Here is a 135,569-nt window from a genome sequence, read left to right on the forward strand (position 1 = left end):
TGAGATGCGGATTCAATGAAGGAAATGTTAGAGTACCTTAATTCGAGATTTCTCGTCCTTTATAAAACTTGTCTCTACTTATATGCTGAAGAGATTCAGTGTCAACGAGGTTGAATTGCGTTCGGCTTTCAGCGAAGACGAGCCCGGCCGTGGATCTCTCCTAACCCCGAGAAGCAACGGGCCTCATCGAAACCCAAATCTGCCGACACCCAATCAAATCAGATGAAATCCGAGCCGCTTCATCCCGGGTATGGCCCCACATCGTGATCCACCCGGCCGGAAGACACGGAGGGTGAACCCGGAGGTGGAAAACGGGTCTAGAACTCCGTGCAAGGAAACCTTGTGTCTGCATACACATTCACCAACATATCTGCAACTTTGAGGACCGATTTCGATCAAATTTGGTATCTGTTGATTGATGGTATAATGCTCGCTACATAATCGTCCATAACATGAGAAATATCTAGTAGGTATCATTCTTGATCGTGAAATCAATCCCATGCGACCAGCGCATTGGCGACGAGGTTTATGTGTCCCCTCTATTCTTCACCTCTTGATGGGTGGCGCCCATGCCACCAGTCTTACCACGCAGCCGCGGTAGCAGTCAGCATGGCGACCCAGAGCAACAGTCCGGTAGGAGTCAAAGAACTGGCGAAGCTGCCCTCGCCCTTCTGACCTTCCTCGAAGCCTCGCTCATCACCACCCAAGTAAAGGGCACCGAGTTCCGTCAGGCCTCCGTCGCCGTCAAACAGAGAGACGCTCTTGCCTGTCCAGCCATTCGCCTCGTCCTTGCGGAAAGCGCCGAACCACGCATAGCCTTCGACATAGTCGGCATCATCAAGGAACGTGAGACTCTGATTCATCATGGCCAGAGTGGCGTCCGAATCCTGCTGCGGCAACGCCATCTCAGTGACCCAGAACTTGAGATCCGACGAGGTCTCGTTGTAAAAGTCCCGCAGAGACCCGAGCCAGTTCTGAAGGCCGACGGCGTCGCCGTACCAGTGCACGGCGACGAAGTCGGCGGGGCATCCGTTGTCGTCGATGTCGTAGCACGACTCGTTGAACTTGCGCAGCCACTCGAGACCCTGCGGCGAGCCGGTGACGACAGGGTGGCTGATCTCCCACTTGCGGGAGTCCGAGTCCCTGAGCGGGACGATGTGCTCGATGTAGGCCTTCGCGGCGTCCTCCGGGTCAATGCTGCTGCCGCCAGACCCCGTGTCGCCGTCTGGCTCGTTGAAGGCCAAGAGGCGGGTGGATGACTCGGGAAGGTTGTTGAGACGTGACTTGAGAGTAGAATCTTCCGCCTCGTCAACGCCGTGAATGAGCGGGACGAATGCGATGGAGTTGTTTAATTTTTGAGCCGGCCATGTCGACCAGGTGTAGTACCAGCTGATCAATGACTTCTCCGAGGTAAGGATTTGCGCGTCGGCCTCATGGTCGTCACCTTGGTAGGCGAGACCGCGTTTTGAGCTGAGATCGGACTGTGCAATAGCCGACGTAGCCGCTAATGAAGATAGAAGTATGCGACTTATTTGTCCCATTGTGATGCAGGAACCCGTCTACGTGTGGGTGAAATAAGGTACTGGTCGTGGGGATGATCCTTGTGTGAATCGTGATCGGTGTAGTTGCAGAGAAGTGATCGGATGGAACCGGCAAAACTTCAGCGTACTTCTCGCAGAGACATATCTGATCTTTATCAGAAGTCTCTTGGAGATCCAAGTAATCTTCCAGCGCGAAATTCCAAGCTTACAGCTCCAACAGCATCTCAGTCATTGACCTCATTCGAGGCCATCATCATCTTGGCGGGGGCAAAAGGAAAAATGACGTCATGTTCACTTGGCTGGCCGTGGCCCTGGTTGGCGATGATGACCTGGCCAAGTCAATACCCATGTAAGCCACACCGCAACACGTTAACGCCGACAGGGGATGGAATGGGCAGGGATTCAAACCAGAATTGTTTGGCTCTCGTTGACGGCAAGCAACAGGGCTGGCAGACTGGGCCAGTCGAGGTCATGTCTCTCGAGTCGTGCCACTTTGCGCAATAGGCGGAACAATAATGGTGGGTGGCTGCATTATATTGCGCAGAGCATTGCATTTGTTGTTGTTGACCCTTTGCAGGCGCCAAAATTGCATCGGGTCATGAGGGCCTCGTACCTAGGTAAATGGAGTGAAATCACAAGCTGGCCAACAAAGTTTGGTTCAAGACAGAATGAGGTGGATGCCTGGCTCTATTTCAGTTGCGTCGCAGGAGTTCAGCAGTTGACTTTCGGCGCTCTGTTGCGAAACAGACGTGCCCGAAATTAAGATCAATTTTGTGATAATATTGCGGTTCTGACTCCCACTTGATGCTGCGTTTTTCTGCTTCTCCTGGGAAACACCGCTTCCTGGGTTGAACCGGCCGCAATCGGAACGGGACCGGAAGGAGTGGGTCCTATTGACCCACAATAACCGGACGATATCCGTGCACGCCGCTCCGCCCCGCCGCTGCACTCATTTCGATGCTGACTGGATCATCAATAACCAACCTGTAGTTTCTTCTCTATCCAATAAAATTCTACGCATAATTTGGCGGCCGTTCAGCATGGTCTCTCAACGTCACAAAGTCTGATCAGCAACACAAACGTCCCAGAATGACGGAAGAGTCGGAGTCTTCACGAAACCCATGCAATATCTAAATCGAATGGGGGCGATAGATAGCGCCGGCGTTTTGATTCATTAGCGACTGTACTAGACGTGAAGTTCGAATTTCGAGCCGTGATACTTCATTCAATGTCATTTGAAGAAGTGCCTGGGCTGAACCCTTAACCAGCCAGCGTGGGCTCGTAACCAACATAGAAGCACCCAACGCGTTTCCTTAGACCACCTTCCGCCTTGAGGTTTTTGCCTGGGTAATCAATCTTATCCCAAGGCCCCTGAACAACACATTCGCCGCTTCACAGAAATGAATTAGACATCTCGATTGGAATGCTCTGAGCGGATCCAAACTCACCCGGAAAGGTATACTTTCAGGCCCGGGTCCGGTCCGACAGAAACGATGTGGACAACCCACCATCCGTCGGGAAATATTTCATGATACTCGGGATAGCATCCCCAAAAACACTTGCCTCGAAAGTCGTCTTGGTCACAAAAATAGACACCACCACATCGTTCGATCTTGCCGTCTTTGTTGATCCTTGTTTTTTGCCGAATTGCTGTATCCTTGACGAGCGGTTGCCGCTTTGCCAGTTCTCCTGCCCAGAAGTCTTCGACCTGTTGTGTGATGTTTTCGTAAGATCCAGGCCCAATGTTGAGGAAGTCTTCGACGGAGCTGGCGGCTACGACGGCTATAATGCCATGAATAGCGAGTAAGATGAGCAGGTTCATTGTCTTCCACGACGATGCCATGCTGAGATATGCCAGAGAAAGGCCCTTCGAAGCAATCAAATATGAGAACGAAGAGACTTTATAACGTAAACATTTTACAAACCACTACTGAGTCGGCGCCACGCTGCAAACAACGGCATCAATACTCGCAATGAGAAACTGAAGAGTGAGGGGATCAACCTTCGAGACTTTGCGAACAACGCAGTTTATATTCTTATGTGTTTTACGGTGAGTCTAGTTGGCTTGAGTGTCATTCACTCGTTTCGGCATGTCAGCGCTCCTTTGTCATGATCCGAGCCTGGACTGAGGTTTGTGAAACTTATACAGCTGAAAACGAAATGTTTCACTACAGGCGTCCAGATCTTTGCATTGTCTAAAAGCGACATAAACGAACCACTGCTTTTTCTGAGTCCTTGCACTTAGCAAAACTCCCCCCTTCTCCCTGTTTCCATTCATTGTCGAAAAAGTATGGTTTCTTTCCGCAAACGTTAGCTTGGGTGGGTGACCTTTAAGACTTTTGTCCAAAGACTCAAAATTCTCCAGTTTTTTCTCTGCCGAACTCATACCGTTGGGCTTGACATGCCTTTCACCTGTGTGACCCCTTACATATGTCCGCACAAAAGTCGGTCCAAGGCCACCTGCATCTTATGACCAGCCAATGATTTACCTCCTCCAACTCGGGGACTTGACCTCAGCCTATACCAATCGCCGGATGATTCCAGGCGTATCGTTAAGGACATTACTTAGATTTGCGAATGCCCGTTAGATGTAGTAAAGACGCATCCTCGCAAAGTCTCGCACTGAAAACTCCAATTAGGCTGCTCGAAGGAGTACATGTAACGATGACACCATTGAATGATCGGAGTTCAAATCACTGGTCCAACATGCGTCATCATGAAGGTGTTCGGTGTACACGTTCTATCTGCAGCGGAAAAACCATCTTGTCATCGATGAAGTAAGCTGGCAGTCGTGCGAGTTGTGGTTCTTGAAATCTATGTAAGCTGAAGAGTCGCATGCATATTCGAAGTTGCCCCTCGAACTACATTGAACCCCACCGCCCCTTCCGCTCTGCTGTCATCCTGCACACCTGTCAATGTCAAAACCTTTTTGGCATTGTTTTAACAAGCAGCAATTAAGGTGAGCCAGAATATCTCGTATATCTAGTCCATGCCTTTGACGCCTGCTTAGTCGACTGGATCGTTCTGTCCCAAGCACAGAGTGCTAACCCAAAGACAAGTCGTTCAAAGTTTGCGCACTAGCACTAGAAAATCTCGCGCGGCTTTTGATACTTTGTTAGTCAAATCAAGTGATCGATGCCTCCTTGGCACATCAGGTGCGTTCTGTTGGACGATTGTGGCCTGGTACTGGGTACTTTGCACACATACTCAGGGACTGGTCGTACATGTCCACGGGTATTTCCATGAGGCAGCCTTGTTCGACTTCATTTAACAGTAGTATAGATAATCCGGGGAAGAGAGAACATAGCTTAGCTAATCACGACAACGCGAATCAGTGGAATACCTACCACAATATGAGGTCTTGCAGCCTGAAATCTGTCTCGACAGGCAGCCAACATCAAACACTGTCTTGAAATCGGCTTGACAAAACCAACACTGGAGTCCTCGACACATCTACCATTCGTTGTTGCCTCGCGCATCCGCATTTGCTGCGCTGTGGGCTAGCCTGATCCTAATCTGATACAAGCGTGGGAATGCCTGCCTGATGATTCTGCAGAAGGTACTCGAATTCTGGTACCGAGACCGACAGAGAATTCTATTCCCGCATCGCCTGAGTCTAGGCTCAACAAAATTCTGAAGCACTTGCCTTCCGGGCTGCAGCGATGAGGAGAAGGATTGTTTTGTATTTTTAGCAAACTGGGAGGGTTAGTCTCGGAATCTTACCTGGACACCCATCAAGTCCGCAGATGACGATGCAAGCACGCTGCACGGCGCAGTCACATCACCAGCCGCACAAACGAATTGCTGAACTAAGAACGCCGGCTGTAGCCGGTAGTGGTGGCCATGAAAATGTCGGCCCACGGTGTATTATTGGCTTTCGTTGCGACCCCGGAACGAGAATATCCCAATTCCACGTCACATATCACTACGTTCATCACAAACAGACACACCTTTGCCTCGTGTTGGCCAGTTTTAATTTCTCGGTTCTCCCGCACTCGCTCGTCTCCCAAGCAGGCTGGAGCAGCAGATACGGCTGACATTCGAAGACTCCCCACGGAGGGTAAGCTAAATCTTGGCGGGCGTCGTTTTCCTAGACCTGCCAAGCTAGCCTGCTTCTCCAAGACGCACCCTCAGAGGCTGTGTGCTGAGAAATGCAATATTGGCTCATTCTTGAATACGAAGGGAGGGCCAGCTACCCGTCTGCCTGCAGCGTAGCTGACGGTCCATTCCGAATTGGCTTATCAGAGCCTCATCGAGCCCGGCTCGTCAAATGATCCCCAGCCAGCCAAGGGATCACATCAGCTGCTCGAGCTTGGTGGCATTCCGGGTGTGGGCGCCCTTGGCCACTATTATATACGGCCACACACATGTCTTACTGGGAGAGGTACACTTGTTACCTACGTCGAGGTTATTTGTATGCCCATCATCGCCGCCGCGAATCTGACGCAAATCCGGGGCAGAAGGGACCCATCTCTAGAACGCGTCAAGAATCACCAGTACCATGTCGGACAAGGTCAAGGCGAAACTGGGGCTTCAGTGCGACGACGACTCCGAGTTCTACATCTGCGAGGGTAAGCCAACACAGTTCCTCGGATGCTGTGCGTCAGACCCGTGTGTCAGAGACGGAAAGTGCCCGAAGGAGGACTTGAGGCTGTCGGCCTTCGGCCCCGGCAGTTACAAAGACATTCTCAACCAGGACTGCGACCGAACCTCGGTGGATGACCGCAGCCAGCAATTCTATACATGCCAGAATGATGCGAACAAGTCGAGGACCTTCATGGGATGCTGCTCTCAGGACGCCTGTAAGGCATTTGGCGGCCGATGCCCGGAAGATAAACTTGGTCCGGCGGTTCTGAGCAGTAACAGCACCAATGCCGCGGCTTTTATGAGCACCGAATCCGGCGGAAGCAGCGGCCTGTCTACGGGAGCTATTGTGGGCATCGCCATTGGATGTGCCGTCGTCGTCGGGGTCATTCTGATGATTATCTGGAGGTGCGGTTGGCACGCGAGGAAGCGCAAGGAGAGGCGCGCGCCAGAGTGGGAGTCAAACGTCCCCCACTATGACTCGGGCAGTAAGTCTTCTTCGGTCGCGGCTTTCTGGACCGACCGGCTAACTTTCGCAGCATCCTACGCACCGGCCGCTCATCCCGTCTCATACTACGACGGCAACTCACCAGCGTCGCCCTACATGAAGCACCCCGGGTCTCCCAACAGCCAGGACGACCATCGTTTGTCAACCTATACCGACAGTAACGTGAGCTCACTGAGCGGATACTCCCCAAGGCTCCCAAATCATTACTCCGGCGGGGGCATGAACAACTTGCACACAGTCACCGAATTAGATGGCATCGAGCAACGCCCTCAGGTGCCACTCGTTGAACTTGGCGCCGAGACGACGACTACCCGAGACAAATGATCTTGAGGAGGCTTGGGAGTTGGTGGGAATGGCAAAAGGTTTCTTTCAGTATAATAATTGACGTTCCGATCAAGCATTTAGATGTTTTCTATGTACAAATTCCGGCTAATTCGAGAGTTTTATCAGTGTCTAGGTGGACAGTTGATTAAAACATATTTACTAGATACTTTCACTTCATCTATGCTTTATGCTGTCGTGTCGCGCAGCGCTTTACGAGCTTCTCTGTCAGTGTCTCGTTCTATGTTCAATTGGCGGTAAATATGCGCGCGAATATGATGTTTAAGCTGTGCTGTCCATGTCGATGTCTTCTTCGTGGTAGATGAACGTTGTTGACCCGGAGATGTTGACCGGGTCGGGTGGTGCGACGTGCGCCGAGTTTGACATTTGATATGGATGGACAGAAGCCTCAACCATTCGATTCTCCAGGCTGGCCTGGATATGACGGAAAAGGGGGACAAATATAGCACAGACGCTCGCTCATAGAGCCTGGTGATGTGTGCTTACTGCCATCAACCTCTCCTCTGATTAGCTGGGTTGAAGAGGTGGAGGCGGCTAATGCATCGAAGCGGCGGGATGCATTTATTGATTTGAGAAAAAGGATTTGATAGGCCTTGCAAGTGCAGAGTCGGCGAAAAGAACATTAAATTACTATCTATGGCGTGGACCGAGTCTCTCTGGTGCATCGGTATGTAGTCTCCCGTTTCCCTCACTGATATCTGCTACAGCTGGTCCCCGCATCCCCCGGCGATGATGACAGCTCCCAGCCGACATGTCACCTTTCATTCGGGATGAATTTATAGAGTATGAACAGGCATAATAAGAATAGAAGTGAATGATTCCCTCATCCTGTGGGCGCAAGAAGCACTCCCTTATTATGAACCATACATGAAGGTGCGTCTTTGATCGCCTCTCCTTTCTTTGGACGTTGCCTCAGCAGCAAACTGCGTCTCATCCCACGTTGCAATCTCTGTAGCCCTCCTCTTATTTTCCAACTTATACATGTATTTGAGAAAAACAAGTCCGCAGATACCACAAGCCATGATGATCATGGTGATGATCAGCGGGACTTCGTCTGCGAATTTGTTAGCAAAACTAGAAACATGCCCGAGTTACGTGGCGAAACAACTCACATCTAGGAGCATATTTGCTCTTGAAAATCTGTCCAGCAATTACACCGGCAATGTTTGACCATCCGTTGATGCCCATCACGACACTTCTCGTCCCCTTCCAAGGGGTGTTTCCAGCCAGCCACACAGCCAGGAGCGGACCCCCAACAAATACTCCGGCCATGCACACATGGGCGAAGCCATAGCGAAGCTGGGTGTTTGTAGAGGTAGCCATGACTATGCACCCTACAATACCGAGACACATACCGCCAACTGTGTGCAGCGACCGCTCTTTGAAGTGGTCACTGAGCCACACAATGACCAGTAGACCAACGGTGCCACTGCATGCACGGTTAGCTGTGTTCTCAAACGCCTTGATACCAGCGACTCATCAGGGAGACACAAAACTTACACCACGAATGGAGGCACACTCATCAGCGTTGCCTGGATCCCTGAGTATCCCATGCCTTGAACGATCAAGGGCAAGAATGTCGTGAATGCTGTTACTGGAAGAACCGTGGTGATGTTACACACAATCACCATAAGCTTCTTCCAGTCCTTGGCCACGTCAATGAAATCTCGTTTGACGACGGCAGTGCTTCCAATGTCGCCCTCTTCTTGCGTGCCGGCAAGATCGATCTCCATGCGACGAATGGCATGAGCGCGCTCTTCAGGCGTCAAAAACCAGGCGTTTGAGAGGTTCTTCGGGAGAACGAAAAACGTGAGAATACCCAGCAAAACAGTTACAGCGCCTTCGAAAAGAAACACAACCTGCCAGCCATGAATGCTGTTTGAGCTGATTCTGAGCAAGCCGTAAGCAAGGACACCGGCGAAAGCACCCGCCACGGAATACATCCCGGTGAACATGCCGACTCTGAAGCCCACGTCATACTTCGGGTAGAGGGTAGACATGTAGTACATGCCAATCTGCGTGAAGCCAGACTCGGCGGCGCCGATCAAGAGACGAAGAGCTATGAGACTTCCACTGCCTCGTATTGCCGCGTGGCACATGCAGAGGCCGCCCCATGCGATGAGTTGCAGGCCCAAGAAGTATTTCACACCGACTCGACGGGCGAGAATGACCATGAACGGCTGAAGAGGAACGTAGGTGGCCGAGAACAGTGAGAGTGAGTTGGGAATGTCATCGGGTGAGAGATTAGCATCTTTGACGAAGGAACTGGTGGCAACGAAGCCAACATTCGTCTTATCGATGCCGCAAAACTGGTCGGGGTTAGCGACGCCTTACTTGATAGTAGTGTACAATGTGAGACGACTCTGGAGGGACTAACAATAAACTCAATAGCCAAAAGACTAACGACGATGAAGTCCAGTTTTAGATTGACCTTCCTATCAAGTCTCTTCTCGTCGTCATCTACCGGCCGGTAATGAGTTGGATGCAGGTGGGCAACATCATTCTGCACGATTTCGAGATGCTCAGGGTCGATGTCTCCCTTGTCATGGGGTATCGGCCGACTCATGTTGATCAGTTTGCACTTGATCGTCTAATAATGTGTGTATAACTGTTCTGAGATGCGGTCTTGAGATTGTCGTGTTGGGAGTGCGGCTACGGGGATGATAGATGGAAGCCAGATCAAACGCTTTCATCAAAATTCAATTTGTATTCTTCCCAACCCCAGATTATCCCCAGACTTCTCCAACGCTAGCCTCCAGATTTTACTATATGGATATTCTATCAACCCTTGCACTTGCGTTTTCCGGTATGTAGTTCATGGCTACGCACACATTTTCCCACATCACCTGTCTTGAGCCACCCACTTCCCCACACACTAGGCCACCGCACCCACGAGGGTGTAAGCACTCCATGTGACCCCAATGCCCTTATCTCCTTACAACAAGCAAACAAAGACCATAGCGGCAGTCGTTAAGGTGTCGACGAGAGTGTCAATTATCTGCTATGGAGCCAAGACAGCGGATTCCAAGCTCCAAGTAACCTGGTATGTTCGCTGGCTCCGCGTTTCTGTCAACCTGTCGACATTTTACCACTCTTTTCACCGCAACACGGCGCCGAAAGTTTTCAACTTTGTTTCACTGCAGACATTATTGGCTGCCCAGAAGTTTCAACCGCAATATGGCTACAGCAGCCACAGACCACTATCCCCAACAAGATGGGGCGCCGTTTGATATCGACAAGTCAGCCGCAGTTGTCAGCAACGATCCAGCTCAAATTTACGAAGAGTATCGCTTTCTTCGGAAGCAATGTCCTGTCATCCACACCAGTCAGTATGGCGGATACTGGCTACTCACCCGTTACGAGGATGTGAAGAGAGCAGCCATGGATTCTGAAACCTACATCTCGAGCGTCAAGGCGGTGGTTCCAAGTGATCCTAGGGGCATACGCCGACCACCTCTGAACTTTGATGCGCCCGCTCATACTCCTTTCCGGACCGCGCTGGAACGCACAGTCAAGCCGGCTCGATTGAGACGCCTGAGAGAGCCGCTCCAAAAGCATGCAGAGGCAGAACTCGCTCCGTTACTGCTCCGTGGTCGAGGAGATATCAGCGCTGAGTTTGCCGCCAACTTCGTTGCCCGCATGGAGTCGGAATGGCTGAACCTTGAACCAGACGTGGCGCCTAAGCTGGCCGTGACAGCAGCCAGTTGGCTCAACGCATGGAGAATGCAAGATGGAGAAACCGTAACAGCAAACTCGAAGAAGATGTATGACATTGCTCAGAATCTCTTAGCGGATCGTCGCGTTCATCCCAGGGATCCAGAGGAAGATCCAGCGTCTTCGTTGCTGTTAGAAAAGGATGCGCAGGGAAACCCACTAAGCGAAGAGCATCTCATGTAGGTCTCTTTCCTGTTACGATATACATCATTTCTGACTATGTATTAGCGGTTGCCTTCGCCAGTCCTTGGTTGTTGGCGTCGTCGCTCCTCCGATTCTCATCGGGTCAATATGTCTTCATCTTTCGAAGGATAAAGACTTGCAAAGGAAGCTCAGAGAAGATGAAAGCCTGATCCCCGCCGCCTTAGAAGAGTTCCTAAGACTCTACAGCCCGTACAGAGGGTTTGCGCGGACGACTTCGAAAGATGTTCAACTACACGGCAAGACAATACACCCCAAAGAACCAATAACCTTGTGCTATACGGCCGCCAATCGTGATCCGGAAGTCTTTGAAAATCCCGACGAGTTTATTCTCAATAGGGAAAACGTCGCCGCACACATGGGGTTCGGAAGAGGGAGGCACCGGTGTGCTGGAATGCCCCTTGCGAGATTGTGAGTTGTCATGACGGATCAACCACGTCACTCGATCACGGTGTTGACTATTACCCAGGGCTCTCGACATCGTTCTTCGCGTCATTCTGCGAAGTACCAAAGACTTTGAGGTGGACGGCGAGCTGCAATTCTCAAGAATGCCAGAGCTAGGAATTATCAGTTGCCCGATGAGGTTCGTTCAATGAGGATGACACTGAGAAGAAACTCAGTAGACTTTTAGAGCTTCAGCGAATTAGTAATTTCCATAGAAATATTGCTTGATAGCTCTTTCACTGGCTTGGATCATTTGTTTAGCTAGAATATCCGTCAGAAGAACTCTTACATGACAACAGTTCAGAGGAGTACCAGCTGTGACGCCAACGTCAGTAGGCCAGCAGCGGGGTATCACTTAGATCGCAACAACAAAAAAGCTTATCCACAGACGTTCAACCGAAGCTCTGATGTCCGCACGCTTTCGCGAGTCAGATTCCGGACGGCAACTATACCCTCCAATCGGATGACAACCACACTGCCATTGGGGCTGAACTGCTCGTCGTTGGCAATGCTGATGAACGATGTGACTTGACGTGAAATCGCAGTTCTGGGTCGGGAAGGCAACAGTAACCGTACCTCGGAGTGGAGAAAGACGGTGTGGGTGAAGTGGGAAATTGAAGCATGGGTGGAAGTGGGTGAATCTGATATCCATGTCTGGCGGTGGGAAAAGGATACCCTTGTCAACCCCGGCACAACACCTCACCACTTCGCAGTCGGCAATTGCTGCGCAGACTTCTCGCGGGGTTTGCGGGGAAGCTGGGGAAAAAGTCTTCTGTCCATCAACACATCCGAAATTACCCAGCGGCATACATGTGGGAAGCACAGATGACCCAATCCAATGGCTGACGAATCGCGAGACGTTGCCAGCGCCGCTAATTTCGAGTGTTCCTACTGTCGGCGGCGGTTCACAAAGAAGGAGCATCTCAAGGTATGGTCTCTCAAGACATCACATCACACTCAACGCCGGTGGCTGAATCGTATTCCAGAGACACGAAAGAGCCCGTGAGTGCCGCATGCAAAGAAAGAATCGCGTTGCCGCAGGGTTTTCCTGATGTTCCTTACTCGTCCGGAGTCTAATCTCGATTGAAGACACTGGCTCAAGGCCCTTCAAATGCGCGATATGCGACAGGAGCTTTTCGCGTGGAGACGTACTGAACAGGCACGTCAAAGGACACAACCAACCTGCCAAATCTCGTGATATCTCCAGTGGGCCTTCAACTCAGACTGCATCTCTTCAGCCCCTTCAAGTGCAAGGCGGCAACCATCCAGCATCAGCTATTGCCCCTCAAGGAGTTCAAGCACTTGATGTCGGCGTGGATCCAAACGCCGGCAATGGTAATCCCCAGCATGTCGCTTCTTCGTCTCTCCTATGGCCAGACTCGGAGGAGTTGTTCCAAAGCTTGATGTCGGCAGATGGAATCAATTGGGATCATTCTATGCCTGGACTCATCCCGGCGTCCTTTCCTCCCGGCCCTCATGACGCACCATCAGCTGGTTTAAGCAGCACAACCGACGGAGATGAGCTCGCCACAGCTGAAGATGGTCATAGAGCTGTTCAAACCATCAATGGTCTTTTGACTAACACGGTAAGCTTCGGTAGTTGCGTGTGGTTCCGGTGAAGACATATGGCTGATGGAGTGGTGCTGCCATCTAGCTTTTCAATGTCACGTCCCACGTAGAGCTCTCCGACTTAACTCCACGCTTCCTGGACAGCAGTCTGCACATGTTCTTCACCAAATTTGTACCAATACTTCCAATCATCCATAGACCAACGTTTGTGTATCGAGATTGCTCCGCCCCTTTGCTGCTTAACGCAATCGCACTTGGGTCGCTGTTTCTTGGAGCGGAGGATGCGACTGTCAAGGTAAGACATCGACTGATGCAAGGCGTCTCAGTATCCAAAGTGATTAATCAATAGGAAATAGGGTGAGGCTCTATGGAGGCTTGCATACACCGCCATTGCCACGTCGTGGCCCGAGATGACGGGTCATAAGAGGGAACACGATGCTTGTAGCGGCGTCGAATTAGTTCTCACTGCACTTCTCAGCCAGATCTACGCAGCTCTTTCCAGGGTGAGTTGGCTTGAAGGAAACTCGCCCTTGTCAGTCTATGTTCACGTTACTAAGTCGTATCTGCCAGAACCGAACATTGCGAATGACAAGCCAGACATTCTACGGTCTCAGCATGCACTGGGCACAATACTGCGGCATGTATGACGTTGTTCCAAGCCGACAACCAGTGCCCCAGCTTCATGACCCAATCGAAGTGAAGATGCAGGCTTGGAGATCATGGGCGGCGAGAGAGACCCAGCTGAGAACACTGCTCGGCCTCTGCGTCATCGACGGTGTGGTATCACAGTTCAGCGGAAACCTCGTCAACACTTGGTCAGCAACTAATTCTCTGCCACTGTCTGCCGACGAGGAAGCTTTCGCTGCTGATACTGTCGACAACTGGATCCACGTCATGACTGTTCGCGATAGGAACCACAGCCCGAGACCTGAGCGGTTCTCAGATCTGCACCAGTTGCTGGCCTCCGAAGGGAGCCAGTCTAACCCGGTGTACTGCCTACCTGGGCTACTCAATATTCGAATAGTCTTGGAGATCCTGGCCTCACTCACCACCGACTTCGAACGCACGACGAGGGGCGCCGAGGCCGCTCAGAAGCTCGCCGCCGTGAAAGCCATGGTCACTCTTCGTCGACACATATCACAAAGCACAGGCTTAACCGCGGCAGACAAGACCATCGGTCTTCTGCGGTGGCATGCCGTATGTCTCGACCTCGTTGTGAGTACGGCGCGTGGAGCACGGAGAATGTGCTACCACTACAACATCACCCAACACATATTCGGTGGCAAGAAGCGAGAGGAACCTAGCCGCATCGACCCAGACAAATGGACGCGAGGTTTGCGCGCACGAAAGTGTCTGTTGCATGCCCTCGAGATCCATAAGATTGCGTCTGAAGTGCCGCTTGGGATTATTCACGATACATGTCTTCCCGGGGCTTTGTTCGCCGCTGCTACCACATACAGCTCATTCGCCCTACCGGGCGTGTCGAAGATCATCGTGCCCGCCTCTGTGGACTGGGGTACAGTAATTCTGTGTGGGTTGGACGACGCTTCAGAAACATCCATCGCTCAGGCATCGGATCAAGCGACTGACACTCTGGCGTTCTTGAATAACGTTGGTGAGGGGCGAACCACAGGGTGGGTTGTTCGGAACTTAGTGTATGAGTTGAGCGCGATTAGAATCCTTTTGCACAGTTTGTCTCAGCATTGGGGCGTCACACAAGAGATGGAGGAAGTTGTTGGGGCATGGGAGGCGCGTTGTATCTGAAGTCATATTTGTGTGGTGATATTACTGGGTATCGCAGCAGAGGGATACCCTCCAACTGGATGTTTTATCACTTTAGATGCCTTCGAAGATATGGCACTTTGAGTATATAGTACAATGAACTACATCTGTCCCCAATGATCCATCTAAGATGCACCATCTGGCAAGACATTATCGATTATGAACTGAACGGCCTCTGATCGGTATGTATCTGACTCGATCCAAGATCCGTATCCATTGAGTACGATTGAGTTGGCCTCCATCCCGTATTGAGGCCAAGTGGGCAGGCCCAGTTCTTTCAAGTTTATTTAGCAACCGCCTAATCAAAGAATAATGGCTGTACTTACCAGCAGATCCACTATTGGGGTCCAGATCATGGGCGAAGTTGATCCATACTGCCGACATCTGATACGCAATGTTTTGATCCCAAGGCTGGTCGGGGATCAAGTTCGAGAACACGTACCCCTGTTCTACACCGGTCCCGATGCCCTTCGAGGCTGAAGAGGTATTGTACTGCAGATGGTTGAACCGGTATCTGTACACTGGAATACCATCTTTCGCAAGAGTTTGTGCAATCATGCGTGCTGGTCCGATCTGAACGATGTCACCGAATATGGAACACGCCATTTTGTCGAGGGTTCCAGAGGAGAATTTAGTGATACCGGTGTTATATGGGCACCCCAGTCGCGGATTAGTAGGGTACATGCTGATGAGCTTCGACACTGTATCATTTGGTAGCGACTGTGGTCGGAAGTATCCCTTGGCTGTGTGGTTAATCAGTAAAAGGAGAAGACCCATCATGTTGTTTCGGTGTTCAACCGCACTTACCCACTGGGTCAAATAGTTGCTCAGTCGTATTAATCCCCGCTGGAGCTGACGTGGTGCCCTCGTCCGTGTTTGCTGGATGCTGTTAGAGGCTGTATCTTTATGATGAACCCTATATGACTTACTTCCGACTATGGTCGGAACCTTGAGGTATTTCCCAGCCGGGAGAGCCCGCTGGATAGATGTGCGAGTGAAGTCTCCATCGACTGATTGTCCCGTAGACGATCCCACTTTCTCTCTGAAGACTTCCACAGGCAGCTTCCTGATGCAGTCAAGTTTTTCCGCAGCACTTCCATTCACCAACGGAGAACAAGTCGTGTTGGTAATGAGAGAATCGAAGGTGCTCTGAAACGCCGTCGTATTCGGGGGTGTAAGCGGAAACGCTCCGCCGCTTTCAAGAATCGCACCCCGAAACAGGCCATCATCTCTTCCACCGTACGCCATCATGTGAGAGTAGATGGAGACCGCACCGGCGCTGTTTCGAAGTTAGCGGATGTTGTCACACCCTGGAGCTCAAACTTACGACTCTCCAGCCAACGTGACTTTCTTGGGGTCGCCGCCGAATGACGCGATGTTGTCCTGGATCCATTTGAATGCAAGTCGCTGGTCTAGCATTCCTATGTTCAGAAGCCCGAGCTCAGCCATCTCCTTGCCGTTAAGGAACCCGAAAGGTCCTAGTCTGTAATTCTAACGTGAAAATTCAGTGACGGTGCTTTTCGACTGGTGTTCTGCACTTACAAGAGAGACGAGAATGATTGGTTTTCCGATTTCTCGTGAGATTCGCGTTATGGCGGTGCCTTCAAACCTCGGGTCGGCCTACGCCAAACTTCTCAGCTGCAGCTCATGAATATTTAAGATGGAGAGGGACTTACAGTATATCCATTGGTCAAACCACCTCCATACAGCCACACTAACACTGGCAAGGAGCCGTTGCTTGCAGACTCATTGGTTGGTCTCCAGATGTTCAGAGACAAGCAATCTTCGCTGGAATTTCCTTGATTTCTCGAGGACAGGCAAGAAGGCCCAAAGTTGCTCGCTTGGAGGACCCCGAATGTGTTCCTCAAAGGCACTGCCTGCTGTAGTCTCAAGTCACCAACAGGCGGCTCTGCATAAGGAATGCCCAAGAACCTTTGGACTCCGTTGATCGCATCATTGACCCCAACAACAGTGCCGTTCGTAGTAATCACGAATGCCGAACTTGCATCTCCCACGACCAGTGATGAGAATACAGCCAAGACGAGCCACAAGCTACGAGCCATCATGGAAACGACCGGAATCAACAATGATCACACACGTCTAATCCCGATACCCCGGGCTCGTCCTCCGTATATCATCTTCACGCGCCGATTTCGTTGTACCAGGACCCTTGTTCATGACTTTCACACTAACCAGCAGGAGCACTGCGTGCGGTAGGTTATCCGCGGATCCGGAGCCCCAACAGCGTAGCGCCAAGGGTCACCGGTTTCCCACATACCCATCCCAGGAGTCTCCCACATTGTGGGACAACTCTCCTGTCTTGGCAGTGGGGCAAAACAATCATCGCCCTCCGGCATGAAACAACGGAAATTAATCATTGGAAGGCTTCTGGTAGCCGCGCAAGTGTCAAGGTGGTCTTGGTGTTTTGTTGTTTTCACCGGCAGGCATGTGGCTGAAAAAAGGGGTCCATCCGGAGTTCAATGACAAGTCCCGACGAACGTCACACCCTTTCAGCACATGAACAAACGCAACTCGGCGTCTTGACACATGTCATGCGATGGTAATCATGGCATTGATGGAATTGACGTTCTGTTTGTGCACTTGATGTTTGTGACCCAATTTCGATGTTTCGTGAGGTACAGCTCATGTGCGACTTGACATCGGCAGTCACTTGGCATAGAGGGATACAGCTACCATATCATGAAAGTGTGAATCGTCATTGATCAATAATTATGTACTCAATTGGAATGTAATTGTAGATACAGTAGAAGTGACGTGAGCAGCCTTCACTATTTACGTTGAACGTCAACTTCACAAGTCGTCCCGTTCCGGCTTCGTCGTCCACGCATCTCATTGAATAGGGGTAACCTTGACGTTGTTCAGGTCCTTGAACACAACGTCATTGACTCCAATCGCCTTGGGAGCATCTCCGGTGAAGAACGACTTGGCGGACTCGTTTCCACGAAGCATCCATTCCAGGATCTGAGCACCGACTTGGGCAGGAATGCCGCCGTTGGGGGCATCGAAAGCAGCGCTGTGGCCAAGCGCATGGTTTCCCTTCCAGGCAGGTGTTCCTGCGGGAATGAGGGTGTAGTCACGCTCGCCCTGATATAAATTGAGGTCAGCGTTACGGGGTTTTCATGGGAAGAGATAAAAGGCGGCACTCACGTTCGGGTATGCAACATCGTCCGGTCCACCAAGCAGATAGAAAATGGGCTTTGTGACGTTGCCGGCGACAGTCTTGCTCGCATCCTCGCTCAGCTGGCCGCTGTTGAAAATGCCGATGTGCTGGACGCGAGTGTCGTTCAGTCCAGCGGTGTAAGACTCGAGGCCTCCGCAGCTCTGTCCCCAAACTGCGATGCGAGAGGCGTCGATGTGCTTCCAGTCGCCTTTGCCTGCGTTGGCAACGACCCAGTCGATGGCAGCAGTCATGGAGGCGGGATTCTGTCCAGATGCATTGACAGAGGGATCGTTCACGGGCGGCACGTAAGTCTCGGGGTCGACGTAGGCTGGTCCGGTGGCGATGGCCAGGGCGCCGTGAGACGCAACCTCTCCCAGGAAACCTCTGAAGGTGAGTCCGACTGAATTCCGCGGTTAGTTGTGAGAACATGGGAAGGGAGAGAAGCACTTTTCCCGAACATACTGTGCAAAGGTTAGCGGACCTATCAATAATACTTGACACTTAGTCTTACCAAGGTTTGCAACCGCCATTGCCCCAAACGATGACAGGCAGTTTGAGGTCTGAGCCCACGGATGACTGCAATGGCTGGTAGAAGCTGTGATTGGCGAGAGATTCGACCTCGAAGTAGTACTTTTGCAGTGTTAGAGGTACTTCAGAGTCGATCTGGGCTTGGCAATGGGCGAGACATACCGACTTGTAAGGTCCAGTGCCGCCATACTATCCAACTCACTCGTCAGCATGTCACCAAAGAGCGCTGTTGCTGTGGGTACAAACCGAAGGTCCATGGTCTGTGGCAACCACAGCCGCGACGAGTCCGAGAGCTGCAAGAGTCTTCATTGTGTCTGTATGGCTGGGTATCAACTGGAGAAACAAGAAGTATGCGCTTGAACGTGATGCGATGAACCCGTGAGCCTCAACTCTCACGAGCTCGAACAGTCAATATATACGAAGTGTCCATGCTTCATGGCTAAACATTGAAGCATGCTCTAAGGTTTCGGAGATTAAACGTCAAATCGGGCCGTAACACGGACTCGATCGTTGTCCTTGACTCGCATCACGAACACGGTGACATCGATCGTCCCCGTACCCCGCATTAAACAAGATCAAAGCCCGGCATGTTAACAGAAATGGCACTCGAGGTTGCTATTGAGATGGAATTCGCATCATAGACGAGCCCTTCAATACAAGAAAGAGTGGCTGTGTGTGGGAAAATGCGACGTACGCGGCGTGATGTGGGAAACTTCGTCTTTCCCACATTCCCCACTAAACCGGCCCCGGCCCCGGCCACGTGTCGGAGGAACAGCGGGGTATCCTCTCCGGCCCGAAGCTTCGGTATTTGACCTCAGTACTCGAGAATGACCTCAATCTCACCTACGCGAGCACTTCCAATGGTTGGTGAGCACCACCGGGTGTATGCTTAGCCAGGTGCTGTTGTCATCGTTTGTTGATTAGGATAGCGGAGAGGACGTACGGGCATCGGCGAACTCGGCAGTGCCGGATCTGGTAATTCTCTCGCGACTGAATAATTGACGTTCGGATCTGGATATCCGTTCTTGAACCCAGTAGGCCTGGTAATTCTCCATCCAGTTCAACGGCCTTCAGAGCCGGTAACGGAAGTTCGGGTCACGATCTCCCGTCTTCTTGGTTCGAGTATCCTCCTTTTCGCCCGCCAGGATAGCCTTCTTTGCCCTTTCCATTCTCTTTAGGTAGAACCAATGAACCGCAACTAGACACTCTGCCACGAAGATAGCCCCGAGAGAAAAGCTATTGCCGAGCAAATACGGAGAGTCGCTATAGATCTGGCCAGCAACAGCACCAGCCGAGTTCCCTATTGTTTGCTGTATTCCAATCGCAGTGGCCCTTCGATCTATCCGTCTGTTGTCAGCATCCATTCCGGCTTTTACGATCCGAGCCTTTTGTCGCGGGACTTACACTGGGGGGCCGTGTTGACATTGAGCCATGCAAGATTGAGGCCGGTTCCGTTGTAGACGGCGATGGTACATACAAAGCAGGCAAAGTACTTGACCGCATTGTTACTGACACCTATGAGAATGGCGTAGCCGACGGCGCCCAGGATATTGGTGCCGAAGAGAAACTAAATCCCGAACATTAAGCTCTTAATCACGCGTTGTGAAATTTGATACTTCAACTCACCATTCCGCATTTTGCGTACTTGTCGGAGAGGAATGCGAAGGTGAAGAAGGCCAAAGCACCGAGGCAGTAGACTGGAACAGTCAGGTAGTTGGCGGCCAGGGTATCGTGTCCCATTGCCCGGAGGATAGATGGCAAGAAGGTTCCGAAGCCGTTCGTCAGAATGTTCTGGCAGAACTGGGTCCACGCGCTACAATCAAGTCAGTTGCATGTCTGAGACAAAGCCATTCAAGTCACAACCGCGGGGGAATTCACTCACGAAAGCCACGTCTTGGGGTCAAGAAATGCGAGCTTGACTTCGGCCCAGTCGAATTCCTCACTGCCCATGTAATCCAATCTCTGCTGATGACGAATTTCCATGACTTGTCTCTCCTCAGTGTTGAGAAAGTACGCCTTGCGGATGTCGCTCGGGAGGCCGAACCATACCGCGAAGGCACAAAGAATGCTAAATGCCCCCTCAATGAGGTAAACCCATCTCCAGCCGGCATAGCCACCTACACCATCCATTTGGAGTAGACCATAGGCGAGAAGCCCGCCGAAGGCACCAGATAGTGCCGTGCATGATACCAAGTAGGAAGTCCTCTTGGCTAGCTCGTCTCGTTTGTAGACCATTGTCAAGTACATGTTGAGAGACGGGAACAAACCGCCCTCGCAAAAGCCCAAGACGAGTCTACATGCGTAGAGACCACCGACGTTGGCTATGAGACCGTTTGCAATGGTGGCGACAGACCATATGACACAGAGAACGGTCAAGACAAATCGCGGTTCGAAGCGCTTAACAAGGATGACGGCAGGCACCTCGACAGGGACATACGTGACGAAAAAGAGGGAAACAGCGGTCGAAAACTGCTGTTCGGTAGCCCCAATGTCTTCGAGGAGCCCTGCAACCTTGACATTGCCTATGAGAGGTGAGCGAAACACAAACGTGAAAATCCCGGTGAGGACCGCGGGTGAAAGCCGACGCACCTATGTTTGATCTGTCAATGAAGCATGAGAGATAGACAACGAAGAGTACTGGTGTGAGAGCAAGATCAAGTTTTCTCACGACCTTGTCTTCTCTTTCTCGGTCGATTTGAAACCCACTGGAAGAGGCATGTTGATCTTCGAAAGCCTGCTCATTGATGACTTTTGAATTACTACCTTCCTGCTTTAGGTCCGACATAATGGAAAAAGAAACGTAACGGTCATCTGCTTCTACGCGAAAAGCCTAGCGCAATGGAAAGTTTGATGCAGGCGATTGAGTCGATGTGTAACTTGAAATGAGCTGAATTTAACGTCCTAATTGACATCACACGTCTTTTAACATGCTTCCCGGCCACCCACCGTTCGGAATGCTGCGTACCACAAGCCGCATGACGGCCTGGCGGCACGAGAATACTACATATCGACGGTGCAGATATCGCCTTCGCCATGACGAGATAATGAGACCCTTGCTGAACCATGACCTTGTGATAGTATGTGATAATCCACGGCACTGTTGCCAAAGCACGATCGTGCATAGAAAGGTGCGTCATCAGCGGCTAGATCAACCGAACTGTCGCCGGTTGCAGATCAAACCGAAAGTCGTTCGGAAAATGAGGGGTCAGGAGCCGACATCTTGGCTTTAATCAAGATATCGGCAGCGGTCACCGAAAGGCCTTTTGTCTTATCTGAGCTGCCTCGGGCCACCAACCCGCTTCTTTCCCTCCGCATTGCCCCCACCGATCGGGGGGCTCCAAGATACCCCAGGCCGGAGACCCGCTCCGGATATCATCGCCGAGTTCGGGCGTTTTGGTTGATTCTAACACACAGAGAGAGAGCCTCGTACTTATCACGTCGGGTGCCATAATATGACCGTATTCCTGGTCAAGATTTCTGAGTATCTGTATTAGTGAAATTGGTAACGTCGAGATCGAATCTTCCATCACCAAATTCGCCAAGATGGGCTCCCTTGGATATACTCAGAAGAAAATCAGAATCGCCATTGGTGAGGCTAGCCCGCGTTCTAATAATCCAATTACATGATCGCTTACTGACTCTCGTAAAGATCGCGGCAGTACTTTCACCGATGTCCACGCCTACATCCCCGGCTCGTCCGAGCCCGAGATGGTCTTCAAACTGTTGTCAGTCGACCCGCGGAACTACAACGACGCCCCGACGGAAGGAATCCGGCGCGTCTTGTCATTCTACCGCGGTACTTCAATTCCGCGCGACGAGCCCTTGGACATTTCCGACGTGGAGTCGATCCGCATGGGTACGACAATCGCGACTAACGCTCTTCTCGAGCGTCAAGGCGAACGTGTCGCGCTTTTGACTACCAAGGGATTTCGCGATCTGCTGGTCATCGGGAATCAGGCGCGACCGCACATCTTCGATCTCAGCATTCACAAACTCCAGAACCTGTACGACACGGTGGTGGAGGTCGACGAGCGGGTGACCATGGAGGAGTTCCTGGAGAACCCCGAGAAGCAGCCGATCGACATCGACAGCGACAACGCGCTGGTTGAGGGTTTGACCGGCGAGCCGGTTCGGATTTTGAAAAGGCCCGACTTGGATATCGTCAGGGCGCAACTCGAGGATCTCCAGGCCCAGGGCATCAACAGCTTGGCGATCTGTTTCATCCATTCCTATCTATACCCGGATCACGAGAGCCAGGTCGCTCAACTTGCTCGGGATATGGGGTTCGACGTCTCCGTCTCATCAGAGCTTCAACCCACGGTACGTCACACTCGACAGAATGCTACGCAAATGGCCTTCTGACTCTGTTTGCAGATCAAGATGGTGTCGAGAGGAAACTCGGCCACCGCCGATGCCTACCTCTCACCCCTGATCAAGCGCTACGTCGAGAACTTCGGCAGCGGTTTCAAGGGCGGGCTGGATGCCGTGGCAGGCAGGCTTCTGTTCATGCAAAGCGACGGCGGTCTCTGCCTGTGGCAGAAGTTCTCCGGGCTGCGTGCGATCTTGTCCGGCCCGGCAGGCGGCGTCATTGGCTTCGCGCGTTCGTGCTACGACACTGACAAGAAGATGCCCGTCATCAGTTTCGATATGGGCGGTACTTCGACGGACGTCAGCCGCTTCTCGGGATCCTATGACCACGTATTCGAGACGGAGACTGCCGAGGTTACGCTCCAAACGCCGCAGCTGGACATCAACACGGTCGCGGCAGGCGGGGGTTCGATTTTGCATTGGAGGAACGGGTTATTTGCCATCGGCCCAGACGTGAGTGCTTCGCTCACGATGAAAGGTGGAAGGTCTCTAACAAAGGACAGTCCGCCGGAGCACACCCGGGACCTGTTTGCTACCGGAAAGGCGGCCCTCTCACGGTCACCGATGCCAACCTGTTCCTAGGCCGCCTCCGCCCTGAATACTTTCCCGCCATATTCGGTCCCGACGAGAACGAGCCTCTCGATTACGAAGCAGCCGCTCGAGCTTTTGAAAATCTCACCATCAAGATCAACGAAGAAGACGGCAAGTCCTTTACCCCGGAAGAGGTCGCGAGCGGCTTCTTGCGGGTGGCCAACGAGAGCATGAGCAGACCGATCCGATCCCTCACCGAGGGTAGAGGCATCCGCACCTCGGAACACGTGCTGGCGACGTTTGGCGGCGCCGGCGGCCAGCACGCCTGCGACGTCGCCGAAGCCCTGGGCATCCGCCAGGTGGTGATCCATCGGTACTCCTCCATTCTTTCGGCATACGGGATGGCCCTGGCAGACTTGACGCACGAGATTCAGCGCCCCAGAGCAGCACAGCTATGCGATATGGGTGATGAACAACTGGCGACGGAGTTCAATACTCTTACACAGGAGGCTGGTGCCACGCTAACCGCCCAAGGGTTTTCAGACCAGCATATCGAATACGAGCTGTACCTCAACCTACGATACCAGGGAACCAACAGCTCCCTGATGATCCGGAAACCGGTCGACTCCTGGGACTTCGCCGGCAAATTCGTCAAGCACCATGAAGAGGAGTTCGGATTCGTGCTTGACCGAGGCATTCTCGTCGAGGACATCCGCGTGCGCGCCCTCGGCAAGACGGCAGGGACCGAGATACCCAGCGTGTCGTCCGTCCTCGCGGGTCTCGTCACGAGCACCGCATCTTCGGAAAAGAGCGTCAAACAGACGAGACTCTACACCGGCGGCAGCTGGCACGAGGTGAACCTCTTCAAGCTCGAAGATCTCGCTCCCGGCGACAAGGTGCGCGGCCCCGCCATCATTCTCGACCAGACGCAGACGATCATGGTTCAGCGTGAATGGTCTGCCGTCGTGCTTCCCCACCATCTCGTGCTGGACCGAGAAGAGTCATCGCAGTCGGGTGGGACCGCCGAGGTTTCGGAGTACAGTGACGCCATCGACCCCATTCAGCTTTCCGTGTTCGGCCACCGGTTCATGAGCATCGCGGAGCAGATGGGGCGCTCGCTCCAGCTGACTTCGGTGTCCATCAACATCAAGGAACGCCTCGACTACTCCTGCGCCATCTTCTCGCCGCAGGGCGGGCTCGTCGCCAACGCGCCGCATATCCCCTGCCATCTCGGAGCGATGAGTTATGCCGTGGCCTATCAAGCCGAAAAGTGGGGGAAGACGCTGCGGCCTGGCGACGTGCTCGTCTCGAACCATCCCGCGGCTGGGGGATCTCATCTTCCGGATATCACCGTCATCTCCCCCGTCATCGACGAAGACACGAATGAGGTTTTGTTTTGGACCGCGTCGCGGGCTCATCATGCCGATATAGGTGGCATCGCGGCGGGGTCGATGCCCCCTCACTCGAAGGAGATCTGGCAGGAGGGCGCCTCGTTCACGTCTTTTAAGCTGGTCAACAACGGAAAGTTTGACGAAGAGGGGCTTTCTGAGATTATGTTGAAGAGACCGGCGTCGTACCCGGGATCATCTGGCACGAGGACGTGGAACGACAACGTCAGCGACCTGAAGGCCCAGATTGCGGCGAATCAGAAGGGCATCAGACTCATCCACGAGTCGATCCGGGAGTACGGACTTGCTACTGTGCAGGTGAGCTATTTCGAGTACTCTTTCTCATGCAAAACATCAGCTGACTTTGACGCAGAAATACATGCTCGGCATCCAGGACAACGCCGAGAAGGTGGTAAGAAACCTTCTCAGGCGGGTCCACGACCAGTTCAGCGGTCTCCCGCTCGAGGCCGAGGACCAGATGGACGACGGGTCGCGACTGGTACTGAAGATCCACATCAACCGCGAGGAGGGCTCTGCCGAGTTCGATTTCACCGGCACCAGCCGCGAGGTATACGGAAACCTCAACGCCCCGAGAGCCATCACGTTCAGCGCAATCATCTACGTCCTGCGGTCGCTGGTCAAAGAAGACATCCCTCTGAACCAGGGCTGTCTTGCGCCAATCAACGTCATTCTTCCCGCCGGCACGATACTGTCTCCTTCTCTGGGGGCGGCGACCGTGGGAGGGAACGTGGAGACGTCGCAACGAGTGACCGACCTCGTGCTGAGGGCTTTCCAGGCCGCCGCAGCCAGCCAAGGCACGTGTAACAACCTGACGTTCGGGTACGGAGGCGAGGTTGTTGACGGGAAGGCGAAGCCGGGCTTTGGGTACTATGAAGTAAGCAGCAACCCGCGGTTTCACGGAGCAAATCTCAACTGACACGTCGGAGACGATTGCAGGCGGAGCCGGCGCCGGTCCGAGCTGGGCCGGCCAGTCCGGCGTCCATGTGCACATGACGAACACCCGAATCACCGACCCGGAGTCCCTCGAGCGGCGGTACCCATGCATTCTGCACGAGTTCGGGATCAGGAGAGGATCCGGTGGTCGTGGTGGGTTTCCCGGCGGCGACGGGTGCGTACGACACATCGAGTTCCGCCGCGACGTGCAAGTGAGCGTCCTCAGCGAGAGACGGTCTGTCCCTCCCTTTGGACTGTGCGGAGGCGAGCCCGGAGCGCCGGGGGAGAATCTCTGGATCCGAAAGGACGAGTTCGGGGTTCGAGAGATCAACCTCGGGGGCAAGAATACGTGCCAGATGAGGAAGGGAGACCACATTATTATCAGTCAGTACCGACCGCGCTTCATCACTCGAACTATGTTAACAATGAGTGTCCAGAGAGTCCAGGCGGAGGAGCGTACGGGAAGTTGGTATTTGCTGGATAGCTATAGGCGCGAGCCAATATTTATTCCTTCTTAGGTGAGTTGTGTCATGAGGAGAGGTGTTGTTTCTCTTCGTTTTTCGTATTCAACCAATTCAACAGCTGATAAGGAGATCGTGGATATTTCAAGCCGGCAAGAACAGGATGACTGAAGTACGAACTCGTTGTTGGTCTCTCGGAACTCGAGAAAACTACCACTTCTCAAGCGCCACTCACCGTTCAGTGCCGGAAAGCGCTGCACATTCTTTTGGTTGAGGGAGTAAATTATCAGTTCAAGCGCCATCAGTACACTTGGATGTGATGCATTACCAACAGCCATGAGAAGGTGCTTGATCTTCGAATCCGTCATGGTCAAAGGCCCATCCCGACGGTTTACTTGACCGCCGAGGAGTTCCCTTCTTTTGCACCCCAGACTCAGTATTAAGAGAACTGGCTGCCTGAAGTCGGATTCTATTAGTTTGCATAATTTCCAGATCTGGCTTTCCACTGCGGAGTCCGGCATCACAGCTTCCGAGGGGGGAGGCAGCACATGGCTTCAGGCCCAGGCCTACCGTAAGTATTCAATCAAGGCAAGGACGGAAGCACAGTCGTGCTGTCTGCCGTTTGTCTTTTCAAGTCACAATCTTCCATTAAAACTGCTTGGAATTCTCTACGCAGCCTCTCTACGGTCACATCAGAAGCTCAGAAGGCCAGCGAACAATAGTGAGAAAACGGAATGGGAATTAGTGAAACATGAGATTAACCTCCAAATTGCTTCGCGCCCTTGAAAACCCCTTTCGCCAGGTTCTTATCTTTCCAATCTTTCCACCGTCGTGCGAGCGTCAATCTATTGACTGTCATGTCTGCAGCCGGCTTTACCTCTTCAAGCTGGGGAACCTTTCCTTCATCCTCGATGACAGCATCGTCAACTGTGCTTACTGTTTCAGTGGTTGTTTTGGATGTTTCTTGCCCTGTGCTTGATGATGCGCCACGACTTGTTGGCTGTGTAGGCGAAGACATCAATGAAACCAGGCTTTCAGCAAGCTCGGTATCTTCCAGATCATCGGTCGTTTCCTCGCCACCAGAGTCCAGCTCAGGATCACCCTTTTCTGGCCATCGGAAAGGAAACAAAGGGCTCCTACCGAATATCACGGCGCCATTTGGCTTCGTTAAATCGGGATGGGTGTTAGCAGGCGACTTTCGAGAGAGGTTCAATGATTGCGGAAGAAGGACTTGGACCCTGTCGCATGAATGCATCCGTTGCCGTCTTTTCCGCTCTTTACCGCAGGCACAGTCCTCGAAGAGTCGGGATGGCCTGTGCCACACGATTCCCGGAGCTAGCTGAGGAGGTTGTGTGCCAGTGTCTCCTCTTTCGTCAAGTATTCTCTTCAAGTCATAGACGCTAACTCCCAAATAGTCTTTGCCTTTTGGCAAGCTTTGCCATTTGGAGCAGTCGCCAATTGAGCCTTCTACTGGAGTGATCAGCTCGCCGAAGCCCTTGCCAAAAAGTGTGACTGCGTTGATGGCTCTGGTGAAGTCGACCCATGACTTCCCAGCCTGTCGGAATTGCTTCAATGAGACCGCGCATGGCGCGATGGGCCTCCTAGTAGCAACCTTCATGAAGCTATAACCTTCTAAGTTGCCTCTTGGTGATAGTCTCACCGGCTTCCCCGGTGAGCTGACTTGCACCTGGTAATCGAGAAGCTGTTCCAGTGACCGCATAATCTCTTCCACACGATGACCGAAACTGCTGTATGACTCGCTTTCCTGGGAGTTCCGGCGAAAAAGAGGCTTTCGTAACTTTTCCATGTCGCATAAAAAGTCCAAAGCGGCCTGAGGACTGGGATCGGTCCCTTGGCCAACGAAGTCGGCTTCTTGACATACATATTGCGCAGCAAAATTCCCTTGGAGGCTATACCTCAACGAGGCACGTGTAAGATGCAGCAAAGCACTGGCGCCATTCGAAAGCCAGGCCCGACAATCTCGGGTATCGTAAAGTACAACATAACTTCCAAGGAGAGCTTCAATGCTCCGTAAGTACGCAATATCTCCGCGGATGATGGTTGTTGACGGGTCTTTCTTGCCAATGGCGAATTCGGTGCCACAAGTGATGGGACCCATTCCCAACTGAAAGATGACTTTTTCCAAAACAAGTTCGGGACTGGTGAAGCCAGGATCTGCCCAAAGTTTGTCATAGTTTGCAGTGGCCGATCCTTTGTTTCGTGTTAGATGTGTGCCTACGGTCTTTTGAAACCAGGACTTACCTATGTTGTGTGATGCATTTGGTGTCCAACCCAGAATATGTCGCGCGCTTCCAAGATCCAGTGCCGAATCGAGTTGAGTCTGGCAATTCTGTGACGATATTCTGTCATCAGTGTAGGGCAACCTATCGCCGTTCTCATTGATAACCAGGTGCCATAACACAATAGCGTCTGTACAAGATTGGGGAACGACTGCTGCGTTGAAGCCCTTCAGGAAGAGTTGGCCGCGAAACGATGTCAGGTAATCAGATCCGAGTAAACTCGCCATGACAGGCAGGGGTATCTCCAGTCCTTCCATGCCCTTTTTGCGGGTCAAGACTGGAAAGCCGTTGGCAACGACGGCTCTTCCAAGAAGGCTGCGCCAGCAGGTACCACGGATGTCTCCCAGCTCTTGTATGTCCAGATCTTCCTCTTGGAATTTCATGACGTAATGAGTGCAGCCAAAATGCTTAATACTGAGAGACGGAAGTGGGCCCACTCGTGGCGCCGGCGATATCGTGGGGGTGATGTAGGTAACTCGATGTGTAGAATTGCCTTCTCGTAACGATGAAGCGAGCCAGGATAGTACAACCGCAACCTCGGAAATCGAATCTGTGGTACCCTTGCATTCTACTGTAACTATCCCAGGCTCTGTCTCAAAAGCCAGAACCGTATCATCAGGTAAGCGAACTAAAAGTCGTCAGTACCGTAGCTCAAAGTGGAAAAGTGACTGATGACGAACCCGATCCTTGTGGCTGATGTATCCATCCATGCGTGTTTGACCGTCGATCCAGAGAAGAAATGAATCCTCGAACCACCGATTCCCCTAAGAGAGGCCAGCACTGCCGGGCGTATTGAAGGCAGGGAAGCAGTTGCAACTCAGTCGACAACCCGCTGAGCGTTAAGGCCCTCTCCAAAGACTGGTAATCCGGGTATTCTTGCTGCTTGCAAAAAGCACGAGGTTTCCAAGGTATCCGAAACAGAACCATTTCTTCTGTTTGGCTATGTGCTGTTTTTCCCGAAGGACGTAGCAAGGCCTCGCGAATCCGGGCAACAGTGGGAGCGTTGCTCCAGCTAATGCGTGATTGTTGCTTTACCATGTAGACCAGCCATGCAAACGCTTCTGACTTTGCGAGTTCGCTTTTGTATTTTGAGAATCCTTCGAAGTTGTCATCCAGGTTGGCTGCGTCTGACTCGTCATTGTCGTCTCCCCAACAGTCATGCGACTCCTCAAAATCATCATACATGGCGCTTCCACCCTCGTCCCATTGTGATACTTTCTCACTAGGGGTTGGAGACTTTGTGTTGCTTCGAAACAGATCTGGTTCTTCTAGGCTCTCAATGCTGGGGCTGGGTAAAATCGGACTGACTCTTCCTGTTGCTGGACTTTCGGCGAGGCGTTCAAATTCGGTCGCAATACGTCTATGACAGGGTTGTGAGCTCGTTCACTGCGGTTATGAGTGCCTCACTTGGAATGCTTACTTGCGGTGGGCCCTGACGAAAGTGCTGATGTACTTTGCATCATCTGTCGGTTCAGCAGCGGCGAGCTTCACAGAAAAGGCTTTTAACAGTGAGAGCATACTCCTCCCAGGACCAGGATTGCAAGCTTCGACATCGAGGTCTGATTTGACAGCATTGTAGAGATGCCCCGCAAACTCGTTGACTCCTTGATCCTTTTCGTCTGGCGTCAAGTTCAATGCCTCATTGTTAGTCATTATTGTTGCATTGTCGTCGAAATCCATGTTCGTTGTTCCTGCGTCCTCGGTGCTTGGGCCATCGCCCCTGGACAATGTATGATACCCTGAGTCCGTAACACCATCGAGCTCTATGTTTTTGGCGTTATCTTGACCAAATAACATGAAAGGTTGCGTAGAACGTGGCCAACATGGCGGCCTATTTCCTGGCAGGTCGCTCCGAATGTTGTCTGTCCTCAAACTAGCGGCCACACTTTTCCACTTCGCCAGGAAAGAAGTGTAGTTGCCTATCTGCGAGGGACCGGTAGCATTCACCAACTCTAGGATAAGTCTACTCAGAGCTTTCGCAACACCGCCTGTTGCCTCGATAGTGCGGTTGTGCCAGCGTTCGGCAACGTCGAAAACCCGAAGCTGTGTGTTGGCAATTCGCTCCTTCTTGTAAGCAATGCGGCCTGTTTCACCGAACACCGACCAAATGAGAGCTTCGCTCAATATGGCACCAAAGTCCTGGAGGTCGCCCACAATAGTGCGAGAAGTGTCGACTCCGGGTACTTTACTCACGTCAGCGCTTTCTTGATTCAAAACGGCAAGAAGCATTCATGCCTACCCGTGCCATGCGATTCGCGCTGCGCATAGTTAACTCGTTCGCTGAAATACGATGACCCCATATCTGCGAATTTGAAAGAAGCGCCGTTGGCATCCTTTGAGACATTGCCGCAGATCATAACGCTCTGTGGTCTGACGAACCCGTGGGATCTAAAACAATAGTGAGTATCGTATTTTCTAAAGCAATCGAAACCGAGCATCACCCGGCGTACCCTTTCAGCTTTTCGCGAGCGGCGAGTTTATGAATTGCGGATAATCCATCCAACAAACCGAAGATCCTTGTCCAAAATCGCTCGCGCTGCCAGTCATTCACTGGCGGTCTATCTTCCTCAAAAGTCGAGCGAAGTGTGCCTCCTGGAGCATACTCCAATACCAACGTATTGCGCCCACATAATTCGAAAGACTCGTAGCATGTTTTGATACTTGCAACTGTGCTAGATTGAACCTGCGCGTACGCACTCCGCTCGGCCTCGTGGAGCTTCTTCGCATGTTCATTCCCTTCATGGTATTCTTTCAAAACGACCTCGAGTCGCATTGTCAGCCTCGCATGACTTTCAGAATGAGGCTTTTGTCAACTTACAGTGTCTGCGGGTCGCCCACAAAGAGGATGCAGCTCAGCCTTGTAGATAGTAGCAAGTCCATGGGTTTGGTAGCTGTGTTCGCTCACATTCAACCTTACTTTCCGCAGAATGGGAAGAATGATGTCAGGCTGGAGGTTTAAATGTCTTGGTATGTGACCAGAGCCGTTGTCGAAAGAAAAAGGGCAAAACTGCCACTGCAGTTTGATAAACTCCGGGAGTATAGCCTCCAGCTGTGGATCGATGTTCTGGTAATCCTCCGGTGTGGTTAAGGGAAGCTTTTGATCGTTGAGCTTTGCGTGAGTGAAGTGCCCAAATGTTTCATGTCGCCGAAGAAGAACGAGAACGGAGAAGACCGCGAGGTAATCCTCGACAGCAGCACCATTCCAAGACTCCGTCTGAATCCCAGGCACTTTCGACAGAACATGGCTGAGCTTTTCTGTGCTCCAAAACTCAGCTAGAGCAGGCTGTGGAATAAAAGATCGTCGCTTATCATGGTAATCAATGCCGAAGCAGTTATGAAGGTTAATGTAGTCCTTGACAAAAGTTTCGAACTCGCCTGCCACGTCTTCTTCAAGTGAGACCACCATTGTAGGAGTGCTACAATCTTATCGGTGAGACATCGAAAACATGATTGACAGAAGATCTTGGGAGAAGAGTGTCTACAGGGATTTCGCAATTTAAGGGGAATCAATGATGCGCGACCATCAGTGCTTCTCTACTCCTACATTTACTCAGCCGATGTGGGCTGTGTCAAACATTCATACCATGCACACAGCACGACATGATGGACGATTCGGGCTAGTGGGACTTCATCGAGTCTAATCACATTGTGACTCTTCACACCCTCTTCTAAATGGATGCGAATGTCATGCACCTATTCAAGGCAGATTTGCTGACTTGCAGCTCAGCCTGCTTGACGTGCGGGCAAACTGACCCCAAAGTGTACGGTGATCTGCTACTAGTTCGGTGGTTCATCCGTTCTAAGAATTACAAGACATCCAATATATTGGTATCCATCCGTTTCCATCGCGCTGCTCTTCGGCTCCAGTCACTTCTGAAGTGCTACTCGGAAGACATAAGTCTCATGAACTTTGTCCGGTTGTAATGGAATGCGCGTCTAGTTCTGGTCCAAGACTCCATGTGCGGAAGGTAGTACCTTGAAGATGGTTTGCCGCTCCACCCCCGCCCCGTTTGAAGAGCCATACGATTTGCCACCAGCAGGTCACGTACGCAGCCCTTTTCCAATTGAAGGCCTAATTTATTATCATTGGTTACCTATTGCAGCATTTGGGGCTTTTCGGGAGAGTGGCTGCAGTATGTCGCAGGTGATTGGCCTGTGAAGTACGTCCTTATGAGATAATAGCTGGCGGGGGGCAGCTATCGTAACGCCGCAAGCCACGAATTGGCTACACTGCATAGACGACGTGGAGCATCAAGGCAAGCTTGTTGAACACCTGGAAGTAATCCCTGCAGCCTTATCACGTGGCACTTTCATGTATTGCTGCCCAGTGAGCTGCAAACAATCATAAGGGTAGAGCCTGGCCCTTGAGCCCTGCGAACCATGTGCGGAATACTGCACAGTTTTTAACGTGAGGCGATCACAGTTGAGGTGCTCAGGACGGAGGCTGCACCACGCTTGCCGTCCCGGACAGCGTCGTACAAGGCGAGTTGCGGCGGTAGACGCACGAATCACCACGACTGACACCATTTGCTAGCATCAACGGTGTACCTTACACGGCGGGACTTGTCCATCCAGATCCCCACAGCCTCTCGTACACCGCTGGTTTTATTAGTCGACATGTAAGGCGTAATTGGACGGCTTAGCATCAATAGTGCTGGGCATTTTTGGAACCGAGCCTTATCGACTGGGATCACTTGAAAACATGAACTCAGTATCATTTCGTACTTAATTATGGATTGGACAAGTACCTGCATATTGTTTGTAGTATATGTAGTTACCATGTATGTTCGCTATTGGGACAACGTTCTTTTGATCAAGGCTGTCAGATTAGCGTATCGAAACGCTTGTTGTCATCAACAAAAGTGAGGTCGAGAGTGAAGATTTACACGTTCACAATTGTGCTCACGACTGTGCTTCTAGCTGGACTTAGCAAATAAAAGAAGGGAAAAACTTGAGCATATTCATTCGACTTTGGTCACTGAGCTTAGTTACCTAACTTCGATGTTATACTCAATGAGCCGGACTTTCAGAGAGACTAGAAGCACGCAAGATATGAGAACTTTCCGCAATCCATGACGAAAATCGGCCCATTTGTATAGCGTGCACAGTCTAGCAGAACTTGTGATATGGTTTGTCTGCAGTACGTACATAGACTCTATCAATTCATCCCAATTAATCATACGTCCAACAGCGTGACAATCCTCGCAAACTTTCTGCGTGGTGACTTGAAGTCAGTTCTTCGAGAAGCAATGAACGCAGAGTGATTAAAGCTTTGATGTCGACATCGAAGACTGCCACGTTGGAGATGAGATGACTTCGCAGGGGCCCCGGTACGGCGATGAATTGACTCGCGGGAGCATTTAGAGTTGTCTCTGCGACATATTAAACGTACCCACTTGGTGCAAAGCCCCCTTTAAGCTTGCAAGGCCAAGCTTTGATCCGACGGACTTTCCAAATAGGCGTGTAAGAGATACACAAGGAAAGGAGAAACCAAAGCACCGAGGAAGCCGTGTCCGCGACTCAAGTTTATGGCCCAGGCCCTGTACCGCGTACAGGAGAAGGGGTTCTGATGAACAGAGCCTCACGGGGGCTGAGCCTTACGGTTATTGATCACCCTCCCCTTCATTCAACGGTCGAGCACAGCCCGTCGCCGACTCGTGTCTACCCAGCTCGCCAAGACAATCGGTTCCCGGCACCACGACGGTGACGAGCAACGAGCCATTCGATGATACCCAATTCATGATTAGATTTTCTTGGACAACCAAAGGTCAAGTCACGAGCACGGTCGAGGCGCAAAAAGGAAGCACACATCTCGAACAGGAGAAGGAGTCGAGACCAAGGGGAGTTTGTTCGAACTTGATTGGGTGGAGATCAGTGTGGACCTCTCCGTTGATTAAAGGCTGGTTTGAGCTTTTGCGCGCTGGGCAGTGGGCAGAGAGAAGGTTGTGGTTCTCCCGATCGAGTGCCTGTCAAAGAAACCTTGGCGTTTGTAGGATTGAGCAAATGGCTGGGGGAGTTCAAGACTTTCAGACCATTTGGAATTTGCTGTAGTCCCAAATCAACACATTGAAGACGTTTTGGGAGGCTTGCCTCTGAGACTGATTGGCGGAAGATGAAAACGCCCCGTAGAGGCCCCGGCACCCCCGTCACCAAGAAAAGAATCAAGACGGAATAGCCGATCTGATCTTCTCAAGCGCTGACGGCCACGGCGCAGGCGGGGAGAGGGCATTCTGAAACTGTACGACTCTCACCTTTGGGCGATCAACCCTGGGTCGAGAAGAATGTCACATCTACTATGTAGGATAGCTGGCTTCGATTGACTGCACCGGGGCCCCACTTTATGGAACCCCCTGGATAATTGCGGGTCCCTTCCTCCGGCCGGGCCGCCCACTTCGGCACCATCGTTAGAACGAATCGGAGGCCCGGGAACGCGGCGAAAGCGGGTCGGCTTGGCGGGGCAGACTGGGGCCCTCCCCAGCCAGTTCAACGTCGCACCAGTCCGTTTTGGGAATGCTTGGCCAGAAAAGTCTGAAACTGTGAAACACCAACGTCCAGCACCTGCAGCCGGCCTCGCGTTTTCTTGCCCTTCCAAGTCCACACATCACCTGCGGACCTCGCGTCCTGTAACCCTCATCGCTCCGCTCCAACCTTCCTCTCGTTTCCGCTTGCACCTCGATGCGACACAGAGCGGAGGAGCGGAGCAGCACCACCACCACGCCAGCACGCCAGCAAGATTGATCCCAAGTCGTGAAGGATGGTTCGCAGCAGGCGCTTCCTGACGCAATGACAGACAGCGGGCTGCACGGGCACACGACCATTACGAGCCAGTACGACAGGACGTGACAGGGGAACCGAAAGACGAGACCAACCGGCGGTTTTGGGCAGCGCAAGGAACACTCTAGACGTCGCCCCTGGTCGAATCGAAAGAATCGTTGGCGCCCTCCAGCGTTCCTGTTACAGAGAGTGTTCGCCTTACGTTATACATACGGCCACTTACTTCGCCTCCGACTTACGACATCCTCGCTCTTCCCTCCCTCGTTCTCGATCTCTGCATCGAAACAAAGGGACGTCACTCCCTTCTCGACCCGTCAACCCCCCTCCTGTCGACACATGGCCAAGATGATGTGAAGCTTCCTATTCGACCTCAAGCTTCTCGTTTTCTCTTAGCCTCTCTTCTCTTCACCGGGCGGTGCCCATTAACTTTCTTTCATTCTGTCACTACAGCTGGGCTGCTTCCGTCCGTCTCACGACGAACTACTCACCCCCACTTCTCGCCTTTTTATCTCGACTCTTTTTCTCGATTGTCGACTTGACATAATTGTCAATTCCGTGATTGACGCATTGGGACCTTTTTTCAACATCGGCTTGGCATTGTAACAAGATGGAGCCCGCAGCACCGAGGAGCTTTCTGAGGAGGTATGACTGACGGAGAGAGGCACGGCTCACATTTCGGTATACTAATGAGAGAGTAGGCGTCTCATCCGCCGTCCGCGCTTCCAGAGAGACGACTTGCGCATCGAGATTCGAGACGACTCGTCGGACAGCGAAGACTCGCCTTCACCAAATCACTCATCTTTCCCGCCCGGCGTGAGCAAGACGCACTCGCCAAAGTCGCCAAAGACCACCCTCCCGCCGGCACCGCCGCCGCCGCCTCCGGTCCTCGCTCCCGCGAGGCCCACCGAGACCGAGACCGAAACGACGACGACCACTTCGTCTTCCAGGCCGTCGGTCCAGCCCGCCGCTCCGTCCCGTGCCCCGTCCCGCGAGCAGCCCCGGCCTACCACCTTTCCTACTGTCACCAGCACCGAGTCGTCGTCGTCGAGTACTACTCGCAGCTTTCCTACTGCTCTGCCGAACAGCTTTTCAACCACCACCAACCCAGCCACCGCCCCGACCGGAGGCACTACGAGAGGCGGCAACGAGGCAGGTCTTGGTAACGACAGGTCTGATGAGGTGGGATGGACGCCCACCGCCATCGCCTTTGGAACCATTGGTATGTCTTTCTGCTATTCGGAATTTCAACGTTCTCAGCCTCATCCCAAGTTTCCTGGCCCATTTCACGCAACGGCGACTAACATGAAAATCAGCTATCGCCGCGTTGTTCCTGGTCATAGGATGGGGGCTCTGGTGGTTCCTCAAATACCGCAAACGCAGACAAGCAAGAAAAATGTACGAACGTTCCATGTCACCAGACGGAAACCACTGGAACCCCACGTCCACCTTTTCCGCCCCGACCCAGCCTGCCCGCCGCGCCCCCTCAAGCATCATGGCCGAACTCATGGGCGCCGCCTACGCCGCCGAGAACGGCAACGCCGGCCACCCCGACCGCAACTCCCTCACGCCGCAGGGCTACCTCGACGAGAAGCGACACGACCCGGCCCGCCAGCTCCCCATCCTCGAGCCCGCCCCCGTCCACCAGCCCAACGTCCGCAACTCCATCGCCAGCTGGATCCGCCGCCACCACCCGCTCAAGCTGAACCCCCTCTCCGGCCGCAGCAGCATCTACTCCAACCGCACCATCGGCGCCAGCGCCCAGAGCGTCAACGCGCCTCCGGTACCCGCCGTCCCCGACGCCTACCGCCCCTCCAGTCAACAGTCCGGTCCGGCTCCTCCCCCGCAGCAGCCGAACACCAACCGGTACACCGCGTCGAGCCGGTACGGCACCGAGAGCCGGGCCGACACCAACTCGATCCTCTCGTTCTACGAAAACCAGCAGCCGCCGCAGCAGCCCGCACAGGGAAAGCCTCCGCAGCCTCTCTGGCTGGAGACGCCTCCGCCCCTGATGCACGGCGATCGCGGACGCGGGGTGTCCATGGCACCCACCGAGGCCACGACGAGGACCGAGAGTACCTGGCGCAGCTGGGGCGGCGGCGTGACGCAGCCCCGACAGCACGCGCAGCAGCAGCCACCGCCCGAGACGCCTCGGCGGGGATGGATTGAGAAGTGCATCAGGTTTGGGGGTCTCAAATAATGGGTTGTACACATACTGAACATATCCGGGCGAAGCCTTACCCGCGTCTACCATCTGACTTGAGACGATGAGGGCTGGGGAAACTCGCCAATGTCTGCGCGTAACAGCTGGCTGCTTTGCTTATACCAACGAGCTCTCTCATACCATAGTGTTAAATGATGTTTCCCGTGTGCATATTCTTTTACAACGAACAAAATCAAACGTACATAGATCGATTAGATCACAATCGAGATCCCCAAGAACCTGTTCCCAATCACGTCCCGATCATGTCACACCGTGTTACATCTCGATGCGGTGTCACCACCATAAAACTGTCAGACTCGGTCGAGCCAGTCACAACCACCAAACGCTAAGCGAAGAGAATCACAAGCACAAGCGAGGTAGATCAGAAAAAAACTCCTATTTCAACGTCAAGTCTCTACTTCGTGTCAGCAATACAAGCCGCAATGGTAGCCCCGCGCCGCCCGCTCAACGCAGCCCTCAACTCCGTCTCGAAATCCCTCTCCCACGCCTCATCCAACCGCGTCGGCCTCCACCCGAGCCTCTCCCTCGCCACGGTCCCCTTCGTCTTCCGGTGTCCGCCCCAGCCCGTCTCCGCCACCGACGCGTTCCCCGCCGTCGTCACCGCCGCCTCCTCAATCGTCAGCGTCCGCACCTCCTTCCCCCGCGGACCGCCCGGCTTCGGCAGGTTCCTCGTCGCGAACGCCACGTCGAGACACTTCCTGGCAATGTCCGCCGTCAGGGTCCGTCCGGCGGTCGGGAAGACGATGCCCGCCCGTCCCGTGGGTACGTTCGCCCCGTCGCGCTGCAGGACGTCGAGCACGCAGAGCACGTACAGGTCCGCGAGGTCGGCCACGTGGACCCGGTCCATCACCCCGGAGCCGTCGCCGACCGTGAACCCGTACCCGCGCCCGAGCACGAAGCCCATCATGATGGGAATCATCAGCCCCGCCGTCTGGAACAGCCCCGTCCCGGTGCCGAAGATGCAGGGCGCCTGGATGCTCGCGGCTTGCACGCCGAGCTCCTCCGCCGTGCGCAGCACCGCGAGCTCCGCGGCGCGCTGGGGGTACCAATCACGCTTATTCTCCTCCTCCTCGAAGGCGAAGACGGCCTCGGCGTTTGCGTCCTCGTACTCGACGTCCGGGCGCGGCGTGCCGGTGACGGGCTTGTCGGCGATGTTGGAGCAGCCCGATGTGTGGAGCATCCAGACCGGCGTCTTGGTGCGCGCCTTGCGCAGGGCGAGGCCGCGGACGAGGGCTTCCGCGGAGGGGGGGTGGAAGCCGGAGCCGGCGTTGACGACGACGTCGTGGGCGGAGGCGAGGCGGGTTATGGTGGGGATGTCGTCGAGGGACGTGATGGGGACGGGGTGCACGCGGGGGCCGTAGGTTGCGGTGAGCTTCGCGAGGCGGTCTGGTGCGCCGCGGAGGGGGAGGGTGATGGGGTTCGAGGGGGTGATGGTGGTGGTCAGGGAGGGGTGGGAGAGGAGGGCGTGGAGGACGGAGCCGCCGACGTAGCCGGTCGCGCCGGTGAGGAGGATTCTGGGCTTTGGCTTGTCTTGGGGGATGGGGGTTGGGAATGGTTCGAGGGCTTTGTCTGAGAAGAGGAGTTTCTCTATTGAAGACCGGTACTGCTTCGCGAGCCGGGTGACGAAGCTGCCGCTCAGGAGGTATACGAGGAGGTGCAAGAGAAGGGGTGCGAGGGCAGCCTGCGCCAACAAGGCCATGGTCTGCTCAGTGTTCTGGGAAAACATGGCGTGTCTCGGTCCAAAGATTATCTCACAGGTACGTTGTTCAAAACGAGGAAGAAGCTGCTTGAGACCAGAGTCCTCTCCTCTACCGTCTCTCTCGAGAGCGAGACCTCCCGTTTTATCCTCACCAGGCCGAACCCTCTCCTCACCCATCTCTTTCACACCCAAACCAGCACACAACCAACGGCCCGCAGACCAGACCAGCCCTCCCATCTCATCTGCCACCCCCAATAACACGACGATCTTGCTTCCACACCTTTCACTGACAGGAACAAAAAGTCGAACAGCCGGGGCCGGCCCCCATCTCCGCCCGCTACTGCGGGGCCTTCCAAGGGGCCCCACTCGCCATCAAGCGGACACCCGAGAGCTAGACCCGACCGGGGCCCTCGACGCAGGTAGGGACCCGGCACCCGGCAGCCGCGACGGCCAATAGTGCGGATACGCGCCATCTCGTCACTGTGTTCGCCGTGCGGGATTCGCGGGATGCGAGGTGACGAGACTGTGGGCTTCCGAGGGACTTTATGGTTCTGGCAGATGCTGTCATCAGCGCAGCGAGATCATACGAGAGAGGACGTTTGACAGAAGTGAGTTGGTCTGGGCCCGGCTTGGGAGATGTGACGATCATCGCCCTTCTTTCGACGGGTGATGGAGTTGCAGTGTTGCGGGCGGTTATACCGGGGCGGGCCCAAGCTGAAAATGTTCATGTTGGTTCCCCGGCCCCCGACCAACCTCGATATATCTTGTGTGTTGGGGAACGACACCTGCGCCGCCCCCAATCACGTTGGAGACGCAACACGCCGGCAAAGTCACATTCGGGGCCGTTCTGAAAAAAAAAAGAAAAGTTTTCTTTGACATGTCCAGTTCTGCATTATCTACTTCCGGTCTGGGGTTACAAGCCAATCTTGGCCGCGAGATAATGCACGGCTACCTTGGTGGTCAGGCCCAGGATGCCAGTGGCCGGGATCTTGTCGTCGTCGGACCTCCTCGTCCAGCCGAGCTCGAAGGGGAGTCTTTCATTTTCTGTGTTCGAGAAGTACCGCCCCGGTCAGTAAATCGACTGCTCACATCCCACACACGGCATCATCATAAAAGAAAACTCACCAAAGAAGTACTCCACCCACGTCCTGTTCGCATTCCCGTCGTCGTAATCCCCAAACAGGCCCAGGTACATGGCCGTCTGGCCCAGCGAGTTCGTGTACCCGTCGAGCGGGAGGTGATACTCCGGGTTGACCTTCTTCGCGCTCTCCTGCCGCGCCACGAGCGCCCTCGCCGCGTCGGCGATCGAGATCGTCGCGCTCGGCCAGTGCGACTTGGTCTCGTCGAAGATGGTCTGGTTGAAGGACCAGTTGTCCCCGGAGAACAAATCCGCGCGGCTCAGCGAGGCGTCGTGCTCGATCAGGTCGTGCTTGTTCAGGTCGTCGAGGTGGAACGTGGCCTTGTCCCCCGTCGACGAGGCCTCGAGCGCCTTGTTGCCCTGCAGCCGGAAGAAGAGCTTGGCGTCCTCGCGCAGGTTCAGGCCCGCGTGCATGCCCTCGATCAGCGCGTCGACGGAGATGTCGCGGCCGGTGCGCGGGAGGTAGCCGTGGTTCGCGAGGGAGTTGAGGAGGGGGCAGGGGGCGCGGCCTGGTTTGTGCCATGTTAGTCGGGAACGGTTCGATTATTCCTAGGCGCGCTTCCGAGTAGTTTACGTACGGTCGTCGGCGCCGGGTGCCTGCCACGCGTGTTGCGCATCCTGGCCGAGAGCCGGAGTCGTAAAGAGAGCGAGAGACAGGACGGCGACGCGCATTTTTGCGGCTGTGGTAAAAATGAATGACTGGTAGTTAGAACAACGAAAGAAAGAGAGAGAGAGCGCGTGCTGCTTTCGGAAAGATCGACGAGACCATCGCAAATGCGAGCGGGTGTTAGATATGCTTTTTCAATCCCCCTTCTCGATCGGCGGACTCTCCGATCTTGGGAACCGGGGGCTGATGCCTGTTCTGGCGCGATCAGCCCGGGGACCCCGAGCCGGCGGACGGCCGAAAGTGGGTCGACACCCCGTATTCTGGGAAATTGCTGCAACTTAAATTGAGTGGACGGGGCTCTCGGCGCGCGCGCCCATTCAGACGCTGCGGATTAGAAATGGTTGAGATGGAGCGGGGTACTACTACCTGCTTGATTGGGATTTTATGCCTTGGTTTATTATAGAAACGGGGAAATGGGATCGGGTTTTTGGGAAGGTGCCGAAGGAGTCGTTGGCGCGTTCGTCCGTTTTAGGGGTGATGAGGGTGGTCTTAAGACTGGTGTTAAGAAACACTCGGCCCCGAACGCGGATTGAAAAGTCCGTCGACTGCTCCTTTTCCTTGGTCATGACTCCATTTGTCCAGAGGAAACCAAATCGAGCTCATGCAAACTTTCAAGAATGGAAAAGAACAGTCTTCGGCACTCGACATAGTCAGAAAATGCCGTTGGTGAGTTCAATGGCTCATGCAAAGATTCTGCTTACTATCACACAACACTGCGTACTAGCATGGGTCAGAGAGGCTATTAATACCTTACATTTTACTGTTTTTTATACTAGGTAGATGCAATAGCTGCGCAAAGCGCCAGCTACACAATAAATTAAACTGCTGTTGACGTGGTTCGCAAGGCCTGTCGCAAGAAAACGCAACCATGCTTAGAGCAACGGCAAGTTGAGGATGACTCAAGTCGGCAGTTACCAACGGTAACCTTCTTGTGATCCCCGGGCTTCGATCTGCATCATAGGATTTGGAAACCATCGTTTCGCTGAAAACCACCTTCTGCGCACCAAAATTAATTGGGAGCAAGCAGTACTTGGACGAATGTAAGTAATGCACATCCAGAAAAAGGTGTGCTCATCGCGTGCCAGAGGGAAAAGGAGTTATCTCATGTAATGCCTTGGGGAATACCTTTCTACATCGAACATAACATAAGTGCAAACACCGAGCACTCAATACAATGAGAATTTATAAGCCCATGGATACATGTAAAGTCTCCCAGCAAAGTTTTCAGCCTATCGATGTTCAGTTTCCGAGAACGAAGTGTCTCTGTTCGTGGACGATAGGAGGCCCTTCTCTCTATCACACATGAATTGCTGCCGACTATTGCAGTGTGACGCGCATTACAATACAGCAACCCTGCTATGATTACTTTTTGCTCTACTCGATATCTCACCAAACCTAGTGAGGACACATCCAACATTTAATATTCTACAAGTTCCCTGATGGGCTTCCAGGCTGGCACGGCTCTGCAGGAATTGCTGCCAGTAAATGCAATATCCTATGCAAGCTGCCCTAATTATTTTAGCTCGCTATACCGAATTTCAATAATTAAACATATGACATTCAAAAGAATAGAACTATATCCGAATAAGCCGCTTAGCGTCGTATATAGTAGCGTAAGTAACCTCATCGTTAAGGTCAAATGGGGCAAGACCTTAATAAGAGATGTTGTTCTACAAGCGATCATCAAATCTACTACTAAGACTGCAGACATACCAGGTATGATTAGGCTCAAATCAATCTTTTTCGCTAAATAATAGCACTAATTAAGAAAAATAACACATAACATTTTCCCCCGGGGAATTGATGCCAACTGACAGCTGGGCGGTTAAGTTCTTCGAATTGAAGATGATTGGATAATTGGTAAAAACCAATCAGACGTGCATGAAGCGCTCCGCTTACAACATACTGATCATGTGAGCGTGGCATGATGACCAACTTCTGCCCGATGTCAGCTACAGCCTGATCGTTTTCTGCTCCTCTCCAACCTCAGAAAACACCTCATAGCATGATTATTCTTCGCTTAGTGTCATAGGTAACCCTCTGGCCCCTTTTTCGTCTCATTCAGGCCATGGCCGACCCCCTTTCCCTAGCGGCAAGCATTGCCGGTCTTGTTTCTCTCTCTGGAGCCGTCTTCCAACAAGTCTCCAAGTTCATCAAGGAGGTAAAGGGCGCCGAGAAGCAAGTCCGAGATCTTGCGCTACAGGCCCGGAATCTTTCGGGCGTGCTTCAGAACCTTTCTCTACTAGCTTCGTCGCTCGAGGACGAGAACAGCAAGACGACCTTCAAGGCCCATCACCTCTTCGCTTGCAGCCAAACGCTATTCGACATCGAGATCAAATTGAAGAATGCCCAGGATGACTTTGACAAGGGAAGCAAGGCAAAGTCTCTGTTGCGCAGCTTTAGGTGGCCATTCTCAACGGAAGAAACCAAGTCACTGGCGTCGGACTTGGCCAACCACTGCAACACTCTGGATTTGGCGCTCTCCGCCGAGACCCTCGAACGATTGCTGCAGTGCCTCGCGAGCCAAGATGAGATCAAGAGTGGCATCAAGTCTTTGACGCAGGCTATTGAGAGGATCTACACGATCCAGACTCGAGTCGAGATGAACAAAAGCCGTCAGGAGATTGTCCAGTTCTTCCTGCGTGTCAATCCGCAATTCAACTACCAAACGGCGATGCGGCTGCGTCAACCGTTATCGGGACTCTGGCTCACAGAGAGCGATGCCACATTTCGGAAATGGCGCGAGACACCGCATTCAGCCCTTTGGTTGAGCGGTATTCCGGGGGCTGGAAAGACAATCCTCTGCGGAGTTGCGATTGAGGACGTTCTCCAGCTGAGCAGTGCCAGCACCGCTGTGGCCTTCTTCTTTTGCGACTACAAGAGCCCAGCTAGCCAACAGCTTGTCAACATTCTATGTTCTATCGCAGTCCAGTTGGCACAGCAAAATCCCACAGCATTTGATATCCTTGAGAGATACTTCAAATTGCTGAATCCGAATAATGGTTTACAGCAACAGCCTGAGGTTGATGCTCTACACGACGTCATCTCGCAACTCACTTCAAAGTATGAGCAAGTCTTTCTTGTCATCGATGGTCTCGATGAATGCGGAAACAATGTCGAACAAGTTGCTCCGGCCATCACAAAGGTTTTCGAGGACTGTCCGTCTGTGAGCCTTGCGGTCTTCAGCCGCAACGAATTCGAGATCCGGGAGGAGCTCGAAGCATATTGCTCGCATGTCGAAATCGCGGCACACAGAGAAGACCTTGAACTTTACGTCCGCGCAGAGATGAGCAAACGCAGACAGCTCAAAAGGCTCGAGGTGCAGAACCCAGCACTTTCAGAGGAGATCAGGGTCAAATTGATTGATGGTGCACAAGGAATGTAAGTTGGAGTTCTTAGCATCAGGACCGAAGCCATATCTAACAGTGACTAGGTTTCGCTGGATGACTTGTCAACTGGACTACCTATGCGACCTGAACACCAACCGCGCACGTCGAGAAGCCCTTCAAAGTCTACCGCCGACGCTTGAGGAGACGTATCACAGAATTCTTCAACGCGTCATTCAGGCTGGTCCTCAAGCTTCACAACTTGTGCAGAAGACTCTGCACTGGACGGCTCTAGGCGCTGAGCTCACCTTAGCCCAGCTTCAAGAGGGTGTTTCCATTCCTGAAGAAGACCTTGAAGAGACCAATGATGATTTTGGAGAAGACGACCTGATCGAGACCGACGAGATATTCAGAAGGTGTAGCAGCCTCGTCCGAAAGGCGCAGATGGTCGGCGCAGCCGGCCAACCGATAGACACGCTGGAGTTCGCGCACTTTACCGTCGAAGAATATCTCGTCGGCATCGACTCCAGCTCCGATGTCGCTACGTTCAAGTTCCAACACAAGAAGGCGATCGAACAGCTGTCGAAGACGTGCATGCACTCTATATTCATTGCGGGAGGAAAGTTTAAGCAACCTTTCTCCACAGAACACACGAGGGAGCGCCTGGACCATCTCATGGACACTTTCCGGGTCCATCCATTTTATTTCTACTCGACCGCGTTCCTCAGCGGCTCTTTACAAGGTAGCCCGTTTGAGGTGATCCAATTAGAAGATCCTGTGTTGTACCAAAAGACGCTCTCTCTGTTCCAGCCAGAAAGCAGAGAGCAATTAATCGAACTGGCCATTGGAGGATTCTGGTCAGATTGCCTCATCTTTCCAGATGAAGAACACCTATGGGGACTTAACATCGCAGGCACGAATCTTCAAAACGCACCACTGATATCACTCAACATTGTTGAGATGGTTATTTCGAATCGATTCACGTCGCTCATGTACGCAGCAGCGTTGGGGCTGCCAAAAATATGCTCCACAATAATCGAGGCAGAAGCCGGCATTGGTGTGCCAACCCTGCAAGCATACCTGTGCTGTGCAATAACTGGGAAACATATCTTTCTAGACTATTACATCACTACTTTTGGGGGTATATATCTGCTGTCTGAATGGGTCACAGATAGTATGTGCACAGAGAAGAGACAGAGAACCATTGCTTTGTTCTTGGAACTGCATGCCGGCGAGAAAATTCCGGAAAGGACTCCGCTGGAATGGCCACAAACAAGGGGTTCAACACCACTTCACTACGCAGCGATCTGTGGAAATATCAGCGCCACGAAGAAACTGCTCCGTTACGGATTCAACCCTGAAGCCGATGATGTCAAATGTCCGTTTGGAAGTCCTTTGCAAGCAGCATCTCATCGAGGCAACACCCACGCCATTGAGATAATGCATCAATGGTCACAGAATGTGGCAAGTCAGCCTAATGGCAAATTGCCTTTGGAGAAGAAGAGTATCTCTTTTGGAGACTTGAGTGATGTATCAAGCCTCCCCGAACAGGATCGGGCGGGAGTCCTAGCGGGCGCCCTCAAACTGCGACAAAAGCGACTCTATGAAATGATTCTTTCCGACCAACGGTCAATCAACATGGACATGCCTGGCTGCTCAAAGTGCCCATGGCCTCCAATCGTAAACGTCATACAGCATCGTATTTCAGACGGCTTGGACATTCTGATTTCGATGGGAGCAAATCTACGGAACGTTGAGTGCAAGTCCCTTCCGCTGGGTCTGCGAAACATCATCTCGCTGGCCGTTTGGAACGACGCAGATGCTGAGATGCTGCTTTCTCTACTTGACGAGTCCCTTGTCCAGGGGGTCAAATGGATAGATGACGGTGGGAACCCATTTCATGTAGCGTCAATAAGGGGGAACCGGATTTCTTCCGGAATACTCACAGATCACATCTATGCAAATTTCGAACTTTACAGGTAAGTATCAGTATTGTTGACGGTTCAATTTTACCTAGAGCCGCACTAATGATCCGTGTTGTTGACCCATAGGAACATGTATCGGCATCGACCTTGGATCAAAACCCAGTCTTGCGAACATTTTGTCTCGGCTATCCTGAACATTAAAGCAAACTTCGCAATCACACCCGAAGTCTCTACAGCAATTGCAGTCTTTCAAGGCACCCCGCTTCATTATGCAGTTGCAAACAACGATTTATTACAGGTTGAATTTCTTGTCGCCCATGGGTGTGACTTAGACGCCGTGGACGAACGACTGAGGACCCCTTTGATGCTCGCTGCGCAGCTGGATACATCAGAAATTCTCCTAAAGCTTGTGAAAGCCGGCGCAAACCAGTCGATGTGCGACGAACACGGCAAAACAGCAGTTGGACTCGCGATTGCTTCGGGGAACTTGGGAGCGGACCATCTTGTTCAGAATGACAGCTTGCTTCATGTTGTCACGGGATGGGGATGCAACCTTCTTCACGCTGCGGTTGGCAGCGGGCCGAACGCAAAAAGACTGTTCATCGAGCTCCTTGCAAAAAGGCTTGATGCCCATGGACACGGCGCGGGACAAAGCAGCCCGACAACAGATGCGTTCTGCCTGATGCCAGAGAATCGCTCACTCACTGCCTATATTCTCAACTGTCACCTACTGACCTCAGTCTCCCAAACGGACACCGGTAATCCATTGACCGCAGCAGCTGCTACGAACCGAGTTGGGCTTCTGCAAAGACTTCTCCGATTCCTTAATGGCCATCAAATGATGGAAAGGTTTCTCAACCGATACAACACCATGGTGGCGCAACACAGTCCTCTTTGTAGTGCCGCCGCAAGCGACTACATCCCGTGCCTTGAAAAGCTTCTCGACGCTGGAGCGGACTTGAACTCTGAGGGGAGCTTTCACGGCAGTGCACTCATGATCGCTAGCTTATACGGCAGGCTTGAGGTAGTCAAGCGGCTTGTTCGACGCGGAGCATCGATTTCGTATGCTAATGAGCAGGGCGTTTGCCGGAATGCCTTTGAAGCTGGACGGCATCATCACAGCATCAAGGAATGGTTCCTCATCGGGCGGTTTATTGACCAGCACAAAATAGCATCAGGACCTCATCAGGAGGGCCAGTTCGAGTTCAGAAACTGGAGTGGGGTGATCAAAGTCGAGTGGCAGCTTGGAGTAGACGGGGAACGTAGAAAACGTGAGTCGAGCTTTGATTACATACGCAGGATTAGACGCATGAAAGTAGAAGTCAGAGGTCTTGTCGTCGTGTAGCACTCTGGGTCAGATATGCCTGCCGTAGTTACAAACCATTCACTCTCGTCTTACATGTAATCCACACTTAGGAGACTGTATTTAGCCTACTGTGTAGGGAACGTGGTCCCTTTGTTCTTTCACGGCGATGAAGCTATAGATTGCGGTAAATCGATTGTGATCAATATGAGATGAACCGCAAGATCCAACTTCAGCCATATTCCCATCCACGTTTCTCAGTCGACGGCCTGGGATCGGGCACGGTCCCGAGGTGAATGCCCCACTTTCTCGGAGCCGTCCGGTCATACCGAGTGCCTTACGGGCGGGCTACTGTATAGCTGTTCTACCGGACCCGGCAGTAAGAAATCCGGCCTGGAAATTCTGCACACTGAGTCGGCGGATATTCGACTAACACAGTATTTCTTCCTCGCAGAAAGAAGTTTGATAACTAAAAAGGTTTAGGTCCAGCTTTCACCATGGTATGACATGACGGAATCGCCTTTGAAGTTCGAGGCTCAAGAATACTTTCTATGTTATCATTTTGCGGAGTCCCCATTTCAAATGACGAACAGCTCAGTATCATCAGCTTGAATTTGGAATTTGTAAACTATCAGGCAGTTATTCCGTGGTGAACCAAGATACATCTGCTGGGATATCTTACCTAAACTTTTCGAAGAATCGAAATTACTGCAACATTCTAATATAACCAGATACGCGGGAATATCTCATCTTTTGGCTATGATGTTCGGCAAAACACACCCATGAACTATGCATTTCGTTCCCGAGCGCAGAGATCATAAATTGAACCTGATTATACCCGCTTTGAACTGATCGTGTCGCGTCTCCCCGAGTGTACTACAGATGAGCCTGCGGTCTGGCCGTACGCCAGTGCCCACGGCATAAACCTTCCAGAACACTCGTTGACCGGAGATTTAAGCACGTGTGATAAACGGGAGACTAGACACTCTGATACCAAGCTGGCCAAAGCAGAGCAAAGACATCATGATGCCCCTCACTGACGACTAGCGAGGAATCCAGATCGCTACCCATGAACATCCATCCTAAACCAGACAATCATGCGATGATAAACACCTGCGGAGTCGGGAGCGGACAACCGAGATGCCGTCGTCTATGCCGGGGTCCCTTGGTGGTGCCATTGATGACGGAAGGACGCGTCCCATGTTCTTGATTCTGTCAGTCAAAGCCGGGCGTACCATGTGTGATGTGCTTAAGCTGGTCATCACTGGAATGTTCGTTCCGTTGATGCTGTTCTGTCCGAAGCTTGGTGCATAGTTGCATGTTGGCCGGTGTCCCACGCAATGCCGGCCCCGTAACTTTGCCATCATGATCAAATAGCCCCATCTAGAGGCTCAACTTTTGGACAAGTATCTCAGGTATAAAGGCAAAGCTTTCTGCCACGGACCTTAGTAGAAGGAGATGGACTTCAGAAGCACTACTGCCTCTCAGACTAGCCGGCAATCCACCAGCACTGTCCAACGTTCTCAAGACTCTTCGTAACCACGCCACTAAGAGACCTGCGCTCACCACAGACCAACATGAAGTCCTTCATCACTTTTGCGCTCGCCGCACTCGCAGCCTCGAGCCCAATCCCTCCCGCCAGCTACGAACAACCAGAAATCGCAAGCTCGCTCGAAATCCGCGCGACTGGACCGACAGCAAAAGAATTCACCACGGGCGGCTGCCGTGATGTCATTTTCATCTTTGCTCGCGGCTCCACAGAAGTTGGCAACATGGTAGGTCCCCGCCCTCAATCAGCTCGGATGCGTCGCCCTTCTTTGGTCCCGTATTCGTAACGTGCAACGACATCAGACGGAGCTAACGTCAATGCGTGCCAGGGCTCGACCGTTGGTCCCCCGACTTCAGACGGATTAAAGAAATGCTACGGGGATAACAGGGTCGCCACGGAGGGTGTCGATTATGCGGCAGGGCTGACCACCAACTTCCTGCCTGGCGGAGCCGATCCGGAGGGGGTCACAGCCATGAAGAAGCTTCTCAATGATGCCACCTCCAAGTGCCCCAATGCAAAGATCGTGGCTGGGGGCTACAGGTTAGTATTCTTATTCGTGTACCTGAACAAACATCCGCATGGAAAAGCTAACATGTGAGATCATAGTCAAGGGGCGGCTGTCGCGCATCGGTCCATCGAGAGTCTGTCGGACACAGTTAAGAATAGAATTCTTGGTGTCATCACGTACGGCGATACGCAAAATACGCAGGACAAGCAACAAATTCCGAACTTTCCCAAGGACAAGGTCAAGATCATCTGCAATGACGGCGATGACGTCTGCAAAGGCACACTGGAGGTTGAGCCTGCCCATCTCGACTATGTGAAGCGAGTGCCCGAAGCTGTCGAGTTCCTGATTGGGAAGATTGGCAACATCTGATCTTGGAGGCAGTTGCGTATGCGGCTCTCCGGAGCTGCGAGCAGGCCGATACATCCATGGTTATGCAAGAACGGATAGGAGTTGAAAAGTATTGCAGCAGGCGGCGTATGCAAATGACCGATGAAGTCTGTCTGTAGCGATTGAGAAGCGAGTTTACATTGTTTTTGGTCAGCGCTTGAGACGTTTTCTTTCTAAATAGCGTAGTCCTTAATTCTTGGTACTTAGTTGAATGATAGAATACGAAGTCAAGGATTATAATGTCATTGTCTCCATCTACTCTTCAGTACCAGCAGGACCGCGTAGCACTCAAAGGCTTATGCACTGCGGTTCTGCTTCCGATCCTCCTTGATTAAATCCGCCGCCTTTTCCGCCACCGCGTAAACTGTACTCTGGATGTTGCCCAACGGCTCAATCGGGAAGATACTGGCATCCACCACACGAAGCTTCCTCGCCCCGTAGACACGAAGTCGCTCGTCAACGACACCTCCTTGCTCCCGCGGCAACATTGCGCAACTTCCAGAAACATGGAAAACGGAGATCTGCCTTTGGCGCACAATCTCCTTGGCGCTCTCAAGATCATCACCCTTGATCTCGGGTAGGCGCTTGCCGCCGGGCTTGAAAATTTCGCTGAAAGGCTCCGTGCCGACGATTCTTTCGACGAACTGAACGTTGCGCGCCAGCAACTCCAGATCGAGAGGGTTGGAGTTGTACTTCGGGTCCCACGCCGGCAAGATTTTGTGGTCAGGACTGGTGATGTGCACCGTTCCGCGCGAGAATGGGTGGTTCAAGACGGTCATGACGGTGATGTAGTTCTCGGGACGCGAAGGTAGGATGTACTCGGCCATGTTGGCTGGGTTGTCGTTGATGGTGATCTGCGACGGGAACAGGAGATATTGACTGCTTGGCTCATCGGGGGATTCAAGAAGGGACCGCACAAGCTTCGACACTGGCGTGCTCACTTTTCCTTCATGAGCCGCAAAGAGCTTTTTCTTATCGTCCACCGAAACAATGCCGTTGATGTCGGCTAGCGGCGTGTAGGCGGAACTGATGGTGCTCTGGCCGAGCGGACCTTCGCGTGTTGCCTGGTACTGTCCCACGACAGCGTTCAGAATGTTCCCGTCACGCAGCACGTCGCCCGATGGGACTCCATCGTTGACCTCGAAGCTCTGGCAGACGATCGCATGATCTTGCATATTCTCGCCCACGTTGGGGTTGTCGATGACAACAGGAATGCCGTGGCTTTCGAGCAACTGCTTTCCGCCCACTCCGGATAGTTCCAGAAGTTGAGGGGTTTGGAGAGCGCCCGCAGCCAGAATGACCTCGAGGTCAGCCGCGATCGTTCTCTCTTTGCCATCTTTGGTGACAACCTGCACACCCGTTGCGACGGCTTCACCGCTGGATGTGTCGAAGTTGATCTTCTTGACCATGGCTTCCGTCAGCACAATAAGGTTCGGCCTCTTCGCGATTTCCGGTGAGTAGTATACGTTTGCCGAATAGCTTCGAGTCTTGGTTTCTGGGTCGATGCTGCACGGGTTCTGGAAAGCCCCAAACGCTTTGCCACTTCGGGGGTCTCCTGTGACGCCGAGACCAAGATTGGCGAAGGTGCTCATCCAAGCCGTATTCGACGGATTGTAACCCTCTCCGAAGGACACCTGCAAAGGTCCATTTCCGCTGAGAGTCTCGTCATGATAGTCGAGGCCAACGACATCCTTTGCCGACTGTGGAGGGGGATGATCAGTTCCCAACTTGCGGAAATAAGGCGCAAGAGAATCAAAGTCCCAACCAGTGTTGCCGAGAGCACCCCAAGCGTCCAAGACGCCCCTTGATGGGTACAGCATTAGCATGAAGTTGAGACCGGAGCTGCCGCCCAGCATCTTGCCTCGAGATTGGTTGATGCGACGATTGTTCAGGCCAGGCTGTTGAAGGTCAGCATTTGCAAGGTGTTTATCATGTTGCGAGATGTCAGCCATACCTGGGGAACGGAACTGAAGTTCCAATCGTATTCCTCCTTGCCATACACGCCAGCCACTAGACCCGGCGTCAACACCAGAGGGTTGGCGCTCTGGTCAGCTCCGGCTTCCACAACTAGAACACGGACCTCCGCATCTTCGGTGAGTCGAGACGCAACGACTAAGCCAGCTGTACCACCGCCGACGATGATATAGTCGTATGATGACTCAAGAGTCTGTGAAGATGCCATAATAACGGTGTTGAGCGCTTAGCGTAGGGTTGAATCAAGAAGAATGGAATGGATAGAAGAGAAATTGCCTCAGATAAATATTGTTGCGCGAGTCTTGCAGTTGGCGTAGGCTGGTTGAACTTCTCCCAGTTGCATTGCGCGTCTATCTGCTCAGGGATCATGGTGAGGGACTTGCATGAAGCTAGCCATGCGTGGTGAGATTGTCCCCTGCCGCCGAAGGCTACTGTGTTGTTGACTTTCTGACAGAATTTCTGGCTTGCTATTTCAATGTAAACAACTACGGCCGCACGGTGTACGGTGTACGCTTTGAACTTTCAAAATAGAAGGCTGTTGCTGTACTAAATGAGTTCTTCAGGATCGCGAGATCAAAGTTCTTCAGCTTTAGAAATGTGTTGGTCGGTCGTGCTCCAGACCATTGAAAAGTGGAGAGCAGAGGGGACATTGTCTCTTCTGAAGACCAGTGACCGGTCGTACGGCTTCAGTTCTTTGCCGTTGCGAGGCATCAGTTGTGTTCCGACTCACAGTTTCCCACTAGAATCGTAGGCATAGTCCTTCACCATATGTAAGTTCAAGCATTAGATGGAACCGAGAGTCTTCAACCATATTAGTCAATGATAAGCATTTGAACTGTACGTGTCCATCCGCATCCGCGGATCAGGCTGAGATCAGAGTCGTACGAAAAGCGGATTCACATAACTAGTTCATGAACTTGACCCGTTAAGTGGGACTCTAGCATGGAGATGCCACGCTTACATGCCCACATCGCTGACGCCCCGCGACCGCAGCACAACTAGGGCCGTGGAAAGATTCCTAACTGAGGCAAATGCGAGTTCCGAAGTCCGCAGCCTGATGATTTGCGAACGGCCAACCAAGATGCATACTTGTCTTCCTGGAATGTAGCCAATGGCCATGCGTATTGGCAAAGAGATATTCCCCATGCTCTGATGGCGGCTGACTCTGCCCGCGTCGTCGTGATTCCTGTCGGTTTGGACTAAGTCGTTCAACAAAACAAGACAAGCACATATCAATGATTTGAATGGCGCTGAAATTGCTGGAAATTTGCATAGCATTAGAGAGCATGTGGTTGTTCGCGACAGTCTCTAGTCGTTGACAACGCCATACCATGTTGCGCTGGGCTGCTGGTGTGGATATTCCAAGTCAACATACACCGAGTTCTCGCAGTGGGAGTTGCAGGTTCTGGCAAACAATGACGTTAAGAGTATGGCTGCAAAACTTGCATCCTGCACACATATATATATAGATATGGATTATCGGATGTTCATTCAACGTGGAATATGACGACGGGATATCACGCGGAAAATACTGCGCAACCGGCGTTTGGAGGCAATTCGTTTTCACCTTCCTGGTGGCTGTGACCGAAAACCCATGCGACAGTGCAAAACGTTGCAGAGCAAATGACGAAAACTTTGGGGCACCCAGCATTTAATACTCGGCTTTCACTGTGCACGGCCAGTAAGTCAGCTGCTTCCGGTTCAGATCCCGATGCCGTCCGGGCAGCCCGGTTGAAGCAAACGCCGGCGGACCCACATCACACGGAGGAATCGTAACACTATGAATCCCGGTCTCCGTATCCCGACGTGATGGTGCCGGGCTGCCATCCTCAGTCCGGATTTCTTCAACTCAATATGCCCAATCACAGTAGCTCTAGTCAACATCGATACATTGCCACCACCGCCGTTGATTCATTCACCATACTCCACTCCTTCCCGAAAATTCGGTCAGCGCTGTTGGCCATTGCCAAAGCCCGCACGTCGTCGGCGTGAACGTCAATTAATCAGGATTGTTATTTTGACGAGACTCGTGAGCTCGGCATCTATAAAAGGTCCACGATGCACGAAATAGCGACTATTTCTATGCGCCAATCACCGCAACATCTCAATTCTCCCACACAATTGCTCTATCCTACCTTACGCAAAACTAGTCATCCGAGTTGGCCAAGCCCAACACAATCATCATGAGTCTTCAAGCTGCCAGATTCGCGAGACAACTCTCGCGCAGACCTCTGTCAATGCTTCAGGCCCGTCATGCTTCAACACAACCCCTCTCGAGAGAGCTGTTCCCCGAAAGGACTGCATCACAGCCGGGAGACTGGCCGAAATTGGCCAAAATGGCAGGAAGAAGAATCGTAGAGTGAGTAAACTTGTCAGGAAATGAGTTCTCTCGGCTAATATGGCACTCTCAGATATGCCGGTTTTGCTTCAATTGTTATGTTTTGGCCGTACCCAGTGTACACGGTTGCTGAAATGATCTGGTGAGGGTCCACAGTACAGCAACAAATGGACATCTTTAGGGTGGTGGTTTTGTCACAACTTGCATTCAGCGAAATTGTATTCCATAGGATTAATATGCGAATTCTTCGATTCCTCAGTTCTGGCCACTTGTTATTCCACTTCATCTCATGACACGGTCAGCAGATTTCGGCGAGTTCGGGCTGCTGACCCCGACACTCGGCAGCTACTTACCCAATTGGGAAAATCGGTCCCGAGGCCGCGCCCGACTCGCGTGGCTAAGGGATTTCCTCACGGCTCTAAAGCCACCTACATTTCCGAAATCATTGACATCTACCTCGTGCTTTTTGCTATTCTTGTTCGTCTTCGGTATTGGGATTGACCGAGAATGGCAAGCGATGCATCTCAGTCGAGGACGCACAAGTCCTGCGACGCCTGCACGACTCGCAAAGTTCGCTGTTCTGGTACGCTTCTCGGGTCCAAACCTCATTCGCGGCCACTGATCCCGTATACCAGGTTCGCCAGGCCCTTGTAGCAACTGCGTGGTAAGCTTTTTGACGGCAGTTCTGGTTCCCAGTCCTTGTACAGGTAAACTGATTGCGAGTTTCCCGAAGCGACGGAAATCTGAGTGCGTCTTCGGCGTCAGGAAGCTCGGTCGCCGACCAAATGGTAAGGATGAGACTCATTCACGCCAACGTAACACCCCTTGCTTATCACAAAGCCATGTCCAGTCGTCAAGCAGTTCATGGCCATCAACAGCGGCTCAGATGATTCGGGTGGGCTGGGCGAAGGTTCTCAGAACTGCACTGTATCCGTCTTAGACTTTGCTACCCCGCCATCGCCGAAGCCGACTCATCCGGGCGTCTCGGATGCTGACCCCACTCCTCCGTCTCTGTCCTCCGATGCTGGACGGGCCGGGCCGCACCGGATTCCGGACCTTTACGTGGACCGTGTTATCGGACGTGCAGATAAATCCTCCGCGTCGGTCAAGTTCAACACCAAGGGTGCTCAGTACATGAGAGTGAGTTGTTAAAATCTTCTTGTACGTCATGAGAAAGTGCTAATAAACTGACGTAACACCAGGGAAATGGCATATTCGGTGAGTGCCGTCCGGACTGGGCCTTTGGCCCGAGTCGCGGAGCAAGAAATGGTTCTTTACTCACTGCGCCTTCAATAGGTGGCGACAAAAGTCTTACCTTCTTTTCGGATGGCAGACTCAAGTCCTTATCCCAGTGCCTTGGTCATGATAGGGTGAGACTTCTGGTCGACCGGATTTCCGCTACGATTCAAGAGCATACGAGGACGAATGTGAAGTTCAGCTCCATCCTGTCACCTCACCCGACCGAGCCTCCACATTTTCTCCAGGACAAAGCTCGCGTATCGAAATGTATAAAATGTGCGGCTCAGATTTCTTCGGACTTGGCTGTAGAAATCGACTAACGGTGGGTAGTGTACTTTGAGCGCGTCCACCCTCGGTTTCCTTTCCTTGACCGCGCGGCTTTTGAAGCCACAGCTGCGAGCCAAGATCAACCCCAAATGGTCCCCAGAAGCAAATCCTGGCAGTCATTGTATCATACAGTTCTCGCCATGGGAAGCCAGTACGACGGGGGAGGTAGCTTCGAACCGGGCCAAGGAGAGTCCTGGGAACTTTTCTCGGTAGCCTTAGCCAACTTCACGGACTTGATGCTTCTTCCGGACTCACTCACGACCTTACAAGCCCTTACAGCAATGACGGTGTACTCACTTGGTATGGCTGGCATCGGTCTAGACCATATCATCATGGCAGAGGCCGTGAGGAGGGCTCAAAACCTTGCAGAGGCGAGATTCAATAACTATGCGACTCTAGCTTACCGGAAGACTTTCTGGGTTCTTTACGGCTTGGAGAAGATCACCAGCTTTCATCACGGCAGAAGCTCTGTACGTCTTACCACGAAACGGACCCGTGATCACCCCTCATGTGGCTCGCTGTACGTTGGAACTGATCATCCACCAGGGCTTCGTCGACTGCGATATTTCTTGTCCTATTCCCTACACTCCAGAGTCCAACTTTGGAGATTTCAACTGGTTTGTCGCGTTCATTCGTCACTCCCGACTTCTTTCGCGAGCATACACATCCTTGTTCTCTGTCGGTGTCTCCGACAACCCGGACGAATATTTCCTGGACATCATCAATCAACTAACGGAGGAGCTCGAAGACTGGAGAGCCTCTATTCCTGACAACGGCTTCAAGCCAGGCGGCGCGATCAAGCCCACCGCGGTAACCTCCTCCTCTCAAGCTCAAGCGGTGGCAGTCGTCATGCACTTCTTCTACAATAGTTTCCTCCAGACCATTTCCAGAATGGCTCTCCGTCATCTTCCATCTTCGAACATGCCACGACGAGAAGCTGTATTAGCGACAGTCGAACGAACATCTCGATCTCTTCTGGAGTTGACGTCACTTATAGACGTGGCTCCATACACCCCAATGTGGTATGTGCTGCTTGCTGAGAGCCTCTTACGAACCAACGTTCTGACGAAATCTTCATAGGATGCTTGCCGGTATTCCCATTTCCGGATTCTTCGTCCTGTTCGATCTTGTCATTCACAATCCCCGCCAACCCCAGGCCGTATCCAACCTCGCATTACTTGACATAGTCGTTGGTCACTCCAGTCAGTTGGAGTACATGTCGAATGGCGTTATTCCAGGATCGTTAATCGGGGAGTTCGCGCACATCGCTCGTACCTACGTCCACGAAGTCAATGGCCGGACTCCGACTGGCGGTACGCCGCAGTCATCCGGCTCGAATGGTTCACAAGGCCTGCTTCTGCAACCTCATTGGTCGTTGCCGCAGGAAGACATGCCGGAAATGACACCGATGGACATGACGGGCGACTTCTCAGATGTTTGACAACCCCTCGCCTTTGACCCCAGCGATAGCATGCTAATCAAGAACAATACAGATGAATCTTGCAGGAGAGCCGGGTATGCCCGGGTCAGCTGGTCCTATGGATATCGAGGGTCTCCCCATGGCTCCGAACACGTTCATGGGCACTGACGTAATGAACATTTTCGGGTACGGGCTCGCCGACGTGGAATCCCTGTTCTTTCTAGGCGGTGCGGCTCAGAACGACGTGCTGCAAGATCCTGCGCAAGACGATCGTCATCTTGATGCAAATTTCTCACGATGAGGCCTCGCGATCTCATTGATACAACTAGAAATTGTCTTAATACGCTTCTCAAGTAACCCAGAAAGAAGCACCAAGAAGGGTTAAGATAACCAGTCAAAATACATAAACCAATGTGCATTATTCGTGACATCAGTCGGTTCCCGGATTTCCCCCTTCCAAAAACTTGAAAAACGTCAAGTGATTTCCATCCACGTCCTCGATGGTGAACTGCCGATAGCCCCATGGCATATCACGGATCGGCTCGGTCACTTTCGCCACTCCCCTGGCGATCACGAACTCGTGGAAATCATCCAGGCCGGCCGTTCCCAGCGCAATATGTGCTCGCCCAGGGACGAATTCGGTTGGCTCGCACCTGAAGAAGTACATATTGGCAGCCGCCTTGTCGCCGGTGTAGATAGAGCAGAAGTAGGGCCGAGCATCGGGATCGTCCTCGTTGTCGGACTGGGTTCCGCCCAGGGAGAATCCCAGGTCCTCTGTGTAGAACTTCACCGTCGCTGTGATGTCGCGCGATCTCAGCGCCGGGATGATCTTCCACGCCGATTCGACGCCTGTGTTGGTGGCCATTTTATGGAAGTCCGAGCCTCCAGAGGTTGGGGTGTGCCTGACGTTTGGGATGGACCTTGTTTTCGCGGAGCGCACCGGCTTCTGTTCCTTTCTCCAAAGCTGCAGCCGTCTTGTGAGGGCCTTGAGATCAGATGGATAGTGGACGGACACCGAAGGCCGAGGGTCGTTGAGGAATCTTTGGCGCAAGAGGAATGGGTGGATTGGAGGACAGAAGACAGCGGTGGACAAAGGTACAGCCGGCACTGAAAGTTTCAGACGACTCGGCCGGGTTGATGTGGGATTCCAGCGTCATTGTCTTACCCCAAGAATGGGAGGTGCGGTGAGAAGAATGTCTTGTACGTCTTGGCCTTTTTTCAGCCTCCATCCTCCGTCTCCTTACCCCTCTTTTTCATCCCAGATCTGCCCACCGGCCACATCTATGAGCAAACTAGCAACTCTAATTACGGTCTAAACGTGGTCTAGCTCTGGATGCTTCCGCTTGTAAAGGAGGGTCAGGTGAACGCAATTCAGAGTTGGTCATTGTCACTGGTTGATCTGGGGTTGCTCCCCGCGAGAGGATCTGTGAGGATTGAGTCGGTTCCTGGCCCGGGGGAAAACTCTCATGACTTCTGAGTCAACACCATCGTCAAGAGGCAGTGGCTCGGCATGCGGGGTGCTTCTGAAAATAATTAACCTACGCCAAGAGACTACTGCCAAGCAATCTAAGTCGTTAAGGCAGACTTGAGCTTGAAGGATTACTGATATGATGTGAGGCAAACTTATTCTGAAAATGATGCTAGAGTGTCTTTTCGCGGAGGTTGTTAGTGCGGAGAGAATCGCTTGCGGTTGAGAATTGAGCAACTGATCAAGTACTGAGAAACAGTTCATAACCTGTAGCTACATAACAGGGTATTTACATTTGAATAGATACAAAGAAGTTCGTTGATTCATTACTGCGTTCATCATAGAGCCGCACGATATTATTTCCAAAGCGCACATTAGAAGAAGCTCAAACATAACGCAACCGCTCAAACCCGCTCCCAAACACCAGGTCAGATCAGATAATCTCGTAACGGCGTAAGACTGCCATGACCAACGGAGGAATGCCTCGGAGGTCGTTCTCGTCTTCTCCCAGTCGAGAAAAGTCCTCATCACGCGTTCCCGCGACGAAGGCCTCAATGGCCGTATTCGCCTGGGGCGTGTCGGCAGCGTTAATGTCCACCGCCGCAGCATCCACGTTCGGGTAGCTGGTGGCGGCAAACGGAAGAGCGTCGGGCTGTATACCGGCCGCCATCATCACCGCTCGATCTCTGTCGCCTATGCCGAGGGCTCTGGCGACACCTGCGAGAAGGTCGGAGAGCGCGGGGACAGCCTTGGCTGGGATCTTGATCTTGCCACCGCGCCCCTTGTACTCATCAATCGCTGTCGTGAAGTTTCCATTGATTTGGTCGACGACTTGTGTTGCAATAGGAGCCAGACTTCGGTCCAGAATCTTGACAAACTATATCAAGTTAGTACGTTATCCCGTAGTGGATAGGTAGTACACGTACAGCGCCTCCTAGGTCGCCAGCCTTGTTCTGTTGAATCTTAAGATCGTCACGAATGAGACTTTTGACGTCGAGGATCTTGAACCCGGCCTTGTCGAACTGCTTGCGCTTATCCTGGAGGTTCGTCAAGAGAGTAGAAATCTCCGGTTGTAGAGCCAAGAATTGGGTGCCGATTTGGGTCCTATGAACAACAGGCTTAGAACATATCCATGTGCATGATATAGGCAAGGAGTACTTACGACTCGTTCGCGGGTAAAACGTCGGTGTTTTCCGCGGTCTTCGTCCCGAGATCGATGGTGTCACCGAGCTCAACCACGGCCACATTAACCTTCAACAACCCCACCAAGCCCTTCAGATTACCCCCTTTGAAGGGCACGACACTTTCATTGGCGTTGGCGACCTTGGTCCGTAGATCTGCGATGCGTGTCTGCAGAGCCGCCGATCCACCCCTCACAGGCTCCTTGTCGCCCTTGCCTTTGCAACCCTTCCTGCCGTTGCATTTCTCGCCTTTGTCGTTCTTGTCTCTACCGCCGCGGCCTCTTGCCGCCTCTGCAGGCATTGCCTGAAGAGGCATGGCCATCTGCGCAGAGACCACGCCGAAGAGACATAGAAAGAATGGGATGATAATGCAAAGCCTCATTTTGGCACAGAATGAAAAGGAAGACAGCTCACAAATGATGAGTGTAGCGGTGTTGGGTATCCGAAAACTAATGGACTAGTCTGTCTGAAAAGGGTCATGATCGGATCGCCGGAAGGTCATGGGATAGACCATCACGTAAATAGTCGGGCCAGAGCTTTCACAAGCCGTGACGCCGAGGCAATCAGAACTACGTCGGTAAAAGTTGTTGACGAACAGGGCCCCTTGGGCAGAACGAGTAAACGACCGTACAATCTGCAACTGACGAAATCGAAAGAAAAGCGCCGATTCCCCAGGGTTCGGCAGGTCGTTTCCCAGGTCTCTGGGCCAGGGTTGAGCATGATCCCACGCGGGGTTCAGTGTGGTGGCAGGAAAGTTTCCAAATACACCCGCACCCATGCACATATCACTTCTTACAAGCATATCGTTGTCGTCCCCCATGGGGTAACTTCGTCCTCCACGAACAGGTAGGTGCAGAGGCCCCCCCTCATGAAACGTCGCCTATCGGAGTGCGAGTTGTGCACTCTTCGGGTCGTCATAAACCTTTGAGGTGCTTGGGACTTCCTTGAATATTCGCAAGTTATGCTTTTAAAGTCGTCACCTCCTGGTGGGAGGTTTTCATCACCCCACACTTAACACCGGGAGCGACCTATATCGCGGGAGTGTTGGAAATAAGAGCCGCAGAGGACATTCCAGGATATTTGTGGAGGGTCGCCTGGGTATTTACCTGTTCAACTTCCATCCATCATCGTGGAGAAGGGGGGATATTGGATGTCGCTTTCGCGTTGGAATGTTCGTGAAGTACGGGGTGCACCCTCCAAGTGAGTGTTCAGTTCTACGTCACTGAGAAGACGGGAAGAGCACCGGATCGTGAGTAGCTTCTGCCATGCATCGGTCGAAAGAGGGGCATCAATCTTCCTCTGCCGTCCAGACCATCTTCGCCAAGGTTCCTTCCGGTGGACAACACGGAGGAGTTCCACACTATTACTCAAATCAGGGGTCATTTGGAGAAAGATTATCTAAAAGTGCCGCCGGCGTTCCCATCATGTCCGTAGACTCGGGATTTACTGAAGTAATTAAACAATTGATCGATGTCATTGGACCCTTGGCCCGAGCTGATTGTCCGATGAAGCTGCAATACCAGACGAAGCCTGTATGCTTACTGAATCATTCGCCTATCGCATCTCTCCCATTGACTCCGCTCATGAACTATGAGACGCCATACTCGGGGTTTTCGTTGATACCGCGTTCACGATGGATGCTGCTCGGCGATCCTCACTTTCTGGGGAAAATGATGTCGTGATTCTACTCGTGGTGAATGTGGTCTTAGATCATGATCATCTGGTCTCATTTTATGCATGACTAGAAGTTGTGACGAGGGGTAAGCGAGGCAAACAACGTGATTATGGATGCCTCGAGTTCGTATATAGTATTGGTGAATAGATGTGCTCCTATCCTCTCTACTGGATACGTCGTATCTTCACAAAGCTTACAATTTGATCTGTAATATTGATCTTATCCTAATATAGTATTCCAGGGAGATTTGGCGCCCCGTCCACGTCTTTGGCTTTAGCCCTGAAGGCTATCAAATTGCCCTTATCTGATGTTTGGAAAGCACGATTCGTGTTCGGCGGAAAGAAGTGATCAAGGCCGGTTGAAGACTTTTTTGGATGAAAAGTCGGCTCCGCAGAAGGTCTAGAACAAGCGAAGCCATCTCAAAGGGAAGCAGGAACATGACCATTTCGGAACTTGGAGGCTGAACTCGGCGATTTTCGTTTCAGGGGCAAAAGGGGTATCCTTGGTCACCTCGCTTACAGGCACAAACGCAAATGCCGAGAAATGCGAGCGCTCGAATCTCGCCAGTGGACAGGCAGAAATCGAGGTTTAGGTGACTTCGTTGCAGTGGTGTGAACACGTTGATTAAGCCTCGTTCTGCGGAGTGGGAGCCAAACGGCCATTAGCCAGGCACGATGTAAGGGCGTACGACTCATCTCCTCATCTTACAAGGAATTACAAAAGTCAAATATTTGCCTTCTGTCGAGCAGCCTGACGTGAGGGCTTACCTTTGATTCGGTAATGTGAAACGTGTGCCTCGGACCAGATCCTCCTCGCTCGGACTCCGACCGGTTTCGGGCAAAGTCATCCCGTCCAGGTGAGTTCTGTCAGAATACGGGTATGAAATCAGACCTGAGAAGAGTGACATCACATTGGTAAACAAGAATCTTCAGTTGGTCCTAGGAATGGTGGTGTCCATCATGTCATGCGCAAATGATTTGATATTCACAATGTTGACCATGGTGACAGAGGACATCGGGAGACCTATCAAGGACAGTCGTTCGCGTCTAACTTATGTATACTCCGGTAATTGGTTCGCAAGATACCAAGTTCCTAAGATGACTTTGGATGGAGCGTTCTTGTTTTATTCAATGAGATACTGTAAACACGTCTATCCCACATGAGATTTGGGTGGCTATCGTCCGTCGTACGAGTCTACGCGAAAATTCAAATCAAGCACTCTATCTGACATGAACTCACTTCATCCTACTACTATGGAGCCTCTGTGAGCTCTGTGATGAGATGAGTTCATGTGAGATAAACGTCTCTTACATGATTCATTCTATTTGTGGCCGACGAAATATCTAGTGTCTCATGGCTCAGAAACTGTTACTGCCAAACCTCGTATCATCTCGATTGCCAGGTTTAAACAAAAGGAAATACGAAACCCCGTTGTTCAACATTTTCTAATTCATGAGTCCAACAGGCTGCTGAACTTTCGGAGTAGTTGGTTCTAACTTCTGACAGTTCAGTCTTGATGTTGCTCGATATACCAATTGTATCAGACTCTCAGTCTCCAGTCAAATTGAACAATGTCATGATATCAGATCCCACATTGAATTCAAGGATTATATATTCCGCATAAAAGTCAATACCCTTTTATGGACTTGACGAGCATGCTGAATATGGTGGTGGTTATGGCCAAATACATTTAATAACGTGCGGGTTTGAGACCGAATTGGCCCATCACGAAGAGTAAGAGACTAATGAAACTTCAAAGGAAAGATCAACGCTTCCGGTAGGTTCAAACCAGATTAGATGTTTCCGTTCTCATTTGTGTTTTGATAGTATTGAGATTGGCGCGTTGTCAAACACCACAACTTCGGTACCTAGGTGCACTTCGGGCGTCGTCGATATTAGCCATTACCTGAATAATGACGGTGGTGAAGTCGTTGTTAAGGAAACGAAAAGCTTAGGTGTCGAGATGGTGATAAATGGCTAAGCTTCATTCCCACTCAAATCAGGCTGGCGAAGCGCTTGGTGACAGCTCGCTTACCGTACATTGGCCGAAAGTTGTTGTTTGTACGTCGGAGTCCATCGCTCGATGCGGCACAACTGCCCACAATGCTTCCTACAACAGCCTAGAAGCTCCGTTCGAATGCATGCAACAGGGCATCCTCATTCGCTCGGGGAATCGGGCTGTCTCCAAGTGCACCCTTGGCAGATAAATTGCCCCCCGGCCCGTAGGATGCAGCGAGTGAACCAACAACATTAAAAAGGAGGGGGAAACACCAACCGCGTGGCATGCTCATGTTTCCTTTTTCCTCACACCGACCAGCAATCTCAATCGCTACATAACATGCTCGCGACAACAGCTCAAGCCGCGGCGCCCACCGGCTCGCCTACCGCCAACGCTGGCGCGACCACGGGCGGGCCTGTCGAAGGCCCAATTGCGGCCGTATGTGACCCAGAATCCTGGCGACAGGACGTCTCGAGGATCTGCAGCCTTGCTGATTTGGACTTGTGATAGGACCCCGCTCTTGAGACCGAGAATGATGGCCAAGAAGATGCGCAAAGGTATGCTCGTGATTTGGAGTGAGTGAAACATAATGTGCAGGTTCTGACGCCCTGAAGCATCGTGTCGACTTCGACAGCATCGTTAAGTGAGAGCATCTACGAATACCGCCGCCTTCACGGCCGCACGTACACCCAGAAGACAGATTACTACGGCCCCAATGACGAGAGGCATGGCGAGGTTCTCGAAATCAAGTAATTGCCCTCCTCCACGAAATCGTGGGCAACGCAGCTGACGAGCGAAGCCATTACTGGATGACCCTGTTCTTGGGCGACAAGCTTTTCCTCGCGCCGATCGGCGACAGCCCGCAGGTGAGGAATTGACATGACACATCTCTGCCTTCGCGGACCCGAGCTCACATCGCGGGTCGCTAGAGAGTTCTCGACCTCGGCACCGGAACCGGCATCTGGGCCATGTAAGTCCACCAACAACTACGAGTACCCAGCAAAACTCACGCAGACCCCAGCGACTTCGCCGACGAGTTCCCCTCGGCCGAGGCCATCGGCGTCGACATCTCGCCCACCCAGCCCGCGTGGGTCCCGCCCAACTGCAAGTTCCAGGTCGACGACATCGAGAAGTTCCCCTGGACGTGGCAGGCGCGGTACTTCGACTTCATCCACATCCGCAACCTCGAGGGGTGCGTGGCCGACTGGCCGGGCCTCTACGAGCAGGCGTTCGAGGCCCTGACGCCCGGCACCGGGTACATCGAGATCAAGGAGTTCGACATCGACCTCAAGTCCCAGGCCGTGCCGGACCTCGACGACGACCACGTCTTCAAGAGGTGGGGCCGGCTCTTCTTCGAGGCCTTCGACAAGATGGGCAAGACGGCGAAGCAGCACCGCGACCACGGCATCGCCAGGAACCTGGAGGCTGCCGGGTTCGTCGACGTTGTCGAGAAGAAGTGGCCGGTCCCCATTGGACCCTGGGCGAAGGATCCCGTGTTGAAGGAGGTGAGTGTATAGCAATCCGCAAACCCGCGCTCCGTCGCTAAGTGAAGATAGGTCGGCACTTGTCTGTTGCAGTTCCTCGATGAGGGACTCGAGGGGTTTGGGACTTTCCTTGCTGAGGAGATCATGGGCTGGGAACACGCCGAGATCGTCGTGTTCATGGCGGAGATGCGAAAGGCGATCAAGGATAAGAGCCTGCAACCAAGAATCGATCTGTAAGTCATGATGATGCCAACAATAACACAGAATACTGACGGTTTTACGTCTAGGCATCTTGTATACGCGCGCAGACCGGAGGAGCCTAAGGAAGAGTGAGGTGCCGGCTGCTACGGTTTGAGCGGGTTTCTTATGCTATAACATTCGCCCGTAAAAGCCTTCGCATATTCGACACTTTGGTTTGTGGGCGGGATGTTGATGAAGATATGAGATAATAAGATTAGGAATCCCCTTATTCTACCTTTCCCTTATGATTTGTCGGATGTATTGATGAACCGACCAAGATGGGTTTTGTGAGAAGCGTGTGAGCAGCTGAAAATGCGTAGAGACGTTTTGAAAAGCAGATACGCAAGAACTGATATCGTGGTATATGGTGCGCGATAATGCATTTCAAGGAGCGAATCCCGCCTTTGCTGCCATAACTAAGACCTGAGAATCGATTAGCCGATTATTCGCAAGATAATCAAACTCGGTGATCACCTATTCAATGCCCGCATCTTGTCCCTTCCTAAAAACATGATAAGTTCAAAGGCCGTCTCAAGAACATCTCACACTGCCGGAAGTCCATTTCTGCAGATTCAATAGTCTCTCGGCGTTCAGGCCGGTCACGCGGCCTCAACCCGGTGAAATGTGGAGATGCGGCCGGCGGCCCGGAACCCAAAGTCCGAAAAAGCAAACACAAAATCCGAATGCAACGAAACCGCCTTGGAAGCGAACGAATAGAGTAACTCAACTGAGAGACACCCAAACCCGGAGCCCAGGGGTACTGCATCCCGATCCCTGTCCTCCCATGACGAATGGCCTCGAGACGGGAGCAGGAGCTCACCCGAGGAGGAGCTCTACCCTGGGAAGCTGAGAACGGTCAAAAGATCCGAAGCCGGAACTCGTCAATTGGGGTGGAATGCAGCAACCGCATGCGCTCCAGTCAGGAAACAGCGTCAGAACGAGCGGTGACTGGTCGAAAATGCGACGCCGGTGGAACCCGGACGACGGAACCCGGCGATACCAAACCTCCGCTTCCCCGCGATTGCACGATTTCAGCGGGACCCTCCCCTCTCATGACTCGATCCACAGCTGATGCCGCCAGTGGTGCGGCGGCTGTTCTCTTCTCCAGAAAGTGGGGTCACAAGGCGCCGGAGTCGCACCGGACCGGCCCCCATCTCCCATGGCCCCCCCACGAGCTGGGCTGTTGCTGTTGCTCAGCTGTGGGCTGTGGCCCGACTAGGAAGCACCACGCACCACCTGGCGGTTCGAGGTGCAGAGTCACAAGTCAGACCATTTCCTTGGTTTCTGCAGCTCTTTTCGGCACTTCGCTGTCTCGGAATCTTTTTTGTTCGTCAGTCACACGCTTTTTCTTTCTAGGTAAGGGTCCTCAATCCTCTCCCGACATTTCCCATCCTCTCCAACCATCTTCTCTCTTCCTCTCTTTCTTTTTTCTTCCTTTCTAACATCTCGCAAAGAAAAAAAACAGATCAAGATGCTCTCCACCACCAGAATCGCAGCCCGCCGTGCGGCCGCTCTCCCCATCACGGCCGCGCGAGCCGGCTCTACCTGGGCCAACGTCCCCCAAGGTCCTCCTGTATGTCTTACACACTCCTCCTCCAAATACCAATTGAATGCGCCACGATTGCTAACGAATTCCAACAGGATGTAAGTTACGAATGCCACTCCCCGCCGGAGCAGATTATCTCGAAAATGCCGCGCCCGTCAGAAAAGGATCTTTGCTAACAGGCCGGTCTTCTTTTTCGCGACAAACAGGCCATTCTGGGTATGACGCACCTTCGCACAAGCCTCCCGCAAGCACCTTTGAACTCAATTGGAGCTAACAACGTGGCGTACAGGTATTACCGAAGCCTTCAAGGCCGACACCTTCGAGCAGAAGATCAACCTCGGTACGAAAACCCCGCCATGAAGCAGAAGCTGTGGACAAGCTGTCACGGCCAGCCGCATCTCCACACAGCTTCACACTCGAAGACAGAACAAACAAACTAACACTGCAACAGGTGTTGGTGCCTACCGCGATGACCAGGGCAAGCCCTACGTCCTCCCCTCCGTCCGCGCCGCCGAGGAGAAGGTCATCGCCGCCAAGCTGAACAAGGAGTACGCCGGCATCACCGGCGTCCCCGAGTTCACAAAGTCCGCCGCCGTCCTCGCCTACGGCCCCGACTCGTCCGCCCTCGACCGCCTCGCCATCACCCAGTCCATCTCCGGCACCGGCGCCCTGCGCATCGGCGGCGCCTTCCTCGCCCGCCACTTCCCCGGCGCCAAGAACATCTACATCCCCACCCCCTCCTGGGCCAACCACGGCGCCGTCTTCACCGACTCGGGCCTCGCCGTCCAGAAGTACCGCTACTACGACCAGAAGACCATCGGCCTCGACTTCGAGGGCATGCTCGCCGACATCAAGGCCGCCCCCAAGAACTCCATCTTCCTCTTCCACGCCTGCGCCCACAACCCCACCGGCGTCGACCCCACCCCCGAGCAGTGGCGCGAGATCTCCGACGCCGTCAAGGCCGCCGGCCACTACGCCTTCTTCGACATGGCCTACCAGGGCTTCGCCTCGGGCAACACCGACACCGACGCCTTCGCCGTCCGCCACTTCGTCAAGGAGGGCCACAACGTCGCCCTCGCCCAGTCCTTCGCCAAGAACATGGGCCTCTACGGCGAGCGCGTCGGCGCCTTCTCCATCGTCGCCCAGGACGCCGAGGAGCGCAAGCGCATCGACTCCCAGGTCAAGATCCTCGTCCGCCCCATGTACTCCAACCCCCCGGTCCACGGCGCCCGCATCGCCTCCACCATCCTCAACGACGCCGCCCTCAACAAGCAGTGGCTCGGCGAGGTCAAGGGCATGGCCGACCGCATCATCACCATGCGCGCCCTCCTCAAGAGCAACCTCGAGAAGCTCGGCTCCGCCCACGACTGGTCCCACATCACCAGCCAGATCGGCATGTTCGCCTACACCGGCCTCACCCCCCAGCAGATGGACTCCCTCGCCAAGGACCACTCCGTCTACGCCACCAAGGACGGCCGCATCTCCGTCGCCGGCATCACCAGCGGCAACGTCGGCCGCCTGGCCGAGGCCATCTACAAGGTCAAGGGTTAAGCGTGCTTGCTTCAGCTTTTGTTAGGTGATGTTTTTCAAGGCGGGTCTCGGTCGCTTTATAGGCCGAGCTAGCTTGCATTTTTACAAAAAGATATCATGGGTGGTTGGTTCCAAAAAAGGGGTTCTTGTACGACAAGGGGAGAGGCCTTCTCTTTAGCAAGGCCAGGATTTAACCGGCCGGCGGATATAGAACGTTGGGCACCTTAGGTAGACCACACACGCGTCCCAGCTGTGTACAATAAAGCGACACATTTTCCACATGAGTCTTTCCTGCTATGACCAGCTCGTCATTCTATGACCCTACGCCCCATCCAACCGTTCCAAATCCCTCCTAGCCTCGTCTCTTTCCCTCTCCAACTCACGATACTTCCTCGCAATCTCCCTCATCGTCCTCTCCTTCCCCTCATCCCCAACCCCAACACCGTACCCCTCCAACTCCGCCCTCAGAGTAGACACCGTGCTCTCCAACCTCATCCTGGCGTCCCTCAAATGCGCCTCGTAGTTTGTCAGCGCGGACACCATCTCGGGCGAGTACACCTCCCTCCTCACGCCCTCCCTCGCAGCAACGACCTCCGCCTCGGCCCTCTGCGCCTCCAGCGCCGTCTCGGCGGCGCGGAACTCGAGACTGCGCGCGACCAATCCGTGCTTGGCCTCGAGCGCGCGCACCAGCAGCGTCAGCGCACCCGCGTGCTTATCCAGCAGCCCCGTCAGGCTCGCCGCGGCGCGCAGCCGCTCCCTCGCGAGCGCGTACTTGGCCTCGCGCACGTCGGATTCGAGCTTGTGGTAGGTCGCGTTCAGCCCGGGGACGGTGCGGTGCAGGAAGGAGGGGTTCGTGGTGGGGTTGGCGATGCGGGCGAGGGAGACGGCCGAGGTGTGCAGGGTCGAGGAGACGAGCTCGCCGAGCTGGGGGAGGAGGGACTGGAGTTCGGTGAAGGGCGGGTTGGAGAGGAGGATCGTGGCGGATTCCGGGCTGAGGGGTTCCGGGTTTGTGAGGAGCGGCGGGAGGAGGAGGAGGAGGTCTAGGAGCGGTTCGGGGAGGGGCGGTGTTGTTGAGGAGGGCTGCGGTTCTGATGGTTGTCGCGGGCGGAGGGAGCGTTGGGTTTGTTTCGGCTCGGGAGGGGCTGTTGTCGAGAGGGCGGATGTTAGGAGGTGGGTTTTTGATGTTGTGTAGGTGTGGTCTGCTAATTCCTGTTGAATGTTAGACGGGAAGTCCACAATAGCGTGGAGTGGAGGCAAGGGAAGGGAGTTGTTACATTTTGGATTGCGGACTGTTCCTTTGTATAAGGCTTCTTCGAGGATCCGTCTGGGTTGAGGATCGCTGTTGTCAGGGTGTGATGTAGCGCCGCGAAGTCGGGGTTGTTTTGGAGGACTGACTCCTCGACTGGGGGAAGCATTGAGACGGCGCAGTCAAGGTATCGACGTAATTTTCGTTCGTCAAGATATGGGCAATGAATGGTAGTACTGAGTTGCTTCGTGGTTGAGATACGAACGGTCAGTATCTCCTCGGTGTAAGGTAGGTGACCGTCATGGAGGGGCCCAATTCCAGCTCCAGACACCCCCGGTCGCGAAATCAACACGCAATCACCTGATAGGTCCGTCAATTCAACTTTCCCATCGCCGGTCATCGCACCCACAAACACCCCACCAACCTCATCCACAGCCAATCAACTTCCTCAATTCCCGGAGTGCGGAACATCAACCCACCCGACCAGCTCAAAGCTTCAACTCCAAAAAATCCATCGCAGCGAGCATCACCAGCCGGACGAGAGGACCGCCGCCGCCGACGCCGCCCGCCAACGAGACCTTCCTCCTCGCCCGCCCCTCGTCGGCCAAATGCAACACCATTAAACAACACATACTCGATCGAAACCCCCCGAATCGAGCCTCCCAAAGATGCACCTCTCAACCCTCCGCCCGGGGACGACCTCCCTCACATCCGCCCTCTCCTCCCTCACCCTCAAAACAACAACAACCACCACCGCCGCGCGCGCCTTCTCAACAACCCCCGCCACCCTCACAAAAACGATCCCCCTCCACCGCATCCCCGAAACCCACGTCCCGCCGTACCCCTACGGCCCGCGCCTGATCTACAAACAATCCAACGCCGGCCTCTACGGCACCGCCCGCATCCGCACCGGCCACAACGTGTCCGAGAAACACCACCAGGTGTCCCCGCGCGTCTGGCGTCCCAACGTCCACCGCCGCAAGCTCTGGTCCGAGTGCCTCGGCGCCTGGGTCCGCACCCGCCTCACCACCCGCGTCCTGCGCACCGTCCGCAAGGAGGGCGGCCTCGACGAGTACGTCCTCAAGAACAAGGCCGCCCGCGTCAAGGAGCTCGGCCCCGGCGGCTGGAAGCTGCGCTGGCTCGTCATGCAGACCCTCGAGTACAGGTACAGGATGTTCCGGGAGCGCCGCGCGCTCGGCGTCGTCGACAGGCCGCTGCCGGGCGACAACTCGCGGCTCGCGCCCATCATGGCCAGGGTCGCCATCAGCGGCAAGATACGCGCGTCCGATCAGAAGATCATCGAGGAGATGGCGTCCGAGACGGTGGCGCAGTACAGGATGAGGCAGGTGCAGATGAAGCAGATGGCGCGGATGACGCAGAAGGAGGAGGAGTATGCGCTCGGCCAGGAGGCTGAGGAGGGCGTGCTTGAGGACGAGGAGTATCAGATGGAGCATATCGATGGGCCGAAGGGGGAGGAGGTGAAGACCGTATGAGATGTGTATATGCGCACTCGACGAAGATGAAGCAGTTGTTTTAAAAAAGACTCGGTTGTATCATATGTACAAAAATTCTCATGTCATGAAAAAAAAACACTGGGGTTTAGAAATGGTGAAACCCCGCCTACGGTTTTTGTCTACAATGCTTTCCCTGAATTCCCATGATCCCTTTGAAATGGATATTCCCCTCTTACGCCTGAAATGTGTATGTCGTGCATCAAGTTCATGTTGTCCCGTTCAGACCCCCCCTTTCTTTAAAATCGCAAATCCCAACCGATCTTGGGGCCCAGCTTGGGCAGCTCGTCCGCGACGCTCTGCACGTCCTTGTCGCCGCGCCCGCTGAGGCAGATGACGACGTCCTCGCCCTTCTTCATCGTCTTGGCGAGCTCGATGGCGCCGTAGATGCCGTGCGCCGACTCGAGGGCGGGGATGATGCCCTCCAGCTGGCTCATGAGGCGGAAGCCGATGAAGGCCTCGGCGTCGGTGGCGGCCACGTACTTGGCGCGCTCGCTGTCCTTCCAGGAGGACAGCTCGGGGCCGACGCCCGGGTAGTCCAGGCCGGCGGACACGGAGTGCGTCTCGGCGACCTGTCCGTGCTTGTCCTGGAGGATGTACGTCTTGACGCCGTGCAGGACGCCCTTGCTGCCCCCGGAGAGGGTGGCGCTGTGCCTCGCGGTGTCGATGCCGTCGCCGCCGGCCTCGACGCCGAGGAGCTTGACGGAGGGGTCGTTGGCGAAGGGGTAGAACATGCCGACGGCGTTGGAGCCGCCGCCGACGCAGGCGACGACGGCGTCGGGGAGCTTGCCGCGCTTCTCGAGCATCTGCTGCTTCGTCTCGGTACCGATGACGGACTGGAACGTGCGGACGATGGTGGGGAAGGGGTGGGGGCCGATGGCGGAACCGATGATGTAGTGGGTGGTGTCGAGCTCGACGACCCAGGCGCGCATGGCCTCGTTGACGGCGTCGCGGAGGGTCCTGCTGCCGGCCTCGACGGCGACGACCTTGGCGCCCAGGAGCTTCATGCGGAACACGTTGAGGGCTTGTCTGCGGACGTCCTCGGCGCCCATGTAGACGGTGCACTCCATGCCGAACTTGGCGCAGACGGTGGCGGTAGCGACGCCGTGCTGGCCTGCGCCGGTCTCGGCGATGATCTTGGTCTTGCCGAGGCGCTTCGCGAGGAGGAGCTGGCCGAGGGCGTTGTTGATCTTGTGCGAGCCGGTGTGGTTGAGATCCTCGCGCTTCAGCCAGATGTTGGCGCCGCCGGCGTGCTCCGTCAGGCGCTCGGCGAGGTGGAGGTGGCCGGGGCGGCCCATGTATTCGTAGTATGAGCGGTACTCCTCCCAGAACGACGGGTCGTCCTTGATCTTGTTGAAGCCCTCCTCGAGCTGCGACAGGCAGTCCATGAGGGACTCGGGGACGTACTGGCCGCCGAACTCGCCGAAACGCTCGGGGATCTTGCCGTGCATGGCGGCGAGCTGCGCGACCAGCTCGCTGTCCTGGTCCGCGGTGATGGAGTCGACGGTAGGGTTCTGGGGCTCCTTGGCGGCGGCCATGGCCTCGACCATGCCGACCTCGCGCGTCGTCGAGTCTCCGCCGGTACGGCCGCACAGGTAGGCGCAGTACTTCTCGACGTCGTTGAAGAGCTCGTCGGGGGCCGCGTTCTTGAGGGTGGTGATGATCTGGGAGCCGACGACGACGCCGTCGGCGAGCTGGGCGACGCTGAGGAAGTGCTCGCGGGTGCTGACGCCGAAGCCGACGGCGGCGGGCTTGTCGCCGCTGTACTTCTTGACGCGGTCGATGAGGTCCGGGAGGTTGGCGTTGAGGGAGCCGAGGGCGCCGGTCACGCCCTGGCGGGAGACGACGTAGATGAAGGAGTCGGCCAGCTTGCAGAGGATCTTCATGCGGGCGTCGGAGGTCGCGGGGGCGATCAGGGGGACGTAGGACAGGCCTCCCTTGGTGCAGAGCTTGCGGAAGGAGATGGCCTCCTCGGGAGGGAGGTCGACGACGATGAAGCCGTTGACGCCTGCGCTCTTGCAGTCGGTCAAGAGTCTCTCCTCGCCGTAGCTGAGGAGAGGGTTGTAGTATCCCATCAACATCACCGGTGCCTTGAGGCCCTGACTCCTCGCGTCCTTGACCATCTGGAGGGTAGACTCGATCGTGACACCATGTTGCAGTGCGACCTGCGCACGTTAGTCCCTGTTGCGCCTCGCAATATTGCTTTTCGGGTATCACTCACAGTGTTCGATGTCTGGATCGTCGGGCCGTCGGCAATTGGGTCGGTGAAGGGAGCGCCGAGTTCGATCACATCTGGCGCAGTGTCAGAGACTGGTTTTCCGTAAATAAAAAAACGAGGGGCAAAACCTACCAGCGCCACCCTTTTCCATAGCAAGCAGGACACCGGGGGTGTCCTGCGGTGAAGGGTAACCAGCAGTAACATATGTAACAAGCGCAGACTGTCATATCGTCAGTTTCCATACTCTGCATCGCCAATGTCGTCGGCTTCGACGGTGACAACGGCCCCGCCATCGCGACGAGGGGCACAAGACCGCCAGCGGAAAGAACTCACCCTGCCCTCGGCCTTGCAGCGCTGGAATGTTTGCCTCAGACCTTCCATTGTGAATGTGAACCTGTCAATTGGGTATATGCAAATATTGACTGGGTATTATCCTGGGAAACGAGAAGACAATGGGTAGAAGTTGGACGGCGGCGATACTTTTAAGTAGCGATGATTTCCAACGTGGGGTGGAATCGGAGAGTCACTATGGACTTTTGGTCAAGTCGGAGGAGGGCGGGCGGGACGGGGAACTCAACGGACGGTGGCTCCGACGCTGGGCGCGCTTGGAAATCTTTCCGGGGATGACCAGACCGCTGAACATCAACCGCCGCCCGCCGTTTGGAAGCCAACTGTAGTGAACACGATCGCTCTACAGCGCTGGGCTCTCTGCAAGGTCCCCCACACCCGCCACCGCACCGATGCCGGCAAGCACGAGATGCGGCGCTCTGAGTGGTTCAATTGAGCTGCAGGTCCCTGTCCGCTCTGAGGTCACATCTTGGTCCCCTCGGAGGCGGGGCGGAGATGCCCAAAAGAGCTTCATAGACATCACTCATCGCCGCTCCGGCAGGCAAACTGCCCGCGCTCCGCAAACACGCGATGACTCTGATGCCCCGCTAGTCAAGCTTCCAATTGACCTCCACATTCCCTGGATCATCCTTCGGTCTTCTCAGCCCGAATATCCAACGCGGTCATCTTTGTCCAAGGCCTACAAGGGTCAGGGCCTTTACACGGTCTGTTGACTGTTCCGACACAAGACTTCAAACGGCTCCGAGATGGACATCAAGCTTTGTTGGTTGCAGCTAGCAGTATATTCAATCTGAACTACCTGGTTGGTATATACCGAATAGACATTTTGGTAGCTAGCGAAGCTGCCACGAACCAATTCGTTCCAATGGATAACGCAAAAAATGAGAACCGTTGTAGAATCGAAAACAAACGGTGCGGCATCTGAGCCGTTGGTATCTTTGACTCCCTTTCCTCCCTTTGCCCGCGCTCGCTGGGGTAAATATCTTCATGATCCAACGCCATTTATCTCATGCTTTTTCGTATTATTCAGACCTGTCGTAAATGAGGGGTATCTCTCGGCTTCGGTCCAGCCAGGCCGGAGGTATTATGGTCTCCAACCTCTTGTCTTCTTTTTTTTTGGTTGATTTTGATGCATGTTTTATACTTTTTTGTCGACGTAGATACCGGTTTAGAACTTCGTAGATGACGCCGTGTCGAAGTGGCCGTACGAGCTTGCTCTCTCGTGTCCCTCCATGGGCTGTGCACGGCCCATGCTGGTCTTCTTGACTGTCTTCTCGTCTCGGAAGTCTCTGGGGTGGTGATCATCTTCCACCGCGGAAGCATCGCTGCCAAACTGCGGGAATCTCGAATCGTTGCCGTGCGATCTGGGAGGGCTTCTCGGAGTCATCGGGGGACGGTCATCTCCGGTGTACTTCAGTCCACCCTCGGCGCGTCCCTTGTCCGGCATGGCCATGCCAACGAGCGCGCGAATGACGCCGATGAGGACGATGATGACGTAGACGAGGAGTATGCCGGTAGAGATGAGCGCTTCTTGAATGATTCCTCGCTCCAGCCAGTTGGTGACATGAGTAACGGCGCCAGTGACTTCGTCGGTGGTCACAGACGATGGTGAGGCCAGGAAAGTGTTGAGATCCGAGTCGCCTGAGACGGACTCCTGAGCGCCGAGGCTGAAGGTGTCGTTGGCGAACGTGGGAAACGAGATTTGCGAGTGGTCGTGCACCCAGGTGAGTCCCTTCTGGACAGCCTCGACCTTGAGACCGATGGTGCAGCGGACAACGTCCTTGATAGGGTTGATGAGGATCGTGCCGTTGAAAACAGTCTCGAGACCGGTCGTCATGGTGCTCGTGAACGTGTTCAGAGTGTCATTGACAGCCGAAGTCGCGTTCGTGACGTATCCGAGCAAATCGTGGTTGATCTCGTTCTGCGTGTTGAGCACGACACCGTTGACATCGTCGGCCCATTCCTTCGAGACGCCCTCGAGAGTGGTGACGACCTCTCCAGCAAAGTTTCCGACCTGGTTAGCAAGGGCAGGCACTTCTCTCTCGACCGCCTTAAGGATAATGTACTGGCAGAGGCAGGAGAAGAAGCCGGCAATAGCAAGAGCCAGAACGAAGAGGGCCGGGAGAGATGTGGCGTAGGCAATGGCCCAGCGGACCATGATTTGGCGCTTGCCCTTGAAGTGAGAAGCAATCTTAATGCCGTAGCTCGCAGTCACTGGGCGAGAAGCAATGTAGACAACGTCTAACGAGTCGTACTGGCCGTTAGAAATGATCTGGGCGTGTTTGCGCTCGCGTCTCCAGCGCATGATCTCGAACCATGCCATGGGGGCAATGACGAGGATAGCCAAGACGGAAAGCACGACGATGAAGATAATCCGGGCCTTGGTGATCTTCTCTCTCAGGTTGGTGAAGAACTCAGAAATGTTGTTGTTGGTTGAACAAAACTTGAGTGCTTGCTTCTGAGCGACAGGGAAGATGGAGCGATCGAACTTGTAGCCCTGGTAGGCCTCGTTGATGGTCTGCTTCAGCAAGTTGAAGGGGAACGAGATCGCTTGAGCAGTCATGTTCTGGACCTCCTCGAAAGTGGGAAGGTCGTCGTTGAGCTTGTTGAGGTCGCCGACGAAGCCGCTGGTGTCGATCTTGACGTCGCGCAGTTCGCTAACGGGGCCCGTAAAGTCCACCTTGGGGAAGTCGGGAAGAACCTTGCCGAGGATAGAGTCTTCGATAGCGTCGGCGGCCTTGTTAATGCCGTCCTGCAAGCTCTTGGCCTTGTCGTCGATGGTATCGGTAATAGCGCCCACGGCCTTGTTCATGGCGTCGGTGACCTTCTTGGTGACATCGGAGGCAACGTCGAGACCGCCGTGGATGAAAGCCGTGATGAGACAGGTGTACATGGAAGTCATCATGTTGATGACAAAAATGATGAGGTTCTGGACGCCGGTAATGACCAGACCGAGAACAGCGACCATGCCGTCCATCGTCTTCTCGATGCCCTTGGCGGAGAGCTCGTTGACACCGACGGAGAGGTAGTGAGGCATAGAGGCCATGGCGCTGCCGATGTCTTCCACCTTTGTACAGGCAGAGAGTGCCTTGGCGTTGGCCTCGTCGACGTTGTCGTTCAAGCTGGCGATGAGGATGATGATCCTGGCGAGGACGAGCAGGAGGAGGATGGTCCAGCGGTTGATCCAGATCTGCGACAGTCTGGCGCTGAGGCCGAGATAGGGCGTGATGTAGGGTGAGGTGTCGGCTCGAGCCTGTTGGGTCTTTCTAAGCTCCGCCATCTCGAGCGAGTCCGACCTCAGGGAGTCGGGAACGGCCGGGTAGGCCTCTTGTTTCCGCGAGGAGAACATGGTGAGTCTATCGATGGTGTAAGATATTTGATGCAAAATGTTCCGAGACCAGCAGAAAAAGCGAAGAGAAGTAGGAAAAATCGACGACTAAAACTGAGGAAGGAGGTGTGTGGAGGAGGTGAGGGACGAGTAAGGGCGATTATTTTGTCGAAGTTGGTGGTGACTGAATTAGATGAATCACTCGACGCACAAGGAAAAAAAGAGGAAAGAAGGAAATTGACAAAGGAAACTCGTCAAGCACTGATACTGAACAAGCTCTCTATGAATCCATTGTGTTGTCTTTGATGCGCAAGTGAAGAACTCTTGGGTTTGTGTGGGATGAAGGAAGTCGTGAATGGGAGAGAGGTACAATAAGAAGGGAAGGCACGACCGGGTCGACTAACACGGCCGGGCCAGCATCACGCTGCAGCCGCGCATCTGAAAGGACGGGGACAGGGGCATGGGGACTCGGGAAGAAGAAAGGAAGGCTGCTTACTTTTTTTGCTTGATGCACACCTCGATACAGATTGAAATGAAGCCAGTAAAGGCCCTTTTGGCCGTGGCCTTGAGGAAATTCGGACTTGGCCCAAGCCTTTGTCCCGTTTGGTGGCACCGGGTCAGGCAGGCGAGGTGAGGACTTGGGTGAAGCCTTTTCTAAGCGCGCTGAACGGCAGCTCTCAGCCAACCAAAGTCGTCGTCCAGGGTCACGATGAGCGGCTGCCCAAACGCTGCTAAGGCAAAGCGATATTCCTGGAGTTCCGGAACGGGGCTCTCGATGTCGTGTAGCCGTATCATACAACACGGAATAGATTTGACTCGATGGATGATTCCTCGTATTGCACGCGGCTCGGCTGGGTCAGAGCGAGCTGATATGAGTTGAGCTGGCTTGGCGGAGGGTAAGTCGGTTACTGGTTGTGAGTCGAGTTGACAGTGTTGCTCCTACAAGAGTCTTATCGGCTGACGAGACTCGTTGCTGTTTTGAAACTTGGCTTGCAGAGTGAGTTGAGGTTGTGGTATCACGAGAGCAGGAAACAGCCCATCACTCATCGAAGTCAACTGTGTATGGCTTCGTGAATGGGGGCGAACCCGAGTGATATGCAAGTAGGACGTTTGAGTCACTGAGCAAGGGGACACCACGGAGCGACAGTTGGATGGTGCCCATCGTTCCAGAAATCGCCATTCGGGAATGCCAGAGGAGAAGGGCATTTTAACAGAACCCGGTCACGTTCGTAGGCTCCGGTTCGTTCAGACGTGGTTGCGGCGAGAATGCACTCTGACGCCATTGGCAAGCCAGGCAATATTGCGGAGAGCTGCCCACCTCACCCTCACCCTCACCCTCGTCGATATCCAATGCTCTTGGGCGTGGACAGGACAGGCCGCCCAGTCAAGATTCAAGCCCAGTCGCATCCCCGTCGCGAGTCACGCCAGGTGGTGCCGGTGGCTGTGTCGGGCGCCCTCGCGAGGTCTCTTTGGAGCGATGCGGACGAGAGAAACGGTGAGCTGTCCCGGGTCAGGCTGGTCTGGAATCGCTGATTTTTGCTGCATTTCCGGGGAGTTCTGCACGAAGGGTCATGGACTGGGAAGATGGAAGCAGGAACAGAGGAAAGATCGTCAGCCAGCGAACCCAAAAGAGACGGCGGGATGGCTGGCGCTTGCAGGGGATCCTCTGCCACTCGACAAACATTTTGTCCAATCGTTACGCCGAGACAGCCATTCGGCTCTCGCCGCTAAGATACGACCCCTGCGAGAAGATGGCGACGAGGAAAAAAGACTGGTAGCAACGGGCAAGACTGGGGACGGACCCTTGACGTGTGGATTTGTTTGCTGGGCTTTCCTTTCCACCAAGAGGAAGTCGGCCGATGAGCGATGATCAATGCCAAGCAATTGCCACTACAACCACGGTATGTAAAAAACCGGTTTGCGACAGGAACGGCTTTTGGGAGGCTGATCTTGGTCAGACGGCAGGAAAGCTTAAGCAATCCCACAAATCGTGGCATTCAGACATGAGGAATGAGGCACGCAGGAGGTTCGTCTAAACGTAAGGTACGTTCCAGCCTGGGCAAAGTCTGAGAAGGCAACTTCGACCTCATTCCGCCAAGCCCCTGTCCTTTTCTTTTCGTGAGTGAGATGATTAGCCAGAGAAGAGCATCTGCCCACCAAGTGAGAATAGAAGTTACGTTGCAGTTGCACTCCGCCGCTCTTTCGTTGGACCTTGACCTTGCCTCCGCCGATTCGCATTTCCATCGGAGGGTTCTTGCGGCAACCGGCGATGGACCCGCTAAACAAGAACTCGCCATTGCCCTGTGCACCGTGGCTTCCTTTTGTTCTGTGGAGTCGTCTCAAGTCTTGACGCCGACCAAGAATGATTGGCCGTTGGTGGCCCGCGCTCTGCGACGTTGGGCGCTTCGCTGCAGACGCTGCCGCTGCCGACTCTCAACCGCCAGAGGTGAAGCCGGCGCTTGCCATCTCTGGCACGAGACGAGGGCAGTAGGATGAGATATTTAGACAAGCACTTTCCAGAGTGATTTCGTGCATCGAGAAGTGCTCGTATCGTAAGATTATTCGAACTGCTCTTTTGCAGCCATGCCATCTTCCACAGGCTGAAGATGTGCCTGAGTCGCCCGAGACTGCACATCTTTCTGCAAGGCATGAAATGGCGTGTCTGCATTGTCCCAAACTCACGTGGAGTGTCCTGACAGCAGCCATCCCATCCTTGTCATCATGCTCATGGCCATCGCTAGCTGCGCCCTGCCCTTCTTCGTCGAGTCGAGCTTCAAAGTGACGTAGACTTGGCCCGAAAAACTCCAACCATTTGGTACCACAAAACTTGGAATGCCTTGAAGAAGTGTGGCACGTGCATTTTGTGCTTACTGAATAAATGGCTTACCTCAGCTGCTGGTCGGAAAGGAACAGCAAAAGTCCGAAGCAGTGCCTTCCAAATTTTCAAAAGCGGGGCTCGAACCACCCAGCCCCTTGCGCTTCCATTCGCGCCTGCCCCTGGCCTGGCCCTCTCCTGCCTCATCTGCGCATCGCAGCTGAATGTGAAGCTGTCTTCTGCTTTTGGCAGGCGGTCTCGCTCAATCTTCAAACCTTGCAACCTCTCGCCTTCTGTTGCCCTGCCCTCCGTCCGTAATTACATCCCAAGCTTCAAACATCAAGGCGTCGGTGATAATTATCCAACCTCACTACGCCTGCTGTCGCGTCGCCTGTTTTCTCGTGATATCGCGACCTCGTCATTGCGATTCTTCATCACCTGATCGAGCCACTCCCATAATTACCTCCATACTCTCCTTCTCACCGCGCTGAAAATTCGATTTGCGCGCCCACAAGTCTGGTTCCGAGTCGCTCGACATTCGCCGACTTGACAAGGCATTCTTTACTTTCGACCACACGCGACTACCCATCCAACGTCAACATGGCCGAACCTCGCGACATCTCGTCTATTCTCGCCGCCCTAGGTAGGTACCCGAAACACGGTCCGCCCATTGTCTACATCCCTGACTGACCCTTTCTCGACAGGCGCTGCACAAAGAGGCACGTCTTCCACACCCACTCAGGCCCAGCCTGGCATGCCGCCTGGTTACCCTCCACCTCCCGGTGCTCAGCCTTCCTACCCGCCCATGCCTCCTCAGAGCGCCTCTCCCTACGGTGCCGCTGGTGGCTACCCTATGCCCCAGCCTTCGGCCAGCGGCAGCCTGGATTTGAGCTCCATCCGGCCCGTCAACTCGGGTACCGTTAGTATCGCGGATGCCATCGCTCAAGCAAAGGCTTTTGCTGCTGAAAAGGGCGTCACCTCGTATGACCGACCCCTCGTCTACTCCAACGAACCCCGCGCTCAGGACTCTCGCGGAGGCTACCACCGAAGTTCTCGATCTCGTTCTCCCCCCAACCGCCGCGACCAGTTCCGCGACAACTTCAACCCTTACAGAGACGAGCGCCGCGATGACCGCCCTCCTCCGCGCGATTACGGCCGCGACCGGTCCTATAGTCCAGGCCCGCGTGGCCGCGCCTTCTCTCCCCGCAACTCAGGCGCCAGAGAGAGATCGCCGCTCAGAGGCAGCGGTGGCGGTGGTGACGATAATTCCGAGACTATCCAGATAGAGTCCAGCTTGGTCGGTCTCATCATCGGACGTCAGGGCGAGAATCTCCGTCGCATCGAAGCCGAGTCTAGCTGCCGCGTCCAATTCCTTCCTTCCTCGGACAACGGCCCCTACCGTCAGTGCAAGATCACCGGTCCCAGAGCACGACGTGCCGAAGTCAAAACCTCCATCAACCGTATTATCGACGACAGCGGCATGGGCGCTATCAACCGCGGAGCTGCCAACCCCAAGGGTGCTCCTCGCGATAACCGGGGCGCCCCTCCGGGAATGCCTGCTGGAGGTGGCGCTGCTGCTGCCGCTGGCGCTGGTGCTGCTGCTCTGAGAGACGGCGAGGACTGCATGCAGATCATGGTTCCTGACAGAACCGTCGGTTTGATTATCGGCCGTGGTGGTGAGACGATTCGTGATCTCCAAGAGCGCTCCGGGTGCCACATCAATATTGTTGGTGAATCCAAGAGTGTCAACGGTCTCCGCCCTGTCAACCTCATTGGCTCCCGCGAGTCTGCCGCACAAGCCAAGGACCTGATCATGGAGATTGTCGATAGCGACAGCCGAAACGAAGGCCAGCCTGCAGCTCCCGCAAAGAAACCGCCCAGACAAGACGGTGGCTACCAGCGTGATGCTGGCCCTGGAGGAGGAGGCACCGGCGACAAGATTCACGACGCCATCTATGTTCCATCCGAGGCTGTTGGTATGATTATCGGCAAGGGTGGAGAGACCATTCGCGACATGCAGAACGGTACCGGGTGCAAGATCAACGTCGCACAATCCTCAGGCCCTGGCGAAGTCCAGCGCGAGATTGCCCTCATTGGTTCGCGTGATAGCATCGCCCGCGCCAAGCAAGCAATTGAGGAGAAGGTCGACGCAGTGGTAAGTTGAAACCGATATTGATTGTCATTTGGAGATATCTAACATGCTTCAGCGCCAGAAGAACTCAGGAGGCGGCGGCGGTGGTGGTGGTGGTGGCCGTGGTCGTCAGAACCAGGACTATGACAACAGAAGCTACTCTCAACAGGGATCTAACTCAGCAGCATCAGGACCGACTAATCCCCCAGCTGCTGCCCAGGCTCCTGCTGGAGCAAACGGCGAAGATCCGTATGCGCAGTGTAAGTACCGTGATTATGCCCTTCAAGAATTCAACTGACAACTCTTTGCAGATGGAGGCTACCAGAATTATCTGGCTCTTTGGTACCAGTCGGTACTGTATCAACAGCAGCAAGGCGGTGCACCGGGTCAACCAGGTGCCCAGCCTCCGAGTGCCTCATAGAGGCTTCCGGAGTGCGCCCGTCTCGGTGGGGACCATGCCTCTGTGATGTGACTGATCACTTGTCTTGGACCTCGACATGATGCTTCCTTTCGCATTGCGTATACTGAAGCGACGCACATACCCGTTGACTCTGGTGGCTCGTCATTCTGCACTTTACGATCCGTCCTCATTTTTCAACGACTGATTACTGTCATCCGCTGGACTTGCAACAGCACAGCGTCCAGCTTGGTTACACTCGAACATATCGCCAACCGGAAGGATCAGTCGAGGGGATGAAGACAACAGTCTGTCTCTGGTCTTGCTTCGCTGACTTTCGATGCACTGAACACTCTCGACGCTTGACGATGATGATGGCACTCTTCGCTTGCACATACCTTGACTGGCATGACTGGGACATCGAACCTGACATGGACACGGTGCGTAATCACGCTTTGGGACGACATGGGCATTCTGCCAAATCTCCAAGATGCACGCTCTTTTCGCCTGTGTGATGGCCGGAACTTGGACACTCCTGGAGTCGCCGCCACTGGTACTATTCACACGTGGAATCTTCATTCGCGCGGATCGTCATGATGAAGTTCTGAGACAACCCTGCTGGCCATGATGCAACACGCCGCTCGGGCTTTGGTGCCTAAGAAGGCGTCAATCTCTCAAGCGATTGCCTCGACTGCTTCTCAATCTTGTGTGTCTCGGCTGATATACCTGACGTGGGTCGCGTCAACTTCGTGTCTCGGTTGAATCTGCGTTGGTTCGCGTCGTCGATGCCGCCCTAGACACAGCTCACACAAGTGCCTCTTATGGGTACATCTGCCGTGTAATCCAGCTCATCTATGGCCCTCGCGGACAGGATGCCAAGCCTTAGTCCTTTTCCTTTCTTATGCTTTAGTTGAATTCTCTTGATTCCCATTTTCAGTACGGTGGACGACGACACGGACGCAAAGGGCGATGGTAAGGGGGACCAAAAAAAGAAGAAAAAAGCACACTCTGTATAATAGTAATTCCGTCTCAATTGATTCCCACGATTTCACGCGTCGCGCCCTCGCGATGGCTCTTCGATGCATGCTGACCTGAACTGAAGACTTTGAGGGATTAGATTGTCTCAGCGTCATCCGAGACGTCGAGGCGATCTTGCATTCCCCAGATGCTACCCGCCCTCTTTGGTTTTTTTCATATCATTCGCAAACCACGACAAACGTCCGGGCGGCTACTCGTCACAGCACATGGTGATTGAGCAAGTCCCCCCCTGCTGACAATTTCCGAGGAGTGATAGTAATCATCTCCGAACGCTCGCAGGATCTGAGGATGGGGCGCGCGGTGTCTGACCTGTGCCTGGGACACTGTATGTGTGTATGTGTGCTGCTCATCCATCTGCATGTGAAATCCTTCGAGGTCTTTCTTCCACACGGGAACGTCTCGGATGGTGGATCGCGCTACGTTGGTTTCCGTTGATCACGGCGTTCGCTTCGCACGTGGCATCACGGACATTGCCTGTTTCGAATGGCGTGTTTCTTCACACGGATTTCGGGAGAGGTGAGCGGCTTTCCCGCCAACAAACGGTGGGGGGAATTTGATTGATGTCTCTGTTCGTTTTGGTGTTTCGACCAGTTGAAAGTGATGAGAATGATTGGAATAGTACGTGGTGACAAATTAGTTGCATGCGGGTTGTTACATGATGCAGAGGCCGGAGAAGGATTTACGACGTGGTCTAGACCACTTGACAGTCCAGAGACGCGTTTTCTTGGCAAACGGTTCGACGGGCGGGCGGCGGCAGCGTTGAAGCAAGTGGAAAAAGCAGAAAAAAAAAAAGTGTTTTTCGATCGTGGTGTCATCGAACAGACGTCTACATCCCCTCGCTTATCGGAGTTTTGGTTTAACAGCGACATCAGGCTTGAGATTTGCTTTGCCTCGCGTGCGTCGTGCCTTGCATCCGTGTCGTTTTTTCTAGGGACTGTGCGGGAAAGAAGATCGAGGTAGAGAGGGAGAGAAGGAGAGTCTTGACTTGCATGTGGATTGAGATTTGTGATATACGCGGGACCAATGCGTTTGCATGTGAGAGAGAGAGCTGAAGAAGGATGTCTGTGTTTTTCGGAGATGTCTCCGTCTGCTCCGATTCTCATCCATCATGATGTGAGTTTGGCAGTTTTCATAATTCTAGTAGTCTTATCCGGCGGGATACGTGTGATTGAAGTAACTCAGGTGACATATTGAGGCTTCTCATGCGGACGTTTGACATGGCGGTTGCCACGAAGTTGAAAGTGAGGTCGAACCGGACTCGACCACCCGTTTACTGGCGAAGTGAAAGTGAAGAGAACGGAAAACGGCGCGGGCAAACAAAGAGCGTACGGGCTTGGCAGCCGAACACTTGGCGAGAAACGTTGGGTTGACATGGCTCGGGCTTCGTGAGTCCGGGTCTTGACGATGCGAGGTGTGAGCTTGGGCACTCTCCAACCAAAGTCGCTCTCAAATCAAGGTCTCAGGAACCAGTGTTTCTTAAGCGACGAGAATCTCATATCTACCACCCTCGACGGCAAGGGAATGACACGGGATTAGAGACAGAAGACCAAGCTGCGATAGCCCAGACCAACTCAATAGACGTTTGCTTCATCAGGCGTGTGTGGCTCGACTCATCGTGAACCATCTTGCGCCTTTCGTGACGGACAGTTGCTTGTATGGCGCTTCGAGACAATCAGCAGTGCGTCCGGCTGCACCTCACATGTGAGAGAGCCCAGTCTGTGCCAACGGGATTGTCTCCTTGTCAGTGTTCGTCGTGAAGAACTCACTCAGGTACGACATTTGACAGCTCGCGGCTAGGTTTCCTCTTTGGGGATGAGTAGCTACCCTGAATCCGCATCCTCATGCGAGTAGGATCACGGTTGTCTTCAGTGACACATGCATGGACGCGGGTCGCGGACGGCGCATCGTGAACCATCGTCAACTTTCCCGGCTTGCGCTTCGCGTATCTGGTTCCTGTCAAGACAACTATAATGCGGTGTTTTCGGTGGGCGATAAGGTTAAGGTTGGATTGGGCGAAGACGTGATGAACCAGATTTGCCTTGCATCGACATGCGCGCCCGCGATTCAGAGTCTGAGCGGACGTTTACCCACCACAGTTATTCACGGACAATTTTCACGTTCGGAACATGACGGACTTTGAAGAGCGGGATCCCACCGGCTGTGATCCGTGAATCTTGCTCCATCCTCCAGTCTGAGGGGCGGATGCGCGGCGAAGATGCAGCGAGTGAGATCGGGGGCTTCTCGAGACGTTCGGATTTTGGGTTGTGCAGGATGATGAGCAGTTGATTCCAGGGTCTGGGCAGCAGCAGCATTTGACGAGGAAGAAGAGGGCAGTCTTGGATTTCCGTGGATTCTGTGTTGCTATGTCTGTGTTTTGCGTCAAACCTTTATCGGGCTGCGTCTGAAATCTGCTCATGTCGAGGTTGTATCGTGAGTTCGAGGTGAGCCGGTTCGTGAGAAGTGGCATGGATCACATCACGTTGGGCGATTGAGGGTTACATTGCAGGTTTTTCCTGGTAAGCAGATCGTATGATATATGACCTGTGTAATAAACGGGGAATCTGTTTTCTTATTTCGGGCTGCCCGACATGTGAGTAAAGCTGGGGAAGCTTGGTATGTTGAGCGGGGGAGGAGGAGGGGCCGGAGGAGAGACGGCGCTAAGATTCGCAAGGGAGCTTCATCCTTGAACAGGGTTTGAACAGAGCAAACTGCCAGAAAAGCTTGGTGCAAAGCTCGCTGTATGATCCATGCTTCATGCTGCCATCCGCCTCACTCTCCATTTCTCATGCCACAACAGCGTACCTTATCCGAACTTAAGCTCACATCGCGCACCTCCTAGCCTGCCATTCAACCGCCCTGCTGCCCAGTCCTCTTCGTCTCCACGAAGTTTGTTGTACGCAGTGCTCACTCGGTTGAGGATCTTTGACTTCGGAGATATCTCTCGGAGAACACATTTCGGAATCATATTGGACCGGAATAGTCGAGCGGAGGTTTCCCCAAAGACAGCTTGGGGGACCTGAGCAAACGCTCCGATGGCCGTTCGTGGCACCCGTGTCTCAGTGCCCGTCAAAGGGGAAGCGTACCTCTTCAAATCACTTCATGTCAGCCCTGAACGGAAGTATCCAGAGGCGTTCTAGGCCTAGATTGTCAGTCGACTTCGGGCAGGAATCTCCTACTTCGGCAGTTTGTCTTGGTGAGCGAGTCTCAGGGAACGGAAGTGGCTTTTCCGTAGCAGATCCTCATTCGAGAAGAAGAATAAGAAGAAGAAACAGAGTCAGAGAGAGACGGGAGTGTGAGTCTGAGAGGGACAGAGACAAGCCCCCTGATGTTCCGTCCCCCTCATTCCTCCGCACCAAGCTACCTCGCCTCACAACACATCTTTGGCGCAGAGGAAAACCCAAAAAGAGAGATATCTCAAATGGTCTTAGCATCATCGCGGGAGAAAAAGCTTCGTTCCGCCCCGGCAAGGTGCCGCCGCGCCGCGTGGACGTGGGCTGCTGCAAGGCGGTTGGTGGTGCATGTGCTGTGTGCTGCATGTGCGGCCTGGCGCGCGTACGCCGGCGCTTTTTCTTCTGATTTCTTCCCTTTTTTCTTTTTCTTTTCCTGTGCCTTTTGAATTTTCTGCCTCTACAATTTGTTTCCTTCTGCTCATGCGGGCTGATCGTGCGATCCATCCCCCCCCTCTCCCCCTTCTCCCGTCCCGTTTTCACTGAGATGGTGCTAGGGCCTCCTCATGTGTCGATCCTGAGATAACCCTTTTTGAAGACCTTTCGCCCCCAATCTGTTTCAATCTTGACTCTCCCCATCGTTATTCTTCTCAATTTGTCCTGGCAAGAGGCGTCAATTGGTTCGGTGGAGTGTTGGAGCGGCTCATAATACCCCTTGATACCCCATCCCCACGACTTCATTTGTTGCGACTGTTGCGTCTCTCCTCGACTACTTCGAACGCCTTCTCTGCGTTTGCTTCCCACACGAACTCGTTCATCGAAGAAATTCCGAACACACTTCCGGAGCCATGTGTCGTCTCGTCCTTTTCGCGGGAACCTGTACCCGCTGCAACGAATCCCTCACCTGGGCCGACCTCTCCCAGCAGCTCTCGTGCCTCGAAGCCAAGAACGCCGATGAGTTCGGCGGGTGCCGCCGAGGCGTCGACGTCGAGACGCACGCCTTCGACCAAGAGTGCGATACGTGCGCCGGCGAGGACGAGGGCGTCGCGGGCTTGGACTTTGGAGAGCAGCAACATCACCCGTATTACCAGCAGTACCACGAGTACGCGCAGTTCCAGCTTCAACATCAGCAGCAGCAAACATATCAGCAGTCAGGGTCCACAGAGGCAACATCAGCAGCAGCAGTAGCAGCAGTAACGTCATCAACATCACCAGTGGTGTTGCAGGGTCAAAGCAAACGACCCAGTCCGAAGGAGGAGACTGACGGGAGAAGGAAGAAGAGGGCGAGGACGTGAAGGCCTCTAGCTGCGATTCGACGGCTCCATTCGGAAGGATGCGGCGATGATCTTATGGAAGATGACCGAGAAACATGGTTCAGATCGGGGAGTCTTCTCGTACTCCCGGCGAGGCGTTTGGTTTGTGTTCAATCGGGACCAGGATCGGCGTTGGGAAGGCAGGGAAAACACTGGCGGTATTGCATTTTGGCATTCGTATCGATACCATGCCGACGACGGGATAATGGATTCTATGATTCGGGGGAGAGATCACGATGAGCTGTTAAACGGAAACGGCCATGTGTGGGAGAGGAGACGGATACCCTTTGGGTCTGGGCCTAGTCGGCCTAGCCTACGTTAGTGGCGTGGCGATCGGGAGGGGTCTCTAGTGAGGAGATCCGGCTGGCTTGGCATGCGGGTGAATCACGACGTACCTCATGGAGAAATTCGGGTTGTTGCGCGTTGATTCACGGCAGAGGAAGAGGAGCATATCAGCCAGATAAAACATTGATTTGAGATCGTCAAGTCTGGTGTCAATGTCGGAGACTTTAGATCCTACCATGAACGTATTCTTATCTGCGTTGTCTGCAATCGGTGGATTCTCGTAAGCCCAACCTCCTTCATGTATCTCCAAGTGCGTCACTGTTCCCATCGGGTGCTGGCGGGCCCTGGATCGTCAAGTCCGGGGGTAGATAGTAGTCTTCCCCCATGAAGGACCAGTCTTCCCACATACCAGATGCATCCGTTTGGTCGCTGATGTGAAAATTGTCACGTTGGTATCCGGGGGCCTCTGGTGCAGCAGATGATAACAGAGGAAATGATGACTCGAGAAATACTGACTGAGGAAACTCTGGCTGAGGAAACTCCGGCTGAGAAAGCTCTGGCCAAGAGAACTCTGGTTGAGGAAACTCTGATTGAGAAAATTCCGGATCAGAAAACACTGGCTGAGGAAGTGCTGGTTCGGAGGGCCTTGGCTCAGGAACAATGGGGCTTGGCTCCAACGGGTCTTGTTCGCGAACAGGTTCGAAACTTTGCCTCAGTGGTATCTCCAAGTGCCTTACAAGATCGTGTAGGCGGCTAAGGATGTCTGGGACAATATTGGCCACAGCCCTGGCAGCTTCGGTGGCGAGCAGGTCTCGAAGAAGCGGCCTGACTTCACGTCGAACATGCTCGGACCACGTCTCTGTCTGGGCCAAGAGGCTGAGATCCAGGTCGTAGTCTGAGGAGATGTCAGTTTGATGACTGAACTGGAAAGAAGGGTCAAGTTTTTCGACTCACAAGGGTTAGGAAGCTCGTCCTCTCTCACATCGAAGAGTATTCGGTACACATCCAACCAGTGCTCTTCCTCCGACCGTGTTCCTCTCGGTCGTTTAAGGCGAGATCTTGTCTCGGGGCCAAACTTGTCGCAGCCCGTGGGCGCAGGTTTTACTTCGCATGGCGGATCTTGTCGCTGGTGGTCCTCCAGAGCACGATCACCTTTGAGGTCTTTCCAACACCTTCTGCATTGGAAGAGGCTCTTTTGGTGGGTTCGATACAAATGCTCCCTTGGAACAAGTTAACATTACTACCACAGGGAGTTTCCAGTTTAGAGTGTCACTTACTTCATACGATGGATTGTGCTCCATCCGGGGCCAGCACAGGTTTGTCTCCTGCAGTACTCGTGGGGATTCCACTTGTAGTAGGGGCACGCGAATAAGACTTTACCAGCGTCGCATGACTTCGTGGGCTTTTTTCGTCTTCTTTGGTCTTCGTCCCCATCCTCTTTCTCGTTCTCTCCGTCACTTCCGTCGTCATTGGGGACAGTACTCTGTCCCGCCTGGCCCTTCTGTCTCTTGATACTTCTCCTGCCCTGAGAGTTTGTAGCTGAGCTTCCGGCCTGGCCTCCGGTTTCCCCTGTTTCCGTCGCGTCTCTTGTGTTGTCATCATCGTGCGTACCGACGATTTGCGAGACGTAAGTGTCGATATCTCGGAGAAAAATCTCCATGATGGTGTTGACGACTCTACCCTTCTCATCCTCAATGGTCTCGGGCTCTAAGGTGGGAGATGCAACTGAAGCTGTGTCTGAGTAGGAATCTTTGCTTGTGCAGAAACCTGCCTCGACTTTCTCCATTTTTACCTTTCTGTCTGATACTTCCATTGGAGAGGAATCTCGTTGGGAAAAACCCGACGATGGACGTTGTCCCTGCTGGAAAAGACTGAAAGAAGGCGCTGTCTGGGGGTTTTGTGACCGTGACCATACAGCTGCGGCGCTAGCACCTAGTGAAGAAGCACCTAGTGAAGAAGCATCCGCGTGATAGTCATAATTATGGACGCTGTCTTGGCCAAAACCCCTCTTAAGACGCCATGCGCCCTTCATCTGAGAACCTCTTTGGTACTCTCGACGTGGCAGAGAAGCCACTGTCGCGTAGTCGCTTGTGATGGTATTGCCAACCTCAGAACTTGGATCGATTTTGTGAGTCCCCTTGCTGAAAAGTTCCGAGGGTAGCGTTATTAAACTCTCGAGGCAAGTTTCTGGGTCAGACTGATTATCCTTTAAGCACTCAAATATCTTCGTTATAACGTGAGAGCTTTTCAAGATCTGTCTGCACTTTGTGAGCACCAGTGTGAGGAAAGATCTGCTCGTTTGACCTCCGTCGTCCACTAGAGTTGTGTAGCTCCAAAGCTTGAAGAGTATACCGAGCAGGTGAGGGTGTTCGCCCTTTATGACTGCACTTATATCCGGCAAGGGCTTGTCTATCGTAGATGGCGCCGTGATGTTACTCGCAGCAGCGATCCGCTTCGCTTTGATAAGTCCGGCGACGTCACTAGCCCAGGTGAATAGAGTTTTCCCGTTGCCAATGGGGTCGTCGGAGTCATCGTGGTCCTTATCTGTGAAAACGTTCCCCGATGTCATTGCTTCACGCACATAATCGACGATGAGCAGTGTGAGCTTCTCTTCGTTGTTACCCGAGCGCAAATCTTCGGGTTTCTGGCGGGGCCCGTCGTTGTCCATAACTGATACTCGGGCGTGGTAATGTGCTACCTTCAAATCAGCAGCTGCCTTAGGCTCGATGCTTCTTTGGAGTGATGGGTTTCGACTTTCAGTCTTTGTGGACTTGAACGGAGGCGACTCGAAGTGTTTCGGAATGCTGAAAGCGTCTTCGTTTTCGACACTATACTTTTTGCACCCCCATGCGTCCAATTTGTAGATTAGTTGGCGTTTGCTATCAACAAGTCAGACAAGAACTTTGAACGATTTAGTAGCACGTACGTAACTTTGATGCCATGGTCGTTTTCTAATAACTTTCTTACGTCCTCCAAGGAATTGCGTGCATAGTATTCAGTGATCTGCGGTCTGAGAAATTCCCAGTTGGGTGCGGGCATTCGCCCAGCCTTACCCCCCTCCATTGATGTTTGAGATAAGGCTGCTGAGGAATCCATGTTGATATGTTGACCTCTCATTCGTCAGAGGGGCTCAAGCTTTGGACAAGGAGAGCAAGATATTCTTGAAGCAGAGTTCGTCAACTTTATGAGAAAACCATTCAAGCAGGAAAATGATGGCGCGCGAGGGCACAAATGCGCGAGCGCGCACTTTGTCCTCATTGGCGAGCATGGCCACACAGCCTGCTTCACTTGGCAGCATGTGGGAGGTGATGACTGGTCCATAAGCACTGCACCAAGTGCAGCTTACTCGAGAGGTGATTGGTGATAATCTTATCACTATGTTTGTCTTCTGATTGGGTTTTGTGGAGTGAATACCCAACCAACTCAATAACGCTGGCCCTGCAGCCCTGCTTCATCAAGCAACTTCGATTCTCTCCTTCATCCAAGACCCTTCTGCTAATACACTTCCTTTACATTACAATATAGTCAGACTAAGAACTTCTAATCATAATGTTATCCACATAACGTTACAAGTCCAGATTAATTCTCATAACACAAACCCACAAAACCCTCCGCTTCCAAAGTTCTTGAGTTCTTTCATCTACTCAGCATAATGTAGGTTGCTCCGGTTTACCGGGCCCAACTCCGTCCCAGCCGCGTTGCCAGTTTCCACCCCCGAGGCGCAAACGAAAACCCCCCCTCTCACGATGAAACGAGACCTCGGCTTCCGCGGCCAAAGAGTAAACAAAGACGCCGTCGAGTTCTTGTCCGAGTTGGGTTCTCTCGCGGCCTCGTCGCCGAAGCCATCTCGATCCTCGGCCCTGCGGATGGCACGTCCAACCGCAGAATCGGTTGCGACCCTCGCCTCGTGAAGGATGCCCGAAAGCTCCCGACTCTCGGCAATCTGCGCGACTGTGTGCCATGCGTTGTTGGGGAGGCTGAACTTCGTGGCGCGGAATGACGCGCTGACCACGGCGACGGTGACGACGAAGCAGGCGAGTGTCGCCATGAATGCCGAGTAACCCCTGAATCGTCGAGGGACAGACGCGAGCTGAAAGTAGACGTGGGTTGCGTTGTCGCTAAGATCGTATACGTCGATGAAGTTGTAATACACAGAGCGCGCCAATGTAAAATGGATGGCCTGCAGCGCGCGCGCGGGCGATGCTGTCTCCGCAATGATGTCGTTGAAGAGTATGCCGTACAGCATATCCGCGATGCCCATGTCACCAGTACTAATCCGTCCTCCCCCGGTGTACATAGGTCCAGAGCAGTTTGGGCATAAAGCCAATGGTTCAACGGGGAGTTCCGCTCGAGCAGTAAACCATGTGCCAGGGTGAAACTCTGACACCATGTGAGACGTTGACTTGTTGCGAGCGTTGTCCACTGATGACTTGAGACTTTCCGGGTTGATGAACATGATCTGTCGATCTTGCAGGGTCATAGACAAAGAGTTTGAAAATGCGCCGAGTTGTCTGCGTACCGCGCTGGTGTCGTAGGCGTCGCTATCCGAGTCCCACTTGTAGATTGGCTCAGTTCGATTTCCCTCGCTTGAGGCAGATATGTTGAGATACCGGAGATGCTGGTCGCTGTTTTTTGGGAGTAACCGTTAGATGTTTCTTTCATTAAGGCAAAGAATGACGAAAAGCTTATGCGGACTCACAATAAAGGTTGCAAGCACATGGCCATAGTGAAGGTCATATCCCTTTCGGACCCATCATCTAACAGCGAGCGAAGTGTGGGTTTCAGCCAGGGGCCAGACTCTTCAGAACCGACGTAAGATCCTGTTTGATCCAAATCCATATCTGCTACTTCTTCGAAGGCAGGGTTGCCGGCATCCCAGACAAGTGTCGGAGTAATCGAAGTGGGTGAGAAATCGAGAGGTGACTCGAGTTTGCTATCCGAGCTTGAGCGAAATCCGTCATTTCTGAGGGGGCAAAGCTCCCAGACGTATTCTGGCCTTGACATTCCAGAGAATTGACAAGTGAAGTTAAAGCTCAACTTCTCTGGCGATGTTATGCCAGCGGCATGCGCCGCTGTGAGTCGACTGGGTTGGACGGAGCCGCATAGGCTTGGAGTCCAGCCCGTCTGACCTCCACATAGTCGAATGTCCGTAACTTCTGGCCGCATGCAAACGACACGCCAATCAATGGTCTTTGCGACACCATGAAACTCTTTGAGTCGCTCTCTGCTTGCTTGCGATGCAACTGGCAAGAACGCCCTTACTGTAAGGCCTGTGTCGTCCAACCCGTCCTCTTGCGCAGGGAGCTCTGAATATTCCATGAACGTCTCTGCGAACCGAGGTCTTTTGAGCCAGTGACTATTAGTTTCTGCGTTACTTTGTGCGTCGCCCTCGATGGCTTTAGGGTCCGGAGTCCCGGATTCATTCAAGTTGAAAATGTATGCGTTCTGAGAGAGTTGTGGAAAGGAGACAATTTGGGTCTGCTCTAGGTCGGAAACCAATAATGTTGAAGTGAATTGCGTGGCGACAGTCGTAATGATGAGAATTAGAAGCATAAAACGAACCCTTGCTCCTATTACTGACAGCTGGAATATGAATGGCGCCAGCGAGAGCGGCCCACTGCTGGTAAAGCGAATGATGGACATTTCTGCAACGGCGTGGAGGTGCACACCGCGCCGCTCCACCGCTATAGAGGCAATCATACTTGTTGCTACAGCGGCGAGAGTTCCAACGGCAGTACGAACAATGACGCCCGTAAGAGTAAGACTCAATTGAAGGCGATTTGGGGCGAGCACCCAGTGGCGCCAGCGAGGCTCGTCTCGGGAGGCGAACCAGAGCCAGGAGATGAAGGCGACGGCCGCTGCCAAGGCAATGTAGGACAACACCATGCTAAGTCTGAGCACGAAGCCCAGGCGTCTTTCGTTTCGGTTGAGCCTTGTTGGATAATCGTAATTTGCAGCGGCATGACGTGGATGGATGGGTTCCCAGGGCCTCGTATCTTCGCTTGGCTTTCGTTTTTTGTCACCCTCATTTGATGGTTGTGCGTGGGGCGGCGCCTGCTCCTGGACTGGCTGATACATGGTAGTAAACCGAAGTTCCTGTGCTTCGATGTGCAGCGGTCTCTGGTGACAATCTCAAGACATAAAGGAGTTGATTGACATTGACACAGGTCAAGCCTCGAGAGATGGAGTGAAATAGTCAAAAACGAAAGAAGTGCTTCAATCTGGCTTTTTTCGACAACAGGAGAGGAAACGGACCGGTGCTGTGGATGGAGGACAAACGACTGTTTATCAGGAGAAGCGTTGAGACAGCCCGCGCTGTGCCTCTCATGTGCGCAATACGACGGAAGCTGACCCGAGTTTCCCAGACCAATTAGACGAGAGGCGTAAGGAATATTTTTAGTTGATACATCGTTGATCAGGCTGCGACCCGGCAGCCTGCTTGTAAAGTGCTTCTTGGCGAAGGTAGCATCTTACCATGTTTCCACAAGCTGATGACATGAAAACGACTAAAACGTCATCTGCTTCTGGTTATGATGATTTGATCATAACCCGCAAAGCCGTACTGTCAGACTCTATATCAACTGATCGGTACAGTCACTACTCGAAAGCACTTACGCCTGAACCCCTAAACTTGTTGTATCGCAGATGCGCAAGGCTCCGGCAAACCACTGAGTACGGGTAGTATGTAGAACCCTCAATTCTAATCAGGTGGGTATTACCAGTTTAGGTATGGATGTGAAGACTCCTTAAGGCTAGTATAGACTAAGGTAGCTGTAGGTAGACTAGATGTGTATAGCGTCTTAGACCAGGGCAATGCAGAAACAAAAGTAAGAGAAGTTCTGCGTGTAGATGAGACTTTCTATCAACTTTACATAGAGTGCGTTCCAATATTGCCTACACGCTCTCGAGATTACTTCTATATAGCCACTAGAGGAGGTAATAGAATAATTCGTCGTTTGTCCTTTTCTCGTGCAACATTCTCATCATCATCCAAACCTTTATTCATATCCCTAAAGTACTTACCAAACCTAATTTAAACTTCAGTTACCTCTCAGATATTTAAAGTCAACTTATATACCATCAGCCAGAGCAAGTAGACGGGCTACAATAATAGCGTTGCGGACTTCATGTCGACTAAGCTTATACTTCACACAAATTCTAGGCTTCCAAATGTTTTGGGAAGCCCCGGTTGTCAATTTCGCCCGAAACTGTTGAATCATCATTAAGAAGGTCGATGACGTTTTCCCAGACTCTCATATATTGAATTAACTACACACTTAAGCCTAGTGTTTATGACTTTTATATTTTGCTTATCTTTCTCTCTCTCTTCTTGATTCAACTGAAATAGAAATATGAAAAAGAGAACGGAGACTTTTAAGCACAATTGAAACGTTAATAGCGACTTAAAGAAATCTATAAGTTAATTAACTAGCCTATATAAAGCTAGGCTGGGGACACTTGGTTGTGCAACTTTTTACTCGCTGTTGTCAGTCTTCTCGTCAGGGAAACGCATCGCGTATTCTTCTCTGTACTCCCTAAGCTGTGCCATCTTTTCCTCCACGGCGGCGTCCATCCCGGCACGTACCTCAGGGTCGAGCAGCTCGGCCGCGTCGCCCCCGTCGTGCAGCACCCTCCAGTAGATACTGTCAACGTCGTAGCTCTTCCGGGATGCGAAATTGAACCAGAATCGGCCCGTCGCCCACGAGGCGCGCATTCGGACCGACAGCGGCCGCCGGTCGTCCCCGTCTCCGTCCTCACGGGCGTCCCGGCCATCTTCGTCCTCGACCATCTCAAGCATTCGCAGGAACTGTTCCATCCGGGGTTCGTAGAGGTCGCGGAACTCCTGCACCGCGTTACGGTCAACCCAGCTGCCCGGGTCGTTCAGCAGCAGCCACCAGGGCGGGTCGTGCGAGAACTGGGCGGGCATCGCGTTGGTGAACTCCCAGTCGAGCACGGCCGTGATCTGCATGGTGTCGGGGTCCACGAGCATATTGGCCGGCCGGAAATCGTCACAAAACGGGGTGAAGGGGCCGGCGTCATCTTCGGCGCTGCAGAAGGAGTCAACGAGCTGGAGGTAGCGGTGGCGGGCGATGTAACGCGCGCGGGCGATCTCGGGGGTGAAGGCAAGATTTCGCTGGGTGCGCAGATGGACCAGGTGCTCTTGAGCCACGCTTTTGAAGAAGTCGCTGGCGCGGGCGAAGCTTGCGGTTGGAAAGCTGTCCGTTGGGTAGCCTGCGGATGTGGCCAACTCGTTCATGTTGTACGTCAGGGGTCTCTTGGAAGAGGACCATATGCCCTTCTCCTCCGCAGGCTCTCCAGGCCCTCTCAGGATAGCGCCAATATGCTTGAACTGAATTCTTGACAGTTGGAGCAAGTACCCAGCGACTTGCCGGTAGAATTTGTCCAGCAAGGAGCTATCGAGGTCCGGGTTCAATATCAGTTCTTGCTGGTCATCGTCGGGAGGCTTTTGAAGAATCCTCGAGGCTAAGGTGCCCTCGATGAAATCCATGATGATGAAGGGGCCGAGCTGCCGGGGACTCTCGTGGGCTAAGCCCCAGGCATGGACAAAGGGAACCGGAATTGTGGTGTTCTGGCGTATAAACTCGATGGCGCGTACTTCATTGATAAGCTTCTCCTCCAAGAAAACCGTCGAGATGTGCCCGGGCTTAGGGAAACGGATGACGGCATCGGGCCCGTCATCCTCAAACCTGATTCGGAAGCCCAGGTTGAAGGCTCCTTTGAGGTAGCCTACGACCTCGGTGGCTCGACCCTTTTCTCGGCGGTCGGCAACAAATCTTGCTAAGTCGATCTTGGCATCGAGAGCCTTTCGGATCCAAGTGCGGGCTTGATCGTCGCAATTGGTGTCTTGGAGGGTATCAAAGCAAGTGCTCAGGGAAAGGGTGTCATACATGTTTGTCGCTAGTATAGGGGCTGTCGTGTCATGGACATAGAATGTCACCACGTTGATTCCGAAGGAGCAGGGTAAGGGTCTAAATAAGCGGTGGAGGGAAGGCGAACACCTAGGGTGGAGTTATTCCATTGACTGCTGTGGACTGCAGTATGTATTTGTGGTGGTGCAGAAACCAGAGAGACCCTGTATTGTACCACGCTGTAGCCGCTAAGGTACATGGCAAGTCATTATATGAGGTACCTTATTATCAAACCTTTAAATAAACAGCTTTTTCTAAGAAGATTAGAGTAGTCTGCTTCTAAGATGTTAAAATTGTTCCTATCTTAATGTTATCCTAGGTAGGTTATAGAACGTGCTTCTAGAACTAACTTCCGTAGTGATATTACCACGTTAAGCTCAATCCGCCAGCCAGCCCCCAATTCTTTGCGAATAGCTTCCACCCAATGTTCTGGCATATTATAGGCTCGTTCTCGCACTGTTAGCGAGTGGAACATGAGTCTTAAGCCACTCATCCATCACCGTTGTGGCAGGATAGCTCGCGTCGCCAAGCCGGAGCAGCATCGCCATATGCCCTTCAAAGCTCGGCCCTTCAAACACATGCAGAGCACAGTCAGTACCTGCCGTCTTGAGCACCGCAGCCAGTTCGATAGCTTGGCGAATGTCTCCTTGTCTCTGGACTTGGAGGAGCAAGAAAGACTTGGCGTTCGGCTGCTGGGCGTTGTAGGTCGGGGACATAGCTTGAAGTCTCTCCAAATCGGTGCCCAGTCCAATGTGCATGTTCTGGGCGATGTTTCCCGGGTTGTCGATGATCTCTGCTGCCGCGTTGAAGTTTGATCCGTCCAAGGCGATGACGCCGCGTATGGTTTCGATGCTGACTCCGGATCTGACGAAGTAGCTCGTGTCGGTTCCCAGAAGAGTCACGACGTGAGCGCCAGAGCTGTGTCCCACGAGGACGACCCTCTCCGCATCGACGCCGAGGTGACTTGCATTTTTTGCCAGGTAGCCCACCGAATCCGCGACCTCTTGCACCTGTTCAGCCACAGTCACTTCGGGAACCAGAGTGTAATTGATCGACGCGATGGCGTATCCTTTGGCGAGCAGATGGCCAATCTTGGTTGAACCGATGGAGTCGAGGTAGGTGCCGGCAACCCAACTACCACCATGAACGAAAACGATTATCGGCGCATAATCGGAGTCCGGCTTCCAGAGTCGCAGGCGTTGGGTGTCTTTGTTGCCGTAGGCCATGTCCGCACCGCCCGTAGGCACGTCGGCGTTCATTGCCGCCATGAGTTCCTCCACCCTCGCCCCATCAATGGGGCTGCTAATCTTTTGGAATATGTCTAACCCCGTGACCTCTCTTCCGCGAGCTGCCAGCTCAACTGAAGTCAGGGCGGCGACAGATGCTGCATCGTTTGCGTCAACTGAGGTCGACGTATTGGAAGACTGGTTGGGGCTGTTGTCCTCGGCCATGGCTGCATAAACTGCTGAGAAATTGATTTGCAGTATGCAGTTGGGTATAAAGAATGTAAAATGCTCAACGAGTGCAGTTGCCAGATGATTTGCGACTGCTGCTTTACTTCTATACAGCAGTACTTTAACGACGCGTATACCTGGCCACGCATCGAATTTCTGCCTAGTGTCTGATCGCTGACGTTATAAATGAATGCCTGCTGTGAAGTGGACAGGCCCTGGAGTAATGCACAAATGCGGGTTCACCGAGACCTTCCAAAAACGGATGTACAGACAAGTCCGTATCGAAATCCAAGTCTAGCAAGTTTAATGATTTGGGATAAAACCTAAGAGTTAGAGGCTTAAAAAGGTATGACTTTAGGGCTATGTTAATGAATTTCTCTGTATCTATTTGCAACTGCCTTGTAATTATTATCAAATTGAGGTGATTGGAAAAGACAAGATATAAAAACAGTAGAGACCGCAAAAGGATAGATAGTAGTGCGATTTAAACCTTTAACCTTTAGAAAGCGTAAAACGGTCATCAGAGCAAAACCCACGACACTCTCTGGCGCTTGCATGCCCGAGGGCGAGGATTTCTCCTTCTTTTACATCTACGTACCTTCCAGCTCTCCTCGCACCGTTACCGTCAAGGTAGTACCTGCTCATAGTCGATATCGTTATCACCACTGCTTACGCAGAAGAAGTCTCGGGTCTTCCACGTTGCACAACATAGAGCTTCGCGAATGCCCCATCAACCCTCGCCAATAGCTCCTCTGGCTCACCATACTCAAGTAACACTCCCCCATCTAGAACAACAACCTTATCAAATCTACGGACACCGCCCTTCGGCTGTTTCTGGCTTGCCGACGACCACGACAGGACGCCCGTCGTCTTCCCCCGCAACGACCTCTTCTGTCTGCGACGAACGGACGGGTCGCGGGTTCCCAGTCCATTGCAGTTTCGGAAAAGGTTCTCGCGCCTGATGGCGACCGCACCCTGCGAAAGCGTCCACCACTGGGCGTTCGAGTTCGACGACACCTGGGACTTTGATCTGTGTCCCCTCTCGCTACGGAGCCGGAGCCGTCTTTCTTACGAGTCTGAAGACGCGGAGAGTGGTAACTTCTTCTGGTGCGTGCAGGAAATGCTAAAAGATGCACCGGGACGGAAGCCTTGTCATGTGTACTTGATAGACTACGCCGTTCGTCTGAAGCCTGGCGCGGAAAGGAAGACGACGTTCCACGGCAACGACTGCAAGTTTGTGGAGTCTGACGACGTGGAGGAGAGTTCTGTAAGGGCTGGGGTTAAAGAACTTATACAGCAGCTTGAGTCCGGGTCCGGTAGCCTCTTGGCAGCCTTTGCGATACAGGTTCGCCTTCTAGCATGTGTGAAGGACTGAAACATTCTGATGTGGGACGGTTGTTTCCAACCACCTCAAGAAAAGCTTGTGCTATAAGATGAAAGATGACATAGAACTTTCTACGCAAAAGTATGTTTCCCATAGCACATATATAGACTTTTATCATACAGTAAAATGAGATCGAGGAGTTTACTCAATTCTATCCTCGTCATCCACATATTGATACCATTCTTCAAATAAAACAAGGTGAAGATAACGTCGGTAGAACAGTGTAACCATAACGTAAGTCTATTAATAATTAAGACGTCCATTCAATTCAAAATCAACTCTGATTATTGGCAGCTTGATTACGGTCGTTAAGAAGGTGACTCTTCGTCTGTCCAGAATGGCTTCCGCGGTAGCAAATAATGACCAAGTTTGTCACGAGGACCAACCAAACTGATCCACCGCAGACTCGCCGTATAAAATACCTTCTACGATTGTTAGACTTGCCCATACAACAAATATGCTGCATTTTGTACGCTTTTCGTTTGCTGGTGTAGACAACTCATCCACCTTCCAACAAGAATCAGTACGTAGCCCATCCGTTGGGCACATCGTCTACTATAGTCTCACCACAATGAATCTCCAACGCATCGCTCAAGAATACCCAAAAACCACCAACAAAGAGTAAGAACACCAGGCAGATGGAGTTGGGTGATTTGGAAGCAGCTGTAGCAGCAGCTGTAGCAGCGGCAGCAGCAGCAGCAGCAGCAGCAGTAGCGAGGATGTTATTTCACTTAACCTCGTTGGTGTTCCCAGAACGGCATCAGTCCAGCTGAAGTCACTGGGCCTTTATGGATAATCCCATTTCACACTGCTCTCGTCCAATATATCACGCACCTGCAACCTATCTCGAAGTAACGAATGCAGTTCCGCACTTGGTAACCCAACTCGTAAACCTATCGCAAGTCATCCAAGCAGTATGTCTAAGCCGGGAATTAGCGTAGTTGCTTCGTCATGTAATCCTCCCCCACGCATCTCGGCAGCAAGCCCAATACATAAATACCTTATAACATAATCACCAAGACCTCTCGAAGCCATGTAACGATTTGCGTGCAAGTCGTGTGTTTGTTAGACTCTGAGACGGACAATAACCTGCCGCCTGATCCGGCCCCTTTCCAAGGCAGTGTCTGCAACTAACTAGAATGAGAGCACTCAAACCGAGCTGAATGCACACCATCACCTCGAATCCTTGATCTCAGCGGGGTTTTCCCTATGAATACGCAAGAGAAGAAGATGAGAGGCAGAAGATCTCCTCGCCAGTTTAACCACAGACGTAAAAACCAGCAGGGCATTCGAAGATCCGAACAGAAACTCGTCTTCGACGTGGCTTGCATGAACCGTGTATCATTACCCGGCAAAGAGCAATGCCAGGAGACGCGCAGTACGTCCAGACACAATCGCGTTCGTCTGTGAAACGGAGCCAAGACTGACACACAAACGTCTTTATATACCCCCCTTTCCCACACCGGTATTCTAACATGCGATTCTTAAACACCGCCAAGCTCGCATGAACTACATCAGGCTTGTTCAGATTACCAGATCTGGGCATATAAAAATACATGTAAACCTATCACGCACTTAGCTCTACACCCCAATCTGGCGAAACGTCTGGAATCGTGATCGGTTGCGAGAGTCGACGAAGGTCCAGTCCTCGCCGAAACCTAGCCACTGATCATGTTATACGCCTTTAGACGGGAAGATACTCGCATCGTTAAGCCATTTCACCCGCGTATCATCTACGAATAAGTAAGTTCCGGCGATGAAGGGAGATCAAGGGGAGAAACGCGTTGAATTCTAATGGCCGGTCATTCACGCCTCCCTGCGACCTAGGTAGGTCTCTGTTGTAGTGGCTCGCCTCGCCAACTAGAAATCGAGTAAAACCGGCAAGTTCAAGGCCAATGAGGCAATCGATCCACACACCTTTGGCTGGTCTGCAGAGAGCACCCGTCGTTATCACCCTCTTATACCGAATGGATCATCCCAAGTCCAACACCTGGCCCAAGCCTCACCACGACAGCAGCTCTCTCACTAACATCACGATCACGATCACCATAAAACCTCAAGCTCAGCAGAAAGACAAAGTCCCATTACCCTTTTTCACTTTCTAAAAACAAACATTTTTAATAACGCAACGCCGTGCTGCCAGCCAAGTACACATCCATCTTCCCACACACTCTCCCTCCCCCTTCTCACCTCTTCTTATAAAACCCCCCGGTACCCCCTTGCTTCGGCTGGCTCCCGTACGCCCTCCTTCCCTGCACCTTCTTATCCCGCCCGCTCGCGCCGACCGTGATATCCACCCGCGGCGGGGTGCTGAACCCGAAACTCTTGGCCACCTTGGCCAGGTCGAGCTTGTTGACGTCGAACACCGTCCGCAGCGAGTGCGACGCGTACGCGTGCAGGTACGAGCGGTACCCGTCCTTGGCCGACTTGTTGAGGTAGTAGTTCTGGTTGATGAGCTTCTCGAGCAGGGACTGGATGTTGGCGATCTTGCTGGCGGGGAAGTCGAACTCGACGACGGGCACGCGGGCCTCCTTCAGGTGCGTCAGGAAGCCCACCTCGGACGGCTGCAGGAACATGAGGGAGCGGCCCTTGGAGTTGGCGCCGCGCGCCGTGCGGCCCACGCGGTGGATGTAGTCGCGCGGGTCGTCGGGGGGGTCGACCTGGACGATCCAGTCCACGGCGGGGATCTGTTTACGAGAGACGGTGTCAGTGTAGTTCTTGAGATGATACTGGGACAGGAGACAAAAAAGACTTACATCCAATCCACGAGCGGCGACGTCGGTGCAGATCAAAGTACCCTGCTTGGCGTTGCAAAACTCGAAAAACGTGTTCGTCCGCTTCTGCTGCTTCTGCTTACCGTGCAGGTCCAGCACGGGGAGGTCGATGTAGTTGAGCAGCTCGGCGTGGTACTTGACCGAGTTGCAACTACTAAAAAAGACGATGACCTTCTTCTTGAGGTTGCGCTTCAGGAAGCTGAACAGCAACAAAAACCGCTTGTCGGCGTCGCAAATCACATACCCCTGCTCGAGGTTCTCGACGGTGCTGTGCGTCTTCTGCTCGTCGACGTTGACGTACAGCGGGCCCGGGCGCAGCGAGATGCGCGCGAGGTCCTCGACCTTTGTCGTCTGCGTCGCCGAGAAGAGCATCGTCTGGCGGTCGTCCTTGGGCAGGATCTTGACGATCTGGCGCATCTCGTCCTCGAAACCGATCTCGAGGATGCGGTCGGCCTCGTCGATGATGAGGGACTTGAGGTTCTTGAAGACGAAGGGCGTGTTCTGGAGGTGGTCGAGCAGGCGTCCGGGCGTGGCGATCAGCAGGTTGACGCCCTTCTGCAGCTTGTCGGCCTCGGCGCGGCGGTTGGCGCCGCCGATGACGATGCCGTAGGTCTGGGAGTGGTGGGCCATGAGCTCGCGGGCCACACCAAAAATCTGCAGGGCGAGCTCGCGGGTCGGGGAGACGACGATGACGCCGGTGCCGTTGCGGGGCTTGAAGCGCAGGGCGTGCAGCATCTCGACGGCGGGGATGAGGAAGGCGAGGGTCTTGCCGGAGCCGGTCTTGGCGGCGCCGAGGACGTCCTTGCCGCTGAGCAGGGGGGGGATGCCGCGGCGCTGGATCTCGGTCATTTTCGTGAAGCCCATGTCCTTGATGGCCTTCATCGTCCTCTCGGAGAGGTTGAGCTGGGAGAAGTCGTGGGCTTCGGCGCCGACGGTCGGGAGGGCGAGGGAGTCCGCGTTGGGGAGGTCGGAGGAGGACTTTGAGGGGGCGGCGGGGGCTTTGACGTCGTCGTCGAGGTCTGAGCCGGCGCCCTCGTCGTCTGAGGGGGCCTCTGTGTCTTTGAAGTTCTCTGCCGTCTCCTCCTCGTCCTCCTCTTCGTCGCTCGCGGAGTCGTCAGAGTCGGCTTCCGGCTCGGGTTCCTTGGTGCGCTTCTGCTTCTTCGGTTGCGCCGCGGCGGGCGCAGAGGCGGCGGAGCGCTTGCCGCTCGAGGATTTTGCGCCATTGGCGTCGGCGCGGAACTTGCGCTTCTTGTGCGTGGCGGCGTCCATCTTCGCGGGGGGGTATCGGTGTGAAGGTGGTGTTGGTGGTTGAAGAAGCGTGGTGTTCTTCGGCGCCGTGAAAGAACTAGACTTTTGCTGCAGCACCGGTCAATGAAGGACCCATTGGGGGAATTTTTTCTTATCGGATGGAAATCTCAGTGGAGCTGCGCGATAACGGAGTGGGATGATCCGGTCCGGCGCGGGCAACTGGTACGTACCTAACTCCAGCTAATCCCCTCTTTTTGAAGATCAACTCAACCTAGTTCGAGATGGCTGTCTTCAAAAGTTGCGCTCAACTGAAAAGACAGTCAATTCCACCTCTCCTTAAAATCTCAAATGCTATAGGTCCTAACTTAAATAATCTAGAGCTTCTTCTAACTCTTTTGCTTTAAGTCTTTTATTCATTTCACTAATAACCTTTTGAGCCCCCCAAAGGGCGAAGAAGTTTTCCACGCCAAAAAGAAAAAAAATAAAACTTAGCAGCAGCCACTAGCTACTGTGACGATATGAAGAAAAACCTTGAACTTGAAGAGTCATAATATAACCACTATGGCCAGCGAGTCAGAGTGGCTACTGCTAAATTTCAATACTTAGCGTTTAAATGTAGGTCTATGAACTAATTGACGATGTGCTTCTTTAAGCGCCTCTCTCAATCATACATAATTGAACGAGATATCCTAATATCGTTACGTTTGAACTCCTGTCTAATGAGTCAACCCTCAATCAACGCTCAGCAACCGTCTACAAGCTCAATGATCTGCAACCGATGAAATGCGGGGTGATCACAATCAACGATCCTCCGCGGGAGACATCGAAGTCTATTCTGACGGGGTCACCACTCCCTCGACTCTCCCCGCAATACGACATCATCCCTCCATTCACCACGCGAATAATAACGACCAGCTTTCATTGGGCATCTTTGCCCATATCAGGCATGGAATGTTCATTGGTACTAATAGTGTCGCAAAGACAAAACGAAGGGACCGACAAAAGAAAGTCCCCCCGTCACCGTCACGGACGACCCATCGCGAATAATGTGCATGCATTTGTCCCTCGGCCGGAGCTCTAGACCTTCCAAACATACCATACTTATCATGGAACTTCTAGCAAGAAAAGCAAGCGTTGAAACCCGACTAACGTCGAAACAGTGCTGTGAGACTACGATCCAGAGGAGTTGGGGATCTGCAGACCAAGCTTCCATGTGAAAATGATTGTCGGACACGCCCGCCTTGATGTGCCACTTCCCCCGCGTTTTTGCCGCCAAAATACCCCTATGCGCATTTCTTATCTTTTCGTGGTTCCTTTAACGCCGTATTGATTGAAGATCGGGGGTGAACGGTATGCCGAATTTAAGTGAGAAATACTTCGGTTTCAACAGAAAAAATAAGGAAACCCGGTCCGCAATTCGTCCGATCGATCTATGGGGGCCGCATTCCCTGCCCTCCTGTTCCTGTATCCAACCTTCAGTAAAACGTCCTCTTCTCAAAATCCTCTAAACTCATGCTGGATCACCTACACTCCGCTGTAGGGTTCTCGTGTTTCGCGGTCGAGCCCTTGCCGCGCCAGGTGCTCACAGCAGGGATGTTAGCCTCGTAGCGCACCTCCTCTGTTCCGTAGGCGCGAGGGGTGAGCTTGATGAGAGTGTGCAGGGGCACATTCATCCAGGGGCTGTCGGCCTGGGACTTGTTCATGAAATAGGCATATATGCAGCGCAGCACGGCCTGGTGGGTGACGATGAGGATATCCTCAGAACGCTCAAGCTCCATGATGATGGGCTCGAGGCGGATGACGACATCGCGGTAGGACTCACCGCCGCGGTAGCGGTAGTTGTACTTGTCGTCGTCGCGGGCGGCAAAGTCTTCCGGGAAACGGTCTTTAATTTCCTGGTAGGTCAGTCCGTCGCAAACGCCAGAGTCGAGTTCATCGAGCGCCTTCCACTGCAGCTGGTTGTAGTCCGAGGGGAGGAAGCGAGCAGTTGCGATGGTGCGCTTCAGCGTGGAGGTCCAGACAGTGAGAGGGCGGTCATCCTGTGAATGTGAGCAGAGTAAGGAGTAAGAGGAGGGGGGCTACCTACGCCGACTGATTTTCGGACCAGCTCAGGCAGTTTCCTGGCGTATTGCTCACCGCGAGGTGAAAGCATGGTGTCACCGCCGATACGGCCATCAAGGTTGTACATCGACTCGCCGTGCTAAGTCAAGTCAGTGGAGTGCTCATTTATGATGAGCTAAGTACTCACTCGTGAGAGCCAAATTGAACGGGGCCGGATGTGGAGGTTCATGAGGTAGTAGACGACGCGACTTTGGAGGTAGTCCTGGATGCGGTTGATGATGACCTGTTTGCCGACATCCATGATCTTGAGATACGTGTACTCGTCCTCGTCGCCATCTTCATCGAGCGTCTTGTACACCTTCTCGTAGTTGCGAATGCGGTTACGGAAGTCGAGAGCAGCCTCATCTGGGTCCTGGCCCTGGTAATCGGGTGAGGTGGTCTTGACGTCGCGGATGTTGGCCATGATAAGGCTCTCATCATCGCACTTACTCTCGACGAAGAGGACCTCGATGCCTTCCTTGGTGCAAATGTCGAGAACCCACTTGCGGCGCTCCTTTGTGGAGTTGGTGGCATCCAGGATGCCGATGACGCCGCCCTGGCGGAACCAGGCGAGCATGTCCTGAATGGCCCTTTCGGCGGCGGCGCGACGTCGCCGCTCACCCTCGGCGTTGTGGAAGTCAAAGAAGTCGGCCGAGGGGTGAGCGTCTTCCTGGCGGCGGTAGCTGCCGACGTTGAAGGTCTTGGCCTTGATTGAGAGCCATCCCAGATACCGTTGCGCTGGACGAAAGTCAGTATTAGGAACTCCAATTGGGCTTGAAGTCTGAGAAGTTGTCGAAGACGTCTCGAACACCGATTTCACAGCTTGTACTTGCCTTTTTGCGCGATGAAGCTCTTGCCCCTGGCGGGCAGACCGACCATGACGACACATATTTTGAGGTCCTCCACCTGGATGCCGATACCGTTAGTCTTACCGGGCATCTTGACGTCGCGTCTGATGTCCGCGTTTTTGAGTCTATGCTACTTTGCAATAAAAGACGAGATGCGACGCGTAATTGAATTCATGAAGAAAAGATCAATCAAGCGGCAGGCGAGGTCGTGGCGGGCACGGAAGGCAGCTCGCGTGATGCTTCCAGCAGGGAAAGTAGCTCTGCGCCCAAAGAGGCGGGACCCCCCGGTGTGAGTTTCGGAGGCGGGTGCGGTGAATTGGGGCCGGGGTGGAGGCACTTCTCGACCCGGCGACAGCTACCCTCTCCAAGTGAATGGAAGAGCCGCTAGCAGGGGGCAGAGGCAGACCTGCGAGGCAGACAGGAAGAGAGAATATGGTAGGCAATAAGGTCGTCTGCAATGGTTGACGAGACTTCTTGTCCGTTTGCGTACGTGTGCGTGCGAGGTATGCCTCGGGAGGTGTGAATGAGAACGCAGGTTGATCGTTTGAGGTGTGTAAAATGCAAAGGGAGGTGGGTGAGGTGAAGAGGGGAAATACTTGAGGGTAAAGTGATCTGATGGCGAGTGATGTGATGTGAGGGTGGAGGGAATAGAGTAATGAGTGGGTGAGCAGTGTGCACGAGTCTGAGAGACGGAGTGAGAGAGATGGAGGAAGTAGAGAGCGGTACGTAAAAGCAAGCAGGGGAAAGAACCGCCGAGAGGATATCCCGAGGACAATTGCAAGCTGCCGGCCCAGAGTCAACCTACGTTGTCTGAGCTATGCAAGCATTCGATGGTGCTGACTGGACTTGGTTCAACGGTCCTAAGTAATCGTCGAAATGCAGTAATCTGCATCTGCAAGAGCTACGACGAACATCTCATTCTGTGGTGTCCGCCTTACCTGGACAGACGAATCCATCGTGAGATTTAAACCAAACCCGCTGGGGCGGACTCGTCAGTGCCACAGTACACAGAACGCTGCCGCTTGCATGCTTACAATTAATTGCACTTGCAATCGGGATTCCTAGGAGCAGTGCCTAGACTGTCCTGCCCGGTGAAGGGTCCATTTACGTGACGATTGGCCCACCACGCCGTCTTGACATGGTATCGGTAGGGTAATGCATCCGTAAGGCAATCCGCCCTTGGCTCCGTGAGAATGTTGGACCACGGCTGCAAATAGAAGTCACCTCGTGACAATTCCATCTTTCCTAGACTCCCGTCCGCCCGGCCGTGGCCACCACCACGAGACAAACCAGTGGAGGGCAGCACACTAATACATGCCACAGGCCAGCTAGAAAGAACTCAGGCACTTTAGCGGACGGGAAAAGAAGCTCGGCGTGGCCTTCCCGCCCCCTCCATGACCCCATCCCAACTCCAATCCCCATCTGATGCCCCTCATTTTTGATGTGTCTGGTGCCCGCTTCCCCCCGGCTAGCATGTCGTCTGGCCAAGCTTACGCTGCACCTCCCCAGCTTGGAAAAAATGCAGGAAGCTCAGCTCCAGCTCCAGCAAGGCGGCCACCCCCGCAGAACCGGGACATCTCGTAGCTGCAGAGCTCCCTCACCACCAATTCAAGTTCCGCCCTACCAGAACTTTGCAGTTTTGCCAATCCAGCTGAGCATCTCTCACCGAACAACCGAGGTGGAGATCAGACCACGCCGAACGCCCCATCCGACTTGCCAGTCATAGCCGGTTTTCCCACGGAAGCCTGCCGGAACCGAACAAACTGCCTTTTCTCGATGACGGAAAGAAATGCAGTCCAACCACTCGTGTCTGAAAGATGTAAAACAGCAAAGTTCCAACCCAGAACATGCCAGGTCATCATGACTTTCCAGAAAAGCATTAAAAGAAGTCTGCACTCGGCAACTCTGCTCTTTTGCTCCATTCTTCCTCCCGTCTAACATGCAACTTTGCGCCCCGGTCATTCCCGGCCACTACCGAGACTCGCCCTCCACGAGGCCGGCGACAGATGCCCCGTCCGCCTTCGTCCACGAGAAAATGCCTTCGTATCGTCGCCCTGTCTCTCGCCAGATAGAACGAAATAACACGAATAAGAACAACTGCGGTTCGCCTCAAGCCCCTCGGCGACTCAATTGAGAACCCCCAAGAACAGCCACTAGCATCGTGACCCCCACGCACCCGCCAGGGGAAAAGGTCATCCGATCAGAGTCTCCTGACTTGGAAGAAAAAATAAAGGCACATGGGAATCGAATCGCGGTACACCGCCGCCGCACTTGCTGCCAATCGAGCCGGTGAGTTCTCACCACCGTCAGGGGGGCTCTTCTTTTATCCATTCCACCACCACCACCCCCAGCCTATTAAGCTCCGAACCAGCAGGTCCAGCCGTCCGGGACCCGGACCCAGCAAATCGGCACGATTGCCAGATCGTGTCAACGGCGGCCGGCTTTCAGGGGTCGTCTCTTTTTTTTTCTTCCCAAATAGACCAACAACCCCCTGTATGATTCCTCACACCGCCTGGAGCCGAGCAAACTTGCTGATTGGGGCGAAAATGAAGTACGAAAGGGAAAGAGAAAAATCACTTGACGATGACGGTGTCTCGTGAGAGCCAATATGGCTGCTGCTGCTGTCGCCCTGCACTGCAGGCGCAGACGTGCAGAGGAGGGTAGGCGAGCAAAGAACACCAAAACGCAAAACCTCTCGAACGCGCAGGACTGAAGAAAAGGGGTCGCTCGTCTCGTACCTTGCTGAAGCTCCATGTGTGCTGCCTCCGAGGCTGTCGCTTCCCGTCCACCAAAGGAGCACCCGCCGGGATCACTCCGATACCCATGATTGCTGGCCGAAGAAGGGCTTGAGTCCGAGGTCTGGATGGTCGCAAGCTTCGAGAAAAAGTCCCGTCGCTATTTGTCGTCGCTTTCGCTGATGAAGCTCAAAGTGCTGGACGTTTCTTTTTCCTGGAGATTGCCGACGGCGGGGATTGTCGGGGAGAAGTGTCGGTACAGCGACTGCCGAATAACCGCTGCACTACTGGTCGAGCTGAAGCGATCGTGAAGGCGAGAAGAACTCACGGAGCGTCCGAGAATGAGAGACAAACACGCCGAAGAAGGAACGTACGCGTCCTTGATGAGTTCAGTTGTCGACAGGAGGTAAGTCGGTGTGGGCGAGAGTTGCAATAGGCTTGGATCACGAACTGTTGAACGAGGTGGCAGAAATCAATGCCCATGACGGTGAGGTCACAGCCGTTATCGATAAGGCCTTGCCTGCGATAAGCCCTTTGATCGCCACTCCGATAAGTCCCGACGCCAGCTTCAGGTTTCAGCACTGTCCACTGTGGAAACGCCTTCTGTCGGGCGCCCCCTTTTACCCAGAACACTTCGATTGCACCTGCAGAAACACTGGAACAAACCTCTTGTTGAGGTCAGAATGCATTCATCCGAGAGTCACTATCAAAGAAATGAGGCAAGTGGTATGTTATAGACTGAACCCTATCAACCTATCTAGCAACCAGTTGAGGTAAAAGGTACACTTTCTCGATCTCTGGCAAAGCAATTTCCCCGGTCCCACCACCCCCGGAAGAATCTTAGCAAATCAATCCTCGACAACTCGCAAAACTGGAGTATGATACTGAAGCATCTCAACCACATCTATACGTGCTCAACCAGTGAAGAATATGGAAGGTACTCAAACGCACTACTCGGGCCTCTTCGGGTTCGCCGTGACCTGGGGTGTAACACCGTAAGTCTCGCGGCCGTAGAAGCGCATCTGGCCAGCGCCAACATCGAAGTAGGCCTCGACGTTGTGAAGGAAGGTAGAACCCAGAACATAGGGTCCAGCCTTTCCGGTGGAGAAGCCGAGCTGGCAGTATCCGGTGAGGTCATCCTTGAAGTTGCGGAAGATGAGATCGACCGGGTTGATCCAGAAGCTTGCACCCTCGATGACGATGGCGACACGGGGAGCGACGGCATCGCAAGGGGCAAAGTACGAGCCGTACTGGAACATGTAGATGCCGCTAGGAGAAAAGGAGTCGGCGATGGCTTGGGCGATGGGCGGCGGGAGGTACATCATGGTAGTGCCAGTATCGACGATGAAGGGGAACTTCCTGTTGTCTGTCGTGGACCCCCAGCTGATTCCATCAACGATGATGGTGTAGTACGAGTACTGCCAGGACGACTCCGCTCGCTCCGTGTTGATTTGAGTCTTTCTGGATGTCAGCTAGGCTCGATCAAAAAGGACCGTCAGAAGGGAGACGACTTACAATGATGAGGTCGGTGTAGGCCGTGGGACCCGAGATTGGCAAGCCAGTGCGGCCACCCCAAGCAATCACACCCGAGGAGTTGCGAACGAGGGAAACGCTGAAGGCGTCGGCGGACAGACCTTGCTGGACCATGCTGGTGAACAAGGGCTGATACGGGACCTGGAAGGCGGGACGCTTCTCTTCGATATCGCCAGTGAAGGCGCTGGTGATGGAGGGGTAGGCCATGCCGATGATGCCGTTGGTGTAGTTGTTGCCGTACCAGTGAGTCTGATTGGCAAGACCAACTTGCTGCTGACGAACGACAATGCCGGCAACCTCGATGTCGCTGTAGCCCATGGGGCCAGACACCTTCTCGCCGGAGCCGTAGCTCAAGAGGAAGTGGATGTCTTCGATAGGGCCGTACTTGAATTCATCAATGAGGTCAGGACCGAAGCCGCAAGCCTCTTGAGGGTAGGCCACTGTGCCCATGGCGCTGACGCAGGAGAGGTTGGAGCTGGCAGCCCAGGTGTCACTGCTACCAGTATCGAAGAGCATGTTGATGGGCTTGCCATCCCAAACAACCTCGATAGCGAACTGAGTGCCCCAAGGAGTGAGAGCAGTGATGTTCTGGTAGGCGCTGGAGAGGTCACGAGGCTGGGCGGCCTGAAGGGCAGTAGCGGCGTTGTGGCCAGCGATCTTGCTGCGGATGGCCTTGAGAGGCTGGGTTCGGCCGACAACGTCATCGGGAGTAGGCTCACGGTGGGCTGCAATGCGTTGGAAGCTGACGCCCTTGAGAGGGCTGACGAGGTCAACACCGGACTTGTGGATGTCGATGACGGCGGCCTGAGTGGTCAGGACACCGACTCCCATCAGGGAGCAGAAGATATTGGTAATCTTCATGGCGTCAAGCAGAATGGAAAGATGGAACGAGCGGAATAGAAACGAGTGGCTGGTGGAACGAGAGAATGAACGAAAGAGGCTCGACAGCTCTTCGTTCTGGTATGGATGAGGTATGTGGAAAGGAGAGATGTGGAGGATGTTGGGCAGAAGTTCAAGTTGAAGGTAAGAACGAGGCACGAGGTTTAAAGAGGGGGCAGAGGGAAGGAGCCCGTGTGGCAGGCGTGTCCGAGAAGCTACTTCCTCCTGGGTAGTTTGTGCCTTCCATCCGGGAAGGAGTCGACTCGCAAGAAGGGAAGGGGCTGAGGGTGAGGGGGTACTTGCCGTTGTGGAAGTCACGATGCAACGGTCTTCCGCCCTTCTCGTTTGGCGGTGTCGTCACTTGCCGCAAAGTTCAGTGTACGTATCGCAAACCTTCCCGTCTTGCCTCAAGGAAACCCAGCCAACGTCTCTCTGAACCATTCAACCCGAATCTTCATGTCCTCGAAGCTGGGTATACGGAAGTCGCCATTCCTCCAATCCCTTCAGAGGAGATACTCGCTGATCAGGAAGATGGTCAGGACTTCGACAAATACGGCGCTCCATGTCCACGGCAGCCGATCCCGTTCTGTTTGCCCCAAGACTCGTCCAGTCTTTCCGTCTAGACAGCTGGGCCGACCTCGTGGCCCGAATACGCCCAAGTAATTCGGCCCTTTGAACTGGGTTCCGTTCTCCTTTACCCGACAAACGAGGTTGCAGTCGCGGACAAGTCGGCATCCTATTTTGCACACTTCTACGCTCCAAGTGTTGCACACGTTCGTTAGGCGAGCCTGTATGGGTTGGTTCTATTCTCGGATTACACCTATCTATCGTGTCGCCAAGGAAGATATCGTCCCAATGCTCTCGGATTAGGGACTCATCGCTGACTTCAACGTAGTCACTATATTGATATACAATATGTCGAGACCTTCGCCACGCATTCACCTTGCAACGCCTCTTGGTTCTGCTACAAAACACGGATGGTGCTTCCAAATCTCGGCTCAATGTCCATGTTCTACCCTGACCTGCAGTGCCCATGCTCGACGGGCGCCTGCAGTAGCCGTCCCAGGTGTCATTCAGGGGATAGTGACACAAGACACAGCCATCAAAGTCCCAGACAGGAGCCGTTGAAGACACGAGCTCTTGAAGTGACTTTGAGATCGCAACGGCGAGGCGTCGGGGGTTCTCGGCCATCTTGGCGAGGGCTGCTTACCGGGGCATGTCCTCCGCAACGCAGCCAGAGACCAACACAGCTACTTTACCCTGCGCAGAAGAGAATGAACACGCCCCAGCAAACAGAAGAAAATGTTTAAATAATCCTTGTGCAGATCCGATGAACCCCTGCCCTCGAGATCTGTTTGCTTCCCACACGACATGCGAGATGGCGCGTTGTCCGCCTCTGCTGTGCACTGCGCAGTACGCTCATCCAACCTTTCCGGGCCGTCACAGCTGTCACCTGTCACCATATCACCAATGGCACACCAAATCAACCGAACTTCGAGAAACGACGAAACGGGAACGACTGATGATTCAAGACTTTCTCAACCGGGATACCGCTGCTTGAATTTGGCTGAAACGCTCCACTTCACATGCGGCGGGAAGTGCAACACTGACGACATGATTTTATGCCGCTTGCTGTGTCAACTAGCCGTTCTTCGTACTCAGGCTGGGCTGAATTGATGTTGTTTCATTTGAGATCGAGGAATTGACCTTCTCAGCCGTTGGGAATCGTAAAACTTGCTCCTCCGGTTCCTCCGGTTCCTCCGAACCCCCCGGCCGTGGGCTATCCACTAAAACTCGCCAACGCGGCGTTGCAATTCCGCCGCCGGTCCGCCGGCTTCAACATCCATTCGGCTTAAGTGGATCAATAAATGAATATCCCAAATCCTCTTGATCCTTCATAATCGCAATACGATTTTCCCAACCCCGCCGATCAGGGATCCCAACCGAGGTAGCTCCTGGAAAGGATTACCTTGCAAACCTTAACAACCTTGCCATGACTACAACTCCCAAGAGGACACTTTGGGGCCTGGGCTTGCAGCTCCCAAATTCAAGCTAGTGTCTCGTCCATGACCTCAGGTCCACTACTTTATATCCAACCTCACTTCCTCCACACATCCACCGTCCTTCATTCACATCACTCCTCCAAACACGATTGACGACCTCATCAACGTTGCTCTCAACCTCCTGCAGCCCATCATGGCGTCAAATCAACTCTCTCGGCCCGCAAGCCCCCTACCCAACATGGTCCCCCTCTCCCCAAACACATTCCTCTACGAACCCCCCTCCGGCGCCTCCGCGGACCCGAACTCCCCCAAACTCATCGTCCTCTTCACGTGGATGTCCGCCCAGGACGTGCACATCGCGAAGTACACCTCGCGCTACACGGCCCTCTACCCCACGGCCCGCATCCTCCTCGTCAAGTGCCCCTTCATCCACACCCTCTCCGCCCGCATCGCCAAGCGCGAGATCAAGCCCGCCGTCTCCGTCGTCCGCGCCCTCGCCGACACCACCGCCACCGCGGCGCCCGGGGAGACCGCCCGCCCCCAGCTCCTCCTGCACGTCTTCTCCAACGGCGGCGCCACCAACCTCGCAAAGTTCTACGAGCTGTACGCCGCCGCCGACCGCGCGGGACGGCTGGAGCTGCCGCCGCACGTCACCGTCTACGACTCGTGCCCCGGCGGCTTCCACTGGATGCGGAGCTACCGCGCGCTGTCGGCGGCGCTGCCGCGGTTCTTGGCGCCGTTCGTGCATGTCATCATCGGCTGGTTCTGGATCTTCCAGATCCCGTTCGGGAAGAGTGGCATTTTTGGCAAGATGTGGAATGCGTTGAAGCACAGGGCGCTGTTGCAGAGCGAGCAGCGCAGGGTGTATCTTTACAGCAAGGAGGACGAGATGATTTACTGGGGTGATGTCGAGAAGCACGCTAACGAGGCTAAGGAGGTCGGGTTCCAGGTTGAGAGGGAGAGATTTGAGGGCAGCCAGCATGTTGCTCACGCGAGGCTGGATGGAGACAGGTACTGGGGAACCGTGAAGCAGTTGTGGGATGGGAAGGAGGAGGCTCCGTCGCAGGAGGAAGCCCAACCTGAGCAGACACAGGCGAAATCGGCAGAGGTCGAGCCCGCAAAGACTGAATCGGCAAAGACGGAGACCGTGAAGACGGAGACCGCCAAACCTATCGTGGTCGAGCCTGAGGCAAAGCAAATCGAGGCCAAGCAGCCCGAGACACCAAAGACCGAGCCCGTTCAGATGAACGGAGCACCTCTCGAAGTCCAGGTACTCAAGCCAGAGCCAGCGACGGAGCTGGAGCAGAGCTTCGTCGAAGTAGTCCAGCCCACGCCCGTCAAGCCCGAGGTCGCCAGACAGCCCGAGGTGGTCCGGCGCTTCGACTCCTTCGAGCTGGTGAAGGAGTCTGATCTCCTGGACAAGCAGCCGGAAGTCGTGACGGCATCCGAGATCGGCCAGGTGCCCGAGGTCGTCAAGCTGCCGGAGCCGGTGATGCCGGAGCCGCCGAAGCGGAAGAAGAGGCCGTCTCCGCCCCCGACTATTCAGTGAAATGGTGTGTTGGTGTTTTGGGATATGTCGTATAGAGTTTATACACTTTCGCTTCGTACGTAACTTAGACTGTTCAATATTGCATCTTGTACACATTCGCAGTAGCACGATTTCCACGATCGTGACTGGTCAGAGTATGTCGCACAAGAGCCGAGACGTGGCTAACAGTTGGGCCGCTTATAAGCATGAATCATCGAATCACACGTCAGGAAGGCACAATTCTTAAGTGAGGCTGCAAGCTGCAGGAGGCGCAGACCGCTGAGCCTTCATAAGCAGAAGGAAACCCCGCCTCGAAAATGCCCATGACCAGCTGACTTCTGCTCTCCTCACAGCCTGATTCTGCCGTGACCAACATCTTGCCGCAACCAACATTCTGCGATCCCACAAGACAAACTTCCCAAATCGCGGTATCGCTTAGAGAAGCATTTCATCGGAGAACAGAAAACGGCGAAGTACACGATTGCAATATCGAACGATGGCCGAGATATTTGGCACGGTAGCGAGCGCCATCGCCGTCGCCGAGCTCTTTACCAAGAGCGCCTTCAAGATCAAGAAGCTGTGGGACGAAGTCAAGGACGTCCCGGACGACATCCAGCGCCTTCTCAAACAGCTCGACGAAGTTCGATTGATACTCGACACCGTTGCTGCCGCGTCCACGCAGCATCAGTACCTGATACACGGCAGCGCGACTGCGTCGGTTCTCCAGTCTTGTCGTGACCTAGTAAACGACCTCAGCCCATTAGCTGAAGACTGGCAAAATCAGATAACGACGGCCAAGAAGACTCGGAGAACCCTTACGAAGCTCAGGGTTTCGTCCAAGAAGGACTTGATACAGAGTTACCAAGAGAGATTGCATTGTATCTTTCAGATGCTTTCCATGTCTATTAACACCACATCAGCATCTATGATCATGTCTGTGCATAACGAGATGCTTTCCCTTAAGAGTCAAGTCGGCTTGCTGCTTGCTCAAAATTCGTCAGTATCAATTCTTATTGGCGGAGCTTGACTGACAGCTCTAGGCACGATCAGCTATCTCATCAAACCCCGGTGCTGAATGTCCTCCAGACATGTTTATCGGAGCTGCCTTCGAGCGAATCTAGCGTCGTTTTGAAAAAGAAACAAAAGGAAGGAACAGATGAGGAAAGCGTCGTTGAAATTCAACGACGGCGTCCACGGCGAAAACAGGAGCTGACACCTATTCCCTATCAGCGGGCTTCCTTCTTCGGCAGCTTTACATATCGAACTTCGTCTGATCCTTCGAATACAGGCACGCAAAGTGAGCGTTGGGAACTCCTCAATTGAGTGCACGATGCTTATACTTCACAGCACGACAAGCACGGATCCAGCTGCCTTGGTGGATATCAGAAAAAGCATGGGATTTTCAAACGATATACAACCCTTGCACGGGTTGGAAAAGTTCCCTCACACCATGGGCCACACGTCCGTCCGATGCACCGATCTTCGGCCTTGTCGAAGAGGGATCATGGCCTGCTATTCATCAGCATTTCATGGAGGGCCATGCGTCTCTCTGGGACCGTCGGGTGGATGGACGGACTCTGCTGCATGTATGGCCTGGTCTATCACCTTTTCTTTGACATTGATATCCCCTTTAAGCTAATCTATATCTGAATTCTTAGCTAGCTCTGTACAAGTGCCACCTAGACGTCGCCAGGGAGCTCGTTGACATGGGCCTATACCTGACGGAATCCAATTTCAATATGGAAAAAAATAACACATCAGATACATTGTACCTTTGGCAATGGTCGATGCCCCGGGTCACACATGCCTTGGACCTACTCAGATTTATTCTGTCATTTGGCGACTTTGACGCAGCTATTCCAGATTCGTTCCGTCCTGATCTTAGCTTCCGCAACTCTACTGCTACTGGCCTGTCATTCGTCATGTGGAAGTATCCCGGATGTCTGTCCCTCTTGACCAGCAAGGGAGATATTGAATTCGATCAGCTGCCTATATCGGCCCGCTTTGGCTCTCTATTCTGGGATTTTGTTGACCCTCGACTACTGCTACGGACGATTCAGCATTCGGGCTGCGCCCCTGCTCAATTTCGGCAAGAAGCGATGGGGACTCCAATGTCAAACCTATCCCACTTTGCACAGGCCTACTTCAAGAGAACACCGCCGCAATTTACTTCTGGAAAATGCCCCAAACACGATTCTGAATCGTTCGGTAAAACTGCCGAGAATGGGGATTTCCTGTCCTGGAGAGAGTTAGCGCGATGGCTATTCACAGATATATCCCAGAGCGAGCTTGGGATTGTGAGTAAAGACATTTATCATAATAGAGCTTTCGCGACGCCTTTTATGATGGGAATATGGCGTAGTCATGTGAATTTCTTGCACTGGTCGATATCTGCATCTAGGTATCGCGATATGGGTAGAGCCCGTCGTCTTCTTCTTCGTTTCTCATCCCGAACCATGAATGCATGGCTCGAAGATGTCAAATTCTCGGGAATTGACATGTCGGACTACGGTAAACAGGAACTGGAGACCTTTCTTTGTCATCCTCGATTACGGTCATATCGGCATCGTCGTTGGTACATGAATGCGCAGTTGGCCTATTCGAGTAGTTACGGGATGGGGGACGTGCGTGTGTGCGGGCCTCGCCTAGAATCCTTCACTTACGGTCCTCGGACAGAAGACTGGAAACTGATTTGGGATCCTGCCACGGAGGAGTTCGCTCGCGACTTTTGGCAGCTGGTGGAGAACCCCAAGTTGCATGTTCCTGGAGAATGGCTTAGCGACTCTGACGAGTTTGACGACTCCGACAGCTCTTACGACTCGGACTGAATATGGCGCTCTGACTACGGATTGGTTGGACTTAGAACATTGGAGAGCCTAAGAATGCAAGGATCACGTAGCGGCAAATAACAACTAGCCGGCTAGAAGTAGAAATCGGAGCCAAAATCACAGAAGATTTAGGAGATTGAAAGACTTTGATTATTATCATGTACGCTTAAAGGTCTTGCCTTGTGTATCTATAAGTACTAGACGGGGAGATCTTGTAAGAAAAATTTATGAATCATAACCAAATGTCATACTTTCATGTCATATTTGATTTATGGTCATCTGCATCATGAAACGAATCATTACCTCGGGTTTCCCACGAGATCTACTCACAGCCCCGGTCCTCCAACAACGTAAATGAAATTGCTGGTGAACATTGCCGTGATAGATCCATCTTTTGCCTGATGTTGCCCGTGGATGCAGAATCGGGCACTCTCGTGTATAAACGCCATGCAGCGGCCCTAAAGGGCGCTATACCGCTATGGAGGATAGAGGAAGCGCTCTAGGGATACTAAGTCTGTGAAATTAAGTACTCCAGATATTCTAGTAAAGTCAGACCAGAAGGGTTCCTCCTCGTAGGGCTGTAGCTTAGAACTTTTACTCGCGTAGCAACTAAAGCTGACAATAACTCTTTCACTCGCACGATAAGCTACTCGTGTCATCGACTATTCCTCTCTGGTTCCATGAGAATCAGACACCGGGCCCCTCGATTTAACAAGCATATTCAGAACAATCCGCAAGTTCGCAACTACTTCATCTACACCTTCTCTCGTGTGCTCCGTGCCATCAGTATTCCAGACTTGACAGCTATCAACCTCCGATAAAGAGCCAAAGTCTTCATTATTGAGGCTATGCTGTATGCGCTTCTCCTTGAGGAGATCCTTCCAGAGAATTCTCCTGTGGAAAACATCTCCAAATGGTCGCTCATGACCGTCCCCGTCGCAGATTTCTTCTTCTTTATTAGCTCATCCTCGACCCATTTGATGCACCACTCGCATTTACTTGGGCCTTGACAAAAGTTCTCAATTGTTTCTCCTCTAGGTCAACATCTGAGTCCTTATCAGAGTCTTTGTTCGTCCGCTGCACCAAGATCTCTTTGGCGCCACCTGAGGTAGACGAAACTGCATTGGAAACGGGATCGGGAAGCTTAGTCTCGAGGTGTTCACTGGGAAGAGAAGCGGAGTCATTGTGCCGGCTCTCTTTTCCCCACTATACTGGTTCTGTGTCATTACACGATTCAACAATTCTTCCGTTGGTCACGCCTGCTATTATGGAGGCAATGATTTAGATCTGATTCCATGAGGTCTGTATTCCTCAACACTACCATAAAAATACCACAGATGTTCTCAAAGCGAGCAAAACGTAGGGTTATACCGCTCAATCGTCATATACAGCCCATACGGCCCATAACACCTGGGATCCGGATCATCCCACAATCGCTCCAAGAGATCACATGCTCTAGAAGTATGGCCCATGTAATAGTGCCCACCTCGAAGGTTTCGCCTAAGTACGTCCCGGTGGTCTTGCCGGACCATACATGACCCCATCATCAGTACAGGCCATAACGAGTTTGCCGTCCACTGCGTGTTCCGGATTTTCATCACCATTAGCAGGAGCTGATCAACGGTGTCGTGGACTTCACGGAGGGTCTCCAGGTCTGTGATCGTGGACCCGGCCGCGGCCGCGAGGAGGTACAGGCGAACTCCGAGTCGTATCACCTCGTTGCTCGTGAAACGGAGGCTCTGCGTATCGATGGTCAAGTCGATAGAATCGTCAGACACCCAGGAGTCGAGACGCGAACGCAGTTGATCATATTCTTCGATGATCTCGGGAGATGGTTCTGATGAGCCGGTGGCCTCTTCTGCCAGACGACGACTGAAGAGATGCGAGACGCGGGGGATGAGTTCGAATAGGCCGTCACTTCCGGCGAACATTATCCCAAAGGTCTTGTAGGAGGTGAGTTTTGATAGAGAAATACAGTATTCGTCATGAGGGAGCGTCCGTGTGACGATGAGTCCGTGAGGCGTCAATGTATTGGCGATCACCAGGTAGGAGTAAAGTTCTAGGACCAGGCCTATCTGTTTTCCGATGTCATTCTCAACAAGTCGTTTTGAGCCGAAAGTGGTAAGCTTAGCAATGAGTTGCCTGCAAGCACCTAGATGCACAAATAGGCTACCTGAATTCTGTCCAGAAATGACCTGTATGAATGAGAAGGAGTTAGTACAAGTATGGCGCCATTTCATGCACCGATGAGGAAGGGAGCGACAGGCCTCGAAGTGACACAGCATCATGAGCACCAGGAGAAGCCTGGTAGTCTTATTGGCATCAAGGCCATCGGCATTCCCGAGTTGTATGCGGAGCTGGCGGAGAACATGAGAGTGGTGGCTCAGAGCTGCCATTCTAATAGTTGTATTGCCCGCCTCCTTGACGCCGAGGTGGACACCACTGAGGGCTAGGAGACTGTGCATGAGCAAGTCATCCACACAGGCGAGCGGCAGGATATCGTTGATGAATGCATTTTCCTTCACGGGCATGGGCAGGAGATTTCCCGTAGCACAAATGTAATGCTGTATGAGAAGTGGTGAGGATGAGGTGAATGCGCAGGGCTTCATGGTGCTCAAGAAAGATCCAACACCGGGTGCCCAGAGCGTCTCTGGCAAACGGCTCGTATGATCCTCCTCGTTGACGTTATGGGTGGACTTGAACGAAGGGGACAAGGAAGGCCGTCGAGCAGGTAGACTGGCGTCTGTTGATCTGCGGAATAACGAGATATCCGCGGTAGAAGACCTGGAAGCACTCGACCCGCCGAGCGTCGAAATATTGTCTTCACTTTCGGCAAGGTCCGGAGAAGACACCTCCGCCCAGCGACATGTCAGCTTGTTGCGATGACAACCTCGACATGTAGGTTTGACTTCGTTGCACTTTTTCTTCCGAGATCTGCATGTCAGGCATCCATCTCTGCTTCGTTTGAACTGTGGCCAGAGCTTCGTGGCGGGTGGCATGGCGATCAGGTGGGAAAGGTTCACCGTTCGCTTCGAGGATCTCCAAGTTCCGTGGCTGATCGAACTCGGCCGGCAGTCCCGGGGATGGGAAACAGAATCGAAACCAGCAGTAGTAGAGCCGAGAAATGGAGGTTACAAAGAAGACAGGACAGGACTGAGGTGATTATTGCCTCAGAGTGGGTAGGAGAAGTCGGTTGTAGGAGTCAAAGGATTGACGTGGATGTTGAGGCGGAGTAGTGGGGCACCGGTCCCCGCTGCGGGACCCGAGAGTCCGGAGGACCCGGAGCCAAGCCGAGAAAGCGCGGGTAGATCTGTTTGACCAATGACACTGTAACATTCTTAGCAGTTGGAAGCGCGGGTAGATAAGAGGTCCGACACTTTAATTCTAATATCCCAGGTACGAATAGTTGTATTCCCTGCTACCCCAGCCACAGATAGCAGCCCTGGATTTGGTTACGTTGGTTACGTCGGTTGTCACCCAACGGCATTCATGATGAGGTGTCATGAAATGCCACGCTTCGCTTTCGCATAGCTGCGCGTCTGGCCATCGATCGTATCAGTGATGGCGTGCTCCCTCAACGTTCTGCCAACCAAACACAATGTTCACCGTCTATCGTCTCATATTGCAATCTTTAGTTGGATTGTCGCTCATGCGTGGTCAATCATCAACGTGAAATTCATTTGGCTATAGGGCTTCTAGATCACTAAAACACCTCGGATTCGCGCAAAACCTCAACAAAATGTTTCCCCAAATTAGGCATCATAGTTGATTTCCACCGTGAGCTTAGGGTCGTAGTGCCACGCCCAGTACTCATCCCAGATGAGCTTGGTGACGGGACCAACTTTGCCATCGCCAACGGGGACTTCGTCCAGCGTGACGATAGGCGAGATGCCGGCCGCCGTCGTGCATGTAAAGATTTCCTGCGCCTTGTATGCAAGCTCGACCGGCACAACCTCAACCCGAACCTCAATACCCTTTGCGCGGGCAATCTCAATCACAGTCCTCCTAGTAATACCCTCAAGAACGCCGCGCTCAGGCGTGTACAGGACGCCATCCACTACAATCCAGATGTTGTAACCTGCCCCCTCAGTCAGGTTCGTATCGCCGTCAGTGAGGATAGGATACATAGACCCCCGGTCCCGAGCCTCGAAGAGGCCGCGGATAAAGTCACCCCACTGCAGATTCTTGACGGTAGGGTCGATGGCGCCAGGGGGTATACGTCTGACGGTCCGCGTGATGATTGCAGCGCCGCCGACATCTTGCATTTCCAGAGGCATCACCCACACGTATGGCATGACGATGATATAGATTGCGCACGGCTTGGGCGCTTCGTTGGGGTTGAGGCTCCGGACGAAGTGCATGCCGCGGGTGACGATGAGCTCGACATAGGCATCTTTGATGCCGCTCTTCTTGGTCATCTCCACGACGGCGTTGGTGATCTCCTCACGCGATAGAGGAGAGACTAGACGAAGTTTCTTGCAGCTCGCCTCCAGTCGATCCAAGTGGTCTTCCCAGCGGAAGATGCGACCGTCCCAGATGGCGGGGACGTCGTAGGTGAGGTCGCCATGGAGGAAACCCTGATCGATGATTGGAATGCGGGCTTCGAGAAGGGGCACGATCTCTCCGTCGATGAAGGCAGCTCCTTGAGCCAGAGGATTGGAGGAGGCTTCAAGGGCGGCCAGGCGCTTCTGATAGCCCTCGAGAACCTGCGAATGTGTAGACATTTTGATGCGGAAATTGAGATTTGATGTGTTGGATCACCTCAAAGACTAAGAGTCAAAGAACAGAGAATGAGACTCGAGTGTCGGTTACTGACTTGTTAAGTTGTTCCCCGCATTGGAAAGTGTTTTGCAGAGAGCCATCTTATATAGTTATACCCTTGTGTCCAAATCACCGTTCACATGTTGATTCCTTGTTGCTCATCCGCGGACCCCCGAAGAAGCTTGGCAAAGTGTCCAGTCAAAACTCGGCTGGTAGCCGCGCTTCCATTTTTGTCGGGCGACGGCTCCATTACCACTTTCGTCGATGCGAGTGCGAGTTCAAGTCAACATCTGGTGTAGTAGTGATACTACACTCTGTCATCGGCTTGCTCGTGTACGATATTGGCAGATAACAAATTCTCGGTATATATTACTCACAGCTACACCGGCCGACACTTCTCTTCTTTTCTTCAAATGTTCATCTAGACCTTCAAAGGCTTCTTTTTCCGTCCATATTATTCAATATGGATGCCCTCCCGAAGAAGTATATTGTGATTGTAGGGTGAGATTCCTCCGCGCTTTGTTAATCCCTTGCTTACGACTAACAACATTTCCCAAGAGCTGGTATCATTGGCCTCAACACTGCGTTAGCCTTATGTCGTCGAGGTCTCGGGGACCGCATCGTAATATTTGCAGAGCACCTTCCTGGCGATACGTCAATCAACTATGCCTCTCCTTGGTAAGTTGCCATAGCCTTGGTAGCAGAGTCATCTCGCTGATAGGCCTCACAGGGCTGGCGCCAATTTCTCTGCTGTGTCTGGCAGCGACTCAAATGCTCTCAGGTGGGATCGCCTTGGGTATCTTCATCTCATGCAGTTGGCAAAAGATCGTGGAAGGGAATCGTTCGTCCAGCCCACGCCATCCATCGAGTACTGGGATGAGGCAGTGTCCACCGAAAAGATCGACTCCATGTCCCAGTACCTACAAGACGTGAGTCGTCGAGGAGTCCAGATGTAGAGGCGTTCTAACCTACATCTCAGTTTCGAACTATTCCCAAAGACGATCTTCCAACAGGGGTTGCTGTCGGAGTCACGTTCACGACCCTCACCGTCAATGCCCCTAAGCATCTCGAATGGCTTTCCAACTATCTCAAGACGGATTTCGGAGTCCGCATTGTCAAGAAGAAAGTCTCAAACATCGACGAGGCTTTTTCCGACGGCGTCTCTCTGGTTTTCAACTGCACAGGAAATGCGTCCAAGGACCTGGGTGGTGTCGAAGATGCCAGCTGTTACCCGACTCGCGGGCAGATCGCAATCGCAAGAGTCCCTCATGTCAAGACGAACATGATGCGGCATGGAAAGGACTACGTTACTTACATAATCCCAAGACCTTGGTCCAACGGCAACGTCGTCCTCGGTGGATTCATGCAGAAGGGCGTGAGGTGAGTACTGACTGAACCTCGGTTGTGGACACCCCTCATCAGCACATCACTCATCTGACATACTGCAAAGTACCGGAGACACATTCTCGCATGAAACGGATTCCATCCTTCAACGTACGGCCAGCTTGAGCCCTGAGATCCAAGGAGGCCCTGCACCGGATATCTTGGCTGTTGCAGCTGGGCTCCGTCCATCCCGTAAAGGTGGCGCGAGAGTTGAGAAGACTGAAGTGACGGTGAGGGGAAAGACTCGTTATCTAGTCCATAACTATGGTGCTGGTGGCACCGGCTATCAGGCTGGCTATGGTATGGCCCTAGATGCAGCCGCAACTGTTGATGCTTTACTAGAAGGGTAGCTGAAAATAAGTTCAACGAACTTTTCTATTGGCTCCCTGAGGATTCAACTACCACAGAAATACTTAACAACTATAATCATCATTTATGACACTCTTGTATTGGTCAGCTATTTTTACTCTAGTTTATTCTGGGCTCTGAACTCAGCTTCTACTAAAGCAAGAACGAACATTGTCTCGTTATAGCTGCTAAGTCGGCGTGGAGCTAATGGAAGACTAAGAGCATTTGCTTATAGACTCTCCGTTGATCATGTCTAAAGAGGTTATGGCGATGAGGGACTTACAGAATCACGAAAGCCAGGACAACTACTCATTATGGCTCAGAGGCTGGCTTCGGTGTCGATGATCAGCGGAGTCTGGGTGACAAATTCAAGGTGGCCTCTTTCACGGAGGCCTACTTGGAAGGTCTCATGACATCAATCTTGCCTTAGATGGTCAAATTGTTCTTGTTTGCGGATAGTCTGGAGGTCTTTTCATGCCGAAGACGTGGTTCTGAGGCTTTGCTGAGTCTTGTTCTGGGCCTAGTACACAAGACTGAAGAGAGAGACGAGTTGAGTCTCCAGCTGAAGCCCACCATGGGTTATTGAGAGGGATTCCACAGGGGCCTCATGATGGGATTTATTTCAGGTGGCCTCCAGACGTGAACGAGCGGCACACCAACACTACAATGGGTCTAGTGCATAGTGTATGGGATGGTCAATGATGACTTCGAGCATGGAATATGTTGACACAGCCACCGGCGTGCTGCTGCCAAGGCTTGATCCCCGTTTCTCGGCAGCAAGGCAATTTTGGGAGTGAGCAATGGCGAAGTTCGCGCCGGCAATATACCGGTGATTAGGGCTAGGTTAATAGAGGACTTGATCCTTCGACCACAAGGTGAGCATTTCGAGCTGCTGCGGACCGCTCGAGTCTTGACTTTCGAATTGAAAGTAGCGCAAGATCAATATCCTGGATTATATGATTACAGACTGGAGACTTTGACTTTAGTCCAGACTAGTGCTGAGCTAGGAAGTTCCTACCTCCCCCCTTTTTTCTATATATTTAGAATAACGTTCCAGACAAAATGCTCAGGTTCCGTCGCCATGAATGCTGATGCCTGAAAAGTACAGTAACAATTCATATGAGATGACCAATTGCTTTCCTTCACCCACCACGTAATCAGTATTAAGAATTCAAAAACTGACCATCCATACTGCGTATTAGTTGATCCGCATATATAGGGCGAAAATCTGATATGGGCATAACAAGTGACTCAAGAGAGGAGGACCGGCTTTCGGGTATCGGCAACGGGTCAGGGGTGACGGTTTCAGCAAAGCCGTTCCCGCTATTGCCGTTCATGATAAAGTATGTAGCAGTTGCGATGGCCAACAAGGTATCTAAGCTTATCGGATGTTTAATCCTCTGTTCGTTCAAAGAGGCTCAAATCACCCGCTCATGCAGGGCGAAGATGACTCCACCATAGTTGCAATCTGACTCGTGTTTGTAACTCAATTCCAACCGTCGTTCTCCACGTTCACGATGGGTGTGTTCAATATTGAAGGCTGAGTGTTTCATGGTTATGGAAGTCGGCTAAAGCACACCACATATCTAGAGAGGACAAGCCTTGGCAGGAGTTCGCTACCGCATAACGGATCACACACCCACAACTGTCAACTGAACTAGATGATGCTATCACTACCTTTTTGGATGAATCCATCATTCACCCAAGTCGACATGGTGGTTTAAGTTGCTTGGCTCTCGTGCTGAAGACTCAATGCCGCGGGGATTGTAAGCCGCAGGTCTTGAGCTTTCGGAGAGCTTCTGTGGTATAAAAGTGGTGTTTTCCTACGGTCTCATCACGACTTTCATCACCGCTCATCAGGCATCTTGCTCGTGGCACATTCATCATTCGTTACTTTCCAAAGTCTTCCATTCATTACAAACATTCGTTTCCAAAAACCTCGAACTCGTAAGTCGGAACTCTCGATTCTTGTCTCAAGGGTCATACGCTAACATCTGAATGAAAATGCAGATCATGAAGTTCTCCAGCAACGCACTCCTGGCCACCATGGCCGCCCAAGCATCAGCTCTTGTCCAGCTCGAGGCCAGATTCAGCGACACTATGGTCGACGTTGGCGACCTCGACCTTTTCAAGGCAACCTGGGAGGCCATCTACGCTGAGCCGGGCAATGCCCGAGCCATCACGACCGACCGCGCCATCGGTGCTCAGAACCACGAGTGCCGTCCCACCAGCGACACGAAGGAGACCGTCTCCGTTCAACTCAAGATGACGGGAGCCTGGGGACAGACGCCCGGTCTTTCCAACAACGAGATGCGCGAGGGCCTCGTCACGACCATGTATGAAGTTCTCGAGGAGGTTGCCAACAAGAACGCCTACCAGGTCTTCAGCGACTGCGAGGGCTTCAGCATGATCCCGAGTTTCCCTCACGACCCCAACGCTGCTTGCGGCCCTTACACTAGCAGCGGAAACAACTGCGACTATCCCTGCAAAGGAGAGCCCGGCATCCAGTGCACCACCCGCAAGTGGGCTCACCGGGTGCCCTCTTTTATGCGCGTCACCGCCTACATCGACAACCAGCTGCAGCCTGACGACTTGGTTGTCGAGTTCAGTTCCAGCAATGTTAACAACGAGAAGGGAGGCTGCGGTTGGGTCGGTCCTGTTGCTAGCGCTTTGGCTGGTTTCATTCCTGTCGCTGGTGAATACTTTGCCACGGGTATTGAGATTGGCTGCAGTAACTAAGTCTGTCAGCAATCTCGTTGTTGGAGGGAAAGAAATCGGAAATGCGGATAAGGCTAGATTACTTTCAAGGTCAGGATTTCTTCGTTAGACAGTGTCACATACCCAAGTGACGTTTTGATATCCGTAGCGAGTTCAAAATCAATCGCCACATCCTTCAAGTCAACTCCATTAGTCTTATCAGCTACCTGGCAACTGTTTCGGATATAACTTGTCAAATAATCTCAACTTCTTGAACTTTCAACTGATCGAAGAAATCGCTGTCGCCCCTGTCGTATCCGGAAGACCCCCAAACGCCTACCCGAACATACTTGTCTTCCTGACCCTCTACTTGACACGGGTAAAGTAACAATCCCCAGAGATCCTCCTTCTCTGTATCTGTACATAATTCGTCTGAGCTGCCTCCAGATGACTCAGATGTGGTAGAATCGTCGTCTTCCATAATGATGCCGTCCTTTTCACAAGTTGGTGACTGTGTGACTTGCTGTGGACTATCTTCTCCCGAGTCTGATTCGGATGCCTCGCTGGAGGAGTCGCCGTCGCAAGACTGCGACGGGGAGACGGGTCCAGGGTCGATACAAGCCCGGCAGTGATCGTTATATCGACGTCGCCAACGCCACGGCCTTCGACTCGGAGAACTTCCAACCACCAGCATCATCAATCCATCCCGGGGCAGGCGCGAGTGAGGAAACCAGTTATGGTGATCATCCCTTCCGTTGTCAAATTGACCATACGCGATTCTGGTTTCATTCTGAGTGAATCTCCAGCCCCTTCTCCAAAGACGCAGATTCATCGCCGTATAGCAGTCGCACCGCAAGATGGCGTGGGGAGCAGGGCCAAAGCAAGCCTTTACACGGAGCATGCCATCTCGCACTTTCCAGAAAGGATTTCCGCTCTCTGTCTCCACGTGAGCTTCGATCTTGAGGCATTTCGATATGAATCTCGATTCATGCATGTTGAGCACAATCGTCAGGAAGTTGGCAAATCCATTCGTTCCCCATCTCATCGGACTCCACGTGGGTGCCAGGTAATGAGGGGGCGAGGAGACTCTTGTTGCAAGACCTCCAATTCCCTCTAAGGCTTCAGAGTCATCAAAAATGTCCGACGCTCCCATCCACAATAAGTAGTACGGGAGGCCTGTTTTCCATAGACCGGCAATGTATGAGTTGTCAGGCTCCTTGCTTAGTTTGGCGAACATCCCAGCCAGGCTTGAGAGTGCGGGGAGTCTGTCTTCGATGACGGTGAACTTCCGGGCGCAGTATCTCATTAGAACAGAGGCCCAGATTCTTTGGATCTGAGAACTTTCTGGTTCCATTTGCTTAACAAGATCTTCCATGTCCCACTCCAAACTGGTGCCACGAGCTTCGTAAAAACCATTCTCTGAGGCAGTCATGGAGGGACACAGGAAATGGACCATGCTTTTTCCGAAAAACAGTTGTCGTTGCGACATAATCTTCTCTTGATATGTCCAACCACGACTGTCCCAATCACTTGCTTCGTCGAATTCGTGACGAAACCAAACTGGCTCAAGGTCGAATGTAGTGGACGGAACCAAGCTGTACGTGCCACAAACCCCAGAAGTGGTAGAACAAAATTGAAGCTCGACATGTTTGCGATCCCTCTGCAGAAAGCTCTCCTCGCAAGAACGGGAATTCGCAGCTACGATTGTCACAGTGGCGTTGTTGTAGATCTCTGCCATCATAACGCTCTCCTCTTCCCAATCGACAGCATCGCCTTGAACAATGCAGAGGGAGTCAACCCACAAGTACTGAAGATTCAGTGATCTGCATACGTTTACTGCATCGAGCTGAGCCTGAGACAGTTGATGCAAGTCGATTTCGAGCTTGTTGGCTTCATAATTGACTTTGTTTGTTTTGAACTGAGCTCGGGCGTCGTCTTCGTTGCCCCAACAATAGCTGAGTGCTGCGTATCTTGGCCGTTGGTCACCGCTCAAAACTGTAGAACTCTCCACAAGACGAACTCCTTGTGAGCCGGTAGCTGTGCTAACGTCGAGCAGCCGCTTTGGAAAGTGTGCCTTGAAGATGCGATGACTGCAAGATAATGTACAGTTTCTTATCGCCTCCTTCATGAATCGAACATTATCACCGCAAAGAGTTTCGTCTTTTGAAAGTCCCGGCACCCCTAGCCTCGTTCGTAAATCGGCTGTGGTACATACAATTAGTAAGGGTTTTTTTATTTGCGGTACCACGAGCTTCGGCACATCCTCCGTAGAAACATAACTTACCTGAGTCACTCTCGACTTCGAAAAGAAGTGTTGTATCAGGGTAATGCATTTGAGCAAGGGGTAGATATTCAAGACGAGTGGGGCTTACTCCATTCAGCTCAACCACAAGACCGAAAATATCACCCATGGATGACGACTGTCGCCGATAACCCAGCCTGATGTAGACTTGGTAGAAGACTTGACACAGCTCCGTATTGCTGATCTGTTGTCGCAGAATCTCACAGAACCCGCAGCCTTCTTCTGCACCTTCCCTCAAGGCTGGCAGCTCTGGACCGAGATCTATCAAGCTGTATGGAAGCAGCAGTCTACAATCCGGTTGATCATATGTGCCTGGCTTTTCCGTGTCGTCCAACTTTTGCAGCATTTGGTCGTCTATGCGAATGACGGAACATCTCGCGCATAGGTTCGTCAGTGAGGGATGCTCGGTATGTGTTTTCTGGTCCATGTTGTCTTGTGTATCAGTGATCCGGTTCAGGGGCGAAATCAGTTGTAGACGAAGACTGGGAAACGAGGGGTTTATCAGATTCGACCTCTGCCTAAGGAGTTGTCTCTCAGTGAAACGTCGACGTAAGCGCCGAAGTCTTACCAGCTGCATGTCTTGATCAGGCTTTGCGATACGTGCGTACGGCGGGCCAATCAATGTTTGGGGGTTATGAGTTCCATGCATGTCAGACAAATATGCGGCGAAGTGGGAACTCTCGATGACAACCTCGACCAACAGTTTCCCAAGCGGATCAACTGCTGGACCGCAACCCCGAGCTCCAATTTCGTACGATGTGTAGCTTACTATGACGGTGCTTTAACAAGAATTAAGGAACATTATTGCTCGGCCCCTTTTCTCCCTCCTCCGCAACAAACCCAGGGGCATCCGTATCATTATCGAACCGCACTATCGTATTCTTTGCTACTTCCTCCAGCTCCAAAAGCTGTAAGAGGCAGACCTGTTTATTCCCACCGGCATCCGTGTCTCTCAAATTTGCCCCTTCAGACTTGATATAGTAGAATATTAGAGGCAGGACAGACGACTTCCAAACTGGACGTTCGCGCCTCTCCATCATGCTCGTCACGTAAGTCGTCATGAAAAGCGCCATCGTAAGAACCAATAACGAGCCCGGGTAAATCAGCCACGGCCAGGAAGCCTTGATACACACCGCGCCCTGGTTTATCGAACCGTAGGCATAAGCATGGGGTTTGCGATCATAGCTCAAGCCGTTGACGCGTATGAGGCTCGTGATCGCCGTCGCCATGTCGTCGAAAGCGGCATCGACGGACGTCAGTGAGGCTTGGCCGTCATTGAATACTGAGTTTATCCACCACTTATCCCCGCAATCCACGGTCTTCAAACCTCTTTTGAGATCATCATCGGTACCGGAAACGCTACAAGAAGCTTTGATATTTGTGTCGATGAACTTTTGTATGCTGCCGTAGGTTTCGGCGCTGATCATCCTCGAACATTTGGTCGGGATCTTTGCCATTTTGCCGTTCAACCTCCAGGTCAGTTGGTTGAAGGCATTGTCGTCAGCTGTCGGAGTCTTGTGTTGATACGAGGACGCCATCGTGATGTTTGAAGCGGTCCACCATTGATTCTTGAAGAAGCAGGGATCTGTGAATTCTACAAAATCTCCGTAATATTCGTAAGGTGTGTTGTTTCGGTATTCCATCCTCGACACAAGCGGAAGCGGCGTCTGATGAGTCACGAGCTCTCTGAAATTCCCGTTCTTGACTCTGCCGCTGTAGTTTCGAACACACGGGTACATGGTGCAGTCGACAGCGAGAATACGGAGATGCTCGTTGAGATCATGGGCCGGTCTCTCCGTAACGGAGTTAGGGGTGTCATTGTTGGTCGTGATCATGATGGTGGATATCGTCGTATTTACTCCGAGCAAGGCCTCGGTGACTCGTCGTTCTGTTGTGCTGTTCGAGTTCTCTGGCTCCCACATCGGCTGGAATGCCGTCTTCATTCTCAACGCATACGAGGAGTTGAATCCATCGGTCGAAGAAGGCCAACCAACCGTTAAGTCGCTCTCGTTTTCATCGAAGCTCTTTGTATCATCAGCTGCGTGATAACAGCTGCTGCAAATTCCTATCGATTCGTACGAGGCGAACGTGCAGTTCCCGGTATCGCATGCGGCCGAGGTGTCTGAGCCCCCGAAGACGAGGCCCTTGGTGGCGATGCCGCGCATTTCCGGGGCCATTTCCCCTTCTATTATGTGAGAAATGTTGACTTTTGCTATTGAAGAAGAGTCAAGCTCATCGCAAGGGTAGGTAGCGGAGGACTGCTGCGAAAAGGGCCCGATCGCCGCGGAAGCGATGACAATGACGGCGCCGAGAATGGCCAATATCCTGCAGTAACTGTGAGTGACTGTCGCTCGTCTTTTCGTGATCTTGACTGCAAATGCTTGGGAAAACGAACGGCTTCCATGTGAAGAATAGAAACTTCAAAGAACCTCCTAAGCCCGCTCCAGCATTGATGAAGTACTCTATATCGCGTACCGGCCGCGGAGTCTCAATCCATTTCCATTTGAGCTGTCCCATGACTGGTAGTCGTCAGATACGGCCGTTATAGATGTGGATATCCACTCACCCTCGGATACTACGAAGAGGAGCGTAGCTTTAAGGACGGTAGAGAAGATGGCGATGAGCGCGTTGATGCTGATCCGGCTCGCGAATCCAGGCTGTGGCTTTCCGTCGTACATGGCCAGGAGCACCACGATGCCCGCAAAAGAAGCCATTGAAATTACCAGAGAAAAGACTTCCAATTGCCACATAATGAAGGTGTTGAGTTTTCGCAGGTCCCAATATGACACTGGATCAAATACAATCTCCGGCTCGCTGGGTGCTACACTGTCGACGTCCCTCGTGAACAAGGACCAAGCAGCTGTGTCTTCGCGTGAGATTCCAGTGGGACTGTTATCGTTTCTTGTGCGCCTTCTGTACCAGAACGAGGTCTCCTGGGTTGATGCGTCGAATTCTTCCATCTCTTCTCTCACACTGGGTTGGTCGGTTGTCCGAGAAGAGCTGGGAGACCCGTCGGGCGTTGTGGGAGCCGTGTGCCGGTCATCTCGAACATTGTTATCTGTTTCTCTGATCTGGTCCTCGCCGAGGAGCGGGCACTGCGAGGAGTTCGCCTCCATCGTGGCGGGAGGAGGGTCGTTGCCACAACTTGCCGAGGCACGAGTCATCTTTTTCGCGGAAACGACAACGTCGGTGAATCTACAGGAACAAAACAAAATCAGGCTGAGCGCCGTAGGAAGAAAGCGGAAAGTCACTGATTTTGATGGATTCTGTAGCCTCCCAAGTTGCTGCCTGCCGTGCCCTGGGGAACGTTACACTAGTCTCATTCATGTCCACAGCGCCTTGCGACCATCCTTAATAGACTCAAATGGTACGGATCAGCTTCCGTACTAGGTACTTACTGCAGTGGAACTGACTGGATGAGCCTGCCTACATCAGACTGGCTGATTCGGCCGTACCAAGGCAGCACTACGGCGCGCAGGAATCACCGGGATGAAATCAGGCTCTGCGGCACAGAGAGTGGACGAGAACACGGTCAGGACCAACATGTTTTGAATCGATTCAAGAGTCTGTGTTTCCACCTCTAGTATTTTTTTCCAGGGAGAATGCCGGTATTAACTGCCCAGGGAAGATTTTCAAAGCTTGAGCTGCCGAGGAGAGTCAACAAAAGTACCGCGCATATAACCGCGAAGTTGTTTTCGCATAGCGCTGCCGTCCAACCCACCCTCGGAATAGCGTTTCGCAAAACTTCCGCGCTTAAAGCCTTTCTCGAGCTGTGTTTTCGTCGCAAACGTGACCGTCGTCGCACCACCAGAGTCGACGGCCCGGCCCGGCGCCGGCTCCCGATATCGGCCCCACTTAGGCGGAGCTTACACGGAGCGCATACGGAACTCACACGGAGCCTGTTCTGGCCAGGTTATTTCTTGTTGGCTATGCCCCATGATGTCTTGGCTTGAGCATGTGTCTGGTTGATCAGGCTTCCGTACGAAGTTAGTGTTGCAGGCGCTCTCATACGGTTCTCACCACAACTCAGATTAGGTGAAACTAAACAGCAACGCAATTTTGTCTTGGTATTCCCTAAGTCATCTTCATCTCAAGCCAATCTTTTAACCAGACTGAAGCCCCAATACTCTGTTTCAGGTTCAATAGATTCTCTCAGGTCTTACACTAAAGCCCCGCCGGACTTAATAAAATCGTCCAAGTCAGGTCAAGGCAAGTATAAGGTGATGTCGGGTTAGCTGGTGTTATGATATTTGAATAATTCGATTCAAGAGCTGGGAATGCATGCATTCCTAAGTAATTTCGTGGCTACTTTTTGTCCCCATAGACAGTTATGTCCTCACTACCCTTACTACTCTAGCTTGGCGGTGCCCTTATTGTCATTGATGTTGTGTTGAAGTTGATAAAAGCACCATAAGTATGAAGGAATTCAAGGTTGTAATTTAAGCGCTTCAGATACCAGAGAACAAGCAAGAAAGAGTCTGAGATGGCAGTGGTGTGTCTTTGTGCTTGAGGGTGTGAGAGATCAATGCTGAGCGCTCCTGCCCTTTGTGGCTTCTGCGTGGGCTGTTACAGTAATTCACCAATTTGCTCAAGAATTTGTTCTTTCAAGTTATCAAGAAATAACCGCGATAAGGAAAATTCAGAGAAGAATTGTACTTACAATGGCACAGTACTTTCTCTTGGTCTCACCTTGACTCCTTGCCCACCCCATCGCTCTTTCCAATTTGGCACCAAGTCAACCGTCAACAACAGTAAACCATCACCACAACCACAACGGTTTCTCTCAATTTTATGCGCTCCACAAGTTGATAGTTTTGTGAAGGAAAACGAAACATTCTCTACATCGCAAGAATCCATTACGCCCTGCATCGCATTACCTCAACAGTCTCAACCGCCAAGATGTGCACCTACATCTACACCTACCACAAGGATTGCGGCCACAAGCAGTACCAGAACACCTTCAAGTGCCTCTCGGCCCGGGGCAGCTCCATGTTCCAGTCATCGCGAAGCCTCACCCTCGATCGCACCATCCACCTCCCCGACCAGGAGCCGGCGCAGGTCCCGAACGCCCTGTGCGATGGCAACATCAAGAATGCGGTCCGTCCCGTGCCCGGCCGTTGCCGTACCTGCGCCCGCGAGGAGAGAGAGCTGAAGGATCTACTTGGTAAGTGACTTTCAATGGAAGGCGAGAAAAAGCAGTCAATGCTGACGACGGGTGCAGAGGGCGCTCGACGTGCTCGGGACGATACGGTCACGGCGGCGGGTGTGCGGAACAGCGTCCTCGGTCTGCAGAAGCTTGTCGCGGCGGCGAAGCCTTTGGACTCGGGTTACTGAGAGATTCATCGACATGGCCTCAATTGCCGTTGTGGTTATTGACGCTCAACACCGCTGGCCGTCAAGGGGAGTTTCGACTGCCATAATTCTTTTGCGACCGACGTCGAGCAATTCGCCGCAACGAAGATCGTGAGGAATGAGTTGGGTAACACTGGATATGGGGAGACATGAATTGGATTTCACGATGCAGATTGACAGTTGGCGATGTCACACGGACGAAGGACGCGGGGGCGGATGGAATTGGGCCGGCCTCTCGGAGCAGACGCGGGGTGGCCCCACAATTTCGCAATTGGAGAGCCAGCTTTCCGGGCAGGCACGACCGTGACGTTGGCACTGACCCGACAGAAGGAAGGAAGGAGGGGGATCGGCGGTCCATGCTTTTTTGATGC

The 135,569-nt window shown here is 53.1% G+C and overlaps 34 protein-coding genes across 34 annotated transcripts; 15 read left to right on the top strand and 19 right to left on the bottom strand.

Annotated features, from left to right (window-relative positions):
* Positions 1 to 581: 581 nt before the first annotated feature.
* CkaCkLH20_03931 (uncharacterized protein) lies at positions 582 to 1,541 on the bottom strand (the record flags this gene model as incomplete). Its single annotated transcript, XM_038886650.1, has 1 exon — positions 582 to 1,541. The coding sequence occupies one exon, from the start codon at positions 1,539 to 1,541 to the stop codon at positions 582 to 584; it is 960 nt and encodes a 319-aa protein (XP_038747900.1).
* A 4,501-nt stretch (positions 1,542 to 6,042) lies between these two features.
* Positions 6,043 to 6,957, top strand: CkaCkLH20_03932 (uncharacterized protein; the record flags this gene model as incomplete). Its single annotated transcript, XM_038886651.1, has 2 exons — positions 6,043 to 6,613; positions 6,665 to 6,957. 2 exons carry the CDS (start codon positions 6,043 to 6,045, stop codon positions 6,955 to 6,957), a joined length of 864 nt encoding a protein of 287 aa, XP_038747901.1.
* Positions 6,958 to 7,829: 872 nt separating this feature from the next.
* CkaCkLH20_03933 (allantoate transport protein) lies at positions 7,830 to 9,541 on the bottom strand (the record flags this gene model as incomplete). Its single annotated transcript, XM_038886652.1, has 4 exons — positions 7,830 to 8,029; positions 8,088 to 8,404; positions 8,476 to 9,284; positions 9,353 to 9,541. 4 exons carry the CDS (start codon positions 9,539 to 9,541, stop codon positions 7,830 to 7,832), a joined length of 1,515 nt encoding a protein of 504 aa, XP_038747902.1.
* Positions 9,542 to 10,152: 611 nt separating this feature from the next.
* Positions 10,153 to 14,667, top strand: CkaCkLH20_03934 (cytochrome P450; the record flags this gene model as incomplete). Its single annotated transcript, XM_038886653.1, has 6 exons — positions 10,153 to 10,868; positions 10,918 to 11,301; positions 11,360 to 11,473; positions 13,349 to 13,406; positions 13,474 to 14,537; positions 14,595 to 14,667. The coding sequence occupies 6 exons, from the start codon at positions 10,153 to 10,155 to the stop codon at positions 14,665 to 14,667; spliced, it is 2,409 nt and encodes an 802-aa protein (XP_038747903.1).
* A 143-nt stretch (positions 14,668 to 14,810) lies between these two features.
* On the bottom strand, positions 14,811 to 18,703 carry CkaCkLH20_03935 (carboxylesterase; the record flags this gene model as incomplete). The annotated part of the gene is made up of 12 exons (XM_038886654.1): positions 14,811 to 14,959; positions 15,012 to 15,428; positions 15,493 to 15,564; positions 15,615 to 15,964; positions 16,013 to 16,176; positions 16,228 to 16,305; positions 17,554 to 17,790; positions 17,854 to 18,266; positions 18,314 to 18,327; positions 18,378 to 18,496; positions 18,557 to 18,583; positions 18,641 to 18,703. The coding sequence occupies 12 exons, from the start codon at positions 18,701 to 18,703 to the stop codon at positions 14,811 to 14,813; spliced, it is 2,103 nt and encodes a 700-aa protein (XP_038747904.1).
* Positions 18,704 to 19,464: 761 nt separating this feature from the next.
* CkaCkLH20_03936 (major facilitator superfamily transporter) lies at positions 19,465 to 21,136 on the bottom strand (the record flags this gene model as incomplete). Its single annotated transcript, XM_038886655.1, has 5 exons — positions 19,465 to 19,733; positions 19,799 to 19,961; positions 20,021 to 20,207; positions 20,277 to 20,983; positions 21,101 to 21,136. 5 exons carry the CDS (start codon positions 21,134 to 21,136, stop codon positions 19,465 to 19,467), a joined length of 1,362 nt encoding a protein of 453 aa, XP_038747905.1.
* An 801-nt stretch (positions 21,137 to 21,937) lies between these two features.
* On the top strand, positions 21,938 to 26,119 carry CkaCkLH20_03937 (5-oxoprolinase; the record flags this gene model as incomplete). Its single annotated transcript, XM_038886656.1, has 7 exons — positions 21,938 to 21,983; positions 22,044 to 22,714; positions 22,769 to 23,215; positions 23,266 to 24,999; positions 25,055 to 25,576; positions 25,629 to 26,019; positions 26,073 to 26,119. 7 exons carry the CDS (start codon positions 21,938 to 21,940, stop codon positions 26,117 to 26,119), a joined length of 3,858 nt encoding a protein of 1,285 aa, XP_038747906.1.
* A 3,693-nt stretch (positions 26,120 to 29,812) lies between these two features.
* CkaCkLH20_03938 (uncharacterized protein) lies at positions 29,813 to 31,802 on the bottom strand (the record flags this gene model as incomplete). Its single annotated transcript, XM_038886657.1, has 4 exons — positions 29,813 to 30,579; positions 30,636 to 30,784; positions 30,847 to 31,157; positions 31,215 to 31,802. The coding sequence occupies 4 exons, from the start codon at positions 31,800 to 31,802 to the stop codon at positions 29,813 to 29,815; spliced, it is 1,815 nt and encodes a 604-aa protein (XP_038747907.1).
* A 3,975-nt stretch (positions 31,803 to 35,777) lies between these two features.
* CkaCkLH20_03939 (uncharacterized protein) lies at positions 35,778 to 37,367 on the top strand (the record flags this gene model as incomplete). Its single annotated transcript, XM_038886658.1, has 3 exons — positions 35,778 to 35,812; positions 35,869 to 36,389; positions 36,484 to 37,367. The coding sequence occupies 3 exons, from the start codon at positions 35,778 to 35,780 to the stop codon at positions 37,365 to 37,367; spliced, it is 1,440 nt and encodes a 479-aa protein (XP_038747908.1).
* Positions 37,368 to 37,785: 418 nt separating this feature from the next.
* Positions 37,786 to 39,117, bottom strand: CkaCkLH20_03940 (nad dependent epimerase dehydratase family protein; the record flags this gene model as incomplete). Its single annotated transcript, XM_038886659.1, has 1 exon — positions 37,786 to 39,117. One exon carries the CDS (start codon positions 39,115 to 39,117, stop codon positions 37,786 to 37,788), a length of 1,332 nt encoding a protein of 443 aa, XP_038747909.1.
* Positions 39,118 to 40,003: 886 nt separating this feature from the next.
* On the bottom strand, positions 40,004 to 40,900 carry CkaCkLH20_03941 (uncharacterized protein; the record flags this gene model as incomplete). The annotated part of the gene is made up of 3 exons (XM_038886660.1): positions 40,004 to 40,134; positions 40,216 to 40,737; positions 40,807 to 40,900. 3 exons carry the CDS (start codon positions 40,898 to 40,900, stop codon positions 40,004 to 40,006), a joined length of 747 nt encoding a protein of 248 aa, XP_038747910.1.
* A 2,063-nt stretch (positions 40,901 to 42,963) lies between these two features.
* On the top strand, positions 42,964 to 49,875 carry CkaCkLH20_03942 (ankyrin repeat protein; the record flags this gene model as incomplete). The annotated part of the gene is made up of 5 exons (XM_038886661.1): positions 42,964 to 44,276; positions 44,329 to 44,963; positions 49,004 to 49,224; positions 49,327 to 49,538; positions 49,605 to 49,875. The coding sequence occupies 5 exons, from the start codon at positions 42,964 to 42,966 to the stop codon at positions 49,873 to 49,875; spliced, it is 2,652 nt and encodes an 883-aa protein (XP_038747911.1).
* A 314-nt stretch (positions 49,876 to 50,189) lies between these two features.
* On the bottom strand, positions 50,190 to 52,075 carry CkaCkLH20_03943 (aryl-alcohol; the record flags this gene model as incomplete). Its single annotated transcript, XM_038886662.1, has 2 exons — positions 50,190 to 51,791; positions 51,848 to 52,075. The coding sequence occupies 2 exons, from the start codon at positions 52,073 to 52,075 to the stop codon at positions 50,190 to 50,192; spliced, it is 1,830 nt and encodes a 609-aa protein (XP_038747912.1).
* A 2,994-nt stretch (positions 52,076 to 55,069) lies between these two features.
* Positions 55,070 to 57,492, top strand: CkaCkLH20_03944 (uncharacterized protein; the record flags this gene model as incomplete). The annotated part of the gene is made up of 6 exons (XM_038886663.1): positions 55,070 to 55,345; positions 55,408 to 55,423; positions 55,775 to 56,241; positions 56,318 to 56,793; positions 56,852 to 57,206; positions 57,265 to 57,492. The coding sequence occupies 6 exons, from the start codon at positions 55,070 to 55,072 to the stop codon at positions 57,490 to 57,492; spliced, it is 1,818 nt and encodes a 605-aa protein (XP_038747913.1).
* Positions 57,493 to 57,621: 129 nt separating this feature from the next.
* Positions 57,622 to 58,056, bottom strand: CkaCkLH20_03945 (glyoxalase family protein; the record flags this gene model as incomplete). Its single annotated transcript, XM_038886664.1, has 1 exon — positions 57,622 to 58,056. One exon carries the CDS (start codon positions 58,054 to 58,056, stop codon positions 57,622 to 57,624), a length of 435 nt encoding a protein of 144 aa, XP_038747914.1.
* A 1,036-nt stretch (positions 58,057 to 59,092) lies between these two features.
* CkaCkLH20_03946 (antigenic cell wall) lies at positions 59,093 to 60,222 on the bottom strand (the record flags this gene model as incomplete). Its single annotated transcript, XM_038886665.1, has 3 exons — positions 59,093 to 59,536; positions 59,586 to 59,763; positions 59,822 to 60,222. The coding sequence occupies 3 exons, from the start codon at positions 60,220 to 60,222 to the stop codon at positions 59,093 to 59,095; spliced, it is 1,023 nt and encodes a 340-aa protein (XP_038747915.1).
* Positions 60,223 to 63,853: 3,631 nt separating this feature from the next.
* On the top strand, positions 63,854 to 65,331 carry CkaCkLH20_03947 (putative SAM dependent methyltransferase; the record flags this gene model as incomplete). The annotated part of the gene is made up of 8 exons (XM_038886666.1): positions 63,854 to 63,952; positions 64,025 to 64,071; positions 64,129 to 64,263; positions 64,314 to 64,380; positions 64,444 to 64,484; positions 64,536 to 65,019; positions 65,071 to 65,231; positions 65,286 to 65,331. 8 exons carry the CDS (start codon positions 63,854 to 63,856, stop codon positions 65,329 to 65,331), a joined length of 1,080 nt encoding a protein of 359 aa, XP_038747916.1.
* Positions 65,332 to 66,709: 1,378 nt separating this feature from the next.
* On the top strand, positions 66,710 to 68,335 carry CkaCkLH20_03948 (aminotransferase class I and II; the record flags this gene model as incomplete). Its single annotated transcript, XM_038886667.1, has 4 exons — positions 66,710 to 66,811; positions 66,964 to 67,000; positions 67,074 to 67,124; positions 67,236 to 68,335. 4 exons carry the CDS (start codon positions 66,710 to 66,712, stop codon positions 68,333 to 68,335), a joined length of 1,290 nt encoding a protein of 429 aa, XP_038747917.1.
* A 300-nt stretch (positions 68,336 to 68,635) lies between these two features.
* CkaCkLH20_03949 (uncharacterized protein) lies at positions 68,636 to 69,729 on the bottom strand (the record flags this gene model as incomplete). The annotated part of the gene is made up of 2 exons (XM_038886668.1): positions 68,636 to 69,523; positions 69,589 to 69,729. 2 exons carry the CDS (start codon positions 69,727 to 69,729, stop codon positions 68,636 to 68,638), a joined length of 1,029 nt encoding a protein of 342 aa, XP_038747918.1.
* A 499-nt stretch (positions 69,730 to 70,228) lies between these two features.
* On the top strand, positions 70,229 to 71,053 carry CkaCkLH20_03950 (ribosomal L28 family protein; the record flags this gene model as incomplete). The annotated part of the gene is made up of 1 exon (XM_038886669.1): positions 70,229 to 71,053. The coding sequence occupies one exon, from the start codon at positions 70,229 to 70,231 to the stop codon at positions 71,051 to 71,053; it is 825 nt and encodes a 274-aa protein (XP_038747919.1).
* Positions 71,054 to 71,310: 257 nt separating this feature from the next.
* On the bottom strand, positions 71,311 to 73,670 carry CkaCkLH20_03951 (tryptophan synthase; the record flags this gene model as incomplete). Its single annotated transcript, XM_038886670.1, has 4 exons — positions 71,311 to 73,236; positions 73,293 to 73,363; positions 73,422 to 73,509; positions 73,623 to 73,670. 4 exons carry the CDS (start codon positions 73,668 to 73,670, stop codon positions 71,311 to 71,313), a joined length of 2,133 nt encoding a protein of 710 aa, XP_038747920.1.
* A 1,135-nt stretch (positions 73,671 to 74,805) lies between these two features.
* On the bottom strand, positions 74,806 to 76,986 carry CkaCkLH20_03952 (plasma membrane fusion protein prm1; the record flags this gene model as incomplete). Its single annotated transcript, XM_038886671.1, has 1 exon — positions 74,806 to 76,986. One exon carries the CDS (start codon positions 76,984 to 76,986, stop codon positions 74,806 to 74,808), a length of 2,181 nt encoding a protein of 726 aa, XP_038747921.1.
* Positions 76,987 to 80,380: 3,394 nt separating this feature from the next.
* On the top strand, positions 80,381 to 82,332 carry CkaCkLH20_03953 (KH domain-containing protein; the record flags this gene model as incomplete). The annotated part of the gene is made up of 4 exons (XM_038886672.1): positions 80,381 to 80,423; positions 80,485 to 81,935; positions 81,988 to 82,171; positions 82,223 to 82,332. The coding sequence occupies 4 exons, from the start codon at positions 80,381 to 80,383 to the stop codon at positions 82,330 to 82,332; spliced, it is 1,788 nt and encodes a 595-aa protein (XP_038747922.1).
* Positions 82,333 to 87,361: 5,029 nt separating this feature from the next.
* Positions 87,362 to 87,808, top strand: CkaCkLH20_03954 (uncharacterized protein; the record flags this gene model as incomplete). The annotated part of the gene is made up of 1 exon (XM_038886673.1): positions 87,362 to 87,808. The coding sequence occupies one exon, from the start codon at positions 87,362 to 87,364 to the stop codon at positions 87,806 to 87,808; it is 447 nt and encodes a 148-aa protein (XP_038747923.1).
* Positions 87,809 to 88,407: 599 nt separating this feature from the next.
* On the bottom strand, positions 88,408 to 98,492 carry CkaCkLH20_03955 (uncharacterized protein; the record flags this gene model as incomplete). The annotated part of the gene is made up of 8 exons (XM_038886674.1): positions 88,408 to 89,006; positions 89,066 to 89,331; positions 89,389 to 89,818; positions 90,464 to 90,990; positions 91,870 to 92,736; positions 92,811 to 93,044; positions 95,590 to 97,030; positions 97,640 to 98,492. 8 exons carry the CDS (start codon positions 98,490 to 98,492, stop codon positions 88,408 to 88,410), a joined length of 5,217 nt encoding a protein of 1,738 aa, XP_038747924.1.
* A 3,573-nt stretch (positions 98,493 to 102,065) lies between these two features.
* CkaCkLH20_03956 (ATP-dependent RNA helicase HAS1) lies at positions 102,066 to 103,922 on the bottom strand (the record flags this gene model as incomplete). Its single annotated transcript, XM_038886675.1, has 2 exons — positions 102,066 to 102,566; positions 102,636 to 103,922. 2 exons carry the CDS (start codon positions 103,920 to 103,922, stop codon positions 102,066 to 102,068), a joined length of 1,788 nt encoding a protein of 595 aa, XP_038747925.1.
* Positions 103,923 to 105,421: 1,499 nt separating this feature from the next.
* Positions 105,422 to 106,940, bottom strand: CkaCkLH20_03957 (6-phosphofructo-2-kinase; the record flags this gene model as incomplete). The annotated part of the gene is made up of 4 exons (XM_038886676.1): positions 105,422 to 105,940; positions 105,988 to 106,101; positions 106,150 to 106,774; positions 106,831 to 106,940. 4 exons carry the CDS (start codon positions 106,938 to 106,940, stop codon positions 105,422 to 105,424), a joined length of 1,368 nt encoding a protein of 455 aa, XP_038747926.1.
* Positions 106,941 to 110,534: 3,594 nt separating this feature from the next.
* On the bottom strand, positions 110,535 to 111,978 carry CkaCkLH20_03958 (aspartic-type; the record flags this gene model as incomplete). Its single annotated transcript, XM_038886677.1, has 2 exons — positions 110,535 to 111,041; positions 111,100 to 111,978. 2 exons carry the CDS (start codon positions 111,976 to 111,978, stop codon positions 110,535 to 110,537), a joined length of 1,386 nt encoding a protein of 461 aa, XP_038747927.1.
* A 2,259-nt stretch (positions 111,979 to 114,237) lies between these two features.
* Positions 114,238 to 115,548, top strand: CkaCkLH20_03959 (uncharacterized protein; the record flags this gene model as incomplete). Its single annotated transcript, XM_038886678.1, has 1 exon — positions 114,238 to 115,548. The coding sequence occupies one exon, from the start codon at positions 114,238 to 114,240 to the stop codon at positions 115,546 to 115,548; it is 1,311 nt and encodes a 436-aa protein (XP_038747928.1).
* Positions 115,549 to 116,023: 475 nt separating this feature from the next.
* On the top strand, positions 116,024 to 118,355 carry CkaCkLH20_03960 (uncharacterized protein; the record flags this gene model as incomplete). The annotated part of the gene is made up of 2 exons (XM_038886679.1): positions 116,024 to 116,261; positions 118,204 to 118,355. 2 exons carry the CDS (start codon positions 116,024 to 116,026, stop codon positions 118,353 to 118,355), a joined length of 390 nt encoding a protein of 129 aa, XP_038747929.1.
* Positions 118,356 to 122,107: 3,752 nt separating this feature from the next.
* On the bottom strand, positions 122,108 to 123,079 carry CkaCkLH20_03961 (uncharacterized protein; the record flags this gene model as incomplete). Its single annotated transcript, XM_038886680.1, has 1 exon — positions 122,108 to 123,079. One exon carries the CDS (start codon positions 123,077 to 123,079, stop codon positions 122,108 to 122,110), a length of 972 nt encoding a protein of 323 aa, XP_038747930.1.
* Positions 123,080 to 123,579: 500 nt separating this feature from the next.
* CkaCkLH20_03962 (d-amino acid oxidase) lies at positions 123,580 to 127,586 on the top strand (the record flags this gene model as incomplete). The annotated part of the gene is made up of 7 exons (XM_038886681.1): positions 123,580 to 123,617; positions 123,675 to 123,794; positions 123,847 to 124,045; positions 124,096 to 124,496; positions 124,567 to 124,799; positions 126,751 to 126,794; positions 126,858 to 127,586. 7 exons carry the CDS (start codon positions 123,580 to 123,582, stop codon positions 127,584 to 127,586), a joined length of 1,764 nt encoding a protein of 587 aa, XP_038747931.1.
* Positions 127,587 to 130,637: 3,051 nt separating this feature from the next.
* On the bottom strand, positions 130,638 to 132,962 carry CkaCkLH20_03963 (uncharacterized protein; the record flags this gene model as incomplete). The annotated part of the gene is made up of 3 exons (XM_038886682.1): positions 130,638 to 132,171; positions 132,242 to 132,365; positions 132,413 to 132,962. The coding sequence occupies 3 exons, from the start codon at positions 132,960 to 132,962 to the stop codon at positions 130,638 to 130,640; spliced, it is 2,208 nt and encodes a 735-aa protein (XP_038747932.1).
* Positions 132,963 to 134,745: 1,783 nt separating this feature from the next.
* On the top strand, positions 134,746 to 135,180 carry CkaCkLH20_03964 (uncharacterized protein; the record flags this gene model as incomplete). Its single annotated transcript, XM_038886683.1, has 2 exons — positions 134,746 to 135,010; positions 135,068 to 135,180. The coding sequence occupies 2 exons, from the start codon at positions 134,746 to 134,748 to the stop codon at positions 135,178 to 135,180; spliced, it is 378 nt and encodes a 125-aa protein (XP_038747933.1).
* Between the last annotated feature and the right edge of the window lie 389 nt (positions 135,181 to 135,569).

Source organism: Colletotrichum karsti (genome assembly GCF_011947395.1).
Source record: "Colletotrichum karsti strain CkLH20 chromosome Unknown Scaffold10, whole genome shotgun sequence".
Taxonomy (NCBI): domain Eukaryota; kingdom Fungi; phylum Ascomycota; class Sordariomycetes; order Glomerellales; family Glomerellaceae; genus Colletotrichum; species Colletotrichum karsti.